We start from the raw sequence: 144,179 nt of genomic DNA on the forward strand, positions 1-144,179 counted from the left end.
ATCTTAAGGGAGAGCTATTCCCGACCCCAAAATGGCTATTTGATCTTTGAGAAATTACTGAATATGGAAACTCTGACCTGTGACCGCCAGGTCGCTGAGGTCACTTCCGCGCTACTGCCTAGTCCTGGCTCGTGACGTCACTGATGGTGACTTAACTCAAGTCTAAAAATAATTAGAATACTCTTGTTACTATAACCAGGAATATTATACAATACAATTTGAATGCAAAATGAATAAAGGCTAATTTCTCTAAATAAGTGAATACTATAGAATGGTTCATTATATGAAACTATGAACAAAGACGCCAGCCATTTTGTGACTCAGACATGCTAATCCCCAGAGGAATGCGCAGTATTGAGGTCAAGTCCCTACACGAGACTTCTGGAACCTTCTGGATAATTCTTACAGCAAACCTAGTTTGTTACATTAGTGACAGACACCAATATGTAGCCATCAATGATGTAACCTATCCTACCACCTACAGTATGTGTGCCACAAGGCACCATCCTAGGATCCCTCCTGTTTCTTATATACATCAATGACCTGCCTAATGTCTCTAACATACTAAAACCTAATTTGTTTGTTGATGATGCTACTCTCATCTACTCTGACCCCAAACCAACTCATATTAAATAATGTTGTAAACAATGAATTAAAAAAAGGCCACATATGGATGTCAACCAACAAACTCACACTAAACATAGGAAAGACCTACTACATCTTATTTGGAAATAAATCAACAAATGCAATTCAGCTTCAGATAGATAATGTAAACATTAGCAATATAAATAATGGAAAGTTCCTTGGCCTATACCTAGACAAGAGACTCATCTTCAGCACCCACATACAACACATAACTAAAAAGGTTTCTAAAACAGTTGCTATACTCTCTAAGATCAGATATTATGTACCCTACTCTGCTCTCCTCTCACTCTATTATGCACTTATTTATCCCTATCTTACTTATGGTACCTATGCTTGGGGTTCAACCTCTGCAAACTATCTCAAGCCCATCACCACCCAGCAGAAATCTGCTATAAGAATAATAACAAACTCTGCTTTCAGACAACACACAGTTCCCCTGTTCAAATCCCTAAACATGCTAAACATAAATTCACTCCATACATTCTCTTGTGTCAATTACATTTATAAAACCCTTTTTTTAATGTGCAAACCCTGTTCTAAAACCCTTCCTGGACTGATGTAATAAAACACATAATCACCACACCAGACATAAATATCTCTTTGATATCCCCAGAGTCAAACCTAATCTGTGTAAACACTCTATGCAAATAAAGGGACCTAGTCTTTGGCACTCACTCCTTAATGAATTGAAAAGCTGTCCAACATTTGCCTTATTCAAAAATAAAACCAAAAAGTACCTAATTTCATCTTCATAGTCTTCTACCTAGAGCTTTATCTTCACACTGTTTTTAGTGCTACCCAATCCCACATTCTTTGTACCTAAGCCATATTCTTTACTATTGTAATCTTAGATCATCTGATATCAGGGTTGTTGTATTGAGTACATATTCTACTGCATTATTTCTTGTAATGATCCTCATATTGTGCTTCAGTGAACCAATGTATAACCCTGAGATGTTTTCCTAATTGTACCTAATAATCCTTGTTCATTATTGTGTATTGTTAGTATTGTGTATTATTCTAATCTGCTTTTGTGTCAAAAATTCTTACAATGTACTTGTAACTTTTTTCTCTCAATTTTACTGTAATTATTCTACTTAAAATCATCTGTACTTGTAAAGTAAAGCTGTAAAGTACCTTCAAACATTATTTGTCAATTTATATTGTTAATTCTCTAAAAATTGTCTGTTAGTTTAAGGACTTGCCCGAAACGCTATGCATGCTGGTGACTTTACATGAATGTAATTTCAACTTATACTCTATGTTCTCTATTAACCCCCATAGTACCTTCTTGTATATATTTATATATATATATATATATATATATATATATATATATATAAATATATATATATATATATATATATATATAATATATATATATATATATATATATATATATATATTATATATATATATATATATATATATTATATATATATATATATATATATATATATATTATATATATATATATATATATATATATATATATATATTATATATATATATATATATATATATATATATATATTATATATATATATATATATATATATATATATTATATATATATATATATATATATATATATTATATATATATATATATATATATATATATATATATATTATATATATATATATATATATATATATATATATATATATATTATATATATATATATATATTATATATATATATATATTATATATATATATATATATATATATATATATATATATATATATATATATATATATATATATATATATATATATTATATATATATATATATATATATTATATATATATATATATATATATATATATATATATATATATATATATATATATATAATAACTGACAATTTGTTGAAGTTAGTTAAACAATTGTTAATGTTACATACACATGTACATACATATACAGTCATTTACACAAATACATAAACATATCGATACTCTTCTTATGTCACAAATGATTCAACAAGAGACTCACAACAGTCACTATACAAGGCACTCTACATCTATGGTGAGTCACACAATTACTAGTCTTGCTCTACACCCATCCAACTGGGCGGCAGCTTTACAGTCATGGGCATGCTTTCCCTACAGTAAACAAATTTTGGATACTTCGCTAAGATTCCTGGCAGTACATCATTATGAATGAAGTACTTACACATTTCTTGGACTCCGTTGAAGGTGTTATCTCTGAATTCCGCGATTTTTTCACATTCCATTATATAATATCGCAATGTATGCGAGTAGTTCTGCTGACAGAGTTTACATTTAGTTAAATCTACATCTGCAGATGTTTCAAACTCCCAGAGGTACTTGTAGCCTAGCTAAGCCTATCAGTGGTAACATCTAGAAGTCTTCTTACCTTATTAGATGACCCATAGACGTGCGGTTCTTCCTGCATAGTAGAATGATGATAGATGGAGCAACTGGTGTGAACTTCACTTTGCCTCAAGTCGACGAGAATGTTTTATGTTCTCGGAATATTACTGCCCTCCGGCTGCTCAAAGGCAGTCCAAGATGGTAATCAATTCCTTCTTTATGAGCAAACGCTTTGGCTAGCTCATCAGTTTTATCATGCATTCGGAGACCAATATGGAAGAGAGACTAACTGATTAAAAAAAAATCTGGATACAACATAGTGGCCAGGCAGGTTTGGATGGTCATGATGCAAGGATGTACTCGCCAGGCAGGTTTGGATGGTCATGATGCAAGGATGTACTCGCCAGGCAGGTTTGGATGGTCATGATGCAAGGATGTACTCGCCAGGCAGGTTTGGATGGTCATGATGCAAGGATGTACTCGCCAGGCAGGTTTGGATGGTCATGATGCAAGGATGTACTCGCCAGGCAGGTTTGGATGGTCATGATGCAAGGATGTACTCGCCAGGGAGGTTTGGATGGTCATGATGCAAGGATGTACTCGCCAGGCAGGTTTGGATGGTCATGATGCAAGGATGTACTCGCCAGGCAGGTTTGGATGGTCATGATGCAAGGATGTACTCGCCAGGCAGGTTTGGATGGTCATGATGCAAGGATGTACTCGCCAGGCTGGTTTGGATGGTCATGATGCAAGGATGTACTCGCCAGGCAGGTTTGGATGGTCATGATGCAAGGATGTACTCGCTAGGCAGGTTTGGATGGCCATGATGCAAGGATGTACTCGCCAGGCTGGTTTGGATGGTCATGATGCAAAGATGTACTCGCCAGGCAGGTTTGGATGGTCATGATGCAAGGATGTACTCGCTAGGCAGGTTTGGATGGCCATGATGCAAGGATGTACTCGCCGGCAGGTTTGGATGGTCATGATGCAAGGATGTACTCGCTAGGCAGGTTTGGATGGCCATGATGCAAAGATGTACTCGCCAGGCAGGTTTGGATGGTCTTGATCCAAGGATGTACTCGCCAGGCAGGTTTGGATGGCCATGATGCAAGGATGTACTCGCCAGGCAGGTTTGGATGGCCATGATGCAAGGATGTGCTCGCCAGGCAGGTTTGGATGGCCATGATGCAAGGATGTACTCCCCAGGCAGGTTTGGATGGCCATGATACAAGGATGTACTCGCCAGGCAGGTTTGGATGGTTACGGCACAAAGATGTACTCGCCAGGCAGGTTTGAATGGCCATGAGGCAAAGATGTACTAGCCAGGCTGGTTTGGATGGCCATGATACAAGGATGTACTCGCCAGGCTGGTTTGGATGGCCATGATGCAAAGATGTACTCGCCAGGCAGGTTTGGATGGCCATGATGCAAGGATGTACTCGCCAGGCAGGTTTGGATGGCCATGATGCAAAGATGTACTTGCCAGGCAGGTTTGGATGGCCATGATGCAAAGATGTACTCGCCAGGCAGGTTTGGATGGTCACGACACAAAGATGTACTCGCCAGGCAGGTTTGGATGGCCATGATGCATGGATGTACTCGCCAGGCAGGTTTGGATGATCATGATACAAAACTGTACTTTTCAGCAAAACTGTACTATTTATGGATGGTCATGGTACAAAGAGGAACTTGATTCAAAGAAAGGTTCAAATTATCCCAGAAATAAAGACTTTAATAAAATGCATAACTTATTGCATTGCAATACGTTATGCATTTTGAATTGATATACAAATTGGATTTTAATTGCAATATTTATCTCTTTTTCTTTTACAGAGAAAACATTGTTAAGAGCAACAGCAGTATCTGATGAGTACAGCAGCTGTAGCAAGACCAGGCGACAGAGCAGTGCCTGAGAACAGCAGCAGCATCACAGGAAGAAGCTGCACATCCATAAGTACTCTACAGCAGCAGCAGTTGTGGTCAGAGCCAAAGATGAGTCAACACCACCACAATGGCCACAGGAAACAATACAACAAGAAAGTCAGGATTAACAGGGCGAGGAAGAGGCAGAGTTTGGTGACGACTTCTGCTGTGTTGCGGCTGTTTATTGTGATGGCTGCTACGGTGTCTCTTGTTCACACCCTGCCTCTCCCGGCCCCTGCTGACTCCTTGCCTCTCCCGGCACCTGATGACTCCCTGCCTCTCCCGGCCCCTGCTGATACTCTGCCTCTCCAGGCCCCTACTGACACCCTGCCTCTCCCGGCCCCTGCTGACTCCCTGCCTCTCCCGGTACCTGCTGACACCCTGCCTCTCCAGGCCCCTGCTGATACTCTGCCTCTCCCGGCACCTGCTGACTCCCTGCCTCTCCAGGCCCCTGCTGACATCGGGCTTGTTAATATCGTGCCTGATGGCATGGTGACTGTTGACATAGGGTTAGTTGACATGATTCCTACTAACACTCTGCCTGTTGGCACGGTGCTTGCTGATATCCTACCGGTTGAAACGTTATCTGCTGGCACCCTGCCTGCTGACATGGTACCTGCTGATACAGCATCTGGTGACTCATCGCCTGATCCATCATCTGGTGACTCATCACCTGCTGATCCATCATCTGCTGACCCATCACCTGCTGACCTGACAACTGCCTACCTGTTTCCATCTACTCTGTCCTCAACTTATCCAACTCGTCAAGGTATGTGTTATCATGTTATGAACAAGGCTGTTCTTCATAATTTAAAATAACAAAAGTTCATTAACGTAGGTGAAATTGCACACCAGATGAGAACAGATTACTTACAAAAGCACATGTGGCATGTTAAGTATGCAAATGAAGGTTTATGCTTAATTAAGTAAACAGTCAGCATATGTAAAGTAACCAGTAGGCATGTAATGCGTTAAGTTTACATGGGGAATTGAATGTATTAGTTAATTCTTATTTGTGCTGGCAGCATTTTGAAATGTTAATACCTAATTTGGAATAACATACAAATCCTGTTATATGTATATGTAATTACATATCAAGAAACTAGGCTAATGTCTTGATATGCATCATGCATTAGGTTGTAGTTTTTTCTTGTGATTCACAGACACTAGTGTAATAGATCATAAGCAGTTTGTAAGCATAGTTACCATACCTTAAGAGTTATAAAGTAATTGAACAGAGGTGCCCTATGTCCATATAGCTTAAATTTAATGGTCGACAGAGTTGTCATGAAATTTTATACACGAGCTGAAGGTGCAATTCTGCTACATTTCCAGCTGTGGTTTAAAGGGACGGATGTATACCACTGATTTAAGAAATATTATACTTTGTAACGGGTTTTTCGTGGGTGGCAATATACTACATACCTGGAGATGTTTCATTGTTATTAGGTATATATAATACATGCTATGTTACCTGTTATTTTAGCTACACGTGTCTGTTAAAGTAAACTTGGCTACACGGAGTGAGAAAGCTAGCAACTTTACTGCCTCCCAGAGTTAAAAGTCAGTTTGTCTATTGATGTAGTAGATATAGAACATGTACTACTGGGCAACTACTCCAACAATTAATTACCCTTTTTATCTTTAAGTTAAACAATTGTTTTAGGGTCAAGTATTCAATAAGTGGGTTACAATTTAAGATAAAAATATGTCCACTGTTGTATATAATGTAATAAAATTTTTATTGTCAATAAAAATTTGAGAAACTGCATAAGTGACAAAAATCTTGCAAACTCTTTCTATAAGTTTCTAATGAGGGAAAGATTTTTCCACATGGTAGGGAGAAATAACAGGTAGAGTAAGCTTTACCATTAAATAATATTAACACAATACAATGTTACGGCCGGCTCGGGACGCAACGGGGTTCTCACTCTGATGTTGTTAGAGGAAGATATATGTATCCGTTCCCAAGCCAGTAGTGGCTATCAAGGGATGAGATCCGTGACGCAAGTAACTTAAAAGGGAGTAGGGAAAGAAAGTTAAGAACTTAATATTATAATGTTCACCATCACCGATTAAATATATAGAATAAAAGAGTACACAAGGGGGAGGGGTATTAACACTTTACAAGGGGATCATGCACAATCTAGTCTTCTGCTGAAGACTCTTGATCAAGAAGCTAGGTGCTGAGTCCGCGGTGCTTTCTTCGTGGCCTCAAGACGTGTCTTCTGAGAATGCCGAGCCTACCCTGGCCACAGGTCAGCCAAAACACAGGTCCACTGGGGGCACCGTCGTGGAGGCCGTCAACCACACGTCCAGCAGGTCTGCTGGCAGGTACTGAGCCACCAAGGCTGGTACAGGCCACTCCACGAACGATAAAAGGGGTACGCCCTAGACAGGAGTCTCGTGTGATATCACCAATCACCCTCCTGTCCTCAATACCCCAGTGGATTATCGTCTCCAACAGTCGGTCCCGGGTAAATCCTTTCACTGCCACTCCACTGGCAGGCTAACACACCACAGTGTTCTTCCGGGGGGACGACGTCACAACAGCTGCAGCAAACTTCACAGTATGGAGACTGGCTGCCTCGGGTAGACTGACTCCACTTCCATCACAGTGGTCCCAGGTCGGCTCTGTAAGCAGACACGTCATCAATAACAGGGACACTAAAACACCACACTTACGGGCTCGGGCACAAACACCTGACGTATCCAGTCCATAGATGGCGCTGTCGTCGGAGCACCACCTCACCAGAGGTCAGTGGCGGCGGTGTTGAGCGCTGAACCAGACTGGAAACTGGTCCTCGAGGCCAGTACACGCTGTCCTCACCAGGTGTCGTCGTCCGTTTGGCGGGGGTTTCGGGAGCTGACCCACAGATGGCGTGGTTGTCACAGCTCCAGGCTCGGATGCTGGATCCGGGTTCGTAACACCTCCCCACCAAAAGGAATTTGGTTTGGGGTTCTATAAAAAGAAACACAAACCAAATTAGTACGGCGACACTGTTCCAAATGAACACACATGCTTTATAATCTGGAATGGCGAGGCTGTCTCGTCCACAAAACTGTCCTACTGGGCAATTCCGGCACAATGGGAACTTGAAGATTGAAGGCGATGTCCTGTCTGGCATAACCTTCCACGTCTCCACTGCGATGTCAAGCAGGGGCGTCATCTCACATCTCTCGAGTACGGATTGGTTTCGACACGATCTCGGGTGACTCGACACTTCCTTATGTCATGGCACCGATGATGGCTGACCACAGACGGCATTTCTGGTGCCGGTCCGATGGTCCTTCAGGGAGACGGGAACCTGGAATACAGGGGTCTGATAATTCAGAGTGATAGCGACAGCGGGTAAAACAGTACTTACAGCATACTCTACTAGGTCCACACCTAGTCCCAACGGGGCTGTTCGTACGTCGCAGATGGCATTCGCTCTGCCACCGTCAGGTCGACCAACGTTCCGCATAACGCTGTGTTGAGGCTCAGCAATCACGCGGGGGGTGTCCACCTGTCGGAAACAGTCACTCATATTATCACATGTCGTACCTCCTGTATTAACCATCACCTTCCAGGTCCCTTCGTCAACTGCAACACCTGCAGTACAAATCTCCAATCCCTGGGACCTCTTCACGATGTTCATGGGAGCCATCATTCGTCGGGTCGTCCACCGGTCCTCACTGAGAGCACAAACGAGAACACATACGAGAATCAAACAAAATACCGATAGGAAACATTTGGTAAGTCGAGGGATAAGTTTCCTGAGCTTGTCATGTCCATAGCCGGCACCATCCACTAGCCTGGCTTGGACCAAAGAGGGCACTAGACCTTTTGAACACACCTCACATACCTCTGACGTCTGGGGAATCTCTGGCTGGTCCACTACACGCTGCAACTTGCCATACCGCAAGCACACCTCAGCCTTCGCTCCAGACTCGTTGGTATCCGTGGGTGTCTGCACACAAGGCCTCTCTTCTAGCTCAGGTACTTCTGCCATCGTAACCTCATGTTCCTTGTCGAGAGAAGAATCAAGAGACACTGCTAGATAACTGTCGATCTGCGGGGGAGAGGACAAATTAGACATGTTCAAATCCGGGTCTGTCTTTACCTGGACATTACCATTGCCTGTTACCTCAGACCGTGCTGTTCCGGTAGACTCGTCCGCAACCTTGGGATGATTGGTGCTCCAATCGGTCACCAAGTCGTTGGCTAGTACCACGTCAATCCCAGCCACAGGGAGGGTATCGACTACTGCCAACGCACATGTGCCGCTGAAATAAGGCGAGTCGAGATGTACTGGCACTAAGGGGGCGATGTACTGCGTCCTTGGAAACCCAACCAGGACAACCTCTTGTCTCCCGTCCACACTTACTCCCTCGGGTACCGAGCTCTTCACGATCAGGGACTGGGCTGCTCCACTATCTCTGAGCACTACTACAGATCTACCAGTATGATCGCTCGATACATACCCGCCTGAAGTGTGAGGGGAAAACAATCTGGGTTCTTCCTGCGTCGTCGTCGACTGGCTTCCTGCTGGTGATGTTCCACAGCTCATCAACATCACCTCCCTACGTGCGCTGCCACCTCTTCTGCCTCGGCACCTAGCAGCTACGTGCCCTTTCTGCCCACAAGTCCAGCACACCATATTCCTCCTTGGACTACGGTGTTTCGGACTACTAGGACTTGTTCTTCGGGGGCTACTTGGGGGCGTCTTCTTAGCGCTTCGTGGGACGGGAGTCTCTTCATCGTCCTGAGGTCTGTCAAACCGGCGCTGGTAATTCCTCGGGACGTACTTAGCAGACGGCCTATGAGTCAGGATATACTCTTCAGCCATGGTGGCTGCTGCACTCAAGGTCTCCACCTGCTGTTCCTCTAAGTACGTCTTGAGGTCTCCAGACAAACAATCCTTGAAGTCCTCGAGCAGAATCAGCTGTTCGAGGTCTTCCCTGGTCTCCACCTTCCGAGAGGCACACCATTCTTGAAAAAGTCGCTCCTTGATCGTGGCGAATTCGGTAAAAGTGTGCTCTGAGGTCTTCTTCAGGTTTCTGAACTTTTGCCTATACGCCTCAGGTACCAATTGGTACGCCATGAGCACAACCTTCTTCACCTTGTCATAATCGCTGGAGTCGTCAAGGGATAACGTAGAGTAGGCGATTTGGGCCTTCCCAGTCAGGACTGACTGTATCATGATGGCCCAATTCTCCCTTGGCCACTCCAAAGAGGCAGCGACTTTCTCGAAGGCTGCAAAGAACTTTGACACTTCCTTCTCATGGAATTTGGGGACCATTTTGATGTTTCTTACCGGATCGAAACCAGTGGTGTCCGTCATTTGCCTCCGCCCACCTAACCGCAATACTTCTAGTTCATGTTGTCTCTCCTTTTCCTCTCTGTCCTGTCGTTCTTGCCTGTCTCGTTCTTCTCTCTCTCTTTCTCGTTCTTCCCTCTCTCGTCTCTCTTCTCTTTCTCGCTCTTCTTTTTCTCGTTTCTCTTCTCTTTCTCGCTCTTCTTTTTCTCGTTTCTCTTCTCTTTCTCGCTCTTCTTTTTCTCGTTTCTCTTCTCTTTCTCGTTCTTCTTTTCTTTCTAATTCTAAACGCCTCATCGCCAATTCCTTTTCTTTTAAGTCTCGTTCCATCTCTAATTTCTTCCATTCTATTTCACGATTTATTTCTAGGGCACGCATCTTGACTGTTAGGAAGCTGATATTAAGCTCACCTGCATCACTGTCAACGTCACTGCCCTTATCTTCCTTTTCCGTGGAAGCTATGTCTGCACTTTCCTTTGTACTAGGAGTCTCGCCTTCCTGTTTCTCTTCTGCCTTCAGGTGCCGGTGTACCTTGGACAAGATCTCCACACGGGAATCACTGGCACGGATCTTGATCTCCAGGTAGGCGCTCACTAGTACAAGCTCTGGTTTACTCAGATATTTTAATCTGGCAAGACAATCTTCTCTGTTCAGAAAAGCCTGAACCTCGTCCAGATCATCGATGGTAGCTTTGTCTGCCATTGTCACAGATGGAACACTTAGCACTTAACACACTGCTTACACGTTAGCACTTAACACACCGAGCACTGTTCTACGCCAATATTGCACTTTATCGCACCAAACACTGCACTTGCCAATATTGCACGTAATCACTTCGGGCACCGCACTACCCAATATTGCACTGAATCCAAGCGAACACTTCGCTCTACAATATTGCACTGAATCACTGAGCACCGCACTAGTCAATATTGCACTTAGTCACTCTGAGCACTGCACAGGACGTATAACGTCACAATCGTCACACAGGGGGAATTATATACAGGGATTACGCCACTTCACCACCCCTGTCAAACATACTTAACAAGGGGACGGATCCCGCTGGGGATGCCAATTATGTTACGGCCGGCTCGGGACGCAACGGGGTTCTCACTCTGATGTTGTTAGAGGAAGATATATGTATCCGTTCCCAAGCCAGTAGTGGCTATCAAGGGATGAGATCCGTGACGCAAGTAACTTAAAAGGGAGTAGGGAAAGAAAGTTAAGAACTTAATATTATAATGTTCACCATCACCGATTAAATATATAGAATAAAAGAGTACACAAGGGGGAGGGGTATTAACACTTTACAAGGGGATCATGCACAATCTAGTCTTCTGCTGAAGACTCTTGATCAAGAAGCTAGGTGCTGAGTCCGCGGTGCTTTCTTCGTGGCCTCAAGACGTGTCTTCTGAGAATGCTGAGCCTACCCTGGCCACAGGTCAGCCAATACACAGGTCCACTGGGGGCACCTTCGTGGAGGCCGTCAACCACACGTCCAGCAGGTCTGCTGGCAGGTACTGAGCCACCAAGGCTGGTACGGCCACTCCACGAACGATAAAAGGGGTACGCCCTAGACAGGAGTCTCGTGTGATATCACCAATCACCCTCCTGTCCTCAATACCCCAGTGGATTATCGTCTCCAACAGTCGGTCCCGGGTAAATCCTTTCACTGCCACTCCACTGGCAGGCTAACACACCACAGTGTTCTTCCGGGGGGACGACGTCACAACAGCTGCAGCAAACTTCACAGTATGGAGACTGGCTGCCTCGGGTAGACTGACTCCACTTCCATCACAGTGGTCCCAGGTCGGCTCTGTAAGCAGACACGTCATCAATAACAGGGACACTAAAACACCACACTTACGGGCTCGGGCACAAACACCTGACGTATCCAGTCCATAGATGGCGCTGTCGTCGGAGCACCACCTCACCAGAGGTCAGTGGCGGCGGTGTTGAGCGCTGAACCAGACTGGAAACTGGTCCTCGAGGCCAGTACACGCTGTCCTCACCAGGTGTCGTCGTCCGTTTGGCGGGGGTTTCGGGAGCTGACCCACAGATGGCTTGGTTGTCACAGCTCCAGGCTCGGATGCTGGATCCGGGTTCGTAACATACAATATCTTGAATTTGGATATTTTAACACCCGAACGATAGCCTAGTTAATAAAATAAAGTCAACAATTGAATAGTGACAAACATGATTTGTATTATTTGAAATTTAAAACAGTCTAATCTTTCCACATTTGACACAATTTAATGCTGCACAATAATCACAATTATGTGCACATTAAATTTATCATCAAACTATAAAGAATTATGTTATCAAGATAATTATTAATAAGTATGACCACTGGTAAATGTGTAAACATAGAAAATGTTAAGGAATGGGTTGCTTGCTGCTCCAAAATTATATCGGAATTTGACATAGAGTTACTTAGGCCAAAAACTGAAGCACTATAAATCGTAGCGGCTCGCAAAATGTTCGTACTCTGTTTTCTGTTAGTGGGTCCTCGTGTTGGGTAATTTCAGGTAATTTAGTACATCAGTTTAGTACGTTAGAAACGTATGGGAGAACGGCTTGGAGCAGCGAGCAGCCCTTCGTCTGCATCATATGGATACTTAAATCCCTGTTATTGGGTCGGTATAACAGGGATTGACTGAACACTTTACCTCTCTCCCTAATATTAACTTGATATACTTATGCAACTACAATGCTCTTCACCTGACAATTTATAATCATTACTGACTATGTCTTGAAGTTTGAGTTAAAGAGGCAGAAAGGGACCTCAGGAATCCTCAAGTTGTGCCTTCGGCCTGTAATCTGACGTTACAGTGATTGTCAGGTGAGTATAACATCTCTATCTCCATGCACATATTATCTGGATCCATTTATTCATGTATAATTATATATTCAGATGATGAGTCATAATAACGTGGCTGAAAAATGTTTACCAAACCACTCACTAGAAATTTAAGAGACGACGACGTTTCGGTCCGTCCTGGACCATTATCAAGTCGATTGTGATGAGACGCGGGAGGCAAGGGCATTAAGTAAACAAGAGAGAGAAATGAGGAGATGGAAATTTTAGAGGAAGATAAGAGCAAGGCAAAAATTACGGAAGGTAAAGTGTAATAAAGGGTGTAATAATAGGAATAAGAAAGGGATCGTAAGAGAAAGAAAAACAAAGATAAAAGGAAGGGTAGGATTATGTTAGGTCACGTTTGTTAGAAAGTGTAAGCCATTTGAATACATACTGTGAAAGGGAAGAGTCAACAGCAACAAAGTCAGGACTAGGTTGTGTATCAGAGCCGATTCGACAAGACGGCGTCTGTGTAGAGGTAGGAAAGATTATTTTAGAGGAAGACCAATGAATAGGATGATTAGGATCTCTAACATGACAGAAGATTACTGATTACAGACATAACAAAGTGCATAGTGACCCGCTGGAAAATTGAAAATAGTCATTAACAATAGAACTTTGTGTTAAATAGAGAATAAACGGGAGACCGTGTGTGAGCCAGTGAACGAGGCTTTGTGTACATGCGTGTATTAGGAAAAAAAAAAAAAAAATAGTGAACGGTGATTCGTGGAACAGTGATGTGGAACGGGTATCACAAAAACATATAAGTTGGAAGTGAATATTATAAATATAGAATACTAGAAATATAGAATAGTGGCAAGAGGCGGCATCAGTGGTTATAAATCGGGTAACTGGAAACTGGTGACATCAACCTGGGGCCGGATTCAGGAAGGTACTTACGAAGGTTTTTTCTCTTAGCTAAGAGCGTTTTCCGTCTTAGCGCCTTCGTGGCGGCTACGTCCGTATTCAATTAGCTACCCTAAGTGGAAAAACCTTCGTAAGTTCATTCCGGGATTTAAGTGTGGTTTCGACCACTCGTAGCTTTACGTAAACTGGATATAAGTCATTTTTTCTCTACTACATAACACTGGGATCGATTTATGATATTGGAACATGACCAAAATATTATAGCTGGTGAATCTAGTGGAGAGGAGTCCTTCGTGTTAGTTATATATGCATTCTCTGCTTGAAACTTGAAGTAAATATGTGTTTGATGATAGTAGAATTAGTTTTATAATAGCAAGATATTATACCAGTAGTTATTAAGTAAATAAACACTGGTGAACATGAAATATGAGAGAAGGTGATAAGCCCTGCCTGATGGGATCATTTACTATCACCAAATGCCCCTGTTCACCTAGTAGTAAGGGTGTACCTTAGCTATACATACCCATTTCTAATTTATTTAGTTTGGTTTTATTTTGAAATTAAATCTGGGTGAGACATAAAATAAAAATATGCTGCACAAATGATGTTAGGTAAGGAAAAGGGTAAAAATGTCAAAAGCTTTATTCATTGAATACTTAAAGCTATAATTATGACTATAGATTATTAAAAAAGAGAGAGGGAAGTAGGGGTCCAAGACCTCTTCCTGTTATACAATTTGGATGTGGAACAAGTAATTATCAAAAGAAGGCACCATGCCGGGAAGGCTATGTAGCAGTAAGGCAGTGAGGTGAGGCAGCTATTTATTTGAGAAATGCTTATTTTATTTACCTTATAAGCTGAGGTAACTTATTTTATTTGAGGAATACTCAGTTGATTCCTCTACATTTAGCATGGAACAAATTTGTGTCCAAGACCTCTTTCTGTTACACAATTTGGCTGTGTGTAACCAAACTAAAAGTGCTCTACAAATCAAGGGACCCAGAATGTGGAATGACCTCCCGAATCATGTCAAAGGCTGTACCTCTCTCAACCAGTTTAAGAGTTAAACCAAGTACTGCCTAATTAACTCCATGTAACCTAACTTACCTCCTAAATGTCAACCCATGTCTTGCTATTTTTTAAACAACGCTGTTCACCAACATGTGCAATTACTGATTTATGCTATGTTAACCCCCCTTTTTGTATTTTTTATTCCTTCTTTCAACACAATTTATACCTAATCCCGATTACTATTAAGTTTTAGTCTGTGTTTTTTTTCCCCACACCTTGCCCGAAATGCTATGAGTATTAGTGGCTTTAGGTATTGTATGTACTAGCTCTGCCTATAAATCCAACATTATGTTTGTAAATCAACTGTATGTACTTTTCCTGAATAAAATGTATTTATTATTTATTTTTTAATCAGTAAGTATTAAAAGAAGGCACCAAGCTGGGAAGGCTATGTAGCACCATTGTGTGTAACAATAAACCAAATTTTTTTTAACAAATAATGCACCTGTATGGGAAAACAAATCCTGTCAGCTGTAAAAATATTGATGCAGTTATTTAAATGAAAAATATAATGAAAGAAATATTACTGGTTTATTTTTATCCTATCTTTTTGTACTGTACAGTATATCCAAGGAAGTGAAAAATAGAGACATAATGCACAATTTAATGAATGATTAGCATGGATTAGCAGTTCAAAAGAAATATGACTTGTATTACATATCAACATGAGATCTTAATGATCCATGGTCAACATGATTTAATAAGGATAATACAGTACTGTATTTGTAATAATACAAACTATAATTTAAAATCTTTATTACTGATTTTTTTTATTAAGAAGATTAGGTATACACAGCGATGTGCTGCTACCCTATTCTATATGGAATATTACACAGTGTAGATAAAAAACTAGCTATAAGTTTATCTAATACTCCCATCTCACAGGATGGTTAGACATACTGTACATGGAATCAATTTAGAAAATACCAGCCTCAATACAAAAAACAAATCAACTCTGACTAAACAACTCTAAGCAATTTTCACAAGAGGTAAGCACTGAATCATGGAAACATTATATTATAATTACTCTTACCAGTTTCTACAAAACTCCTCTCAAACAATGTATTTTTAAACATGTTTAGGTATACACAGCAATGTGCTGCTTCCCTATTCTGTATAAAGGACCACACAGTGTAGATCAAAAACCAGCTACAAGCTCACCCAACATCCTCACCTCACAGGATGGCCAGTCATACATGGAATTAGGAGAGAACAAAATACTTAATGCTGATCTATTAGCCTCCACTGGCAAAATCTGGGTGCAGCACAAGAATATCTTCCAATATTCCTGAGTGTATGAAGTAATTACAGAGCTCAAAATACCTCATGCCATTTGGTATGAAGTCACTGATAACAGGACAATCACAGATATAGTGTTGGAGAGTATGTTCTCTCAAGTAGGACTGAAAACAGATGTTTTTTTCCACCAAGAGGGCTATAAACCCATGGAACCGCCTACCCGCTGAAGCCGTAAATGCCAAATTCCAGCTAAAAATATCATTAAGACAATTGGCGGGCCCTTTAACAAGCCGCCGGCTTTCTGTCCTCTTCGAGGTCACTAGATACTTAGTGGCCCTTGGGTAAATTCAGTAAATATATACAATAATTGTCAGCGCATCTTCCGAGCAACAAGGACAGCTACACAGTATCTCTTAGAATTACGTAGGTAAACAACAAATGTAACATATTTGTTTACTACAATGTCGATGCTGGCTGTAGAAGTTGAAAAAACATTGTTTTACTTCGAAATATACTAATTTTATAAGAAAATTCGACGTAAATAGGAGGCAGTAGAGCTCCGATAAGCCAACGCTAAATCTTCAATATGAAGAATGTTGCTGCTCTCTGATTGGCCAAACGAAACACAGTAGTGACCTCTATCGGCACGCAGGTGAACCAACAATTTTCTTCCTAAGTATACCTTATTGAATCGCACCTAAGCATCTACTTAGGGCGCACTTAGGAACATTCGTAGCAAACCCACTTACGAAGAAATACACAGAGCTTCCTGAATCTAGGTCCTGGGCCACAAGAGGTCACCTGTACTGACCAGGGACCAGCCTCGCTACCCTACGCTAAGTACCTGCCATAAAGTTTGAACAAAATAACATACATAATATTACAAATATACGATATACATATAATATTATAAATATTAAACATATAAATATATATACATATATATTGTTACAAATATACAATATACAAATAATATTATAAATATATAGATATATACAACAAAACAAGGCAATATGGGAGTAAATAAACAAATTTGTGGCCACTGTAACAACTTCTTAAAGACGAAGGTAACGGGAATTGAATGTTATATCTGTAAGACTAGATTCCATTCGGCTTGTACAGGAGTGAGTAACACTACGGCACTGAGAGCTGGCCACTTGCTCTGGGTGTGTAAAAATGACCTGCCAGCTTGGAATATCCTAAAAAACCTTCTAGGTAACATGACGCATGATCGGAAAACATCATTCATTGGAAGCCTACCAGCCATCCAGAAGGAGTGGGAAAGGAACAACAATTCTAATATACAAGGGGCGGAGGCTATAGTCAGGGATGAAACTGAGGCTGAAACTCAGGAAGTTGTAAACTCTGACTCAGTAGGCCAGGATGTAGATGACAGTAAACTAGAAAGTGTACCTGACAGCTCGATAGGTACAGACACTACGACGGTTCCCGATAGAGCATTTCAGAACAGAAGGGCAGACTTATGCAAATTTTATGCAAAGGGCATATGCAGACATAGATATGCTGGTAATAAGAAAGGATTAGAATGCAGTTACCAACATCCCAAAAAATGTTTAAATATGCTTAGGAAAGGTGAGTGTCGATTTGGATCAATATGTAGGTTTTTCCATCGTGACATGTGCCAAACCTCACTGGAGGACAGAAAATGCTATGACCTCAGCTGCCCACACTTTCACGTGAAAGGCACGGAACGCTACATAAAGAGTGGCAAGCAGAATAATGAATTTGGAGGAAACTCTAAAAAAAATTTATACCAGACCGGCAGAGAATTCAAAAGGAGCAGCATGGAGAGTGTATGGAACTGGATGCCAGATCCACTTGCATTCCAGAATTACAGATACAATTACCCACCGAAAGGGAACTACAACTACGACAGAAAACTGCCCTACAACAATCAGTACTGGCCAGAACAAACTCATTATGTCCACGAATAATGGACTTGCCGAAAAAGTCTCCCATTCAAACTATCACTAATAGAGTAACCTCATTCATTTTTGCCAACATACAAGGACTGAAAACAAGAACAAACAACAAAGTACAGTTCATAAATGGCCTCCTCACGGAGTCAAATGCAGTATTTGGAGCTTTCACAGAAACCCATGCAGGGGAATGGTTGGACAGTGAGATCTGGATTCCAGGATATAACCTATACAGGTGTAATAGGAAAATTAGGTCACATGGAGGAGTGGGTCTGTATATTAGGGAAGACCTTGTATGCTTGGAGCTCCTAAACGTTACAAATGAGGTGGCAGAGGTACTGGGATTAAAAATAGAGAAAATAAATTTAGTGATTATACTAATATACAAACCGCCAGATGCAACGGCTGAGGAATTCACAGAACAGATAAGCAAAATAGAGAATAGCCTTGATAATTTGGAGAACCCGATACCTGATATTATCTTCCTAGGTGACTTCAACTTGCCTAGTCTCAGGTGGAAAATAGCAAACAATAATATTATACCAGGAAATCTATCAGGACCTAACCAACCACAGATTAGAGAACTACTTAGATTCTGTGAAAAATTTTCACTCAATCAGCAGATATCGGAGCCAACGAGAAATGATAATATTCTAGATCTGGTCTTTACGAACAATGAAGACATTATCAGAGACATTACGATATCAGATACCACATACTCAGATCACAAACTCATTGAAGTGCAAACGACCATCAATACTCAGAATAGACCTAAAACGTTGATAAAGCGAGAGGGGCTATTCAGTAAATTCAATTTTAATAATAAAAGGATAGACTGGGAGATAATAAACAGGGAACTGACAAACATTCCATGGGGAACTGTTCTAAATAATACAAGTCCTACAGAAGGAATAGAAAAACTGACTTCAGAAGCGTATCAAGTCTGTCTGAAACATGTTCCTTTGAGGAAAGCCAGAAAGAGATCTAACGTAGAAAGAGAACGCAGACGACACTATAAACGCAGGAAAAAAATAACGGAACTGCTTATGCAGACACGAATTTCCCGTCAAAGAAGGAATAATTTAAATAGGGAGATTGAAGAAATCAAGCGAAAATTGAAACACTCATATGAAACTGAAGAAAGGCAGTTAGAACGGAAAGCAATTCAGGAAATAAAGAAAAATCCAAAATATTTCTTCTCATATGCGAAATCAAAAGCAAAAATCACTGCCAGTATTGGACCTATTCGTACAAGTGAAGGTTCATACACGGAGGATGACAAAGAAATTAGTGAAATCCTAAAAAAGCAGTATGAGGACATGTTTAGCACTCCAATAAACAACATGAAGGTGGAAGATCCAGACAATTTCTTTATACGGGATATTCAAACCCCTGTAAATATAACTGATATAAACACGAGCGCACTAAATTTTGAAAAAGAAATTGAAAACATGCCCATGCACTCGGCCCCAGGTCCAGACTCATGGAATTCAATATTTATAAAGAAAGGTAAAGTGCCGGTAGCACAGGCACTCAGTATAGTGTGGAGGAAGAGCTTGGACACGGGGGAGACACCAGATGCACTTAAAGTAGCAGACATAGCCCCTCTACACAAGGGAGGGAGCAAAGCATTGGCAAAAAATTATAGACCAGTTGCACTAACATCGCACATCATAAAAGTATTTGAGAGAGTGATTAGGAGTCAGGTCACCAATTTCATGGAGACCAATGACCTTCACAACCCAGGCCAACATGGATTTCGAGCGGGAAGATCGTGCCTCTCACAGCTACTTGAGCACTACGACAAAGTCACTGAGGCATTAGAAGAGAAACAGAATGCTGATGTGATATACACGGACTTCGCAAAGGCTTTCGATAAATGTGACCATGGCGTGATAGCACACAAAATGAAGTCAATGGGAATAACCGGTAAAGTAGGACGCTGGATACTCAGTTTTCTGTCAAACAGGACTCAGCGAGTAACTGTCAACCATATAAAATCTAGTCCAAGTGCAGTGAAAAGCTCTGTACCTCAGGGTACAGTCCTTGCACCGCTGCTTTTCCTTATTCTCGTATCAGATATAGACAAAAATACAAGTCACAGCTTCGTATCATCCTTTGCAGATGACACAAAAATCAGTATGAAAATTACCTCGGCTGAGGACATTGAAAAACTTCAAGCTGATATTAATAAAGTTTTCGACTGGGCATCAGAAAATAACATGATGTTTAACAGTGATAAATTCCAGGTACTCAGGTACGGTAAAAATGAGGACCTTAAACATAATACAGAGTACAAAACACAATCAAATGTACCCATAGTAGGAAAACAGCATGTAAAGGATTTGGGAATAATAATGTCTGACGACCTAACGTTTAAGGAGCATAACCAAGGAAATATTGCGACAGCCAGAAAAATGATAGGATGGATTACGAGAACTTTCAAATCCAGGGATCCCATCACAATGGTTGTACTCTTCAAGTCACTTGTGTTGTCCCGTCTTGAGTACTGCTCAGTACTCACTTCCCCCTTCAGAGCAGGAGAGATTGCTGAAATAGAGGGAATACAGAGAACATATACGGCACGCATAGACGCAATAAAGCACCTAAATTATTGGGATCGTCTCAAAGCCCTCCAAATGTACTCACTAGAAAGAAGACGAGAGAGATATCAAATAATATACACCTGGAAGATACTGGAGGGCCAAGTACCAAATCTACACAGTAAAATAACAACCTACTGGAGTGAACGATATGGAAGAAAATGTAGAATAGAACCAGTGAAGAGCAGAGGTGCCATAGGCACAATCAGAGAACACTGTATAAACATCAGAGGTCCGCGGTTGTTCAACGTCCTCCCAGCAAGCATAAGAAATATTGCCGGAACAACCGTGGACATTTTCAAGAGGAAACTAGATTTATTCCTCCAAGGAGTGCCGGACCAACCGGGCTGTGGTGGGTATGTGGGCCTGCTGGCCGCTCCAAGCAACAGCCTGGTGGACCAAACTCTCACAAGTCAAGCCTGGCCTCGGGCCGGGCTTGGGGAGTAGAAGAACTCCCAGAACCCCATCAACCAGGTATCAACCAGAAGAGAGCATTGCTTGTGTCTGCGGACTTAACTCTTCTTTTGCGTTCCTTTTGTCTGTCATTTAGTGTTCGGCCAGTTTCACCAAAGTATTGGAGAGGACAAGACAAACAGCGAATAGAGTAGACACCAGCAGTATTAGAAGCAGGAGGAGCAGTGTGAACTACATTGCTATGAAGTGTGTTAGTTTGTCGAAAGGCGAGATTTATGTCAAGATGACGAAAGGTATTAGTAGGAGTTTTAAGTTCAGAAATGAAGGGAAGGCAGAGCAGTGCTAATTGTGTTGGAAGTAGGTTTTAGGATGAAAGAAATTTCGTTTAGCTTGAGAATAGACACAGTTGATAAAATAAAACGGGTAACCAAGGCGAGAGAATGATTTGTAGATAAAGGAAATTTCAGAATCAAGAACCTGAGGGTCGCTGATGCGTAGAGCGCGGAGGAAGAAAAACAAGAATATTTTTCTGAAGAGGATGATGGTAGGAAAGGAAGTGAATGTACTTGAAAATGGTCCAGGCTGGACCGAAACGTCGTCGTCCCTTCAATTTCTAGTGTGTGGTTTGGTCAACATAATTATATATTCTTACTCAAATGCTGGCTACATAGTATAACATCAACCAAACACTGGTAGTGATCTGTTCACACTTGTATGTCTACATAACTTCATTGTGCAATTAGGGCAGACCTTAATAATCTAAAATTCAAATCCCAGTGTGCTGATGAAAATTTCCTATTGAAATGATAATTAACATTAAGCAATAAACTCACTTGTAGGTCTCCGATTCTCGTACATTATATATGAGAATGTATAGTCTTCAACACAATAATGCCTGTAGCCTCTTCACTTTCAAACTATGTATTATAGTATTGGATTAACCACCCTGAAAAAACTCAATAACTTTGACATTTGGGATCACGGAGCATTTTGGTTTCAAATTTCCATTTACATGATACACATGAGCAAAGTAAAATTTTCCATTTGTCCCAATTTACATTCCATGCGGTTGTGATCCATGGGTCTTTCAATTTTTACCGAGTCCTCAGTACTCCAGTTCACACATGATCTTCGTATCGACTGTGCATTCCCTCTCCTCGACGTATACGTCAAGACCAGAGACGCCACCTTCACTACTGACGTCTACATGACACCAACAATCATGGGTGTGTGTGTGTGTGTGGATGGCCTCAGTGAGTGACACTACTGATACAAGACCAGTGTGATGAACTCATACACACTTAGACCTCTCACCCACTGCACAAACTGCACCTAGCGCACTAAGAATGGGAGAATATGGTGCAAGCCCAAGTAAACTATGGATAAACAAAGAAGTGAGCACCTGTATTACGAAGTATCTAAATAAATTGTACAACTCCACCCACACCAGCAGACGCCCTCACACAAGTTAGTCAGTAAACTAGCCCGACATTCAAGAAAATAGGCAAGCAGGCAGTCAGGCTGACATGAAGGCAAGATGGTAGGCAGGGAGGCAGAAAGGCAGACATAAAGGCAAGCGATCTAGAAGGCAGGCAATCAGGAAGGAAGACAGGCTTGCAGAATGGCCTGAATGCAGGAGGTGAAGCAGAATGACAATCAGGCTGATAGGTTTGCAAAATGGCAGGCAGGTTGACAGGATGGCATGGAGTCTGCGAGGCAGGATTGCAGGCAGGCTGGGAGGCATGATTCAGGCGGGAAGGATGAGAGGCATGTTGGTAGGACAGCAGATTAACTGGCAGGCAGGATGGCAGGCGGGACGTCCTGCAGACTTGCAGAAAGGCTGGCAGATTGGCAGACAGGCTGTGATGTGCGATATCTGGGCTTGACTCATTTTATTTAATTATTAAATTAATGAAATCAATTACGAAGGACCACCCACTTTTAAGAAAAGAGGGAAACTAATAAAAAGTGATCATTAGAAACACAAGGAAGAACCAGTGTCTATGGACAAATATTAGAAAGCATAATCACTTAAATAATTAATGGGCTGTATGGTTAATTAACTCAAGTCAGAGCCTCAAACACCTACATTGGGGGGATATTGCTAGAACTTCATATACGTCTAGGAACTAGTGTGGTTCGTGCACCAGTTCATTGTTTGATAAATAATATTGTGACCAAAATATTAAAGAATCAATAGGAATTACCAATAGAAATTATAAAGATTATTAGCATTAGAAAGCAATCATCTAAATAAACACATATTATCTCCAGTGTACATGACGAGTATTCAATTAGATAGAATCATGAACAAATAGCAAAAATTGGAGTAATTAATTGTGTACAAAAAGTCTTAGCTTTAAGAAGATTTCTATGACATCATTCACGCCTCGTCCTCGTGATCTCAGGATTTCCACTTAGAAGCCCTTAGAGGTGAATAACACGAATGTAGGTAACAGCTCGTTGACTCCTCACATACGAGCTGTAATTTAAGAGATATTACGTAGCATTGAACTTGGCTACTTAAATCTCAATATTCATGAAATATAAAATAAAAATTAGTGCGGTACTAACGTTGGATTTTTTGTAGTCGTTCGATATAACGACAGGCTGCCCACGACATATACAATCTCTAATGATGCATCAAAAAAGAACTATATACTTATCGAAAGGTGCAAATTATGCTGAAGCCTGCCGGTATCGCGTCTCAGTCTCAAACTTCCACAATGTCGTACACGTGGGTGATAGCTTGGCTTGAATATAAACGCGTTATTAGTTGACCGAGCACTGCAGATCACGTAGAATAATAATTATTCATTCTGGGTTGAGTATCAGTGTAATTCTTGCTGATAATCTCAACGTCACGTGTCTCAGACTCTGACGCCACGACCTTTGTTGCTCAATTCCGCAACACGAGTACACCACGCACACACACAATGGCGTCTCTCCTCCTTGTCCAACCCGCGTCTAACATTCACCACAGAAATTATTTATCACGAATAATACTATTTCGCGCAATTGTGGCTGAAAGACTTTAATAAAGACTGGGTTGTAATTCTAGGGATTTAAATATTATTACTTTCTTGTCTCATGGTGGTAAACAAGAAATGGAGAAATTTTTAGTTTTCTCCATGGCATTCACGCGTGACGGTAAATTTCTTACTTGATAACAATTGTAACTAAAAACTCTGGATTTGGAATTATCTGGGAGTTATGTTATCCATAAATAATTATCACACGGAATACTGATGATTTTAGAGAATCACATTCAATTCTCTAGCACACTGACTATAAATGTGTTTAACTAGATATAAGCTGATGCAATACTGGTGCTTGGTTTCGTAAGAATTCCAGTATCCATATGCAGATATAATAATTAGTTTATGTGAACATTACTGTTAGTAAGTTTTAGTAACTACTGTAATTAGTATATTTTAATACTGATTTATTATAATACAATAGTATTGTATTAGTGTTGGAAATTTCCAACATAACTCCGGGGGGAGATTTATCGGGTCGCAGTGCAATGTTGAGTACTGACATGCCTATCCCGAAGTTAGTATTAATGTTAATATGTTAGTATGTTAGTACACACATAACGGATGTCCCTGTAATTGTCAAGGACATACAAGAAACTTAAGTCTTGCAAAGAAATTCATGTTGAATGGAACATATTATTGGAAATCATCTAAAGTTAATGACTAATAAAGCCTACAATAAACTCTGGGACTGGTGTCGCTATGGCATGTAATGTTTATGTTACTAAGTCTTAAAGTCTTGTAAACTCTCAGATACTCTAGACGAAATAATGTTATTATTAATAGCCTATACAACAAATTAAGAATTAAATCACACAATTTAAAGTAACTGAGAATCCACTGTGATGAGAATGTTCTGGGTCATTGTGACTTGTAACGATTTGTTACTTGACATCACAACACAGTATCATCATGATTACTTAAATTGGATGGGAAATTATTTGCTCTTGGTCGGAGCTATAATAGGCTTGTAGTTTCCGTTTGCATTGTTGAGCAGCAGCTCTAGTGGGGCGGTTGCTCGGTGGATCAGAATTGTTGTCCTCGGAAACTGTTGGTGTAGCTGGTCCTGGTAAACACTCTCGTTCTGCTAACTCGAGAGGTACCAACTTCTCTAAGGTTTTTAGGGTAGTGTTGCCTCGGCATAAAACCTTGATTACTCTCAGGATGCCTTGGTGATCTGGGTGGATAGCAACAATTTTGCCTATGGGCCACTCGGACCTTGGTCCATCACTGTCAACCAATACTAGGTCTCCTGGTTTAAGTTGTACTTTATTATAGGGACTCGAAGCTCCGTAGTGGTACTCTCGTAGAGCTGTGAGGTACTCTCGAGTCCACACCTCATTCCACCTTTCAATTACTCTTGAAAGATATTGGTAACTTTCTACTAAGTCACTCCTGGTTACATGTGAAGGGTCGACGGGGTCCTCTTCTGCCAAAGGTATTAGAGGGCTCAGCAGGCCTCCATGTATTAAGTGTGAGGGACTCAGAGGTTCTCTCTGTGAGAAATCATCTGATAGGTATGTTAATGGGCGATTGTTGACTCGCGCCTCGATTTCCACGACAAGTGTTTGGAGTTCAGAGTAACTAATTTTCTGTCGATGCAAGGCCTTCCTTAAACACTTCTTGACAGTTCCTATCATACGTTCGTAGAACCCACCTTGCCAGGGGGCTCTGGGAGCAATAAATTTCCAGTGGCATTGTCGTCTTTACAGGACTGACCACTTCTGGATGATTCCATACCTCTCGCAGACAGGCTTCTCCTGCTACAAAATTTGAAACATTGTCCGATATCATTAGTTTGGGACAGGATCTACGAGCTGCAAATCTACGAAAAGCTTGGATGAAGGCTTCAGCACTCATGTCCGAAGTCACTTCTAGATGTACGCCTCGCGTGGTAGCACACGTGAAGAGGCAAATATATGCTTTCACTGGTATCTTATCTGGATTGCCAGTGAGAAGTAAGGCTCCTGTGTAATCGACACCAGTGGTCTCAAAGGGACGAAGATGAACTACTCTTTCTTCAGGGAGTGGTGGAGGTCCTGGGTAAGGACACACTCGAGCATCGTATCTTTTGCAGATCACACAGAATTTAATAATTTATTTGACGACCTTGAGGAAGCCAATATTTCTGTCTAAGGTCGGTGAGAGTGTCTAACACTCCACCATGCAAAGTACTATATTGATGGTGATGTAAAACTAGAAGTTTGGTAATGATGTGGTGACGGGGTAGAAGGATTGGATTCTTTGTATCCAAATAAATTTTTGCATGAAGCAAACGTCTTCCACACCTTAATATATTATGAGTGTTGGCATCATACCAGATACCTAGAGACTTAGTTAATTTATCTGGAAGATTTTTATATTCACTTCCATATGTCTCTTGCTGTGCACGTTTGATCCAGTAGAGGATAGGATTGGGAAACTTATGTCTGATTCCTATCTTTGCAAGAAAGTGAAACACATGTGCTGTCACTCTTAATAACTTACTCAAGTTAGAATAATTGTGAGGATTAATAGCTAAGATTCGATGAGGTTTTGGTTCTTTCATGGGAGTAGTGATATTGGTCACTATGATTTGTGGCTTTTGTTTGGGCCACTGACCACTAACAAGCCATGAAGGTCCATTAAACCACATCGAAGACTTGATAAGTTGTTTTAGTGTCAATCCTCGAGATAAGTAATCTGCAGGATTGTCCTTAGTGGGAACATGTCTGAATTTATATCCAGCAGATAATTCATGAATTTCCCTAACGCGATTACTAACGCAGGGAGTTATATTGTTGTTGTTTCTTACCCATTGTAAGACTGCCTCATTGTCTGACCACACGACGATTTCACCAAAGTGGATATTATTGAGTGTCTTAGTCAGGCAATGAGCCAATCTTACTCCCACCAGCAATGCAGTTAACTCCATTTGAGGTAAAGATCTCTTCTTAATGGGAGCAACTCTTGCTTTAGATGTGAGCAAAATTGATTCTGCACTATTGACTAAGTAGGCTACAGCGCCATACGCTTTGCCAGAGGCATCGCAAAAAACGTGCAAATTTGTGGGCAAGTTTTGTCCTGAAGCATTACGAGGAAATTTCAATACACCTAACTGATTGTAATCCGTTGTGAGTATCTGCCATTGATCTTGCAACTCAATTGGCAACGGATCATCCCATCCCATATGTTTCTGCCAGCATTCCTGCATTAGGAGTTTGCCCCTTATTAATGTAGGACTAAGTAAGCCTAAAGGGTCAAATGGTTGACTGACATACGAGAGTAATTTTCTCATGGTAAGGGATGAATTATCGGTTTGTACTGACTTGACATTCATCTCGTCAGTACTTGTGTTCCATTCCACACCCAGAACTTTTAATTGATTAGGTACCTGATAACCTGGAAACTCTTTCTCGATTATCTGGTTTAATGATTTATTATTTGAGGCCCATGATTGTAGTGGCATATTGGCTCCTAACAACTCACGGTTAGCCTCTTGGTAGATTTCTACCAAATTGGATTGATCATTTGTAGTTCCCTGGAAATTATCGACATACAAGTTGTCACTGATTTCTGCCTTATAAGGACTATTTGACTTCTTCAAATGTGTATCTAATGTTGCTTGAAGTAGAAACGGGGAGGAAGTCGCTCCGAATAGCACTGTGGCAAAACGATAAGTTATGATATCACTGTTAGGATCCAGTGGGTCCTTAATCCAGAGAAACTTGGTGTAATTACGATCCTCCTCTTGTAAACCTACTCTAAGGAAAGCTTTACTGATATCAGCAGTATAAGCAAAAATACCAGTACGGAATCGTAATAACACATCATGTAGCCTTTTGTGTTAGGCTAGGTCCCGTTTGGAGACTATTCATTCAAAGACACGCTGTTGGGCTTCACTTTAGCACTACAGTTGAAGACAATACGTATTGGTGTCGTCAATGAACCTTTCACCACAGCGTGATGGGGTAAATAGTGACCTATTTTTCGGTCATCATTATCAACAACCTCGATAAATTTACTGTTGAGTTGTTGTTGGATTAGTTGATGATACATGTTCAGTTTGTCTGGCTGCTTCTTCAGCCGTATTAATTGAGACTGTAATTGTGAGGCTGCCATGAAATAATTAACTGGAAGTTGTGGATGATTCAACTTCCATGGTAGTCTCACCCAGTATTGTTTATCTTTATAGACAACTGTATCCAGATATTGCTGGTAAGTCCACATATCATCAGGGCTTGGTTGTTCAGGGATAATACCTAAAGTGTCTAAATCCCACAGACGATGTACAGGTGGGTCAGACTCAATATCTTCAGATATTTCTCTGAAATGTAGGGGTGACTGTTCCAAGCCTAGTCACGCCACTATTGTATTGTTAGATTGTTGGTTGGTTGACGCTGGATTTTGTTGGAAAAGCACCGGTCCAGTAAGCAACTTGCCTCCAGCAGATGACAACAAATTCATTCCGTGTTGTCTGGTGCATCCCGTTATAAATTTATAATAATGGTCAGCGCCTATAAGTATTCCAACATCTGTGAGGCAGTCAGAATTTATTTTGTAGTCTGCTAGCCTCATGCTGTTTCGTTTAAGATATTTCGCCGTGCGAGCTAATCCTGTGACCTGCAGGTCTGTAGGAAGTTTGTCTACTACTACCGCTTGTATTGGACTAGTGGAAGATCCAAGTCTCACTAATACCTTAACTACTTGGTATTCACGAGGTCCACTATTAGTCAAGAAACCAGAAATATTCAATCTCACACTTTTGGCAGGTTTTAATTTTAACTGCTCGACTAATTGTTGTGTAATGAAGGTTTTCTGTGATCCTTGATCAAAAAGACCTCCAGTGTTAATTCTAGATTTCCTGTTAATTAATCTAAGTTGAGCTGTAGGCAGAGTGGTATTATTGCCTGACTAAATAGCAAGTACATTTATTTCTTGATGTACCTTGCAATATTGTACTGTGGTAGAGTTCGTGGAATTCTCCGCAGTTGTCATGGATTGGGTAGAAGTTTTTCTACATAAGGCATAATGATGTATACCTTTGTTGCATCTACTGCATGAACGTAGTTGCACTACACATTTACTGGGATCATGAGAGCCCATGCACTTGGTGCACCTGTGTATTTCTTGTAACCGTTTAATCCTGGTATTAAAGTTAGGAAAAACAGTGCATTGGTAGGTGGCATGTTCTTGACTACAGAACAGAAACCTTATCTCTCTGGTTGACTTTGTCCCTTTAGTAGACAAGTCATTGGTTACACCAGAAGGAGATACTGAATAAGTACCTACATTACCACTCCCTTTTCCAGTGGATGGAGCAGTCCTAGGTTTAAATTTATTAGACTTATTTAAAGTCGTTTTGGGTTTGACTGAAGTGTCAATATTAGCTGAGTTACGATGGGAGTTAGTAGAGAAGTTTGAAACACTTTTCCCATCTTGGTTGGCTCTTTGTCTTTCGACTAAGGTATGTAGAGCTTCTGTAATTTCTTTCAAGGTCAGAAAGGTTTTATTGTACATAGTACACAATTTATCTAAGGTTTCTCTTGGCAATTTTCGCCTAACAACTACTTTGGTCATCCATTCAGCTGTCTGAATTTGGACTTTAAGGCTTAAGGCCTTGAGTAAAGATTCTAACTCTAGCCTGAAAGTTTGGAGAGAATCTGTAGTATTATTAGCAGATGGTAAATCTAGCAATTTTTTAACTAAGACAGTAATAGTTCTCTCCTTGTTATCGTAATTGGTTTTGAGCAATTGAACAGCTAGGGTGTAACCATCACTGGTCAGTGTTATATTAGAGATTACTTTCAAGGCTTCATTTCGTAACAAGCCTTGTAAATAAATGAATTTGGTTGTTTGAGGAATGTTGACTTTAGAGTCTACTGCATCCACGAATTTACTCCAGAAATCATCCCAACTTTCATTCTCGTTACCAGAGAATGTGGGTATGTTGATTTGAGGTAATTTGACATCAGGATCTGTATGTGCAGTAGAAGTTATTGTTAATTTGTTTTTAGCAATTTGCTTTTTAAAGGGTTGAAGCTTAACCTGTATATCATCTTCATACTCGGCTAAGTCATTTACAACATCCTCAAGTTCACTATTACCTATAGAAGTTGAGTGAAGTTCTGTCAAATACAGATTCATATGTTGCTTAACACTTTCTGCGGATGAGGACTCCTCCCAGAGTCCTGTTTCGCCTACCCGCTCCCGTTAGGTGGACATAAATTTATGTCCTCTTTTAAAATATTTGTATAAAATTCAATTTTTTCCGATTTACTTTGGGTTTGTTTCAAACTGCGCGCCATGAGGCTCACTTTCTCACCAATTGGCTGCATGGTACAATAAGTTCATGAAAGGTTCACAAACATAACAAAAGTAAAAACATTTCGTGTGTGTTTGACTCTCACTGATATGTTCCAGCGTTGTTTTATATTTGGCGCTATTCTATCTTACGCTTTGTTGATCTTTTTTACCTACGGGCTCATAGAACATTCTATTGCGAACACATTGACACAAAAATGAATGACGTACATAGAATAATAATGTCATGAGAGTAAAATAAGTATAAACTTTCAAAGCGCCGTGTGTCGTCCCGTCACCGATACCGGGTAACAATTTCACCATTTCCCACACTCTTGCGGGCGGGCCGCAATCATTATTCTACGCTTATATTCATATCACCGTGTTAGGAATTTCATTGCGAGTCCATTGATACCAAAATTAACGCTGTAGGACAAGTGTGGAGGTGATAACAATCCCAAGAGTAAAAACATTTTGTTGCTGTTGGGCGCTCACGGCGAGTCATCTTCGTAGTTATTTATTTGGTGCTGGTATCCCTATACGTTTCGTGACTTTTTGTACTAATGATGTTCTAGAGAATTTTATTGCGAACACGTTGGTACCAAACTGAAATACGTAGCTCGAGAACTAAGGTCAGGAGAGTAAAAAGAGTATACACATTTTTGTTTTTACGCTTACGCTGCAAAACGCCGTGAGCACATACGGCTTTTGTTTTTACCTTCGCTGGGAGGCTGAAAGTGTATCGGGCGAATTTGCTTTCAACAACTTGAAGTAAATCTTCTAATTCAAAGTAGTCAACAGGTGACTGTTGTGACAGATTTTGACATTTAGCAATCTGTCGGGTCAAATGACCTTTCAGACCGATAAGGGTCCTTTTCATTTTCTCAGCCGTTTCCATTTTGGTGGGTAAAGGTTGGTTTGAACAGTAAATAGTTGTTACTGAGATAACTGGGATATTGACTCATTCAATGGAGTTCAATATCAATAATAATAGCCTAATATATTTGAATAGTCTACACTACCTCTTTCAGAGGTTAATTTACCTACCTAACAAGAATAACTAATTATTTTGAGTAGTGCTTGAACTTCACCATTAACTTTCGTCCGGCTAGCTCATCTTTATCACCATTAGATGTAATGGTGATCATTCAGCAGCACTCAAAATGTATACACACAAAATAATGAGTACAAGAAGAAATAATATGGATATACTCTAATCAGAGTTATCTTAAGGTTTAATCCCACCCTTGATAGGGTCAGCACAAATGAATAATATATGTACTACTAACTAGCTCAAGCCTAGTCATGAGAATTTCTACCTAAGAAACTACAAATTTATTTAGTCTGTGTTTGTGCCAAATTCAGCACAATCACAGCCTAACTTCCTACCTAATAAAGGTTGGCTAAGATTATTGTGATGCAGTAATGTGAATATATAGTTGTGCTGTATTTTTTTTTTTTTTATAGTTTATATAAATGTGCCACTTGCACACACAAGTGAAAAACAATTATGTACAGTTAATTTTGGCTTGCTAGCCACAGCCGTTTGTGATAATTAATTGTGTTGATCAATTTGTCAACTACATGTGACCTAGACTCACCTGACAGGTGTACACCATCTCTTGCCAGGTTTTGCCTGTATGGTCTGGCTGTAAATTGGATATAAGTGGCATCTAATCGCACTTGTTTTTTCAGCCTGAAGTTTATGTATTTGGCAGCTCTCTGGTAATATTCTGGTGTTACTCCCCAACGATTATCATTACTCAGTTGGCGAGGTTCCACTAATGTGAATACTACCGAATTGCTGATGAGTTTAAATGAAGAAATTATGGTTTTAAGGTGATTAATCATCTCAGCTGGATGACGAGTAGGATGGATGTCATTACCACCTAAATAAATAATGGTTAGATGGTGAGGCCACTCTAACGCAGGTGTTAGTGTGGAATTGTTATAAAAGTTATGAGCTGTTCCTCCTGGTGACCTAAAGATTCTTACTTCAGTATGAGGTATAGGTCTAAGTGTTGTATGTAATTGACTGTGTCCCACGAGTCCTACCTTATGCTACCTTATACATGAGGTATAAGTAGCAATGAATTGGTGTGAATTAGGCTAACCTGTGTGTTACGCTGTCAGTAGACACGGTTAATTAATGGGGTTAGTCTAGACTACTTCACACGGTGATTAGTTATTACTAATTAGTATGTATATATTTATATTTATGTTTATCCGGTTCGATAAGGAACATAATGTGGGATATCTGGGCTTGACTCATTTTATTTAATTATTAAATTAATGAAATCAATTACGAAGGACCACCCACTTTTAAGAAAAGAGGGAAACTAATAAAAAGTGATCATTAGAAACACAAGGAAGAACCAGTGTCTATGGATAAATATTAGAAAGCATAATCACTTAAATAATTAATGGGCTGTATGGTTAATTAACTCAAGTCAGAGCCTCAAACACCTACATTGGGGGGGTATTGCTAGAACTTCATATACGTCTAGGAACTAGTGTGGTTCGTGCACCAGTTCATTGTTTGATAAATAATATTTTGACCAAAATATTAAAGAATCAATAGGAATTACCAATAGAAATTATAAAGATTATTAGCATTAGAAAGCAATCATCTAAATAAACACACATTATCTCCAGTGTACTTGACGAGTATTCAATTAGATAGAATCATGAACAAATAGCAAAAATTGGAGTAATTAAATGTGTACAAAAGGTGTTAGCTTTAAGACGATTTCTATGACATCATTCACGCCTCGTCCTCGTGATCTCAGGATTTCCACTTAGAAGCCCTTAGAGGGGAATAACACGAATGTAGGTAACAGCTCGTTGACTCCTCACATACGAGCTGTAATTTAAGGGATATTACGTAGCATTGAACTTGGCTACTTAAATCTCAATATTCATGAAATATAAAATAAAAATTAGTGCGGTACTAACGTTGGATATTTTGTAGTCGTTCGATATAACGACAGGCTGCCCACGACATATACAATCTCTAATGATGCATCAAAAAAGAACTATATACTTATCGAAAGGTGCAAATTATGCTGAAGCCTGCCGGTATCGCGTCTCAGTCTCAAACTTCCACAATGTCGTACACGTGGGTGATAGCTTGGCTTGAATATCGACGCGTTATTAGTTGACCGAGCACTGCAGATCATGTAGAACAGTTATTATTCATTCTGGGTTGAGTATCAGTGTAATTCTTGCTGATAATCTCAACGTCACGTGTCTCAGACGCCACGACCTTTGTTGCTCAATTCTGCAACACGAGTACACCACGCACACACACAATGGCGTCTCTCCTCCTTCTCCAACCCGCGTCCCGCATTCACCACAGAAATTATTTATCACAAATAATATTATTTCGCGCAATTGTGGCTGAAAGACTTTAATAAAGACTGGGTTGTAATTCTAGGGATTTAAATATTATTACTTTCTCGTCTCATGGTGGTAAACAAGAAACGGAGAAGATTTTAGTTTTCTCCATGGCATTCACGCGTGACGGTAAATTTCTTACTTGATAACAATTGTAACTAAAAACTCTCGATTTAGAATTATCTGGGAGTTATGTTATCCATAAATAATTATCACACGGAATACTGAGGATTTTAGAGAACCACATTCAATTCTCTAACACACTGACTATAAATGTGTTTAACTAGACATAATCTGACGCAATACTGGTGCTTGGTTTCGTAAGACTTCCAGTATCCATATGCAGATATAATAATTAGTTTATGTGAACATTACTGTTAGTAAGTTTTAGTAACTACTGTAATTAGTATATTTTAATACTGGTTTATTATAATACAATAGTATTGTATTAGTGTTGGAAATTTCCAACATGTGAGGCACACTGATATCATGGCAAGCAGTCTGTCATGACGGCAGGCAGGCTAGCAGTATGGCAGGTAAGCTGGCAGGAGAGAAGTAAGAACGGCAACAGGCTGGCAGGTCGCTTGACAGGATGGATGAAAGGACGGCAGTAAGGTTGACAAGATGGCAGGAAAGTTGACAGGATTGCAGGCAAGATAGCAGGTAGGCTGACAGGAAGGCATACAGGCTGTTAGGACGTCAGGCAGGAAGCTGAAAGATTGGCGATCAGTCTGTGAGACACGCTACTATAATGACAGGCAGGCTAGCAGGATGGCAGGACTGCAGGCACACTTGGAGGAGGGTAAACAGGCTTTGATGGTCGCCAGAACGGCAGGCAGTGTTGGAAATTTCCAACAGTTATTCTCATCCCTAATACAATAGGATGTATTTCCTGTATACATACACTTCACACTCATTTAATACTCATTTACTAATCCTTAGTACAATGGGATGCATTTCCTGTACTAAACGTAGTAATTAACTAACACTACTAATCCGTAGTTTAGTATCACAGAATTCATTGCATTAGGATGTGAAACATCATGTAATTTCTCCTAGAATTGTGGCAGTGTTGCGTCAGCCACCCACGGAGAATAAATTTCCACATATCTGTAGATGTAATAGAAGTCCAACCATTTACTTTCCGTTATCAAGGATAATTATTTAGTAATAGGTTTACTTTATTTAGTATACAACAGTTTACTGGATTTTCTTTACCAAGCTTGATAGCTGTGCCAGTAAATAATATTGTAATCTAAAAGGATTTTCACCTCCAAAGGATTGTCGTTTTATTTGTGCAGTCAACATTAACAGACTAGCACTACGAGAAAATATATTACTACATGATGCATTTATATATGACGTAAATATTCGTCATAAACACTTCCTTCCCTTTTAAACTTCAAATAATTAAATATATTTTATGGTCGGGGCCCCGACTGGGAGCTATCGAGCATGCACGTCCCGAGAGGGAAGGGGACTCTCGCCATTTTTGATCAACTGGCAGTACGGTGTTCCGAAGCGGTCCTTACAAATCCCACAATCTAGCAAGCATCAGTACATCATCGGCTTCAGATTGAGGACGCATCTTACCAGAATCACGGACACCAGTTCGGCAGACATTTTTACCTTTTGTATTATTATTTTAAGCTCTAATAATAATTAATATAGGTGCCATATCGTGACGCTGCAGGCGATAAAATAAACCCCATGTAAGAGTTGTTTCCACCCCTCCAAGTATTTAGATATTGCATTTGTGTGTGAATACTAATTTGGAGTGGAAATTATGGAATTTAATTATTGCGGCCTGGGGCAACACCACTGAGGAAGCGTGTGACTCATATACTCACGTGTTCCAAGGATCACTATCTCAAGCTGTTTCCAAACTGTTGTAGAGATTCGACTCCACCTTCGTCCCTCTGTCACAGCTGAAATTTAATCAGTTTTCTTTGTAGATAGTACCTTTTAATTCTTGAGAGTCAATACATACTATATTGCATTGATTACTTAATAATCTTTATCATGCAGTAGTATTTTTGCATTACAAGTTTTTATCATTATCTATGTGTGTACATATTATCATTATTATTATTACATAATATATGTTGCACGTAGATTAATCTCATAGAATACCCCCAAGATGTGTCATGGGAAGCTGTATCTAGATTGTATAGAATTTAGTCACTGCAGAATAGAATATTAGAATTTATTACATATAATCATAGAGATCAATAAGTCACTGGTTCTCTCATTTAACAACGCATTCTGGTCCTTCGAGCTATATTAGAATTATTTTTATTTGCATTTATAGAATTATACACTTTATCAGTATTAAACTAGAGCCAGATTCCCCCTCAGGCAGGCAGACATGAGGTCAGGGAAGCTGGCAGAATGGTAAGATGGCAGGTAGGACGGCAGACAAGTTAGGAGACTGACAGGTTGAATGGCAGCCTAGATGGCAGGACGGAAATTAGGCTAACCTGCTTAATGTTTGTCCTAATATCAGGCTATCTAGCAGGATAGCAGGCAGGCTGGGAGAACGGCAAACAGGTTCGCAGGCAGATCGGTAGGTAGGCTGGCAGAACGGCATACAGGCTGGCAGGCAGGCTGGTAGGCAGAACAGTAGGTAAGCTGGCAGACAGGCTGGTAGGTAGGCCGACAGGATGGCAGGCAGGCTAGCTAGAACGCACTCTAGCAGGCTAGAGGAGCTGACAGGCAGTTTGGGAAAGGTGGGAGAAGGGCAGAAGGGAGGCAGCCTTGAGTTAAGATGGACAGTATCTACAAGTGGTTAGTCTGGTTATGTCTGAGCCTTAAATATATGATGGAGGAATTGTTAAACAGAGCAGTAAGTATGGAGTAGTTTGGGACCCTAAAGACATGCTGCATTTTTATCAGATTAATAATGGCAACTAACTCTAGCAAGCTAGAGTATCAGAACCTTTAGTCAGACCCACCTCTTCCCATGGGCACCTTTAGTCAGACCCACCTCTTCCCATGGACACCTTTAGTCAGACCCACCTCTTCCCATGGGCACCTTTAGTCAGACCCACCTCTTCCCATGGATACCTTTAGTCAGACCCACCTCTTCCCATGGACACCAAGGAAGGACTGTAGGAATTTACTTATGAGAGCAATATTTAATAAGTTTAATTTTATATGAATAATTATTTTAAATTTTGGTTAATTATATATTTAATTACATTATAAATTTATTTTATTAAAAGTAGTGGACTTAATCAGTCTGCACAACTGATTCTTTACACACTTGGGGGGGAGGGGGGGGAATATATTTAAAACCATAAATAACTAATCTTAACAAAATCTGTTAATTAAGTTTAGAATTTGGATTTAAGGCGTTGCTTTGCTATACGGTCTTGCTCTCAGTCTGGACGCCAGCCTGCCTACAATATACATTGCAGTAATGCATACAAAATTTATTGAATTATTAAAACACGAATTAGGGTGATTTATTATCGGGAATACTTACCCATCAGTGCTGGTTGATCATGCCACATAACCATATCAGGTTGGTAAACTAAGAAGGGCCACTCCCTATAACTATATCAGAAATGGAACAAGGCACTTCCCTTATTGTAGAAGAGGTCAATCAGCGGAGTGTACCATAGAACCTTAATACTCTTCAAAACTCCAGCCCTGCAGCAAGTGTACTCACCTAATTGGTCTTGCGGGGTTTGTGCTTTGGCTCTTTGATCCCTCCCCTCAACTGTCAATCAACTGGTGTACAAACTCCTGAGCCTACTGGGCTCTATCATATCTACGTTTAAAACTGTGTATGGAGTCAGCCTCCACCACATCACTGCCTAATGCATTCCATCTGTTAATTACTCTCACATTAAAAAAATCTTTCTAACGTCCCTGTGGCTTATTTGGGTACTCAGTTTCCACCTGTGTCCCCATGTTCGCGTACCACCCATGTTAAACAGTTAATCTTTATCTACCCTGTCAATTCTCTGAGAATTTTCTGGTAGTGATCATGTCTCCCCTTACTCTTCTGTCTTCTAATGTCGTGAGGTGCATTTCTCGCAGCCTTTCTTCCTAACTTATGCCTCCTAGTTCTGGGACTAGCCTAGTGGCATATCTCTGAACTTTTTCCAGCTTCGCCTTGTGCTTGACAAGGTACGGGCTCAATGCTGGGGACGCATACTCCAGGATTGGTAATACATGTGGTATATAAGGTTCTGAATGATTCCTTACACAGGTTCCTGAAGGCAGTTCTGATGTTAGCCAGCCTCGCATACGCCGCAGATGTTATTTTTTTGATGTGTGCTTCAGGAGACAGGGTTGGTGTGATATCAACACCTAGATCTTTCTCTCCGTTCGTTTCATGAAGAACTTCATCTCCCATTCTGTATCCTGTGTCTGTCCTCCTGTTTCCACTGCCTAGTTTCATTACCTAACATATACTTGGGGTTGAACTTTAGTAGCCATTTGTTGACCATTCATGCATTCTGTCTAGGTCATCTTGTAGTCTCATACTGTCTTCCTCCGTCTTAATCCTCCTCATAATTATTGCATCATCAGCAAACAATGATAGGAATGATTCTATACCATCTGGGAGATCATTAACATATATAAGAAACAGTATGGGTCCAAGGACTGAACCCTGCAGGACCCCACTGGTGACGTCTCGCCAATCTGAGACCTCACCCCACACAGTGACTCGCTGTCTTCTGTTACTTAGGTACTCCCTTAGAATGTGTTCCATTTGGGTTAAGTGTAATATGGCAAGTCTCCTTTCTCAGTCAAGGAGCACTCTTGCCCATTTAAAATTTTATCCCAATCCCAGAGGAGAGGTATTTAAATTTTACTTTCTTTAAAATGATTTCAGCTTTTATTAATTTTGTTAATTTAATTTATGCTGAAAACCGTAACCAGACTCTATGAATTAAATATTTATGTATAGACACAAATACGCTCTGTACTCTACATGTTTGTGACGTGGCGGTCACATTTTCTCCACAATGAGTGGAGGAATTATTTACATTTCTTCCTATTGAAGATAAACTTAACTTTAATTTTGTTTTGATGGTTCTACATGTTACGGACCCGAGTCCAGCGTCTGAGCCCGGAGCAATGACGACCATGCCATCTGTGGGTCAGCTCCCGAAACCCCCTCCAAATGGACGACGCCATCTAGTGAGGACGAGAAATACCAGCCACAAGGGCTAGTTTCCCGTCCTGATCAGCTCATAACACAGCCGCTGCTGACGTCTGGTGAGGTGACGCTTAGACAGCAACGCCATCTATGGAGTGGATAGGTGGGCGTTTGTGTCTAAGCCGGTAAGTGAGATGCCCTAGAGTGTAACCGGTACTGATGACGTGTCTGATTACAGAGTCGACCTGGGACTGCTGTAATGAACGTTGGAACAGTCTTCCCAAGGCAGCCGTAGAACCTCCACGCTTTTGCTGTAGAAGCTGTGAGTCACCCCCCGGATGAACACTGTTGTGTTAGCCTGCCTGTGACGTGGCAGTTGAGGATTTGTCGTACCCGGGACTGACTGGTGGAGAAGACTAGTCACTGGGGTGTTGTGGTGAGGAGAGTGATCTGTGTAATCACACGAGGCTCCTGCCTAGGGCTCGCAACCCTAGTATCGGTCGTGGAGTTGCCTACGCAGCGTTGCTGATTGGAACCTGCCAGCTAAAGGCTGGATTTGTGGTTGACGGCCTCCACGACGGTGCACCCAGTGGGACTGTGATTTGGCTGGCCGGTGGCCGGGGTAGACTCGTTACGAGAATCTAAGGATTCGTCTAGAGGCCACAAGAAGAGAACCAGGGCTATTCGTCTTGAGCACCATGAACGTCTTGAGTCTTCGGAGGAAGACAAGTGATTGTAAATAAGTGTAGTAATAATATCAGTGTGTGACCGTTTATATATTTATTTATGGTGGTGGTGCTAATATATACTTAATAGAGAGCAGTTTTATCCCTTCCCCTTTAATTTACTTGCGTTATGGAACACACCCCTTGAAAGCCACTACTAGCTTGGGGCCAGATACCCTAACTCTAACAACATCAGAGAAAGAACCCAGTTGCGACCCCAGAGGGCCGTAACACTACACAGCAACAGAAACTATCTTTTCCTGATGTATATTTAGTTAAGTAAAATATAATAACTATAAATAAATATTGTATGGGAAATTTCCCACATAATTCCAGGGAAAAGAAATATGGATCAGAACCCACTGTTGAGGACTAGCCGAACACTTCATTACTCCTTTTCAATATTTTTTAAATATTGTTTTAGTTTTAGTTTGCACTCCTGTGCAGCAGTACGTACAGGATGGACGTCCAGTATTGGAGGTCTCTTGGCGACTTCTTCTCCAGCCAACTCCAGTGGTACTAACTTTTATAATGTCTTGAGGCTAGTGGTGCCTTTGCACTTTACTTTTACTATCGTACAAGGTACCCTGGCTGTGTGGGTGAACACAAACAATACAAGCTATAAGCCACTCTGAACGTGCGGCTGTTGCTGTCCATTAGAACAACATCGCCATGGTTGAAAGTGAATTCGGTTATAGGGCTTGGTAGTCCCATTGTGATACTCACGCAGAACAGTTAATTCTTCCTTGTCCAAAATTCATTCGACCGACTGATTACCTGTGACAGGTGTTTATAACTCCGAGGTAAACCATTTTCCCCAACGTTTGAAGGATCTCTACGTTCTTCATCAGTGAGGGAGGCAATAGGGATGACAGATCCTCCATACATCAGATGAGATGGACTAACAGGCTCGTGTTGTGAGTTGTCGTCGGAGAGAAGTCAGTGGTCGGTTATTGACTCGGGACTTAATTTCTGTGACAACGGTTTGGAGTTCATGGAGATCTATTTTCTGGTAGTTCAGAGTTTTTTCCTTACGCAGCGTTTCATTGTCCCTACCATCCTCTCGTAGAACACCCGTGTCACAGTGCTCTGGGTGGTAAAATTGCCATGTATCACTGCCATTGATTCAGGGCAGTCTGAACAAGTGGGTGGTGCCAGACCTACAATAGGCATGCTTCACCATTCACCAAGCTGGAGCCGTTATCGGGTATCATCAACTTGGGGCAGGATCTACATACAGCAAACCTGTGGTAGGCCTGGATGAATGATACAACATTCATTGGGGAGTTACTTCCAGGCGAGCTCCTCGAGTGGTGGCACAAGTAAAAAGGCCTTAACAGCCTTAACGGGGACTTTATCCCTGGTGCCTGTTAGGATAATAGCTTCTGTGATGTCTACCACAGTGGTCTCAAAAGGATGAAGGTGCAGTTCTCGGTCCCTAGGATGTGGTGGAGGTCCAGGGAAAGAACACGCCGAGCATCGCACCTCAGGCAGACAGGATTTAAGAATTAACTTAACAGTTTGGCAACCTTAGGGAAGCCAGTACCCCACCATGGAGTGCGCAGTGGTCGTGAAAGTAAAGCACAAGCAATCTACTTATCTAATGATTCTGGGGGGAGGAACTGAGGTTGTTTACTTCAAGATCAACGTTTGTGTGCTGTAATCTTCCCCCGGAATGCAGAACGTTCTGATTGTCTTGGTCAATCCAGAGATTTAAGTCATTTATATTTTTTGCTGAGAAGTTTCATAGTCCTCACTCTAGGTTTACACTTGTGCATGTTTGACCCAGTACTTAGGAGCACCTCGTGCTCTTAATGATCTATCTACTTGTGCTTGATACTTACTTTCTGCAAGAAATCAAACACATTTTGGGTTACTCTGAGTAGTTTATTCAGAGCAGAGCACCGAAAACAGTCAATTACTGAAGTCAAGTGAGGCTTGGGATCTCAGTGAGAATAGTGATATTGGTCACTATGACTTTTGACTTTTGTTCAGGCCACTACCTATCCACTTCAGTGGATAGGTAATTATTTACCTATCCACTGAAGCCCATGGAACTACATCTCGGCTTTAGTTATTTGCTTTAATGTCAGTCATCTAGATAGATTATCAGCTGGTTTCTCCTTAGTTAGGACTATCAGAGTTCGTATCCAAATGATAAGTCTCTAATTACTTTAGAGTTGTTACTGACATAGAGCATTTTGCTCCTATAGTTGTATTTCAATTGCAGTACTGCTTCATTATCTGGCCACACCACAGTTAGTTGGATGTGGATGTTTATTAATGTTTTCTGAAGATTTACTTTATACATCTTCTGAAGATTTAAGATGAAGATCAGAAAAACCGACACCATTTACAAACCTTTAAGACAATATTCAGTTAATATTGCTGCTGTTTTTGTAGTAACAAATTCATTCAAAGAACAAGATTGCGGTGGAATTTTCCTCGAGAAAAACGAGATATCACTGCCATGTCCCAATTAAATTTACCAGCTAATAATAATGTGAATCACTTTAAACACCAGTCTATGCTTTTGAATTAACGAAAAGTATTCTATATGACTGGATCTAAAATAATTACTAAAAAACTATTCTGCCTCCCATTGTCAATAAAAGGACATTATAGGAACTGGCGAGAGAGATACGTCTCTCAAGCCGGGAAGGAGGCAAACGCCGTTAATTTTAACATCAAGTCTCGCTTGCAAAATGCTTGTAGCTACTCAATTATATTTCTCTAGACGTAGGGTTATGAGAGTTACAAACTCCCATCATCATCACGATCTTCGTCAACAATAAGGGAAGTGTTCTTTACCCGATAACCCATTAATTAAATCTAGTCATTCCTTGCCAGTAATGCCGGTAGATTAGGGGTATACCGGTTAGGACATGTCATAACTTGTACACACCGCTCGTTGGACTTACATGGATAAGACGCTATTATTCTAGGGATAGATTTCAGAACCTGTATCCAAAGGCGTCCAACCAGGGCGTCCCATCAATACATCAATAAAAGTAAAATTGACTTCAGCAGGGAATGGGAAATTCACACGAATATAAACTATGTAAATAATGACAATATATATTTATAAAACTATTGTTATACATAAATGACTTTTTTAATCAAACTGGCTTATTAATTAACTCTATCGTAATATTGTCATTCTAGATAATTGTACTACAAAAGCAAAATCAGAAAAATAAAAACAACACAGACACTTATCAGACCAGAACAGTTGCCGCCACGCTCGTCTCCCAGTTACTGAACTAAACATGGCGTTGGGACGCCCCACACTCGCTCACAACATAACGAATGGTAAATTTATATAAAATTAATTTTGTTTAATGAGCAACAACACTGTGCAAAAACAAACATTAAAATAACTTAAATAAGAATTATTAAATTTACATGCATAAACAGAGGTAATGTATGTTATAATAAATACAATTATTCATTTATAATAATAATAATGAAACTACTGGCAACTACACAATACCAGGGGCCGGATTCAGGAAGGTACTTACGAAGGTTTTTCCTCTTAGCTAAGAACGTTTTCCTTCTTAGCGCCTTCGTGGCGGCTACGTCCGTATTCAAGTAGCTACACTAAGTGGAAAAACCTTCGTAAGTTCATTCCGGGATTTAAGTGTGGTTTCGACCACTCGTAGCTTTACGTAAACTGGATATAAGTCATTTTTTATCTACTACATAACACTGGGATCGATTTAGGATATTGAAACATGACCAAAATATTATAGCTGGTGAATCTAGTGAAGAGGAGTCCTTCTTGTTAGTTAAATATGCATTCTCTGCTTGAAACTTGAAGTAAATATGTGTTTGATGATAGTAGAATTAGTTTTATAATAGCAAGATATTATACCAGTAGTTATAAAGTAAATAAACACTGGTGAACATGAAAAATGAGAGAAGGTGATGAGCCCTGCCTGATGGGATCATTTACTATCACCAAATGCCCCTGTTCACCTAGTAGTAAGGGTGTACCTTAGCTATACATACCCATTTCTAATTTATTTAGTTTGGTTTTACTTTGAAATTAAATCTGGGTGAGACATAAAATAAAAATATGCTGCACAAATGATGTTAGGTAAGGAGAAGGGTAAAAATGTCAAAAACTTTATTCATTGAATACTTAAAGCTATAATTATGACTATATAGATAATTAACCCTTACACTGCTCAGGGGTCCTTGGGACATTTACACCCCTGTGCGCAAGAAAAAAAAAAATTCAAAAATTTTTTTTCGTCTTCTAAACATGTTAATTTGTGTCCCCTGAGCACGGAAAAAAAATCGTAGGTGACATATTTTGGGCGCAATTGACTGAGGAAGTCTGGCAAAAAGTGGGCGTTGACAGAGCGGTCGTCAGACCCGGTCAGCGTCACCCGCGTTGACAGATGGGAGTTGGCACAAAGATATTATTACCTAATTGTTTCAATGTCTCCGATTGATTTTTTCTTAGTTTTTTTGCAGTAATATTATTCAATAGTGTGTATTGTAATATATTTATATAATAAAAGTAGTTAATAATCGCTATACTCAAAAGTATGATGTGCATATTAGTGATTCAATTATTATGTTTTTAAAACAATAAACAAATAGTTTTGCTGCTATTACACTCTATACACAGGTTATATATAAGTATTGGCATGTTTTGGTCACCATAACGAACCACTAAGTTGGTATTGAGAGTCGAAAAGCAACAAGGAGTTACCGCCACACACCAGCCAGCCACTCGCTGCCACTCCCTCAACACACGCACTAAACTTTCTCCCCCAACAATACCAGTTGTGGTGTTATTACACTATATACAGACGTTATATATAAGTATGTGTATATTTTGTTCACCACAACTGTACAGCTAAGCTGATATAGTTAGTTCAGGCACTAAGAGTCGTCGCTATACACAGATGGTGGCTGGCGGCTCCCTCACTCTTTCAAGGTCACACGCACTAAACTTTCTCCCCTAACAATACCTTTTGTACCCTATATACAAATATTATATATAAATATCTACATGTTTTATGCACCGTAACTGTACACCTAAGCTTGTAGTGCGCCCAAAGAGCATTGTGGCCACCCTCAAGACAGCTAGACAAATCGTGCAGACGACGTCACCTCCGTCACCCATATGGCTCCTCCCAGCATAATCCTTTTGCTGTTATTACACTAATACACACATTATATATAAGTATCTACATTTGTGTTCACCATAGAGAACCACTGACCTGGTATGGTGAATGCAAACAATAACAGGTGGCCACACAGTCAGTAAATGATGCTGTCTCCCTCCGTCTCTCAGCATCACTCCTCCCACAGCGCTAATTATTACAACAATCCTGCTATTATCACAACCCTGGTTATTTATATCACAGTCATTGGTCATCTGTAATATTGTCATCGCTAAATAATAACAATTATATATTTATTTTGACATTTTTCGGCGATGCTGTGGTCACAAGCTGAACATCAATGCTGTTCGCTCATGCTGCGTGCGCCGACCTTGGTTGCTCCAACAGTACTGTGCCTCTCACACCTGAGAATATTGCCCATGATTTTTTTTTTAAATGGCATCTGTTTACAAGAGCCCTGAGGAAGCTACTGTGAACCCCGTGTAGCCGCGGGCCATTTGAATCAGGCCTGGCACCCTATGGCGCATATATACGCCATGCGCACCATGGGACATGTTACTCAGGACGTATATATACGCCATGCGCAGTTTAAGGGTTAAAAAAGAGAGAGGGAAGTAGGGGTCCAAGACCTCTTCCTGTTATACAATTTGGGTATGGAACAAGTAATTTTCAAAAGAAGGCACCATGCCGGGTAGGCTATGTAGCAGTAAGGCAGTGAGGTGAGGCAGCTACTTATTTGAGATATGCTTATTTTATTTACCTTATAAGCTGAGGCAACTTATTTTATTTGAGGAATACTCAGCTGATTTCTCTACATTTAGCATGGAACAAATTTGTGTCCAAGACCTCTTTCTGTTACACAATTTGGCTGTGTGTAACCAAACTAGAAGTGCTCTACAAATCAAGGGACCCAGAATGTGGAATGACCTCCCGAATCATGTCAAAGGCTGTACCTCTCTCAACCAGTTTAAGCCTAATTAACTCCATGTAACCTAACTTACCTCCTAAATGTCAACCCATGTCTTGCTATTTTTTAAACAATGCTGTTCACCAACGTGTGCAATTGCTGATATATGCTATGTTAACCCCCCTTTTTGTATTTTTTATTCCTTCTTTCAACACAATTTATACCTAATCCCGATTACTATTAAGTTTTAGTGTGTTTTTTCCCCCACACCTTGCCCAAAATGCTATGAGTATTAGTGGCTTTAGGTATTGTATGTACTAGCTCTATCTATAAATCCAACATTATGTTTGTAAATCAACTGTATGTACTTTTCCTGAATAAAATGTATTTATTATTATTTTTAATCAGTAAGTATTAAAAGAAGGCACCAAGCTGGGAAGGCTATGTAGCCCCATTGTGTGTTACAATAAACCAAATTTTTTTTTAACAAATAATGCACCTGTATGGTAAAACAAATCCTGTCAGCTGTAAAAATATTGATGCAGTTATTTAAATGAAAAATATAATGAAAGAAATATTACTGGTTTATTTTTATCCTATCTTTTTGTACTGTACAGTATATCCAAGGAAGTGAAAAATTGAGACATAATGCACAATTTAATGAATGATTAGCATGGATTAGCAGTTCAAAAGAAATATGACTATTACATATCAACATGAGATCTTAATGATCCATGGTCAACATGATTTAATAAGGATAATACAGTACTGAATTTGTAATAATACAAACTATAATTTAAAATCTTTATTACTGATTTTTTTTATTAAGAAGATTAGATATACACAGCAATGTACTACTACCCTATTCTATATGGAATATTACAGTGTAGATCAAAAACTAGCTATAAGTTTATCTAATACTCCCATCTCACAGGATAGTCAGACATACTGTACATGATATCAATTTAGAAAATACCAGCCTCAATACAAAAAACAAATCAACTCTGACTAAACAACTCTAAGCAATTTTCACAAGAGGTACACTGAATCATGGTAACATTATATTATAATTACTCTTACCAGTTTCTACCAGACTCCTCTCAAACAATGTATTTTTTAACATGTTTAGGTATACACAGCAATGTGCTGCTTCCCTATTCTGTATAAAGGACCACACAGTGTAAATAAAAAACCAGCTACAAGCTCATCCAACATCCTCACCTTACAGGATTGCCAGTCATACATGGAATTAGGAGAGAACAAAATACTTAATGCTGATCTATTAGCCTCCACTGGCAAAATCTGGGTGCAGCACAAGAATATCTTCCAATATTCCTGAGTGTATGAAGTAATTACAGAGCTCAAAATACCTCATACCATTTGGTATGAAGTCACTGATAACAGGACAATCACAGATATAGTGTTGGAGAGTATGTTCTCTCAAGTAGGACTGAAAACAGATGTTTTTTCCCACCAAGAGGGCTATAAACCCATGGAACCGCCTACCCGCTGAAGCCGTAAATGCCAAATTCCAGCTAAAAATATCATTAAGACAATTGGCGGGCCCTTTAACAAGCCGCCGGCTTTCTGTCCTCTTCGAGGTCAATAGATAGTTAGTGGCCCTTGGGTAAATTCAGTAAATATATACAATAACTGTCAGCGCATCTTCCGAGCAACAAGGACAGCTACACAGTATCTCTTAGAATTACATAAGTAAACAATAAATGTAACATATTTGTTTACTACAATGTCGGTGCTGGCTGTAGAAGTTGAAAAAACATTGTTTTACTTCGAAATATACTAATTTTATAAGAAAATTCGACGTAAATAGGAGGCAGTAGAGCTCCGATAAGCCAGCGCTAAATCTTCAATATGAAGAATGTTGCTGCTCTCTGATTGGCCAAACGAAACACAGTAAGTAAGTAAGTAATTATCAAAAGAAGGCACCAAACCGGGAAGGCTATGTAGCACCATCAAATACGCAAAATAATCAGAGGGCGCTAAATATCACCAAGGATGCCAATACGAGAACAAAAACGCATAAGGCGAACGATATCAAAAGTATCCGAGTCACCAAGAATTCTATCGAGGGACAGGTGACAGCGAGGGGCGGTCGGAAAGCAAGACACACGCTCGTCCTGGAAGTCAGGACATTCAAGAAGGACATGCACGACCGTAAGAGGGACAATGCAACTAGGACAATAAGGAGCAGGGCGGCGCTCCATCAAGTGACCATGGGTTAAGCGAGTATGGCCAAGACGCAACCTCGCCAGAGCTGTTTCCCACCGCCGGTTACGGTGGAAGGAGGACGGCCACGAGGAAACACAACATTTAAGAGTACGTAGCTTGTTACCAGTAACAGACAACCAAGAAGCCTGCCAACGGGTAAGGACTGAGGAATGGATAACCGGGTAAAAGTCGGAATACGGAATGCCTTTACGAGAGATGGGACAAGAGCGGACAGCTTCCTTAGCGGCAGCATCCGCACGCTCATTTAAAGACACGCCAATATGGCTGGGAACCCAACAAAACTCAACCGACTTAAATTTACTGTGAACGAGAAACAGCCAATGCTGGATCTCGACAACTACCGGATGAACTGGATTAAAGCACCCGAGAGCCATGAGGGCACTACGAGAGTCAACAACAACCACAAAGGAAGACTGACAACGAGAAAGCAGGAGACGAAGAGCATAGAGAATAGCATAAAGTTCCGCTGTAAAGATGCTAGTCTCCGGAGGCAAGCGACACATATAAGTGCGATCAGGAAAAACAACAGAGTAGCCAACACCGTCCGCTGACTTAGACCCATCGGTGAAGACAGAAACGGAGCGGGAGTGAGAAGAAAAGTGCTCGAGGAAAAGGCGTTTTAGAACTGTAGGAGGGGTAAAAGCTTTAGTGATACGAGTCAAGGATGTACAAAACCGCGGAAGAGGGACCCTCCACGGGGCAAAGAAGGAACAACACGAGGAGAAACATCAGAAATACGAACGGAAAGAGAATCCTGTAGGCGAGATAACCGGACAGAAAGAGAGAGGTGGTGAAGAGGAACAGGAACCGCAGGAGGGGTAAAAGTTAAAGCACGACAGAGGCGAGAGGAAGGATGTTGCAAGGACCGCGCAAGATAGCGAAGACAGTAGCGATCACGGCGGTCCTGGAGAGACAGGAAGCCAGTGTCAACATACAAGCTAAGGACGGGAGTCGAACGAAAGGCACCAGAACTGAGGCGCAACCCAGTATGGTGCAAAGCATCAAGACGGCGAAGAGTAGAAGGAGAAGCAGACGAGTAAGCAGGGCAACCATAATCGAGCTTAGACAGGACGAGAGAGGAATGTAAAGCAAGGAGAGTGCGCCTATCTGCCCCCCAAGAAGTATGGGACAAGACCCGAAGGAGGGTAAGGGACTTAGAGCACTCAACACGGAGGTAAGAGATATGGGGAGACCAAGACAAACGAGTGTCAAGGAATAACCCCAAAAGCTTCGCGGAATCTTTGTATTCAAGGGGATGACCATAAAGTGACAAAGAGGGACGAAGAACAACCCGTTTCCGCGTAAAAGTCATGGCACAAGTCTTAGAAGTAGAGAACTTGAAGCCATGACCTGTGGCCCAAGACGACACGGCATCAATCGCAAGTTGAAGCCGGCGTTGAAGGAGAGGCGAATCATCACCCTGACAACAAAGGGTAAGATCATCGACATAGAGAGCGGAGAAGACACCAGAAGGAAGAGAGGAAAGAAGACCATTGAGGGCAACCAGAAAAAGAGTAGTGCTCAGAACACTACCCTGGGGCACACCTTCGTATTGCTGAAAAGAGGGAGAGAGAGCGGTACCAAGGCGCACCCGAAAGGAACGACGAGAGAGGAAGCTGCGGAGAAAGAGAGGGAGATGACCACGAAGGCCAAAAGAATGAAGTTGAGATAGGATATGATAACGCCAAGTGGTGTCGTAAGCCTTTTCTAGGTCAAAAAGGACGGCAACAACGGAGGTCTTCGCAGCAAAAGCAGTACGAATATAGACCTCCAAGTTCACCAGGACATCTGTCGTGCTGCGGCACTTGCGGAAACCAAATTGAGAAGGGGAGAGGAGGTGATGGTGTTCCAGGAACCACATCAGACGAACGTTAACCATACGTTCAAAGAGTTTGCAGACACAACTTGTGAGAGCAATAGGGCGAAAGTCCTTAGGGGAAGTACCCAGAGACCCCGGTTTGCGAACAGGGAGGACAACGGCATCGAGCCAGTCCTCAGGGACTGACGACGACTCCCAGATCCGATTATACAGACTCAGTAAATACTGAGACGTGCTCGGAGGGAGATGGCGAAGCATCTCATAATGAATACCATCGGAGCCCGCCGCCGTAGAACCGCAGAGGGCCAGGGCAGAACGAAGTTCAGAGAGAGAGAAGGGATCATTATAGGGAAGCTGAAGATGAGTGCAGAAATCTAAAGGACGAGACTCAAGGACAGGTTTACGAAGAAGGAAAGATTGGGGAAGATGAAGACCAGAGCTAACAGAAGAAAAGTGGGAACCCAGTTCGGAAGCGACCTGCAACGGGTCCGCCACAAGAGTATCATGGAGGTGAAGGACCGGTGAAACATCGGGAACGAACTTACCCGCTATCTTGCGGATACGCTTCCAGATCTGGGCCAGAGGGGTTTCGGACGTAATTGTCGAGACATAAGATGCCCAACATTCACGTTTAGCCGTACGGATGGCCCTACGGGCCACCGCACTCGCTTTCCGAAAGAAAAGAAAAGAATCAGTCGTCTGCCTACGGCGGTGCTTCTTCCAGGCTGCACGCTTACAGCGGACAGCCCGAGCACAGTCCGCATTCCACCAGGGAACGCACTTCCGTGGACCCCGAGAGGAAGAGCGAGGAATAGAGCGGAGGGCAGCGTCGAAGACAGTGTCATGAAAAAGGAGGAGAGCGCGAGAGAGGGGCAGAAGGGAGAGGTCAGAGAGAGTAGCACTGAGGGAAAATAGGGTCCAGTCCGCCTTAGCAAACTGCCACCTAGGGAAAGAGAGGGAAGGGCGAAAAGAGAAAAAGGAAACAAGGATGGGGAAATGATCACTTCCATGGTGGTCATCAAGAACCTGCCATGTGAAATCTAAGTAAAGAGAAGAAGAGCAGAGAGAAAGATCAAGACAAGAAAGGGTGCGAGTTCGAGAGTCCAAATGAGTGGGCTCACCAGAATTCAGAAGAGACAGGGAAGAAGAGAGGAGAAACGGCTCAAGGAGGCGACCCCGGGTATTCGTCAGAACGTCACCCCAAAGAGAATGACGACAATTGAAGTCACCCAGCAGGAGCACAGGCTCCGGCAAGGAGTCTAGGAGGTGTTTCAAATCAGGAAGAGAGAGCGGGACACTCGGGGGGAGATAAATGGAACAAACTGTGTACCATTTCCCCACAAAGATACGAGCAGCAGAACAATGGAGAGGCGAAGGAAAAAGTAAAGGAACAAAGGGAACATCAGCCCGAATCAAGAGAGCAGAAGAATTAGAAGCCCCAGCAATGGCTGGGGGGGGGGAGAGAAAGGAATAGCCACGAAAACGACCAGGACGAGCACCAAGCATCGGCTCCTGGAGACAGACACAAAGGGGCGAAAACCGCGAAACCAGAAGTTGGAGTTCGAGGAAATTGGCGTAATAACCTCGAACGTTCCATTGAAGAATGGACAACGACGAGAAGAGAAAGGACAAAAACAGAGAACAAGGAAGAAACAAAGGCGAAAGACCAACAGAGCACGTTAAAGAATATCAGGGTCGGGATCAGGGTCAGCAAAGTCAGGGTTAGGGGGCATGGGTAAACTGAGCAAAGACGGAGGGAAGGAAACGGGAGAACAGATCAGAGGTGGGCGGGCAGGGTCCGGAGGAGGAGGAGGAGGAGGAGGAGGAGGAGGAGACAACGGAGAGGAGCAGTCAAGGACAGCAGCAGGAAGAGGGGGAGTAGAAAGAGAGGAGCGCACCCCAGCAAGAGCAGCAACCGAAAGGGAAGCAGGGGCCAAAGAAACCTCCATAGCAGGAACAGGGGGCGCAAGCACTGAAACGGGAGGGGAAGGAGCAACAGAGCCAGAAGGAGGAGCTGAGGAAGAAAGCGAAGCCTTCTTACCCGCCGGGGAAGAGGAAGGAGAGGAGCCAGGCTTACGCTTCTGAGTTAAAGAGACCGGTGTCCCAGCAACTACGTACCGGGCAACGGATTCCAGTGTCTCAACAGGAGAAGCCGAACGAGAGCACACACGACGGCCGTTAGGAGAGCGATGGACATCCGCCCGCACCGACAGGCGGCGGGGAGAGCCGATAGATGGAGGAAGAGGATGGGAAGGAGGATCGGAGGGGGACGAGGAAGAAGACACAGAAGACACGACAGACCGGGTAGAAGGAAGGGGAACCCCAGACAGAGGACCAGGAGGAGGATCCTTCGGGAGAGAACCCAAAGGGACAGAGGAGGGGGCAGTGGGCGCATCAGGGTCCAAGGCCTGGAAACGGTTGCGAGTCTGAGGAAGGCGGGAAGGACGAGGAGAGGAAGAGCGCAACACGCGAGCATAAGAGATATTAGCATAAGGCGGGAGCCGGCGAACCTGGCGCCTCGCCTCAGGAAAAGATAAACGCTCCCGGTGCTTCAAGTTGAGGACGGCTGCCTCAAGCTTGTAATGGACACACGCACGGGAGAAGGTAGGATGGGCCTCACCGCAGTTGAGGCAACGAGCCTGGGGAGAAGCGCACTCCGACTTAGAGTGACCTTCGCCACCACACAAAGGACAGAGAGAGACAGTCCCGGAGCAGCGGAGGGCACCATGCCCAAACCTCCAGCATTTGTTGCAGAGCCGAGGAGAAGGAATGTACTCCTGGACAGAGCACCTGGCACCAGCAAGAATGACAGAGGGTGGAAGGGTCCTACCATCAAAGGTAATCTTCACAACCCGGAAGGGTTGACGGCGACTACCACGAGGGGGACGAGTAAACGTGTCCACCTGGAGAATAGAATGGCCCTGGGCAGCGAGGATATGTCGAATATCGTCGTGGCAGTCGCGTAGGTCCCGAACACCGGTCGCAACATGGGGCGGGAGCAAAATAGTGCCAACACTGGCATTCAACTGAACGTTCTTCGAGACCCGAACGGGGGTCTCGCCAAGGCAGGATAAGGCAGCCAAGCGGGAAGCAGCATCCTGAGAAGGAGCAGCAACGACACGTGTACCGAGACGAGTGGGGTTGAAAGTAATGGAGGCATCCACGGAATCAATGAGATGTCGATGGAGGGAGAAATCGTCAGGAGGCGCAGAATCAAGAGGGAGGAGATCAAAATATTTGGCCCACGAAGCGGGACTAAACAAGGCTTGATAGGTAGCAGAACTGGAAGGAATCGAGCGAGGGCGGCCGTGACGAAGACGGCGGTGAGAACCCCCAGAGAGAGAGGGGTTAAAAGGCGCAGTAGTTACAACTAGAGAAGGAGCCACGCCAGGGGACGAGGTAGTCACCACTGGGGGCTTGGGGCTCGACCCAACCACAGAGGAGGGAGGGGAGCCAGAGGAAGGAGTCAGAGAGGCCAAAGGAGGAGCAAGGTCGGGGCCCAATGCAGCGGAGGCTACAGAGCCCGGTCTTCCAATACGGACCGACTCGGGGGCTTGGTCGCCCACCCCACGAGCCTGAGAAGGTAAACCAGAAGAAGCCGAAGCAGGGGTAATCATCTTGACGAAAGAAATAATTCACTCACGAATGTGCCCCCACACCCACCATGGAGCCACAATTAGAGGTAGGACACCCAACAAGAAGCTATCGCCGATCTTGTCGGGGCCTCCTAGGGGTGCGTCGCGAGTATACGCCCCACAAACGCCACCTTAAGAAACCGACAGTCCGTCGAGATCGGGTTCAGTGACGAAGTGGGGATTGACAATAAAAGGTTCCCCTCGCTCTCGACGTCGGGTACTGCAGTTCTACGGGTGCATGAGTATGCCTCCTCAAGCACCCGGGCGTCAAAATAGAAGAAGTCCAAGGGAAGAACCAGAACGAGCAAAAGGTCGGCAGGAAACGGCAAGCAGATAGGAGAAGAGGGGGGAGAAAAACGAAACAGAAGGAAAAGGAAAAGATGCCCAGCAGAATTGGAGAGGACGGCAGCAGGAGCACAAGGCTAGAAAAGGACAGAGGACTGTCCCAAGGAGCATCACACTCCGGCAGCCGCCCACTAAGCCCCCACACGGCGACAACGAGCTGAGCGGGGAGGGGGACGAAACACAGTAGTGACCTCTATCAGCACGCAAGTGAACCAACAATTTTCTTCCTAAGTGGATGTTATTGAATTGCACCTAAGCATCTTCTTAGAGCGCTGTTATAAATATAAATGTGTGGTGGGCTTGCTATGGGGGAACTGGTACTATTAAGGGGTAAGGGTAGTTAGAAGACAGAGTATCAAATATGGGAGAGCTAAAAGGCCTGGCCCCCAAAATAAACTATCCACAGTAATAATACCTTGCTACTAGACCATATATGTCAGTCTAAGGATTGATCAATGCACTCCCACACAGAAAGAAGGGATACTCCTATAATTCATGTACTTATTTATTAACCCCGTAACAACCCCCCATATACACTCACACCAATAACAATAATAATAATAACTTTACCACCCTACCTTACATTAAAAAGCCTTTGTCCACTTAGGCAGGATACAAGGTTTACACTAAGAACAAGCTAGGGTAAAGTACTACTGGATAAGCACTGAAGCTGGATGCAGCTTAGGGTAGAGACACCACGTGGTACCCTAATACAAAACACAACACTTAGGGGTACCCAAAACACTAGCAAATACTACCCCCAGGTCTCACTAATCGTTACTACCAGAGTAGGCACACTTAAAACACCATACAGTACTTAACTTAATGGTACAGGAACTTAAGGTAAGGGAAATAAGTAAGAGGAGAAGGGAGGAGAGTAGGGGTGCAGCCACAGAGTAGGTCTCGTCCCCACGAATGCCAGCCAGAGAAGACCGCTCCTAGCGACCAGCTAGGCCTCCCGCATGACGTGGTGCCGGAAGGAGCCTAATTGATCGTGCAGCTAAGCACGTTAAAGATCTTCCCCTATGCAACGTATTGTTACTTTACAAATGATTGGAAAGTATTAGTCAACATAGTTGGTGCCTATGTTATTATTTAATAATTAACCCCAAGCTCAGTCTTTAAATGCTCTTTGAGAAACAAGAATAGTCTTACGTCTGGCAGGGAAGATACAAACAATTGCCGCTCGTGATGCACTCAACTGTACTACCAGAAAGTTTAATAGCTCAATTTTGACCTCTGGTTTCCACTGGAGAACCCAGGGTCGTAACACTCCTCCCCCTTCAGAGAAAAAAAAATGTGACTACTAGAATAGAAGTCATATTTTTTTGTAAGAGTATACAGAGAATAAAAAGAAAAAACATGTGACAAAAACAAAAAATCAATCAAAAACAACAATTTCTCTGCAAGAAAAATACAAAGGAGTTCTCAGAAAGAAAAACAAAACATATACAAAAAAAAAAAAATACAGGGAAGTAAATAAATTGGACATGGAATATTTAATGTCACAGGAGAACCTAAAAAAAATAACTAAAGCATGACAGTTGGTAAATGGCTTCCTGTGGCCTAGATGAATGTTATTCCGGCAACCTGGACAAAGCGTCGGCGATCACGTTGAGTCGGCCCGGTAGGTGGGTAATGGAAAGATTGAAGTCCTGTAGGTACAACGCCCACCTGAGGATGCGTTTATTCTTACCCTTCATCTGAGTCAGGAAGACTAGTGGGTTATGGTCCGTGTACACTTCCACTATATTACCTGTGAGGTAAACTTCGAACTTTTTACATGTTAACACTAGCGCCAACGCCTCTTTTTCTACCACTGAATAATTGCGTTGCGCCTTGTCGAATTTCACAGAGTAATAATATACTGGGTGTTCCACTCGATCATCCCCAGTTTGCAACAACACTGCACCAGCACCCGAGTCAGACACGCCCACATGAATTTTAAATGGTCGATTGAACCTTGGACTAGCAAGCACTGGGGCGGAAGCTAAGATCAATTTCAAATTTTTAAATGCCTCTGCACAGTCTGATGACCACTTAAATTTAACGGCTTTCCGCAACAAGTCTGTGAGAGGAGTGGCAACACTGGAAAAGTTCTGACAAAAACGTCGATAGTACGCACACATACTGATAAATCTTTGAACGTCCTTTTTAGACTCTAGTACTGGATACTCCAGAATGGCACTGATTTTATCTTGCCGAGGTAACACTTTTCCTTGGCCCACTTCATAACCGAGGTACGTCACTGTGCCTTGGCCAAAATGACACTTTTTAGCATTTAAGGTAAGATTTGCCCTTTTCAAGATTGCAAACAACTGGCGTAACCTAGCTATGTGGTCAGCCCAATTACTGTCAAAGAGCACGATATCATCTAAATACGCCCGACAATTTGGCACCTTAGCAAGCAGAGAGTTCATGAGTCTCTGGAACGTGGCAGGAGCATTACGCAAGCCGAACGGTAACACTTGATACTCAAAAACACCCTCGGGTGTCACGAACGCAGTTAGTTGTTTAGCACGTTCAGTGAGTGGGATTTGATAATACCCCCTCGAGAGGTCGAATTTCGAGACGTACTTGGCATTTCCCAGCTCGTCGATGCAGTCCTCGAGGAGGGGCAGCGGATAGGCATCCACAATGGTCACCTTGTTGAGCTGCCGATAGTCGGTGCATAATCGCCAGGAGCCGTCTGGTTTGGGGACCAAAAGGCAGGGCGAGCACCAAGAGCCCTGGCTTGGCCGGACGAGGCCGTGCTGGAGCAAGAAGTCGACCTCCTTCCGTACGATGGCCTTCTTTTCTGGACTCATCCGATAGGGTTGAAGGCGAATGGGAGTGTAGTCCGTCAACTCGACATCATGGCAAATGGCATCAGTCTGGGTCGGGACCTCCCCGAACAGACTGGAGAATTCATCAACCAACGACTGCACCTCTTCACGTTGAGCCATCTGCAAATGGGACAGTCCCTCCTCCACAGCATTCACAGAACTAGAATTATTGAAAATGAGATTAGTTGGGTCCCCAGAACAATCATCCCCTCTCTCACTGGAAATGGAAACATTGGTTAGTGCAATGGGCCTGGGGCCCTGGAACTTCTTCAGCCGATTTACATGTACGAGCATTACCTGGTTACGTTTGTCAGAGTGCCTCACTTTGTACATGAGGTCCCCGGTCTTTTCTGTCACAATGTAGGGGCCTTCGGACTTGTGGGACATAGTGTTCGCTAGTCGAGGCTTTAATACCAGGACAGGGTCGCCAGGCTGAAATACCCGTAACTTAGCCATAGCATCGTTTCGGTCTTTCATCTTTTCTTGGGCCTTCCCAAGATACTTTAGTGCAGCCGCCTTGCAGTCCTTGAGTCTCTGGTGGTGTTGCGCAAAGAAAGCCGAACTTTCGGTTAACGTTACGTTCCCTAACAGATTCTCCTGTAACATTTGCAAGGGTCCACGAACTTTATGGCCAAAGACTAACTCAAAAGGAGAACAACCCAGTGAACTTTGTAATCCCTCTCTAGCCGCAAACAAAACATATGGCAAATTCTCATCCCAGAAGGTGTGGGAACTCTCGCACGATGTCTTCAACATCTGCTTCAGAGTTAGATGGAAACGTTCAATTACCCCCTGACTCTGTGGATGGTATGGGCTGGAAACTTTATGAGTTATTCCATGATCCTTACAAAATTGCTCAAAAATATCAGACTTAAAGTTAGTACCATTGTCAGTTTGCACGACCCGAGGCAGTCCAAAAGTGGAAAAAAATTGCAACATACGAGCAACAACAGTTTTTGCTCGGATGTTCCTTACAGCAAAAGCCTCTGGGTAACGAGTAGTGATACACATCATCGTGATTAGGTAAATATTACCAGACTTAGTTCTAGGTAATGGTCCAACACAGTCCATTACCACATGAGAAAATGGTTCCTCTGGCACGACAATAGGCCTTAGAGGAGCTTTAGGTGGAGTCTGGTTTGGTTTCCCAACCAGTTGACAAACAATACATGCATTACAAAATATTGCCACATCGCTTTTCAGCTTGGGCCAGAAAAAATACTTTAAAATGTTGTGATACGTAATACTTATACCTTGATGTCCCCCCATAGGATCATCATGAGCAGCTGCCAAAACTCTTTCTCTATAGCAGGTCGGCAACATAACCTGGTGGACTACCTCCCACTCATTTGACAAGGGAGCACTCTGTGGTCTCCATTTTCTCATCAAAATCCGATCATTGTAGTAGTACCCAGTTGCTGCGTCTACAATTTCCTCCATAGAGACGGCTGTCTCATGACAATCTGCAAGAGTGGGGTCAGCTTTCTGTAACTCACTCAAGGAGGCATCTAGGCCTTGGTCAGATGCTATTGGCCGAGGCTCAACAGTGTTCTCCTCCACCTCCCCACTACTCTTGGTAGATGGCGGTGGCAGGCTCTCCACAATGTCCTCGGCCACGTCATCGAGTCGGGCCATGAATGTGTCCGCGAGGTCCACTTGGTTTTCACCACTCGGAAAGTTCCTTGTGTCCTCGGGATTTACCACCTTGGCAAGCACAGGGCTGCCCTTACATTTAAGTCCCATAGACCTGGTCACCGCGCACGCAGGGTACACAACATTATCCTCTGCGGCGGGTGGATCCAACCAAACCTTAGGGGTTGGCAACATAATAGGCAGTCTAGAATCCCCTACCTTATTCCCTGCTAAATCATTATCAACTATTACATCAACATTAGGGAAAGGTAGGTATGAAGTGACTCCAACTGTACAAACACCCTTGTGGAAATCAGATTCCAGGGTAACCTTATGGAGGGGTACTGCTCGAGTATCACTAGTGACACCCTCGACCAGTACCACCTCTCCAGTGTCGAGAGTGTTGGCACCTTGCAACGCACTCTCTAAAATTAAAGTCTGGATGGCACCGGTGTCTCGGAAGATCACCACGTCCTTCCAGGAAGAACCCTCAGACAAAAGTAGTCTCCCTTTCGATAAGAATGGGGTAAGCAAGTCCAACCACTGTGGGTTGGAGGTCTTACTCCCTAACCCTTCCGAGGGCCTCAAGCCCTGTATCACAACTAGAGCATTGGGTCTTTTTTCCGGGTACAGTTGCCAACAACGGCTAATAGTGTGGTTTGGACGATTACAGTGACCACAAAAACGTCGGGGAGAAGAGACATTACTAACAGAATTACCCTTTGGTTCACCCTTAGGTGCCGTGGGGCTAGACACTCTAACAGGGTTAGTTATGTCTGAAACAGAAGGTGCATTAGTTAAAGGGTTAGAATGAGCTGGTCTGGACTGGCTGTGGGTATAAGTTTTGCTACTCTGTGGGGTATAATTATTTTTATTGGGCCTTTTGCCCGCCAATTGGTAGTTTTCTGCCAACTTGGCCAAATCCCCTATTTTAGAATTTACCTCTACCCTTTCTCTAATGTAATGTGAAACATTCTCTGGCATAATATCTATAAAATGCTCCATTAAAACAAAGTTCCTGAGAGCCTCGTATGTTTCGGCTTTCGCCGAGCGAATCCATCTATCAAACAATCTAATTTCATCATTAACAAATTCAGTGAGCGGTTGGTTGTGAGTAGGCCTAAGGTTGCGATAAACTTGGCGGTGAGCTTCAGGAGTAATTTCATATGCCCGCAAAATACATTCCCTGACTTTATCATATTCAAAACACTCGTCATCAGGCATGTTTATAAAAATATCTTGTGCTTTACCCCTAAGTCTTCCCTGTAGGATTTTCACCCACTCTTCCTTTGGCCAGTTTATGGACATGGCCAATCTCTGAAAATGGTTGAAAAATCTTTCAGGGTCTGACTCGGAAAATTCAGGCAAATTATGCTTTTTCTCATAATGCCTGGGGTTTGAATCCCCGGCAGGTGGAGGTCCAGTGGCATTCGCTCTAATTCTAGCCTCCTCGGTTTTGAGTCTTTGCTCCTCTAATTTTATTTTTGCTAACTCTAGAGCTAATTCTCTATCCCTATGAGTTGCACTTTCTGCTTGGCTAGGCTGGCATAAAGGTGTATCACTTGCCAATAGTTCTTCATCAATACAATGTTGTAATATTTCATTCACCAAAGTCCACTTTTTATCCGCGTCATTTAATTCTAGGCCAAATTCCTTGCCTAACAATACTAAATTAGACTTGGTAAGTTTCTTTATCTCTACTGCTGAAGGCTCCATTGCCAGTCTCTGCATTTCAGATGAAATCACTAATAATTTTAGCTCCCAGCCAAAGAAAAAATTAAAAAATAAAAATTGGAAAAAAACAAAAATTTGCACGGCCCCTAACACAAGGCCACACTAACCTTAATCGTGAAGAGATCCAGCTGGGTGTCCAGTCAGTGCAAGAATGTCCTTTGCTAGATGAGCTGGACCCTAGGCTAGCACACAACCGTTCTGCGGAAACAAAAAATTTTAGTTTTGGCACTCAAGAATCTAATTTTTTACACTTATAATGTTCCTCCCGGACTGGCCAACCACTTGTTATAAATATAAATGTGTGGTGGGCTTGCTATGGGGGAACTGGTACTATTAAGGGGTAAGGGTAGTTAGAAGACAGAGTATCAAATATGGGAGAGCTAAAAGGCCCGGCCCCCAAAATAAACTATCCACAGTAATAATACCTTGCTACTAGACCATATATGTCAGTCTAAGGGTTGATCAATGCACTCCCACACAGGAAGAAGGGATACTCCTATAATTCATGTACTTATTTATTAACCCCTTAACAACCCCCCATATACACTCACACCAATAACAATAATAAAAATAACTTTACCACCCTACCTTACATTAAAAAGCCTTGGTCCACTTAGGCAGGATACAAGGTTTACACTAAGAACAAGCTAGGGTAAAGTACTACTGGATAAGCACTGAAGCTGGATGCAGCTTAGGGTAGAGACACCACGTGGTACCCTAATACAAAGCACAACACTTAGGGGTACCCAAAACACTGGCAAATACTACCCCCAGGTCTCACCAATCGTTACTACCAGAGTAGGCACACTTAAAACACCATACAGTACTTAACTTAATGGTACAGGAACTTAAGGTAAGGGAAATAAGTAAGAGGAGAAGGGAGGAGAGTAGGGGTGCAGCCACAGAGTAGGTCTCGTCCCCACGAACGCCAGCCAGAGAAGACCGCTCCTAGCGACCAGCTAGGCCTCCCGCATGACGTGGTGCCGTAAGGAGCCTAATTGATCGTGCAGCTAAGCACATTAAAGATCTTCCCCTATGCAACGTATTGTTACTTTACAAATGATTAGAAAGTATTAGTCAACATAGTTGGTGCCTATGTTATTATTTAACCCTCAAACCGCTAGGGGCCCAAATGGAATTCACACCCACAGGCGCAACAAAAAAAAAAATTCCAAAAACTTCTTTCGTCTTATAGAAGTGTTCATTTTTGTTCCCTGATCACAGAAAAAATAACAAAAAAATCGTAGGTGGCATATTTTAGCCGCAATAGGGTAGGGAAGTGTGGCAAAAAAGGGGCGTTGGCAGAGCCTTCGCCAGATGAGGTCTACTCCGCCCGAGCTGTCAGACGGCAGTTGCCACAAATATATTATTACCTAATTATTTCAATGTCTCTGATTGATTTTTTCTTAGTTTTTTTGCAGTAATATTATTCCATACAGTGAATTGTGGTATATTTATATTATAAAATGTGTGAACCATCGCTGTACTCAAAATTATGGTGTTAATTATTATTAGTGATTCAAAATTAGTGATTCAATTATTATGTTCATAAAACAATAAACAAATAGTTTTGCTGTTGTTACACTATATACACAGGTTATATATAAGTATTTGCATGTTTTGTACACCATAACGAACTACTAAGTTGGTCTTGTGAGTCAAAAAGCAATGAGGAGTGACCGTCAAACACCAGCGAGCCACTCCCTCCCTCAACACCACCTCATTCACCTCCTACAATACTCTTTCTGTATTTATTCACTATACACAGACGTTATATATACGTATTTACATGTTTTGTTCCCCATAACTGTACATCTAAGCTTGTTGAGTAAAGGCCACAAAGACGTAGCTACTCACACACTCAGCTGATCGGCGGCCAGATGCACTAATATTTGTCCTTCAACAATACTGTTTGTGGTGTTATTACGCTATATACACATATTATATATAAGTATCTACCTGTTTTATTCACCATACCTGAACAAATAAGCTGGTATGGTGCCCAAAGACTATTGTGGTCACCAGTAAACAAAATGATAAGTCGTGCAGACGACGCCACCGCCCTCACCAAAATGGCGGCTCCCAACCTACTCCTCTTGCTGTTTATACCCTATATACACACGTTATATATAAGTATCTACATTTGTGTTCACCATATCGAACCACTAAGCTGGTATGGTGAGTGCAGTCAATAAATGGTGGCCACACACAGTCAGAAGACGACGCCACAACCCTCCCTCCCACAGCATTACGCTTCCCTCCATGGAGCACAGCGCTAAATATCACCACAATCCTGCTCTTATCAGAATCCTGGTCAGTTTTATCACAGTCAGGGGGCTTCAGTAATACTCTCACTGCTAAATAATAGCAGTATCATATATATTATGGTATTTGTAGGCGATGCTGTGGTCACAAGCTGAACAGCGGTGCTGTGAGCTCGTGCTGCGTGCGCCAGCCTTGGTGGCTTGCTCAATACTGACGCTCTCACACCCAAGAATGTTGGCCTGGATTTTTTTTCTAGGTGGCATCTGGCAACTATTGGTCGTGGCTGTACTATAGCTGCCCCTATCCCAGGCGGGGAGTTTAAATTATAGCGCTAGACACGAAATCATATATAAATGATGTGCGCGGTTTCGGTTTTGTCACTGATATCATTTATATATGATATGCGCGGTTTGAGGGTTAATAATCAACCCCAAGCTCAGTCTTTAAATGCTCTTTGAGAAACAAGAATAGTCTTACGTCTGGCAGGGAAGATACAAACAATTGCCGCTCGTGATGCACTCAACTGTACTACCAGAAAGTTTAATAGCTCAATTTTGACCTCTGGTTTCCACTGGAGAACCCAGGGTCGTAACAGGCGCACTTAGGAACCTTCGTAGCAAACCCACTTACGTAGAAATACACAGAGCTTCCTGAATCTTGGTCCAGCTTCCTGTACTATAGCAGGAAGTTGACTCGACTATCACAGGTCTAATACCTGACTAGTAATCCGCGCTCCTGTCTCACTGATATTGCCACACTACACGATAAATTACAAAAATATAATATATATACATATACAGACAATGATGAAATAGAAGAAAATAAATTTATTTAAATTTATATACGTATCCAGCTAGGAATACGTAACACTTCCACCTCCAAGAAAAAAAATGCAATTGACTGAAGATCAATGGCATTTTTTCTGAAAATAAAAATGTGTGACACTTGAGATTTATTGAATTAATTACATCAAACATGTAAAAGCAATAAGTACATATTTCTGAACAAAAATGAAAACTCTTCCAATATATTCTTACAAGAAAATTAAGAAGTTCAGTCTTATGATCTTGTTCTACATCACTGTTTCTACATATCAGGAATTTTACATATGTTCCTCTGGAGTATGTAACTTTATCTCTCCAGGGTACTATCTCATTTAGTTCACTTAGTTTCAGATTATATTTCACATTCCCATCAAAAACATTATTATTATTTGCATGAATAGAATTGTCAATAAAGGTAATTGCATTCACAAAGTCAATACCGCCATTTATCTTTCCATCTGTTTCTACTACTGTTCTGAGATCAGTCCCATGTTTCCAGATTATCACTTTTCTAATTGGTGAAATTTTCCTAGACAGACTCCCTTTTCCATTACTCCCTTTTTCTGGAGCTGAACTGCATAATTGAAGCTGACTGGATGTAAGGTAGTTTAGGGACTTCTCCTGGGTATGCTCTGACAAAGATATCTGCTTCTCATCACACGTGATCCTCTGTGGAACACACACTCTCGCCCAATGGATACTAAAATTAAGAGAAATTAGCGTTAAACCTCACAATTTCATATAAAACTTCCTCACTCATAGAACCTGCAGAAACACAACACAACGACTTAGCAAATCTTTGACCTCCATACCAATAAATACAACCCAAGATAAGTGCAAAGACTACCTGATCGAACTAACTCAGATTATCCATAAGGAACACATTAGTCAATTTCCTCATAACTCTGTCATGATGATCTGTGAAAGAAAACAGTCGTATGCTTAGGCACTATATCTCAATCAACTCCACAAACAAGTTCACACCCTCTGATGGTGGACTTGAACACAACACACACTCTCATAAGCCTTCTAGTCTTCAAAACTAACAAAAACATGCCGAAACCTGGACTACCCTCACCATGGATTTCACTTCCCAAGTGATTTCCTTCTGGTGACAAACAATTAACACTAGGAAGGATAACCTTATCCCCAAACTTGAAACACACACCTGGAGCCTCAAACATCTGCTCCCAAATATGATTAAATCCGTCAACACCAATATGACTCTGAAAGTCAACACCGCACTTGAGTGAAACATATATGTTGTTCACTACTCGTACATCAAAACAAACTGGATCTGAATATAGAGACACTGCTGTAGTATAACTCACCACTTCCTCAGAACAACTGGATGCACAACCTACTTGAGTAAACTCTCTCTGCTCAACCACAAGGCTGGACAAAGACGTCCCACAGTCCATTGCTACAAGAGAGAATGGCTCCTGTGGAATAAAAGTAGATTGCAACAACATCCTACACAGACTCTGACTCAATTTACACAATGACAATGAATATCTGAACTCAAAACTTTTATCAATACCTTTCGTCCTCTTGACATTAAACTCGCCTTTCGACAAACTAACACACTTCGTAGCAATCTAGTTCACACTGCTCCTCCTGCTTCTAACGCTGCTGGTGTCTGCTCTATTTCCTGTTCATCTTGTCCTCTCCAATACTTTGACGAAACTGGCCGTACACTGAATGACAGACTTAAAGAACACAAGAGAAGTGTTAAGTGTGCAGACACTAACAATGCTCTCTTCTGCCATGCGAGGGATTCTAATCATCCCATTGATTGGTCTTCCTCCAAAATAATCTTTCCTGCCTCTACTCTACACAGACGCCGTCTTGTAGAATCGGCTCTTATACACAATGTACCCAACATGAACTTGAGTCCTGGCTTTGTTGCTGTGGACTCTTCCCTTTCACAGTATATACTCAAATGCTCTAATCTTTCTAACAAACGTGACTTAACATAAGCTTACCCCTTCCATTTATCTTTCTTTCTCTTTCCTTTTCTTTCTCTCTTCTCCCTTTTTCTGTTCATTGTCTTCTCCTACGCTCCCTTGCTATCCTTTTCTTTTTCCTATTACTATCTCCTTCGGTGGTTGTAATAGGAGCCGCCTCGTATGGGCCAATAGACCTTCTGCAGTTCTCATTATTACTACTATCCCCTACACCTTACTTCCCTCCTGAGCTCTCTCTTGCCTATTTATTGCCTGTCCCTACCTCCTCATCACAATCGACTTGAGAATGGTCCAGGACGGACCGAAACGTCGTCGTCCCTTCAACTTCTAGTGTGTGGTCCGGTCAACATGACAACACTTCTTCTGTTATAAGAAGATTCTTAAGAGCATCATACTCTGTGATAGAAAGTGATTTAAGCCATCTGTTACAATAGTTAGTTTTTAATCTGGTGAAATCTGCAATTGTCTGTTCACTTGCCCTCTTTAAGTTCCTAAACTTTTGTCTGTGTGCTTCAGGATTTAACTGGTAAGCATTTCAGTTTTTCTTAACAAATTCGTAGTCAACTATCCTCATCAGGCAAGGACTCCAAACCAGTCAAGACCTAGGGTCCTGACTGGTTTGGACTAAACCAGTCAGTCCAAACCAGTCAGGACTCGGACCGAAGGTCCGGTTTGGAGTGGAGACGGGTTCAAGTAAAAAATGGAAATGGAAATGATTTCGACGTTCAGTAAACACTTACCGAGTGGATAACTGAATGTCCGACAGCCCAATACGGGGTTGATGATAGTATTTAATTTAAGATTGTGAAACTTAAAACTAAACTAAATGCTCACACATGTGATAATTTCCACGTTCAGTTAACACTCACTGAGTTGTAAACTGAAAGACTAAGCCAGCCAATGCATGGTTGATGATGATGATAGTAATATTTTAAGAATGAGAAACTTTAAACTAAATGACCACACATGTAGCGATTTTGCATTCAGTAAACACTTACTGAGTTGTAAACTGAATGCCGGAGCTGGCCAATACAAGGTTTGTGATAGTAATATTTTATTTTTTATTTACGATGGAGAAACTTTAAACTAAAAAATGAGGTCACATGGAGAGATATCTATGTTCAGTAAACTGTTACTGAGTTGTAAACTGAATGCCGGAGCCGGCCAATACAAGGGTTGTGATAGTAATATTTTATTTTTTATTTACGATGGAGAAACTTTAAACTAAAAAATGAGGTCGCATGGAGGGATAACAATGTTCAGTAAACAGTTACTGAGTTGTAAACTGAATGGTAGAGGCACCCAATCCCTGGTTAATGATAATAGTATTTCACGATGGAAAAACCTTATCCTAAACTAAAAATGAGCTCACATGAAGTGATTTTCACTTACTGAGTTGTTAACTGAATGTCTGAGCTATCCAATACATAGTTGGTGATAGTAGTATTAATTCAAGATGGAAAACTTTAAACTAAACTAAAATGAGCGCCCATGAAGTGATTCTCACGTTCATTAAACACTTACTAAGTTGTTAACTGAATGTCTGAGACATCCAATACATGGGTGATGATAGCAGTATTAATGACATTGATAATAAGAGGTCTTGAACTAGATACTGGCAGGGGGACAACAAAGCTGTGATATTGAAAAGAAACTGAACTGAATTTGAAAATTGATTAATATATGTAATGTGAAGCCAATCTACTGGAAAACAGTAAGCAAACTTTATTTGAAAAGAATATGAGAAGACTGAAAAGCTGGGGGGCAAGAAAAATGTTAAAAATAAGAAGTAATGATCTTCATAAACATAACATAACATATCCATGACCATAATTAATACAGTGTGAACTCTCTTAAACTATGCTCACCGTGAAATCTCGTCACTAGGCATAACTTGTCACTCTGCGAAACAAATTATTGACTATAGTGCGTCAGTGAGAATAAAAATGACCACTTATGTTTTGGAGTGCTATTTTAGTCAAGAAATACTGTAGAGGATGATTATTGACTAAAGGGAATTTCGCAGACTGCTGGTGTTTGATGTGTTGAACTGCTTAAAGGAAGCATATTTGCTAGAAAAAATTCCTGTGAAATAATGCTTGTTATATGTTTTGACTATCTAGCTAATAGCATATTGCCTGGCTAATAATGAAATGTCACATTTTGTCTGACTCACTTAGCACAAGTGAAGAGAAGACATTGAAAAACTGGCAAAGGTTAAAAACTCTGTGAAATCATATGTTATGTTAAGTTTTGACTAGCTGCAAGCTATGTTTGCCTTCTCTCTCTTTCTCAATATGGAGGTGGGTTGGTGTGGGTTATTTGTGTGGACTCGGGAGATATGATCACTACTTATAAGTTTCTCAAAGAAAATGATAAGCTATGTAAGGACCTTTTATTTAACACACACACACACACACGACATCCATGTATCAATGTCATTCCCCGTTGATGGCTGTGCACGTGACAATGTAAAATTAAAATGTGCAAAGATGATTTGCATTGCTATTTACTAGAGAAATGACACAAAATTGTGTTTATTGACTAGTGAGAGCCCGTAGCATGTATGGTGTGGGATATTGCGGTCCTTAACCTAGTCAAGCGACAGACAGACAACAACAATAGGTAGTGGCCCTCGTGTCTATTTGATTTGGTAGAAGAAAAAATGAAGACTTGTAGTCCCTGTTTCTTAAGATGAAAAACTTTTAACTATAAAAATGTTTGACTGAGTGACTGACTGACTGACTGCTTTTCTGGTCAGGTCTGCAAGTCTGCAAGAAATAATAGTAATGTAGGTAGCGAACATGCCTCCTCAGCTCTTCTATCTTCCGCAAAGCCTTTCCTCCCATCTCAACCCTATTAGTTCATGATCTCGTGTTTCACTTTTTGTTAAAACTAAATCTACACATGCAATATGAAATGTGAAAAAAAATCTTACATTATGCTACGCTACCAGTGCTTGAATAAAATTATTAAGAGTGCTGAACATTCTGTGTCATTGTCTTGCTATTAAAAGTCTATGTTTTCGCTGGGGCTACTGTTGCGCACAGTCATCTCGCTAAGGCGTGTCGGTGACAGAATTGTCAAAATGATGTACCTTGCATACATCAAATCTTTAGTGGTTTAGGCTGCACCTCTGCTTGTTTTGATGACTGAAAAGAGTTTGATGATACGAATCGTAATTGCTGACATTGAGCATATTCTCAAAACATAGTTTCTGCAAAAAAAAAAAATAACATTAAATTAGATGCGAGCTGTGATTTGAAAACAGAAGATGGGTGATGTGTGGCTTATTGTGTGGACTCTGGAGATATGATCTCCACATATAAGTTTCTCAAAGAAAAGCGGTAATATTTTTCTTTGTGTTTGGATGTAATGGCTAAACATGGTTGACATTTTCAATAATGTTATTTGGTCATCAGACAAAGTTGATTTTCCATGTTACTTTACAATGTGTTTCAGAGGCTAAAACTGGTAGACACTAATATTTATATGGTAAGAGATGTAATGGAGATGGACTAAGTCATACTTTCATTTAAAAATGTTATTTTGGTCTGTAGAAATTTGATGATTTCCGCGTTACGTTACAATGTGTTACAGGAGCTAAAACTGGTAGACACCAATATTTATATGGTAAGAGATGTAATGGAGATGGATTAAGCCTCACTTTTCGTTTCAAAATGACATTTTGGACTGCAAAAAGTTGATGATTTCTGAGTTACCTTACGTTACATTGTGTTACAGAGGGCTAAAACTGGTAGACCGTAATATTTATATGGTATGAGATGTAATGGAGATGGACTAAGTCATACTTTCATTTAAAAATGTTATTTGGTTTGTAGAAATTTGATGATTTCCACGTTACGTTACAATGTGTTACAGGGTCTAAAACTGGTAGACCGTAATATATATATGGTAAGAGATGTAATGGAGATGGACTAAGCCTCACTTTTCGTTTCAAAATGACATTTTGGACTGCAAAAAGTTGATTTGCGTTACGTTACGTTACGTTACATTGTGTTACAGAGGGCTAAAACTTGCAGACCGTAATATTTATATGGTATGAGATGTAATGGAGATACTGTGTTTGGCTAAATGGGGTTCACATTTCAATAATGATATTCGGACAAAGGCAGAAAGTTGATCTCCATGTTACGTTACTAAGTGTCTCGCTCACATCTTCAGTATTGAACGTTGAACATTCTGCGACATTGTCTTGCTATAATATTACAAGTCTACTGTTGCGCACAGTGTAATACAGTCCTAATGGCATAAGACCAAGCTGAGGTTATTTATTAAAAAATGATATTTGATCACCAGACAGAAAGAAGTTTTCCACGTTACTTAATGATGATATAATGCGATGCAAGCGTCTGCTAATATTTTATTTGTGTTTAGAATGTAAGGGCTATAGGAGATTGTCTAGACTTGCATACATTTTCAAATGCTATTTATGTATGCAGTAGAAAGTCTGTTTTCCCCATTACGCTACATTGACTGTGTTACAAGAACTGAAAATAGACACAGCCCAGAGCTATTTCACTATCGACTCATCCGGTCTTATTCTCATCGATTGGTGTTTACATTTGGATGATGTAGGTCTTAAGAGACAGCCTTGAACTCGGGGATAATGAACAAGTCAATTTAATAATAGTATCAAGACTATGTTTTTCCACATTGTCTTATATATGTTTACTTTGCTTGGAATTTGTATGTGTGGAACATTGCTAACCTAAGGGAGAGAGAATGAACGGCGCGTTTGAGGTATAGCGAGGACTGACCGTGATGTGTATGTTTGTTTGTTTTACCACAGTGAATATGAAGCTACATTATGTTATGTCTACCAGTTGTTGAATAAACGTTACGTTACGTTATGTGATACAAGAACTAAACAAGCTTGTGGTAATCTATTATTGTGTTTGGATGTAATGGCTAAACATTGTTTACATTTCATTATTCAGACATCGGACAGAAAGTTGCTCGTAACTCTTAAAATGATATTTGGGCAAAGAACGAAGTTACCATATTGGTCACATTACATTAATGATATTTGAGCAAGAACGATGCCATCATGTTGGTCGTGTTACCTTACAAGGTTATAAGGGTGAGAGTGATGGGGGCTCGAAAATTGACATTAGTCTTCCATCCTCTGGTGCGCTGTCAGTCTAAGTGAAATGAAAAAAGATATGTGAACAGCGGCGGCAGGAGAAAGGAATTGATGTTACTTACCCCCAACTATTAAATGATCTGGAGAGAGAGAGAGAGAAACCACTGACTGCTATGTATATCCCATGCAGTTGTGTTTACAACAAATTATGATTTGTTATAATAATAGGATTGAAGACCAGCTTATGACTCGATATTCTTAAAAAATGCTATTTGAGCAAAGAATGATGATACCATGTTGGTCACATTGCGATACAAGGTTACACATATGATCAGAAATAATACTAAAGGCTTTGCACAGAACATCCAGTCTGGGAAGGGTGTAGTGATGCTTGATGGTTTGGGCTTGGAAGGGGGGTGGGAGGGGGGTAGGGGTTTGGTGGGGGTGGATGGGGAGAGGGTAAGGCCATCCCACTACCTCGTCCATCTCACTACGCCTCAAACCGCCACGAAGGTTAGACCTTAACGAGACGGATTGCTGTTTCATTCATTCAGGAGTCTTGAACATTCTTTGACATTGTCTTGCTATGATAACGCCGTTGTGTGTTACAGCAGTAATGGCTGTAGGAAGAAGAGGTGATGGAGATTGAGTAAACATGCATACATTTCAATGATCACAGTTAACAAGAACAATTTGTAGGTAGAGATCGCGTCTCTGTGATGATGTGTTGACATATATTGAATTTTGTAACTAACTCGTCATGATTGTAACTTGCTTAGCTAAAAATGAATTGTGGAGTTCAGTCCTGGACTCCTTTATGCGTCTCTGAAAGCCTTTACTGCCCATATGACGGCTTGTGTGATTGGATTGTTTAGCATCACGTTGGTAGTTCTTGACACACTATGTAACCCCGCATATAATGTAGAGAGAGAGAGAAGATGTATAAATAATTAGATAGCTTGTTAATCAATGTGTGTCAAACTCCCAGGACTGCATTTTGGAATTTGTATGTTGCGCTCATGGCTCACCTTTGAGAAAGAACATTGTCACACTCAATGCTATGTGCTGGTGTGAGCTGTGTCAGGAGAGAGTATGGTATGCCGTATTGCCGTCACTCCCAGCAGTGTGGTGGTGGTGTTGGTATGTGGTATGTCCTGCTATGTGGATGGAGGGGGGGAGGAGTAGGCATGACTGACTATGGTAGAGGTTTATGATGACATTCGCAACAGTTAGGCCTCAGCCTTTGAAGAGGTAACCCATGTGGTCATGTGTGGTAGGTATGGCCCACATATCCTTAGCGCTGTGGAAGCAGGGAGGGTACATAAAACTGTCATTCTTTAAGAAAAAAAAAAATAATGACTCTACTTTCACACACACAAACCCACTGTCAGCTGTTACCTCCCTTTCCCCTCCAATCTTAAGACCCTGGACTCTCACGCTCCCCTCAACACTTCCTGCCCATGTAGGGGGAGAACTAATGGACGTCATTGATATCCTCTCAGGTATGAGGGCTCCCCTCTTCCTACACAACATAACCTACATACTTCTCCTCTTCCTCCCTACATGACTGCATACCAACCACTTAGCTTCCAGCCCCTACCCAACATGACACTCTCTCAAGTGACGCCTGGCCGGATGCCACGCATCATAACATCCGGGGAAACCTTTGAGATGATGTACACATGCCCACATACTTATCCTCCCCTCTTACCTACATGACCCACAACATCCCTTACATTTTACCCCTGTGACCCACAACGTCCCCCCTGACGCAACCTGTCCCATTCTACGGACTCCCACACCACTTTTGACTATGACCGAGTTCAATCCTCGAGGTTCTCCTCGGGGTTGGGACGGTTCTAGTCAAATATTACACTACTAATGTCTACATCTGGCTTTAGTGGGCTATAGTTAATTACCCACATTGTTCAGACCTATACCTCACACAGAGCTGACGATAACTAGGTCGCCTAGAGCAATTTTCACAATTAATAACCTCGTGTTAATAACTACATTAAATTGGTCACACCATATAACCATTATTTTCTTGTTGGTAATACCACCAATATTCATTTTGCCAGACTATTTTGTGAAAATCAGTCACGGGAGTCTAGGGCATATGTGACTAGTAAATTGATCAATGATACTGATCTTCACAGAAGATTGTGGCCAGAGAGACAACATTAACTGTATATAGTAAAATTTCATATACTCGTATTTCCAACAAGTGGATATTCTGTATATAAAAAACTGCAAAAAATCCAAAAAAACATAACACTATTTGTATACCAATATTGCCCATCATTTGTGGTATTTTATGCCAACCCACAGGGGTAGGATAGTTTTAGACTGGAATTGTACTATGGTATGTACAACTCTAGCCTAAACTATTTAGCAACTTATCCACTGGGCTGCTCGGCTTCCAAATAAGGTACCCCCTTTCCGTGTGCACAGGAAATAAATTCTCTGGAAAAAAAATTATTTTCTCTTTTGAAAGCGTTAATAACTCTTCCATGAGTATGGATATGTTAACAAAAAGTCGAAATTGTACTTAAACCCGCCAAACACACACCGAAACTACGACGTTGGTACAACGTTCGAACAAGTTTTAACACTTCCTAACCAGTTATAACAACCAATATAGCAAGTTGTAACAACGTTCTAATACGTCATAAACATGTTAAGCCAAGATGTAACAACTTTATTACAAGTTGTAACGAGCGGAAAATAGAGACAGTTGCAGTTTGTGTTTCCAGGGTTACTTTGGCCGCAATGGGGTCCGGAAAATGGCGTGTGACTTCATGATTTGGTGGTCGTCCGTGACATAGACTCCCGGACCAATAGCCAATAGGCCTGCTGCAGTTTCCATTACTACTATCCCCTACACCTGACTTTCCTCCTCAGCTCTCTCTTGCCTATTTATTGCCTGTCCCTACCTCCTCATCACAATCGACTTGAGAATGGTCCAGGACGGACCGAAACGTCGTCGTCCCTTCAATTTCTAGTGTGTGGTCTGGTCAACATACTTCAGCCACGTTATCGTGACTCATCGCCTGCATATAGACTCCCGGAGTCAGTCGCCTGCCAGCTTCAACATGCACGAGTTCCCACAAATATTTTTTTTTCATTTGCGTTCATTTCCATATACATTCGTTTTGTTTTTTCATGCCAATCCTATGTATAATGAACACATACACAATATTATTGCAGTAGAACATCCGCACTGTCCCAAGACTGTGTTATATGTGTCTCAAATGTGTCCACATATATTGCTCATATATCCAATGCTTCATGTTCATTTATGTATATTTTCAACATATTTACATACTATACACTATCAAACATTATATACATTCACCATCAACACACTCAGAACTCTGCAATTGTGAGCTGCTACACCTAGCCACCCTTCCCTCACTCCTCCAACACCTAGCTTACTCCTTACACCTTACTTGCCAACGTTCCTCCTCCCACCATACTGTTATTGTTTTTATTATACTACTAGCTGTACCCGGCCACGCGTTGCTGTTGCTCAGCAACACATTTGCGCTGCTGAGCCACAACTACCTACCCCTGTTCTCCAGTCCTACCCACCATCCCCCCCTCCTTCCAACCATTCCCCACTCCACCATCCCACCATCTCCCACTCCCCTATCCTCTCGTCCTACCTTCCATTTTCCCCTCCTCTGTCCCCTCTTCCTCCCCACTATCCCCCTCGTTCATGTCCCTTTGTCCTCCCCACCATTTTCCATTCCACCGTCCCCTCATCCCTCACTATCCCCAACTCTCCCATCTCCTCGTCCTCCTCACCATTACCCCTCTTCCCTGTCCTCTTGTCCTCCCAACCATATCCCACTCCCTCGTCTGATGCATTCCCAAATGATCTGATGTTCCCATCATAAAATTGGGAACATCAAATGATCTGATGTTTCCATCACTGAAAAATAGGAATAACAGTTAAGAAATTTAAATGAAAAAATGAAAAAAATATAAAAATAAACAATATCCACAAAATGAACGGCCTAGTAAACAAAACAGCTCAAATTTCTCAATCTTTCGTACATTTCGTTTCACTGTTGGAGGTAAATCAAAGATCAATTCTCCAAAATTCATTTTTATTCTAGTCTGACGCGACACGAGCGCGTTTCGTAAAACTTATTACATTTTCAAAGACTTTAGTTCACAAATACACAACTGAATAGAACTTACGCATCTCCGATTTTATATCTACATTTTGAGTGAGGTGGAAGGGGTGATGTGGCATTAACACAAGACAGAACAAGATGTGGTATTAATAGGGTATTAATTTCATCAACACAAGACAGAACAAGAGTAATAATAGGGTATTAATTTCATCAACACAAGACAGAACACGAAACAATGGATATTGAATAGAAGTGTTTGTAGAAAGCCTATTGGTCCATATTTCTTGATGCTTCTATATTGGAGCGGAGTCTTGAGGTGGGTAGAATATAGTTGTGCAATAATTGGCTGTTGATTGCTGGTGTTGACTTCTTGATGTGTAGTGCCTCACAAACGTCAAGCCGCCTGCTATCGCTGTATCTATCGATGATTTCTGTGTTGTTTACTAGGATTTCTCTGGCGATGGTTTGGTTGTGGGAAGAGATTATATGTTCCTTAATGGAGCCCTGTTGCTTATGCATCGTTAAACGCCTAGAAAGAGATGTTGTTGTCTTGCCTATATACTGGGTTTTTTAGAGCTTACAGCCCCCAAGAGGGCATTTGAAGGCATAGACGACGTTAGTCTCTTTTAAAGCGTTCTGTTTTGTGTCTGGAGAGTTTCTCATGAGTAGGCTGGCCGTTTTTCTGGTTTTATAGTAAATCGTCAGTTGTATCCTCTGATTTTTGTCTGTAGGGATAACGTTTCTATTAACAATATCTTTCAGGACCCTTTCCTCCGTTTTATGAGCTGTGGAAAAGAAGTTCCTGTAAAATAGTCTAATAGGGAGTATAGGTGTTGTGTTAGTTGTCTCTTCAGAGGTTGCATGGCTTTTCACTTTCCTTCTTATGATGTCTTCGACGAAACCATTGGAGAAGCCGTTATTGACTAGGACCTGCCTTACCCTACAGAGTTCTTCGTCGACTTGCTTCCATTCTGAGCTGTGGCTGAGAGCACGGTCGACATATGCGTTAACAACACTCCTCTTGTACCTGTCTGGGCAGTCGCTGTTGGCATTTAGGCACATTCCTATGTTTGTTTCCTTAGTGTAGACTGCAGTGTGGAAACCTCCGCCCTTTTCCATGACTGTTACATCTAGAAAGGGCAGCTTCCCATCCTTTTCCATCTCGTAAGTGAAACGCAGCACGGAACTCTGCTCAAATGCCTCCTTCAGCTCCTGCAGATGTCTGACATCAGGTACCTGTGTAAAAATGTCGTCAACATACCTGCAGTATATGGCCGGTTTCAAGTTCATGTCGACTAAGACTTTTTGCTCGATGGTACCCATGTAGAAGTTTGCAAACAGGACACCTAGGGGAGAACCCATGGCGACCCCATCTACTTGCTTATACATGTGCCCATCCGGGCTCAAGAAGGGTGCCTCTTAAGTACAAGCTTGGAGTAGTTTCCTCAGAATATTTTCTGGTATGTCAAGAGGAGTACAGGCTGGATCACGATACACTCTGTCGGCTATCATTCCGATTGTCTCGTCCACAGGTACGTTGGTAAACAGCGATTCTACGTCCAACGAGGCTCTTATCCCTGTGGCCCGTGTGCCCCGCAGTAAGTCAACAAATTCCTTTGGAGACTTCAGGCTGAAGGCGCAAGGAACATAAGGAGTCAGCAGGCCGTTGAGTCGCTTCGCCAGTCTGTACGTGGGTGTGGGTATCTGGCTAATGATTGGCCGAAGTGGGTTTCCAGGCTTGTGCGTCTTGACATTTCCATACGCATATCCAGGTTTATATTCCCCAATGATCTTTGGCAGGTGGAGTCCGGATTTCTTGGCGTTCACAGTTTCGATCAGTTTGTTGACCTTTGCTTTTAATTCGGCTGTAGTGTCCTTCGTTACCCTTTGGAACTTAGCAAGCAAGTAGATGGGGTCGCCATGGGTTCTCCCCTAGGTGTCCTGTTTGCAAACTTCTACATGGGTACCATCGAGCAAAAAGTCTTAGTCGACATGAACTTGAAACCGGCCATATACTGCAGGTATGTTGACGACATTTTTACACAGGTACCTGATGTCAGACATCTGCAGGAGCTGAAGGAGGCATTTGAGCAGAGTTCCGTGCTGCGTTTCACTTACGAGATGGAAAAGGATGGGAAGCTGCCCTTTCTAGATGTAACAGTCATGGAAAAGGGCGGAGGTTTCCACACTGCAGTCTACACTAAGGAAACAAACATAGGAATGTGCCTAAATGCCAACAGCGACTGCCCAGACAGGTACAAGAGGAGTGTTGTTAACGCATATGTCGACCGTACTCTCAGCCACAGCTCAGAATGGAAGCAAGTCGACGAAGAACTCTGTTGGGTAAGGCAGGTCCTAGTCAATAACGGCTTCTCCAATGGTTTCGTCGAAGACATCATAAGAAGGAAAGTGAAAAGCCATGCAACCTCTGAAGAGACAACTAACACAACAACTATACCCCCTATTAGACTATTTTACAGGAACTTCTTGACCACAGCTCATAAAACGGAGGAAAGGGTCCTCAAAGATATTGTTAATAGAAACGTTATCCCTACAGACAAAAATTTGAGGATACAACTGACGATTTACTATAAAACCAGAAAAACGGCCAGCCTACTCATGAGAAACTCTCCAGAAACAAAACAGAACGCTTTAAAAGAGACTAACGTCGTCTATGCCTTCAAATGCCCTCTTGGGGACTGTAAGCTCCAAAAAACCCAGTATATAGGCAAGACAACAACATCTCTTTCTAGGCGTTTAACGATGCATAAGCAACAGGGCTCCATTAAGGAACATATAATCTCGTCCCACAACCAAACCATCGCCAGAGAAATCCTAGTAAACAACACAGAAATCATCGATGGATACAGCGATAGCAGGCGGCTTGACGTTTGCGAGGCACTACACATCAAGAAGTCAACACCAGCAATCAACAGCCAATTATTGCACAACTATATTCTACCCACCTCATGACTCCGCTCCAATATAGAAGCATCAAGAAATATGGACCAATAGGCTTTCTACAAACACTTCTATTCAATATCCATTGTTTCGTGTTCTGTCTTGTGTTGATGAAATTAATACCCTATTAATACTCTTGTTCTGTCTTGTGTTGATGAAATTAATACCCTATTAATACCACATCTTGTTCTGTCTTGTGTTAATGCCACATCACCCCTTCCACCTCATTCAAAATGTAGATATAAAATCGGAGATGCGTAAGTTCTATTCAGTTGTGTATTTGTGAACTAAAGTCTTTGAAAATGTAATAAGTTTTACGAAACGCGCTCGTGTCGCGTCAGACTAGAAATAAAAATGAATTTTGGAGAATTGATCTTTGATTTACCTCCAACAGTGAAACGAAATGTACGAAAGATTGAGAAAATTCGTGTTAGAATTATTAATCTTACTTTTTCGGTCATATTTAATAATATATGTCTACAGGAAAGACTGCTACCAAAATATACTAATATACATATATATATATATATATATATATATATATATATATATATATATATATATATATATATATATATATATATATATATATATATATATATATATATATATATATATTGGTGTATACTGGCAGCAGGTTTTCTTTCAAACATGTTTCATTGAATATGACCGCATATTCTGTATTTATTATTTTCTGGTTTAGGGCTTCTATCCCTCTAACTATTTTCTTAGCATCAGGGCTTAATTGAAATAGGAGTTCTCCAAAACTCATTTTCGTACTTTTAAGGTGAAGAAAAGAAGTGATTTACTATAGAGTGTATTACACTTATTTATATAATTTGCACAACGTTTCGAACCTCCATGGTTCATTCTCAAGTGAACAGATCTTACAATACTAGTTGATTTTATACCCGCACTGGGTCAGGTGATAATACAATAAAGGTGAAAACATGGGGGGATACATAAGGGATAAATGTGAGGTGAAACATAGAGGCTGCAGAAGGCTTATTGGCCCATACGAGGCAGCTCCTGTCTAAACACAAAGATTAATCCAGTGTAATTGGCCTATTATGTTGGACATTGTCTTCTGTGTTGGCATCGATATGTTCTTGTCTTGTCCTTACTCTCATGGTGGGTAGAGTAAATAGTTCCGTGATTTGGGTGTTCATGGTAGGTCGCTCTATTCTTATGTGAATTGCCTCAAGAATTTGTAATCTTCTTGCATCTTGGGTTTTGTCTATTATGCAGGTATTCTTGTTCAACATTTCTCTTGTTAGAGTAATGTCATGGGCTTGTCTCATGTGATTCCTAGGGGCACCAGATTGAAGATGGCATGTCAAACGCCTCGTCAGCTTGGTCGACGTCATATCTATGTACTTACATTGAAGGTTACATCCTTCGTGGGGGCAAGTGTACATGTATACAACGCTTGACTGCTGTATAGGGTTCTCCGTCGGCTTCGGGCTGTTTTTGATAAGGAGTTCGGAAGTCTTCTTGGTTTTGTAGAATATTATCAGGTTTATGTTTTGGTTAGGAGTAGTGCTTTTTACTCCTTTACGGATTATTTCTTTCATTATTATTTCCTCTTTTATATGTTCACTGTGCATGGTTGATTTGTAATATAATTTTATTGGGGGTGTTGTGGTTTCTGTTCTAGGTTCTGAATTATACCAACGGTCCAAGTGTCTTCTTATAGCAACGTTTATTTTCGCGTTGCTATATCCGTTGTTCACCAATACCTGAGTTACTCTTTCAAACTCTCTACTCACGTTGCTCCATTCAGAGCAGTGGGTAAGCGCTCGACGAATATAAGCATTGAGAACACTGGCTTTGTATCTTTGGGGGCACTCACTTCTACCGTTCAGGCATAATCCTATGTTGGTGGGCTTGGTATATACGTTGGTGCTTAAAGAGGTTCCTGTTTTTGTTATTAGTACATCCAGGAATGGCAGACTGTTATTTTCACTATTTTCATGTGTAAATCGGAGTACTGACTCTCTCTCTAGGTGTCTTTTTAGTTCAATTAGTTCATCTGAGTCCTTTACTATTACGAATATGTTATCTACATAACGGCAGTATACAGTTGGTTTTTGTCTGCTACTGAAGACCCTGTCTTCGATGGTTCCCATATAAAAATTAGCAAATAAAACTCCTAAGGGGGAGCCCATTGCTACTCCGTCTATTTGTAAATACATGTCTCCTTGTGGACTGATGAAAGGGGCTTCCTTTGCCCTAATGCTAAGAAAATAGTTAGAGGGATAGAAGCCCTAAACCAGAAAATAATATATATATATATATATATATATATATATATATATATATATATATATATATATATATATATATATATATATATATATATATATATATATAGTTATATTTATATATAGTTATATTTATATATAGTTATACTTATATAACTAATATATATATTCCAGTTATATTCATCAATAAACTACTGGAAACATTGAAATGGAATCATAACGGTTTTAGCATAGCCTGTGTTGCACTTACGTGCAACAGATGGCGCTTTTTTCAAACAAACATGTTTTTACCTGTCACAGGTGTGGGATCTATATAGTAGGTATATAAAAGCATATGCGTATTCGAATGGAATGTTGTGTCAAAATTTCAAAGCAATCGGAGAAGAACTCTCGGTAATCACAGCCTGTGTTGCTCTAAGTCCAACAGATGGCGCTGTTTAAAAAAAAAAACGTGTTTTTACCTGACACAGGTGTGGCATCTATATATTAAGTATATAAAAACACGTTCCTATTCGTATGCAACGTTGTGTCAAAATCTCAAAGCAATCGGTAATGGGGTTTCGAAGATTTCCCTCACATAAAAAACACAGTTTTTCAAAAAACATATTTTTTCTTGTCAGAAACGTGATATCTATAAAATATGTGTATAAAACCCCACTTGGATGCGAATGGTACGTTGTGTGAAAATGTCAAAGCAATCGGTGAAGAACTTTCGGAGATTAGCGATTTGGAACAAACGAACATTTTCATATTTTATATAGATTTACACACGTTTTGTATACGTATCTACATATTTTATTCACTATAACTCTGCAAGTAAGCTAGTATTGTGTCCAAACAGCATAGTGGTCACCATACACTGCATGAGAAATCACCCAGCAGACGATGTTACGGGTATGTTGCCACCTCCCTCACCTTAAAGGCTCCTCCCACCAAACTCCTGTTGCTGTTATTACACTATATACACACATTGTATTTACCAATGTATTTATGTGTTCACCATAGCAAACCATTAGGCTAGTATAATGTGCATAACAAGAGTGAGAGCAAATTTAATTAATCAAATTATACAAATCACAAGGTAAGAGATAAAAATCTCACACCAGTTCAGTGTTGCAAGGCGTGAGAAGTTTACATCATACAATAACCAGCATCTCAAGTAAATGCAATATTGTTCACTGCCCAACTCCAAGTCAAGAATAAAGGGACCAAGATCACCATTCATGGCCTATTCGACTAGGGACCCAGAAAACTTTCATTACTCAGAAAGCGGCAGAGACACTTAAATGAAAACCAATCACACAGGTGAAATTAAACTTGTCAGGACTCGTGATAAGTAGAGGACGCCGAGAATATACAGTAGTACAACCGCTCATACGCCTAGGTGGTTATGTCAGGTGTTATGATCCCAGTTAGCTGAAAAACGAGTCTCCCCCCTGAGAGTTATTCTGCCAGGCCTGACCTAACTATTTATTTGACCTAAGGTTAAAGAAATATTGACCTGAAAATACATATAGTAAACACTTGATTAAATTTGACGACTAGATTAAAAGTATGGGCAGTGAATAACAATATAAATAAATGAATTGACATGAGATATGGAGAATTTGCGTGAGGTGTGAGGCTCGCTTCAGAGGGGTTTGACCTTACTTGAGCTGCAGTAATCGTGACGGGAGGTTGTTCTCCGTTTGAGCCCCTGTTGAAGAAGAACCCCTGAGTGATATACATTCAAGAAGATGAAAGTGGACAGACGTCTCGCTTATGGAATAAGTCTGTGGACGTGTCCGCTCAAGTCATGGACTGCAGGGAGAGTGTGGAGCAGTCTTTAAAGCTGGTTTGTACTCACCTAATTGTGCTTGCGGGGGTTAAGCTTTGGCTCTTTGGTCCCGCCTCGGTGGGAGGCGGTTTTGTGGGCAGCTTAGAGTGCCCTGGTGGTGACCGCTCAGTCAGTGAATGCCACGAGCGGACCAAATTCTGTGGTAAGCCATTTTAAATCAGTTGATAGTTATTGCCTGTGGTGGTCGTGTGCCCAGCGATAGTAGCGAGTGTCTATTGATATATTAGGCATATTTTATTAAGGCAGAAAGCCTAAATAAGAGAATAGAGATGAGGGAACCAGCTAAGGAGAGGAGCAGCATATACTCTCCCGCCGAAAGCTTGGAGGTAACTGACTGGGCCCGGTGGCAGGTTGCCAGATCCAAATTGCTAAAAGTAGCGAGCTGACGGTCAAAAAGTAGCGAATTTGCAAGTAGAGTAGTCCAATTTTTCAAATCGAATCAAATCAAATGTTTATTCAGGTAAAAGTACATACATACAAGATGAGTTACAAACATAATGTTAGATTTCTAGATAGCGACAGTATATACAGACAGACGACATTCAAATTTAGTAAGTTTATCTTCCTTCTTTGATAGAACAGACTTGATGCTCATCTGCTGATGACTTACCTCCGATATATTTTGTCTGTGTTTTAATGTTTCACTGTGTTTCTTTAAACTACTTCTATGAGCTCTTATCTCAGTTCTACAAACTTTACAATATGCCATATTTCCATCTTCTTTCACTTCAGCCAACCACTTTTCAAACACGGGATCCTAAGGCCAGAACATCTGAAACGCTTTCTGGTATATAGACCACTTCCCCATTTTACACTTCTTTATCTTAACACTTAAGCAAATTCTAAAAGTAACAGCGGTAACTTCTTTTCTATATGCGGTAACTTGTGCCGAACTATCCTTCTGGAGGTCAGAGCCACACTAACAATGAAAGCACAGATGAAGCTGCCAGGTTCACTGTCTGCTAATCCGCTCTAACGACAGTCATTTGATTCTTGGAAACACCTAAAGAGAAACCTAATACGTTCAGTAGGCAACAGTGGGAGGTCACTTAACATAGACAGTACCCGGGATGAAGTATTAATGGCAATTAAGGTTGGGAAATCTATAGCCTCTGGGGAGGATTATCTTGTCTTGCGGTTACTTTTTCTTTGGGAAGTTCCTAGGATCAACGTCCCCTGGGGGTCGGTCTCTGACCTGACCTCCTGCGGTAAGTGGTCTATTCAATCAAGCTGTTGGACACGGCTGTGATCTGTACACATGACATTATAAAAAGCATAAAAATCATCATTGAGTTTCTTAACATTAATAGCCCAACTTGTTTTTAAAGTAGCCCAAAAAGTCGCAAGTAGCGAAATTAAAAATTTGGGAGCGCGGGCTCTGAAAAGTAGCCCAATTCGCTACTTGTAGCCCAGTCTGGCATCCCTGCCCGGTGGCTGGCAGTCTCAGGCGGGCTGCCACAGGCGGGTGGAGAATGGACTCACCCGGGCATGGGGGAGTCACCTTATGGCAGGTGTGAATCAGAGGGATGTTGAGTGGAGATATTTATTGTTCAGTTTATTTTAGTTATATGTTTGTAGAGGAAGATCTTTATGGCGTGTAAATGGGTTGCAGGTTTGTCTGGGGAAGGAGTTCCTGAGAGAACTTCGAGGTTAGAGGAGGAGTCTGTGGGTGGAACTCCAAGGCTATTGAAGAAATACTGAGCTCTGTGGAAGAGCAGTCCCATAGTGAGGAATTGGCCCTCAAGCTGTGAGAGGAGAAGCAGTGGAGTGGAGTGAAGTTTCACGGGCTTCTGTGGTACCAGTGGTGAATCATCATTGCTGTTCAGGGAAAACTTCATGGTGCAGCAGCCTGGAAGAGCTGTAGAGGACCATGGTAGATAATTGTGGAGGAAACTGGAGACATTCTTGGTAGTGGACCAAGGATGTAGAGAGGAGGTTCTTAATGTCCACTGATAGAGGGTTGATAGTGTTTGAGTGTCATTAGTGTTACGAACCCTTCATAACTGTTGGATTTCTGGGACTCATGTGGGACATTTGGGGCTTGACTCTATTTATTTAAATATTTAAAGTAATGAAATCAATTACGAAGGACCACCCGCTTTTATAGTAAAGAGGGAAACTAATAAAAAGTGATCATTAAAAATTCCTGGAAGAACCAGTGTCTATGGCTAAATATTAGGAAGTATAATCACATAAATAATTAATGGGCTGTATAGATAATTAACTTGAATCAAAGCCTCAAACACCTACATTGGGAGGTTATTGCTAGAACTTCATATACGTCTAGGAACTAGTGTGGTTCGTGCACCAGTTCATTGTGTAATAACTTAATCTTATGACCAATTAAAGAAATCTATAGAAATTTTATCATTAACATCAGAAATTAATCATTCTAATATACACGTATTATCTCCAGTGTACACAGTATCCAATAAAATGATAGGATAAAATAATGAGAATTTGAATAATTAAATGAATATGAAGAGTCTTAGCTTTAAGACGATTTCAATGACATCAGTTACGAATCATCCTCGAGATCTCCGGAATTCCTCGTAGAACACTGGGAGATGAATAACACGGGTAAGGTAACAGCTCGTGGATTCTTCACACGCGAGCTGTAATTTAAGGGATATTACGTAGCATTGCACTAGGCTACTAAAATGTCTATGTTCATGAAAGTAGAAAATAAATTAGTTAGAATACTAACATGGGTTTTGTTGAGGTTGCTCAATGTAACGACAAGCTGCCCCGACATATACAATCTCTAATGATGCATCAAAAGGGAATTATATATACATAGCTAAGGGGTACAGATTAACTTGAGGCTTGCCGAAACCGTGTCCCAAGCTCCACTCTCACAATGGCGAACACGTGGTTGATAGCTTGGCTTGAATGTCGACGCGTTTTAGTTGGCCGGTCACGACAGATCACGTAGAACAATATTAACTAGTTCTATGATGAATATCAGGTTAATTCTCGCTGACAACTTCACCGTAACGTGTCCCAGACTCTGACACCAAGACTTGTTGCTCAATTTCGCAACATGTGACTTCACGCCGCACTCAGGCGTCTTGTCCTCCTCAAACCACAAATCACAATGGCGTCTCCCTCCCCGCTCGCGTCCCGCATTCGCCACAGAAATTATTTATCACGAATAATATTATTTCGCGCAGTTGTGGCTAAAATGCTTTAATAAAGACTGGGTTGTAATTCTAGGGAGTAAAATATTATTACTTTCTCCTCTTATGGTAGTAAACAAGAAATGGAGAAGATTTTAGTTTTCTCCATGGCATTCACGCGTGACGGTAAATTTATTACTTGATAACAATTGTAACTAATAACTCTCGATTTGGAATTATTTGGGAGTTATGTTATCCGTAAATAATTATCACACGGAATACTGATGATTTTAGAGAACCACATTCAATTCTCTAACACACTGGATATAAATGTGTTTAACTAGGTAGAATCTGACGCAATACTGGTGCTTGGTTTCGTAAGAATTCCAGTATTCTTATACAGATATAATAATTAGTTCATGTGAACACTACTGTTAGTAAAATTTAGTAACTACAGTAATTTAGTATATTTTAATACTAGTTTATAATAATACAATAGTATTGTATTAGTGTTGGAAATTTCCAACATAACTCCGGGCGGAGATTTATCGGGTCGCAGTGTAATGTTGAGTACTGACATACCCATCCCGAAGTTAGTATTAATATTAATATGTTAGTATGTTAGTACACACATAACGTATGTCCTGTAATTGTCAAGGGCATACAAGAAACTTAAGTCTTGCAAATAAATTCATGTTGAATGGAACATGTTATTGTGAATCATCTAAAGTTAATGACTAATAAAGCCTACAATAAACTCTGGGACTGGTGTCGCTATGACATGTAATGTTTATGTTACTAAGTCTTAAAGTCTAGTAAACTCTCAGATACTCTAGATGAAATAATGTTATTAATAGCCTATACAACAAATTAAGAATTAAATCATACAATTTAAATAACTGAGAATCTACTGTAATGTGAATGTTCTGGGTCATTGTGACTTGTAACTGTTTTGTTACTTGACATCACAACACAATATCATCATGATTACTTAAATTGGATGGGAAGTTATTTGCCCTTAGTTAGAGCTATAATAGGCTTGTAGTTTCCGTTTGCATTGTTGAACAACTGCTCTAGTGGAAACATGTATTAAATATTGAAACATTAAATGATTAAGTTATCGGTAATCAGGAACTCCCTAAAGCTTACAATAAACTCAACAACTAGGGTCGCAATGACATGTAATGGTGTATTACGTAGTATCTGAATCGTAGGCAAACTCAGAAAAAGTTCCTAAGAACTGATAACATTATTGTATAAGTTGTATTCTACATTATTATACAGTAAAGTATTATTGGGTCATTTAAGATCAAGGAGACTATGACACTACAGTAAGGTTACTGTCTAGGGTCGCTGTGACTTGTAACTATTGAGTTACTAGACAATAACATCACGCAGCATCACGATCACCCCAAAATCAAATGAGGAAATTGAATTTAATGTGCACTGCCGTGCAGTAGTCATTCTGACTGATGGTACAACTAATTTGCTAACTAGCTAAGATAGTGGAAAATTAGAGAACTGAAAAGGTTTATTCATTAAATCAAGGGAAATTCTGAGTCGACAGTGAGATTAGTAGCCTAGTCATTCTGACTTATGAGCTAATTAAATTGCAGCTCATAGGCTTGACACTGTAAACTGGTTAATACGAAATCACCTTTACATGAAATTGAGTATATTAAATCAGTCTCTATAAGTATAGTCAACTGCAGTTAATGGTGAGTACAGATTAGGCTAGTACTCAGTTGACACTAACTAAAGTCCCTAAACCTACCTAAATAAATTGTTTACATTTCTAACCTACCTAAGTAAGGGACTAAGCTAATTGTGAGCAAAAATGTACCCGAATTAACATTGGGAGCTGTATTGAGCTCATTAACAGGTTGAGCTATATTGAGCTCATTAACAGTTAACAGAGAGAGCTATATTGAGCTCGTTAACAGTTAACAGGACGAGCTATATTGAACTCGTGAACATAACATGGTGAGCTATATTGAGCTCGTTAACAGGGTTAACAGGGTGAGCTATATTGAGCTCGTTAACATGGGGAGCTATATTGAGCTCATTAAGCATGTTAACAGGGTGAGTTATATTGAACTCGTTAACAGAGTTAACAGGGTGAGCTATATTGAGCTCGTTAACATGGGGAGCTATATTGAGCTCATTAAGCATGTCAACAGGGCGAGTTGTATTGAACTCGTTAACAGTGTTAACAGGGAGAGTTATATTGAACTCGAATTAACGAGGTGGAGTATTGTATCGTTCAATTATCATGGCGAGCAGTGCTCGTGGCATGGGGAACATTAAAGCGTTCAATTGTCATGGCGAGCAATATTGAGCTCGTATTCGCATGGGGGACAATAAGCTTTCAATTGTTACGTTAATTCTAAGGTGAGCTATATTGAGCTCATGAAGCATGTTAATTAACAATGCTGATGTTTAACGATAATGCATTAAACAAAGGGAAACCTAAGATTGCTGGAAATTAAATTACTGCTACGATTAATCCTATTCGAGATAATTTGTAACATTTTCCCAACCTAAACGTTTCATGGGTTATTAGTTCTCTGTAGATTCACTTACGTATTGGTAAGTTTGCAAGTTGGTTCGTGCTGTGCTTCTACAATAATTAAGCAGAAACGAAAGAAAAACAACTCAAACAAAATTTATGCAAGTATTTATCACTAACTCTTAGTGAAGAAAACATTGTATTAAGAAGGTTTTCTTGTCAAACCTCAAGCGCAAGTATTGTGGACCAGTGGTCCTAGTGAATTTATAATTACAGAAGTTGCTTGATGACTTCATAGTATTACTAAATTCAGGAAATGCTAGAAGCATTGAGTGCTAGATTCTCTAGCCTAATATTATTAATTACCTAGGGAGTGCTAGATTCTCTAGCCTAACATTATAATTTACCTAGGAAGACTGAGTGTGGTCAATTACTACTTGTCGAGAATAATTCTAGTTCTGCAGTGGATTCAATGGCTTGGTCGCTGTGACTTGTACTTGTTTGAGTACGGACCACTGGTTTTCCACTGAGAGCTATGAAATATCTCGGCGAGTACCAATTGCACTTCACTCAATCTGGGTTTATTACTCAGCTGTGTTACTCCTTTTAGCTTGCTGCTGGAGAATTGATTTACTGCTGACTAATTTGTTATTGTTGGCAGGCTTAGGCTTGTTCACATTCAGAACTTTACCAGTAAGTAAGTAGCCACCTGCAGATTGGAGCATATTCATGCCCAATCGTTTAACATGTCCAGTTATGAACTGGTAATAGTAGTCTGCTCCTACTAGTACATCTACATTGTTAAGGCGGTCAGACGTTAACTTGTTGTCAGCCAAATTAATTTCACGTTCCTGCAGGAAGTGGGCTGTGTACCCCAGACCCTCAATATTTAAGTCAAAAGGTATTTGATCTACAACAATGGCTTGGACAGCCATGGCATGACTACCTAGTCGTACAAGCGGTTGAACTACTGAGTATTCATGGGTTCCTCGATTTATCATGAACCCTGACAAGTTTAATTTTACCTGTCTGATTGGTTGCAAATTGAGTGCCTCTGCAGCTTTCTGAGTTATGAAAGTTCTCTGGGAATCGTGATCAAATAGTCCACGTGTGGTGATCTTGGCTCCTCTGTTCTTTACTTGAAGTTGGGCAGTAGGGAAAGCAGCATCCACTTGAGATGCTTGTGAAATTACGCTGTACACATCTCGCACCTTGCAGCACTGTACTGATGTCGATTCTCTACCTCCTATTCTAGGATTGACATAATTTGTCCTAACTAATTTGCACAGTGCAGCATGATGCTTGCCCCTTCTACACCTATTGCAGGTGTTCAGTGGGGTGTCACAGCTATTAACATTATGTGATTTGAGACACCTAGTACATTTGTGTAACTGTTTGAGTCGTCTGACTCTTGTGTCTCTATTAGGGTAATTGGTACATTTGTACAGAGAATGTTTTTGATTGCAAAACAAGCACATTCCCCATCCTACAGCTCGTTTAGGGGTTACCGGTTTAGGTAAAACAGTACATGTAGGTTGTGATGGTTTTGCTGCTTGCATTTGCTTGTTATTTATTCTTTTGTGAGTACTTGATTTACTTTGGGGAGCCATTACTGGGCTCTTGGGAGTGTTCTTTGGACTATTAGGTCTCTTAAGAGCACCTGTGGAGTTATTGGGAGTGCTCTTTGGACTATTAGGTCTCTTAGGAGCACCTGTGGGGCTCTTGGGCCTTACTGATGAATCAGTGTTTGACTCATTGTTATTACATTGATTATTAGTACCTTTATTACCTAGTGACAGTGTCACTTTAGGAGTTCCAGGTAAGGAAACTGATGTGGGTACAGTTTTGGTGCATTCAGAAGAGGCATTAAGTGCCTGGTTTGCTGTATGATTACTTATATTGCGCAAACCTGTAAATATATCCTGAATTGACAGGGTATTACCATTTTGGTATACATATAACTTTTTAAGTGTGTCAGCCAGATAATTTTCTTTGGATGATAATTTTAGTCATCCACTCAGCAGTTGGGTGATCCACCTCTTTACTGAAGGAATTTAACAGTGACTCAAGGTGAAAACTAAAGGCTTGTAAAGAGTCAACTGATTGTTCTGTTGGAGACAAATATAGTATTTGATGTACAAGGTTTATAACAGTCTTCCCATTGCTAGCACTTACTCTAGAAGGCTGGTGTGAGTAGTTGTGACCATTACTTGTGTTGCTTAAGGCTTCTTGCTTAGCCTCAGCTTTAATTACAGCTTCGGCTGCTGCTGCAGCATTAGCTTTATCATTTTCTGGTTCAGATTCACTGATTATTGCAGCTTCACTAAGAGTTTCATCTGCAGCTTCACTTGTTGTTCTGGGTTCCTGTGAGGAGCTAGTTAATTCAGTAGCCTCACGCATTGAATTTATAGAATCCAGGGAACATTGAGAAGAGCTGTCTGAAAATTGATCACTCTCTGTAAATAAATCATTACGTGAAGTTGTATTAGATGAGATGTTAGAAAATGAAGGTTGAACTTCAGTTGTTGATCCTGTATAGTGATCAGTATTGATTAGAGGATTCTCCTCATCTTGAGGTAGCTCATGTATTTCATCTGAGCTGGGTGTTTGCTCGGTTGTAGGTCTTCTACAAAAATGTTCTATCCACTCCGGATCATTTTGTTTCGCAAGCACTCTTTTATATCGGTCTAACTTGTCTTGAATGATACATTCATATTCATCAAGATCCGATTCTGTCAGATGTAATTTGTCTGAGTCAGTATTACTGACATGGAGTAAGTTCCTATAAGACTCGATTGTATCCTTCACCTGGACATATTTTTGGCTAGTCGCCTCTGTGGAAAGGTTGAACTCAAAGAAGTCAATTGGGTTGTTTTCTAAACAGTTGTCACATTCGTCAAATCGTCTTGACAGGTGATTTTGAAGACATCTCAGGATAACACCGATTCTCCTTAATATTGTAGGAGTAGCCATTCTGGCTGTAACTTTGAGCCTTATAGGCTTATATAGCTACTTGTAAAGCTATGGTACTTGCTCCTTTATGTAGAGCAGGTATAATTATTGACAGCCTGATATTTTCTTGAGGCTGATTGTACTTTACCTCATTTTAGAGGTTAGCTACCTACCTAATAATAAGCAACTAAGATTTGAGTGGTACCTTGGTTTCACTACAGGTGTTCCTTAGCTTAGCTCTTCAAAATCAGCCTTGGATGGGTAGTGAACTTACAGTAACACTCAAAGGTGTACATAGAAATATACAATAAAATATAATTACACAATAAATGGTTAATCCCACCCTTGATAGGGTCAGCACAAGAATGTATAATATGTGCCACTAACTAGCTCAAGCATAGTCGTGAGAATTTCTACTTAAGAAACTACAAATTTATTTAGTCTGTGTTTGTGCCAAATTCAGCACAATCACAACCTAAATTGCTACCTAATAAAGGTTGGCAAAGATTATATTGTGGTGCAGTAATGTGCAAATAATTGTGCTGTATTTTTGTTTTTTGGGGGGTTTTATAGTTTATAATATATACACTGGTAGAAATTATGTGTATAAGAAATTAAATGAACACAAGAGAATTAATTGTGTTTGGCAAGTATTCTACTGCCGTAAATAATATTTAACTCCTGAATGTACTCCTAATTGTGGAAACAATGTTATCAGGGTTAGTAATGATTAATTAGTATGGGATCAACAATTTGTATTAATGTACTGGATCCTAAAATGTTAATGATCCACTGACTTGAATGAACCAGTAATTATGGAATGAATTCAGGCTATAATGAACAGTCTGCTGACAGCCGTATATTGAAATATTTGTATAGCCCAAATGGTTAACACATAATTGTTACGACCCTCTCGGGACGCAACGGGGTTCTCACTCTGATGTTGTTAGAGGAAGATATATGTATCCGTTCCCAAGCCAGTAGTGGCTATCAAGGGATGAGATCCGTGACGCAAGTAACTTAAAAGGGAGTAGGGAAAGAAAGTTAAGAACTTAATATTATACTTAACACCATCACCGATTAAATATATAAAATCAAAGAGTGCACAGGGGGAGGGGTATTAACACTATACAAGGGGATTATGCACAATATAGTCTTCTGCAGAAGACTCTGGATCAAGAAGCTAGGTGCTGAGTCTGCGGTGCTTTCTTCGTGGCCTCAAGACGTGTCCTCTGAGAATGCCGAGCCTACCCTGGCCACAGGTCAGCCAAAACACAGGTCCACTGGGGGCACCGTCGTGGAGGCCGTCAACCACACGTCCAGCTGGTCTGCTGGCAGGTACTGAGCCACCAAGGCTGGTACGGCCACTCCACGAACGATATAAGGGGTACGCCCTAGACAGGAGTCTCGTGTGATATCACAAATCACCCTCCTGTCCTCAATACCCCAGTGGATTATCGTCTCCAACAGTCGGTCCCGGGTAAATCCTTTCACTGCCACTCCACTGGCAGGCTAACACACCACAGTGTTCTTCCGGGGGGACGACGTCACAACAGCTGCAGCAAACTTCACAGTATGGAGACTGGCTGCCTCGGGTAGACTGACTCCACCTTCAAAACAGTGGTCCCAGGTCGGCTCTGTAAGCAGACACGTCATCAATAACCGGGACACTAATACATCTCACTTACGGGCTCGGGCGCAAACACCTGACGTATCCAGTACATAGATGGCGCTGTCGTCGGAGCACCACCTCACCAGAGGTCAGGAGCAGCTGTGTTGTGAGCTGCACAGGACTGGAAACTGGCCCTTGTGGCCGATATTCGCCGTCCTCATCCGGTGTCGTCGTTCGTTTGGCGGGGATTTCGGGTGCTGACCCACAGATGGCGTAGTTGTTACTGCTCCTTGCTCGGACGCTGGATCCGGGTTCGTAACACCTCCCCACCAAAAAGAATTTGGTTTGGGGTTCTATAAAAAGAAACACAAACCAAATTAGTACGACGACACAACTCCAAATGGACACACATGCATTATAATCTGGAATGGTGAGGCTGTCTCGTCCACAGAACTGTCCTACTGGGCAATTCCGGCACAACGGGAACTTGAAGATTGAAGGCGATGTCCTGCCTGGCGTAACCTTCCACGTCTCCACTGCGATGTCAAGCAGGGGCATCATCTCACATCTCTCGAGTAAGGATCCGTGTAGACTCGATCTGGGGTGACTCGACACTTCCCTGTGTAGTGGCACCGATGATGGCTGATCACAGACGGCATTTCTGGTACCGGTCCGATGGTCCTTTAGGGAGACAGGAACCTGGAATACAGGGGTCTGATAATTCAGAGTGATCGCGACAGTGGGTAAGTCAATACTTACAGCATACCCTACTAGGTCCACCCCGAGTCCCAACAGGGCTGCTTGTACGTCGCAGATGGCATTCACTCTGCCACCGTCAGGTCGACCAACGTTCCGCATAACGCTGCATTGAGGCTCAGCTATCACGCGGGGGGTGTCAACCTGTCGGAAACAGTCACTCATATTATCACATGTCGTACCTCCTGTATCAATTATCACCTTCCAGGTCCCTCCTTCAACTGCAACACCTGCAGTACAAATCTCCAATCCCTGGGACCTCTTCACGATGTTCATGGGAGCCATCATTCGTCGGGTCGTCCACTGATCCTTACTGAGAACACATAGAATACATAGGAGAATAAAACAAAATATCGCTAAGAAACATGGGGCCAATTGAGGGATAAGCTTCCTGAGCCAGTTATGTCCATAGCCGGCAACATCCACACGCCCGGCTTGGACCGAAGAGGGCACTAGACCTTTTGAACACACCGCACCTACCTCTGACGTCTGGGGAATCTCTGGCTGGTTCACTACGTGCTGTAACTTGCCATACCGCAAGCACATATCCGCCTTCGCTCCAGACTCGTTGGTATCCGTGGGTGCCTGCACACAAGGCCTCTCTTCTAGCTCAGGTACTTCTGCCTTCTTAACCTCATGTTCCTTGTCGAGAGACGAATTAGAAGTCTCTGCTAGAATATCATCGATCTGCGGGTGAGAGGACAAATTAAATATGTTCAAATCCGGGTCTGTCTTTACCTGGACATTACCATTGCCTGTTACCTCAGATCGTGCTGTTCTGGTAGACTCGTCCTCAACCTTGGGATGATTGGTGCTCCAATCGGTCACCAAGTCGTTGGCTAGTACCACGTCAATCCCAGCCACAGGGAGGGTATCGACTACTGCCAACGCACATGTGCCGCTGAAATAAGGCGAGTCGAGATGTACTGGCACTAAGGGGGCGATATACTGCGTTCTCGGAAACCCAACCAGGATAACCTCTGGTCTCCCATCCACACTTACTCCCTCGGGTAACGAGCTCTTCACGATCAGGGACTGGGCTGCACCACTATCTCTGAGCACTACAATTGATCTACCAGTATGATCACTCGTTACATACCCGGTTGAAGTGTGAGGGGCCAACAAACTTGGTCCTTCCTGCGTCGTCGTAGACTGGTTTCCTACTGGTGATGTAACACAGCTCATCAACATCACCTCCCTTCGTGCGCTGCCACCTCTTCTGCCTCGGCACCTAGCAGCTATATGCCCTTTCTGCCCACAAGTCCAGCACACCATATTCCTCCTCGGGCTCCGGTGTTTCGGACTGCTAGGACTTGTTCTTCGGGGGCTACTTGGGGGCGTCTTCTTAGCACTTTGTGGGACGGGTCTTTCCTCTTCATCATGAGGTCTGTCGAACCGGCGCTGGTAATTCCTTGGGACGTACTTAGCAGACGGCCTATGAGTCAGGATGTACTCTTCAGCCATGGTGGCTGCTGCACTCAAGGTCTCCACCTGCTGCTCTTCTAAGTATGTCTTGAGGTCTCCAGACAAACAATCCTTGAAGTCCTCGAGCAGAATCAGCTGCTCAAGGTCTTCCTTGGTCTCCACTTTTCGAGAGGCACACCATTCTTGAAAAAGTCGCTCCTTGATGGTGGCGAATTCGGTGAAAGTGTGCTCTGAGGTCTTCTTCAGGTTTCTGAACTTTTGCCTATATGCCTCAGGTACCAATTGGTACGCCATGAGCACCACTTTCTTCACCATATCGTAATCGCCGGAGTCGTCAAGGTGAAACACTTTTACGTAGAGTAGGCAATTTGGGCCTTCCCAGTCAAGACTGACAGTATCATGATGGCCCAATTCTCCCTTGGCCACTCCAAAGAGGCAGCGACTTTCTCGAAGGCTGCAAAGAACTTCGAAACTTCCCTCTCATTGAACTTGGGGACCATTTTGATATTCCTTACCGGATCGAAACCACTTACTCCAGTTTGTCTCTGTCCAGCGCCTAATCGTAAAACTTCTAGTTCATGCTGTCTCTGTCTTTCTTTTTCTTCTCTTTCTCGTTCTTCTCTCTCTCTTTCTCGTTTCTCTTCTCTTTCTCTTTCTGCCTTCCGTTCTTCTAATTCTAAACGTCTCATCTCTAAGTCTTTATCTTGTCTCTCTCGTTCCAATTCTAATTTCTTCCATTCAATTTCTCTATTAATTTCCAAGGCACGCATCTTGACAGTTAGGAAGCTGATATTAAGCTCACCTGCATCACTGTCAACGTCGCTGCCCTTATCTTCCTTTTCCGTGGAAGCTAGTTCCTCACCTTCCTTTGTACTAGGAGCCCCGCCTTCCTGTTTCTCTTCTGCCTTCAGGTGCCGGTGAACCTTGGACAAGATCTCCACACGGGAATCGCTGGCACGGATCTTGATCTCCAGGTAGGCGCTCACTAGTACAAGCTCTGGTTTACTCAGATATTTTAATCTGGCAAGACAGTCCACTCTGTTCAGAAAAGCCTGAACATCGTCCAGATCATCGATGGTAGCTTTGTCTGCCATTGTCACAGATGGAACACTTTGCACTTAACACACTGCTTACACGTTAGCACTTAATAAACCGAGCACTGTTCTACGCCAATATTGCACTTTATTGCACCAAACACTGCACTTGCCAATATTGCACGTAATCACTTCGGGCACCACACTACCCAATATTGCACTGAGTCCAAGCGAACACTTCGCTCTACAATATTGTACTGAATCACTGAGCACCGCACTAGTCAATATTGCACTTAATCGCTTAACCACAGCGAGCACCACACTGCACAATATCGCACTTAGTCACTCTGAGCACCGCACAGGACGTATAACGTCACAATCGTCACACACAGGGGGAATTATTTACAGGGATTACGCCACTTCACCACCCCTGTCAAACATACTTAACAAGGGGACGGATCCCGCTGGGGATGCCAATTATGTTACGACCCTCTCGGGACGCAACGGGGTTCTCACTCTGATGTTGTTAGAGGAAGATATATGTATCCGTTCCCAAGCCAGTAGTGGCTATCAAGGGATGAGATCCGTGACGCAAGTAACTTAAAAGGGAGTAGGGAAAGAAAGTTAAGAACTTAATATTATACTTAACACCATCACCGATTAAATATATAAAATCAAAAAGTGCACAGGGGGAGGGGTATTAACACTATACAAGGGGATTATGCACAATATCGTCTTCTGCAGAAGACTCTGGATCAAGAAGCTAGGTGCTGAGTCTGCGGTGCTTTCTTCGTGGCCTCAAGACGTGTCCTCTGAGAATGCCGAGCCTACCCTGGCCACAGGTCAGCCAAAACACAGGTCCACTGGGGGCACCGTCGTGGAGGCCGTCAACCGCACGTCCAGCTGGTCTGCTGGCAGGTACTGAGCCACCAAGGCTGGTACGGCCACTCCACGAACGATATAAGGGGTACGCCCTAGACAGGAGTCTCGTGTGATATCACAAATCACCCTCCTGTCCTCAATACCCCAGTGGATTATCGTCTCCAACAGTCGGTCCCGGGTAAATCCTTTCACTGCCACTCCACTGGCAGGCTAACACACCACAGTGTTCTTCCGGGGGGACGACGTCACAACAGCTGCAGCAAACTTCACAGTATGGAGACTGGCTGCCTCGGGTAGACTGACTCCACCTTCAAAACAGTGGTCCCAGGTCGGCTCTGTAAGCAGACACGTCATCAATAACCGGGACACTAATACATCTCACTTACGGGCTCGGGCGCAAACACCTGACGTATCCAGTAAATAGATGGCGCTGTCGTCGGAGCACCACCTCACCAGAGGTCAGGAGCAGCTGTGTTGTGAGCTGCACAGGACTGGAAACTGGCCCTTGTGGCCGATATTCGCCGTCCTCATCCGGTGTCGTCGTTCGTTTGGCGGGGATTTCGGGTGCTGACCCACAGATGGCGTAGTTGTTACTGCTCCTTGCTCGGACGCTGGATCCGGGTTCGTAACACCTCCCCACCAAAAAGAATTTGGTTTGGGGTTCTATAAAAAGAAACACAAACCAAATTAGTACGACGACACAACTCCAAATGGACACACATGCATTATAATCTGGAATGGTGAGGCTGTCTCGTCCACAGAACTGTCCTACTGGGCAATTCCGGCACAACGGGAACTTGAAGATTGAAGGCGATGTCCTGCCTGGCGTAACCTTCCACGTCTCCACTGCGATGTCAAGCAGGGGCATCATCTCACATCTCTCGAGTAAGGATCCGTGTAGACTCGATCTGGGGTGACTCGACACTTCCCTGTGTAGTGGCACCGATGATGGCTGATCACAGACGGCATTTCTGGTACCGGTCCGATGGTCCTTCAGGGAGACAGGAACCTGGAATACAGGGGTCTGATAATTCAGAGTGATCGCGACAGTGGGTAAGTCAATACTTACAGCATACCCTACTAGGTCCACCCCGAGTCCCAACAGGGCTGCTTGTACGTCGCAGATGGCATTCACTCTGCCACCGTCAGGTCGACCAACGTTCCGCATAACGCTGCATTGAGGCTCAGCTATCACGCGGGGGGTGTCAACCTGTCGGAAACAGTCACTCATATTATCACATGTCGTACCTCCTGTATCAATTATCACCTTCCAGGTCCCTCCTTCAACTGCAACACCTGCAGTACAAATCTCCAATCCCTGGGACCTCTTCACGATGTTCATGGGAGCCATCATTCGTCGGGTCGTCCACTGATCCTTACTGAGAACACATAGAATACATAGGAGAATAAAACAAAATATCGCTAAGAAACATGGGGCCAATTGAGGGATAAGCTTCCTGAGCCAGTTATGTCCATAGCCGGCAACATCCACACGCCCGGCTTGGACCGAAGAGGGCACTAGACCTTTTGAACACACCGCACCTACCTCTGACGTCTGGGGAATCTCTGGCTGGTTCACTACGTGCTGTAACTTGCCATACCGCAAGCACATATCCGCCTTCGCTCCAGACTCGTTGGTATCCGTGGGTGCCTGCACACAAGGCCTCTCTTCTAGCTCAGGTACTTCTGCCTTCTTAACCTCATGTTCCTTGTCGAGAGACGAATTAGAAGTCTCTGCTAGAATATCATCGATCTGCGGGTGAGAGGACAAATTAAATATGTTCAAATCCGGGTCTGTCTTTACCTGGACATTACCATTGCCTGTTACCTCAGATCGTGCTGTTCTGGTAGACTCGTCCTCAACCTTGGGATGATTGGTGCTCCAATCGGTCACCAAGTCGTTGGCTAGTACCACGTCAATCCCAGCCACAGGGAGGGTATCGACTACTGCCAACGCACATGTGCCGCTGAAATAAGGCGAGTCGAGATGTACTGGCACTAAGGGGGCGATATACTGCGTTCTCGGAAACCCAACCAGGATAACCTCTGGTCTCCCATCCACACTTACTCCCTCGGGTAACGAGCTCTTCACGATCAGGGACTGGGCTGCTCCACTATCTCTGAGCACTACAATTGATCTACCAGTATGATCACTCGTTACATACCCGGTTGAAGTGTGAGGGGCCAACAAACTTGGTCCTTCCTGCGTCGTCGTAGACTGGTTTCCTACTGGTGATGTAACACAGCTCATCAACATCACCTCCCTTCGTGCGCTGCCACCTCTTCTGCCTCGGCACCTAGCAGCTATATGCCCTTTCTGCCCACAAGTCCAGCACACCATATTCCTCCTCGGGCTCCGGTGTTTCGGACTGCTAGGACTTGTTCTTCGGGGGCTACTTGGGGGCGTCTTCTTAGCACTTTGTGGGACGGGTCTTTCCTCTTCATCATGAGGTCTGTCGAACCGGCGCTGGTAATTCCTTGGGACGTACTTAGCAGACGGCCTATGAGTCAGGATGTACTCTTCAGCCATGGTGGCTGCTGCACTCAAGGTCTCCACCTGCTGCTCTTCTAAGTATGTCTTGAGGTCTCCAGACAAACAATCCTTGAAGTCCTCGAGCAGAATCAGCTGCTCAAGGTCTTCCTTGGTCTCCACTTTTCGAGAGGCACACCATTCTTGAAAAAGTTGCTCCTTGATGGTGGCGAATTCGGTGAAAGTGTGCTCTGAGGTCTTCTTCAGGTTTCTGAACTTTTGCCTATATGCCTCAGGTACCAATTGGTACGCCATGAGCACCACTTTCTTCACCATATCGTAATCGCCGGAGTCGTCAAGGTGAAACACTTTTACGTAGAGTAGGCAATTTGGGCCTTCCCAGTCAAGACTGACTGTATCATGATGGCCCAATTCTCCCTTGGCCACTCCAAAGAGGCAGCGACTTTCTCGAAGGCTGCAAAGAACTTCGAAACTTCCCTCTCATTGAACTTGGGGACCATTTTGATATTCCTTACCGGATCGAAACCACTTACTCCAGTTTGTCTCTGTCCAGCGCCTAATCGTAAAACTTCTAGTTCATGCTGTCTCTGTCTTTCTTTTTCTTCTCTTTCTCGTTCTTCTCTCTCTCTTTCTCGTTTCTCTTCTCTTTCTCTTTCTGCCTTCCGTTCTTCTAATTCTAAACGTCTCATCTCTAAGTCTTTATCTTGTCTCTCTCGTTCCAATTCTAATTTCTTCCATTCAATTTCTCTATTAATTTCCAAGGCACGCATCTTGACAGTTAGGAAGCTGATATTAAGCTCACCTGCATCACTGTCAACGTCGCTGCCCTTATCTTCCTTTTCCGTGGAAGCTAGTTCCTCACCTTCCTTTGTACTAGGAGCCCCGCCTTCCTGTTTCTCTTCTGCCTTCAGGTGCCGGTGAACCTTGGACAAGATCTCCACACGGGAATCGCTGGCACGGATCTTGATCTCCAGGTAGGCGCTCACTAGTACAAGCTCTGGTTTACTCAGATATTTTAATCTGGCAAGACAGTCCACTCTGTTCAGAAAAGCCTGAACATCGTCCAGATCATCGATGGTAGCTTTGTCTGCCATTGTCACAGATGGAACACTTTGCACTTAACACACTGCTTACACGTTAGCACTTAATAAACCGAGCACTGTTCTACGCCAATATTGCACTTTATTGCACCAAACACTGCACTTGCCAATATTGCACGTAATCACTTCGGGCACCACACTACCCAATATTGCACTGAGTCCAAGCGAACACTTCGCTCTACAATATTGTACTGAATCACTGAGCACCGCACTAGTCAATATTGCACTTAATCGCTTAACCACAGCGAGCACCACACTGCACAATATCGCACTTAGTCACTCTGAGCACCGCACAGGACGTATAACGTCACAATCGTCACACACAGGGGGAATTATTTACAGGGATTACGCCACTTCACCACCCCTGTCAAACATACTTAACAAGGGGACGGATCCCGCTGGGGATGCCAATTATGTTACGACCCTCTCGGGACGCAACGGGGTTCTCACTCTGATGTTGTTAGAGGAAGATATATGTATCCGTTCCCAAGCCAGTAGTGGCTATCAAGGGATGAGATCCGTGACGCAAGTAACTTAAAAGGGAGTAGGGAAAGAAAGTTAAGAACTTAATATTATACTTAACACCATCACCGATTAAATATATAAAATCAAAAAGTGCACAGGGGGAGGGGTATTAACACTATACAAGGGGATTATGCACAATATCGTCTTCTGCAGAAGACTCTGGATCAAGAAGCTAGGTGCTGAGTCTGCGGTGCTTTCTTCGTGGCCTCAAGACGTGTCCTCTGAGAATGCCGAGCCTACCCTGGCCACAGGTCAGCTAAAACACAGGTCCACTGGGGGCACCGTCGTGGAGGCCGTCAACCACACGTCCAGCTGGTCTGCTGGCAGGTACTGAGCCACCAAGGCTGGTACGGCCACTCCACGAACGATATAAGGGGTACGCACTAGACAGGAGTCTCGTGTGATATCACAAATCACCCTCCTGTCCTCAATACCCCAGTGGATTATCGTCTCCAACAGTCGGTCCCGGGTAAATCCTTTCACTGCCACTCCACTGGCAGGCTAACACACCACAGTGTTCTTCCGGGGGGACGACGTCACAACAGCTGCAGCAAACTTCACAGTATGGAGACTGGCTGCCTCGGGTAGACTGACTCCACCTTCAAAACAGTGGTCCCAGGTCGGCTCTGTAAGCGGACACGTCATCAATAACCGGGACACTAATACATCTCACTTACGGGCTCGGGCGCAAACACCTGACGTATCCAGTCCATAGATGGCGCTGTCGTCGGAGCACCACCTCACCAGAGGTCAGGAGCGGCTGTGTTGTGAGCTGCACAGGACTGGAAACTGGCCCTTGTGGCCGATATTCACCATCCTCATCCGGTGTCGTCGTTCGTTTGGCGGGGATTTCGGGAGCTGACCCACAGATGGCGTAGTTGTTACTGCTCTTTGCTCGGACGCTGGATCCGGGTTCGTAACAATAATTGGTGTTAGTGATTAATATACAAGTTATGAGCTGTTGCTGCTGGTGACCTAAAGATTCTTACTTCAGTATGAAGTGTAGGCCTAAGTGTTGTGGGCAATTAACTGTGTCCCACGAGTGCTACCTTATGTCGGAAAATCCGACACCATTTAATATATCATACAGACATATGATAATTGCTGCTGTATTACCAACAAGTTATCCATAGAAAACGTAATTTGTAGTGGAATTACCGTCTATAGAAAACGGGATATCATCACCACATACTATTATATTCTCCACCTATTATGGTGGGAATTATTCTTAAATACATTAGTCTTTGGACTTTACCATCATAAAACATCTTATATAAATTAACTTAATTATCAATATTAAAGTAGAGTAAATGTGACCCTTCTATCACTTTCTGAAATCTGGACAATGTAAGCCAGGCGTCAGTGAGGAAGGAGAGCAGCCATTGTTTATACTAGACCAGAGGCACACGGGAGCAAATACGGCTCCTGTTAATTTTACTTGGACGTAGTGTTATGGATACCAAAGGTGTACCATCTGTCAACACGCTGTCAACAAATCAAGTTAAGTGTTCTTTCCGAAACCCATTATCTATCATTAGTGGCCATTAATGTCATTATATAGGGTGTCCGGTTAGAGCACGTGGAAGCCTCAAACTAAAGGTAATTAAGCCAGGTCTTTAAGGTTCCATGTACTGTACAGTGTTCTCTGATATACTTGTCATATATAGGATTCTGGCTTCACAGCTAGCGCACTTTTGACAGGTCAAGAGGAGGAAGCAAGGCTTTGTGCATCAGTTACTGGGTGATGGAAGCTACCTCAAAGAGGATAATTTGGTGTCTACACCCTAGTTATACCTGGTGGACTAACCTGCTGTACTATAAGATAAGGAACCTCTTCAATGTATGTAGTCTATTACTGTAGTTTGATTGACTGCATATATAAATTTAATAAACCCCCCTAATGTGTAGAGGATCGATTTGTGAGATTATGAGATTATTGCAGAAATACAGTCCACTTATCATTATACAAATTGCTATCGAAGTATATAAATTAACGTAAATATAAATTCATATAAATTAAATATATATAAATCTCACAGGTCGGTTCCCACATTATTTGGTCCTTCGAACCGGATGACGGATTATTTGATCCTTTGAACCACATTTGGTCATCTTAGTACCGGATGAACCAGTTAACCAGTGGATTCATTAAATATACTAGTGCAGTGTTATTTAAACAAGGCCAGCAGTCAAGACGGCGGCGTTGACTCGTGCGAGTTCACGAGCCCCGCTCAGTTCAGTTAAGCCTTAGTCAGCGGTTTCATGTACACCCACAGATTTGGTGGCGTGTTATTCTGTGAAATGACAGCGCTAATATAGAAGCCAGCCAAATTAGTGACTGTGTCTTCGCGATATTGTTCACGGATTTCGTGGTGTTACATTTCGCGAGAGATTATCCACGAATTTTGTGGACCTTATTTCGCGAGGTCACTAATAATATTTAATACTTCTAGATAATATTAGAAGTTTCATAGAGGCTAATTAAGAGGCTATTATCAATAATTGTGTATATTATTCCTCCAAAATAGAGAATTATTTAATATATATTGCACTAGTGATCACAGTATAATATTTACTAATTGCCAACCCACAACAGGGTAGGATATGACTAGTTGAACTATTATCGTTCATCCTAGTCCCATTATTAACCTAACACCATTAATGAATGGTCCAGACCCTATTTTGGGTGTAATTTTTATCAACTCGAGTTGAGTTGTGTATATATAATAATTTACTTATGATCATTACACCTTTGAGTGATTAATTAGTGTCTCTACCATCCTAGGGTGATATAGAAGAGCTAACCTAAAGGTACTTCCAGTGACACTGGTTTATCACTCAAATCATTAGTGTGTATGATTGTATATATATAATGTGTATTAATTTTAAGTGCTAACCTCTAGTAGAGGTAGGATTATTGCCTAGTGAGTTCAGAATTTAACCCTAGGCTACCATTAGTACTTGCTCACAATTTATGAGCCAGTGGTGCCCAATTAACAAGTCACCATGACTAATCCACAGAAAGCAAAGCGTGCTTTAATATCAAGCAAACGCCAACTAACAAGAGATCTCAACCAATATGAACAGTTGTTATATGAGCCTGTAATTAATTATCGTCGGTTGAAAATACCACTGTTACAGATTCAAACCCAATTGCATATATTGAAAGCAAATAGGAAATCTTACCAAAATCAGGTCCACGACGACGACATAGTAGTTGAAGATGTGGAACCATTCCTGTCTGACCTAGCACAATATGAAGAAGAAACTCAAGGCAGGTTGGAACATTTACACAGGATAATTGAATCAGAACAAATAGCCAGTACATCAAATTAAGTAGATAATGTTATGGATGATCTGGATCTTTTTGAGAATAAATGTCAAGCCAGATTAGATCCTTTAATCAACAAGGATAAAGCTTCACCCAGTAAAGCTTCACCTAATATTATACCACCAGAAATTAAGCAGTTCTCAGACAATTTATCCACAGTCTCTGTGGTTTCTGAAAACCCAATACCTGAGGCTACTAAGTTAACATGCCTCCAAGCTAGAGGTGAAGCTGAACCAGTAGTAGAAAATGTAAATGAAAATAGCGACAGCACTAATTTCCCAGTCCAGCCTCCTAGGGATAATGCTGGCAATGAGAAAACTGTCATACATCTTGTACTACAATTGCTGGATTTACCTCAACCTGATCAGACTGCTGACTCATTACAATCCTTCAGCATGGAATTTGAGTCACTACTAAGAACATTCAGTCTTAAGGTTGATATAACTACTAGTGAATGGATGACCAAAGTAGTCCTTCAACGAAAATTGTCCAGCGATATACTAGATGAATTATATGCACATCAACATAACACCATCCTGACAGTACAGGACATCACTGAAGGTTTACATTCCATCATAAACAAACGACGAGCAAATGAGGAAGTTAAAGCCTCTTACAAGCCTTCAGAAATAGAAAATAAGAGTCAATTAAAGGGTAAAACAACTACCCCAAATAAACATCAACCAATTACTCTAACATCAAGTTGGAGAAAATCTGACAATGCAGCAGAATCCTCCAAGCCTACTGTTACTAGTTCACCCAAACCGGTAACTTCCAAACGTGCAGTAGGCTGGGGGACATGTATGTTCTGCAAAAAGAAACATTCAACATACTGTTGTGCTAATTACCCAACCAGAGACATTCGTATGGAGCGACTCCAGGAATTAGGGAGATGTGCAAGGTGTCTCAAGTCACACAACATAGACTATTGTGATACCCAATTCAACACCTGTAACAGGTGTAGAAGAGGTAGGCACCATGCAGCACTGTGTAAATATACGAAATTAACGTATTCAAGACCCAAGGTGGAAGATAGCATTCCCACCACAGTACAGTACTGCAAGGTGCAACAAACAAAGAGTGTCCATTCGGCAAAGTCTAAAGGTAATACGACTTTGCCTACTGCCCAAATTACCATCCTGAATAAGAGGGCCAAGGTCCATACCCGTGGGTTGTTTGACCAAGGATCCCAGAGAACATATATCACTAAAAAGCTGGCAGATGAATTACAATTAAGGCCTGTAGCCCAGATGTCATTCAATATCTCAGGGTTTGTAACAGATGCAGGACCTCAAGTCTACCAGGTGGTACAACCATCAGTACGTTTAGGCAGGTACGTCTGTCGAGTACAAGCCATTGTGGTGGACAAAATACCAGTAGACCTACAAGTTCAAGGTCTGAGAGCAACAGCCAAATTCCTGAGAAATAGAGGAATAAAATTGGCAGATAATATTAAGTCTGATCACCTCACTGACTTCGGTCTCCTTGTAGGGACAGACTATTGTCATCGATTCATCGGTAGCCCTACTAAATATCAGGGTATAACCATGTTAAACTCTGCAGGAGGTAAATTACTCTCAGGCCCAGTATCAAGCCTGGGGAGACCTATGCCTGCAGATAAACAATACCAGTAGAGATCTAAATTTGTCAGCTGATTGTATTTCTCCAGTAGCATTATACTAAGGAGATTACAGCTGACTATACCAACAGAGGTTGATGTTAGTATCATCATTTGAAGCTGAAGATGAGTTCATGAGGCCTCAGTGGCAAATCAGTGAACAGTAGCCTAAAACAGCTACAAGTCACTGCGCCCAATGTCACTGAACCCACTGCAGTCTCAGAACCATACTTTACTTTAATGATGAGCTATTCAATCTTCTGAATCAATTAACTAAATTAAACCCCAATAAATCTGATGACTGATTTGATACATTTATTTTTTAATCAAGATGTATTCCATGGGCCTCAGTGTTTATATATCAGTGACCAGTTACCTGAACAAACTTCAAGTTATATCTAATGTCACTGATCTCACTGCAGTCCCTGAATCATACTTGACTGTAGTACTTGATCACATCCAGTCATCTGGGTTAAATAATAAGTAATTAGGCTTGAATATTAGCCTTTCAAGAGTTGACAGGGAAATGAAATTGCATTAGACTTCTAACCCCTGCAACTCTAGTACGGGACATCCGTCCTGTACGAACAGACACACAAATGTGTGATTACTAACTACTAACATCAAATTAATCAAATAATTCGAAGGAGGAGTATCGGTGTTCGTCTGTTCTAAAGAGGACTTCGACCCGTGAGCAGCCCCCTGGGGAATTATGTCGGAAAATCCGACACCATTTACTATATCATACAGACAGATGATAATTGCTGCTGTATTACCAACAAGTTACCCATAGAAAACGTAATTTGTAGTGGAATTACCGTCTATAGAAAACGGGATATCATCACCACATACTATTATATTCTCCACCTATTATGGTGGGAATTATTCTTAAATACATTAGTCTTTGGACTTTACCATCATAAAACATCTTATATAAATTAACTTAATTATCAATATTAAAGTAGAGTAAATGTGACCCTTCTATCACTTTCTGAAATCTGGACAATGTAAGCCAGGCGTCAGTGAGGAAGGAGAGCAGCCATTGTTTATACTAGACCAGAGGCACACGGGAGCAAATACGGCTCCTGTTAATTTTACTTGGACGTAGTGTTATGGATACCAAAGGTGTACCATCTGTCAACACGCTGTCAACAAATCAAGTTAAGTGTTCTTTCCGAAACCCATTATCTATCATTAGTGGCCATTAATGTCATTATATAGGGTGTCCGGTTAGAGCACGTGGAAGCCTCAAACTAAAGGTAATTAAGCCAGGTCTTTAAGGTTCCATGTACTGTACAGTGTTCTCTGATATACTTGTCATATATAGGATTCTGGCTTCACAGCTAGCGCACTTTTGACAGGTCAAGACGAGGAAGCAAGGCTTTGTGCATCAGTTACTGGGTGATGGAAGCTACCTCAAAGAGGATAATTTGGTGTCTACACCCTAGTTATACCTGGTGGACTAACCTGCTGTACTATAAGATAAGGAACCTCTTCAATGTATGTAGTCTATTACTGTAGTTTGATTGACTGCATATATAAATTTAATAAACCCCCCTAATGTGTAGAGGATCGATTTGTGAGATTATGAGATTATTGCAGAAATACAGTCCACTTATCATTATACAAATTGCTATCGAAGTATATAAATTAACGTAAATAAAAATTCATATAAATTAAATAAATATAAATCTCACAGGTCGGTTCCCACACCTTATACATGAGGTATACGTAGCAGTGAATTGGTGGGACTTAGGCTAACCTATGTGTTACGCTGCCGGTAGACACAATTAATTAAAATGGTTAGTCTAGACTACTTCACACGGTGATAAGTTATTACTAATTAGTATGTATATTTATATTTTATGTTTATCCGGTTCGATAAGGACCATAATGTGGGACATTTGGGGCTTGACTCTATTTATTTAAATATTTAAAGTAATGAAATCAATTACGAATTAAGGACCACCCGCTTTTATAGTAAAGAGGGAAACTAATAAAAAGTGATCATTAGAAATTCCTGGAAGAACCAGTGTCTATGGCTAAATATTAGGAAGTATAATCACTTAAATAATTAATGGGCTGTATAGATAATTAACTTGAATCAAAGCCTCAAACACCTACATTGGGAGGTTATTGCTAGAACTTCATATACGTCTAGGAACTAGTGTGGTTCGTGCACCAGTTCATTGTGTAATAACTTAATCTTATGACTAATTAAAGAAATCTATAGAAATTTTATCACCAGTAAATATATCAATCATTAACATCAGAAATTAATCATTCTAATAAACACGTATTATCTCCAGTTTACACAGTATCCAATAAAATGATAGGATAAAATAATGAGAATTTGAATAATTAAATGAATACGAAAAGTCTTAGCTTTAAGACGATTTCAATGACATCAGTTACGAATCATCCTCGGGATCTCCGGAATTCCTCGTAGAACACTGGGAGATGAATAACACGGGTAAGGTAACAGCTCGTGGATTCTTCACACGCGAGCTGTAATTTAAGGGATATTACGTAGCATTGCACTAGGCTACTAAAATGTCTATGTTCATGAAAGTAGAAAATAAATTAGTTAGAATACTAACATGGGTTTTGTTGAGGTTGCTCAATGTAACGACAAGCTGCCCCGACATATACAATCTCTAATGATGCATCAAAAGGGAATTATATATACATAGCTAAGGGGTACAGATTAACTTGAGGCTTGCCGAAACCGTGTCCCAAGCTCCACTCTCACAATGGCGAACACGTGGTTGATAGCTTGGCTTGAATGTCGACGCGTTTTAGTTGGCCGGTCACGACAGATCACGTAGAACAATATTAACTAGTTCTATGATGAATATCAGGTTAATTCTCGCTGACAACTTCACCGTAACGTGTCCCAGACTCTGACACCAAGACTTGTTGCTCAATTCCGCAACATGTGACTTCACGCCGCACTCGGGCGTCTTGTCCTCCTCAAACCACAAATCACAATGGCGTCTCCCTCCCCACTCGCGTCCCGCATTCGCCACAGAAATTATTTATCACGAATAATATTATTTCGCGCAGTTGTGGCTAAAATGCTTTAATAAAGACTGGGTTGTAATTCTATGGAGTTAAATATTACATTCTCGTCTTATGGTAGTAAACAAGAAATGGAGAAGATTTTAGTTTTCTCCATGGCATTCACGCGTGACGGTAAATTTATTACTTGATAACAATTGTAACTTATAATTCTCGATTTGGAATTATTTGGAAGTTATGTTATCCACAAATAATTATCACACGGAATACTAATGATTTTAGAGAACCACATTCAATTCTCTAACACACTGGATATAAATGTGTTTAACTAGGTAGAATCTGACGCAATACTGGTGCTTGGTTTGATAAGAATTCCAGTATTCTTATACAGATATAATAATTAGTTCATGTTAACACTACTGTTAGTAAAATTTAGTAACTACAGTAATTAGTATATTTTAATACTAGTTTATAATAATACAATAGTATTGTATTAGTGTTGGAAATTTCCAACAACTCATATATTCAATTATTTGCTTATTGTATTGAATAAATCGAAGGACCACCCACTTTTGAGAAAAGAGGAAAAACGAATAAAAGTGATCATTAGAATGACACTAGAGAACCAGTGTCTATGGATACCAATTAAATGAATAATCACTTTAAAATAATGAATAGACTGTATTATTAATTAATTAAAGTCAAAGCCTCAAATATCAACATGGGGGGGGGTATTTCTAGAAGTTCATATATATCTAGGAACCAGTGTGGTTCGTCACTAGTTCATTGTTGAGTTAGTAACATAGTAAATCTAAACTACAATAGATTCTAAGATATGATAACTCAAATTATGAATATTAAAGATTATGAATTACTGAGCAACAGTCAGAGCAAAACACATTAATTACCAAATCATCATTTCTGGCAATAATTTATTCAATGTAAAGATCCTATATGAATTATATGGAAATCAGTAATAATATTAGATAAATTTGTACGAAATGAATGTCTTAGCTGTAAGACGATTTATGTAACGCCATTTCGTCATTTGTCCTCGTGGTCACAGGATCCCATTAAAGAAAGAACCCGAGGTGAATATCACGAATGATGAGAAACAACTTGTCGACTCCTCGTATACACGCTGAAATTAGAGAAATTTAAGTAGCATTTGATTAGGCTACGATTTATTTCAAATATTCATGAAAACGGAGAAATTGTTGAAATTCAACTAACGTTGTGTATTAGGTATCCTTGCTGTATAACGACCGACTACTCACAAATATACAATCTAGGATGATGCATCAAACGAGAATGGTATACTTAACATGAGCGTATCAAATACTGAGGTCTGCTGAAACTGCGTCAGCCAGTCCCAGGCGTCCACTGCTGTGTACGTGTAATTACGGGTCGTGGCTTCAATTGTTGACGCGTTATTAACAGGCTGGGCACTATAGAACACGTGAATAAGTAATTGTTAACTGTTAACCGGGTATCAACGTAATTCTTGTCGATAAAAACTCCCCAGTCACTACCACGTGTCTCGCCACTCTTCACGCCAGGGATGCCTCGTATGCAATGGCGTCTCCGCCTTCCCTCAACCCGTCTCTTGCATTCACCCCAGAAATTATTATTCACGAATAATTCTTTTCCGCGCAATTATGGATGTAATACGTTAATGAGAACTGGGTTGCAATTATAGGGACTTAAATATTATCATATTCTCGTTTAATGGTGTTAAACGAGAAATGGAGAAGATTTTATTCTCTCCATGGCATTCGCACGTAACAGATAAAATTGCTACTTGATAACAATTTGTGTTAATAACTCTCGGTTTTAGATTATCGGGAGTCATATTATCCGTAGGTAATTATTATACGGAATACTGATAATTTTAGAGAACCACATTCAATTCTCTAACACATTGGTAATAAACGTGTCTAACTAGACATTATCTGACGCAAATGTTGCTACTCGATTTCATGAGAATTTTAGCACTAATACGCAGATGAAATGGTTTAATTTATGTTTACACTACCGTTAGTGAAATTAATAACTACTGTAGTTAGTATATAATGATGATGATGTATTATTATACAATAGTAGTTTATTAGTGTTGGAAATTTCCAACAATAACCGGGTTCTTCATAATCTCTATGATCCTACTCAAGTTCAGAGAAACCAAATCTTGATGGGAATATAGTGTAATGTTTAAAGCTAAAAGTAAAAGAACACTTAAAATAACCCATTATTATTTTCCCATCACCATTATAATATTTGCAAGTCTATGCGATGTCAACCGGATTGGCGTTGCTAGCCCTTACGCTGGCCTGCTTTACAGATGACGACCATAAGGTGCCTCTGATGAGGTCTTCGTGCGCACTGTTGGTATGCACATGCAACAACAAAATAGGCAACGCCTGACCAGCCCCACTGGCTGTTACCTTCCAGAAACGTAGTCTACAGCGCTCAACCGAAGCGTTCATCTAGTCTCACTGGTTAGCACCTCCGGGAGTGAAGTCTATAGCGCTCAACCAGCCCACTTGGCTAGCCTTTGCAGGAGTAAAGTCCACAGCGTTCGACCAGCCCACTTGGCTAGTCCTTCCAAAAGTAAAGACCACAGTGCTCGACCAGCCCACTTGGCTAGTACCTTCCAGGAGTAAAGTCTACAGTGCTCGATCAGCCCACTTGGCTAGTCCTTCCTGGAGTAAAGTCCAGAGAACTTGTCCAGCCCAATTGGCTAGCACCTTTAGGTCGACCTACGTCTTCCACTGTCCCGGCTTCACTTACTTCCCTAGCCTGCCTCTGGTTACTCGTTACCTTTCAGCCAGGCAGACTAAAAGATGGAAAACTCCATTTAATGGGAGGGTCATTTGCTGTAGTTTGGCCCCAGGATTGTAGATGGCGCCAAGGTCTGCGACAATTAGCATGCATGATGCAGTGGAAGGTGAGTGACTGGACGTTTGAATCAAGGAATTTTTATATTGATGTTTATGTTGTTGCAGCCTTAGGCTGGATTCCTTGTGTATAATTATATATATTCCAGGGCTGATAGTGACATATTGTATTACAAGATTTAACCCACTAGTGAGGTTGGTAGCATAAGTGGTAAGCCAGGAGTTGGGCTACAACTTGATATAAGCAGCTGATAGAGTCCTGATGGGATTAAATGCAACCTGACTATAATAGCATAGAGTGTTGGAGTCATATTATTATTCTTGTATATATGTTCTACATGTTCACTGTCTAAGTAAATGTATATAGTTTCCTGGTGTTTGCCCATGTCCTAGTGAGGCTTCCCAGAAAGTAGGAGAGAAAGAACCACAGCTGTAGACAGGGTGGTACAGAATTTTTGTTCAAAGAAAGGGGGGATTGAGGAGGTCATACCAACCAAGGAGAGAATGCGGAGTCACAGCGGCTCGAATTGGGTGTGTACACGTGACAACAAGGCCAGTGTTGGAGTCACACCCCCTAAATGTGTGACGCTGAGCCCCTCTCCTAGAGCAGAAAGCGTACAAGGTGATCTCCTGACCAAAGTACAAGCACTCTACGGGTTTTGGTTGGTTATACGGAAGGGACGTATGCACCCTACCTACAACACACATAATAATATTTGCGGGCCTGTATCCGGGAGAGTAAACTGACACACCCACACCCTGTCCGGGAGTGGATTGGTACACCCTTTGTGGAAATAAGTAGACTTTGTGCCCGCAGGTGTATATTCTATCTCTTGGGAAGACTCACAGGACACGATGGATAAGGTGCAAGCGTTTGTGGCATCAGACAAGCCTGAGGACTTCGAAGGTTGCACCAGGGGAACGGTTGAAACAGATAGCGGAAAGATGTGACATCAGGTTGAAGGCATCTAAAGTGGCTGGGATGAAGGATGAGATCCGAAGGCAGCCGAGAGCCAAGAGTGAAGCGACAGAATAAGGAGCCCAGAAAGGAGCTAAAAGGGGAAAGGAGGATGATGGGCAGGATGAAGTGAGATCCCAGGGAACTAGTAGGAGTAGTAAGAGTAGCCGCAGATAGCCGCTATTTCATCCCAGAAGCAGGAATAGCCGGAATAGGAGCTTGGAAAGATTGCAGCTAGAGCTCCAGATGCAGCGTGAGGAGAGACAGTTCCAACTGGAAAGGTTGAAGTTAGAACTGCAGATGAAAAATGAACAAGAGAAAGAAAAAGAGAAAACCGGACTGGAGGTGGAAAAGAGGAAACCAGACTGGAGGTAGAAAAAGAGAAAGCCAGACTAGAGGTGGAAAAAGAAAGAGAGGACCAAACAAATGCAGATAGAAGCAAATAGAACCTTGGCTGAACAAAGGATTGAACAAGGGTTGCCAGAGAGCATCACCCAGGTATCACACCCACCAGATAATATGGTTAGGGAAAAGGATATTCCCCTGTTTGTGCCCGAAGAGGCAGAAAGATTCTTCGAACATTTCGAAAAAGTAGCCAATATCAAGGAGTGGCCACAGGAGGAATGGGCCCAACTGGTTCAGTTGAGATTGACCGGCGCAGCCACTCGTTTTTCAACAACATTGTCATAATCTACTTGTTAACGACCTGATGATCCGCTAGTTATGTAACAATATCATTCTCGATCATGACGAACAAACTTCAGCAGTAAACATGTCTTTTTCAAGAATTTGCACGCATGCCCGTTATAAACATCAGCTGTCTTACATCTGCGTTGAATGAGAACTCATAGACACCAAGTCATGGACAGCCAAATCATATGGCCATCAACCACCAGCTGGAGCAGCCTATCCTCCAAACAAAGACCCAAAATTCATTCCATGCAACCGGCAAATCCCCTTTTTATGAATGAAAAACGGTTTACGCATGACTACCAACTGGTGACGTCCGAACACTTCCGGAACAAGTGCTTCGCTGACGACTTTTGCTTGAACTACAATGTTGTAAATGCTTCACCCACATACTACAAATAATTGCCAACAGAACCTAGACACCTGGCCTATCCTAACCAGTGCCTAAATATGACCAATATGCTAATATATAATAATATTAATTTATATGAAAAAGTTCTCTTTTGAATAAACAGAATGTTAAAATTGATGAATGCCTTTTTGGGGTAGACCGCTGGGTAGAATGGACTTAGTTCAAGCACGGGTTGACTGGTGTGTGTGTCAAAGCACGTCTTCGCTCGTCGGTAGTCACTCCCAGTTTCCTTCTAATAATTGCTAATTAACAATCTTTTTCTCTAATCCAAAAGTAAGTTTAACGAATGAGTTTCCACCACTCGTTATTCAACAACATTGTCATAACCTTCTTGTTAACGGCCTGATGATCCGCTAGTTCAGTAATATTATCATTCTCAGTCATGACGAACAAACCTCAGCAGTAAACATGTCTTTTTTCAAGAATTCGAACGCAACTTCATCGAGTCCCAGACCTAGTTGAATTTATAAGATTAACGAGTGAGTTATTAGCCAATTTACGAACTCAGCACCGAAAACATCTTTCATAATCATTAAAGGAATGAGAATATAGTCAGAGCCAAAGAAACTGTAGCAGCAATGAATACAAATGTGGAAAAACGAGGGCCATCCGAGGATCACACATATCCTACCCTGTGAAGGGCCCAGGTAATGAACCATGGTTTCCAGGAGCCATTGACCCATCCTAACCACTGATGGATTTCCCTTTGTGCCAGATGTACTTAAGAAAAAAATCCCATATTTATAAAATTTTAAAGATTGCCTTCGTGTGGTAACAAATCAAATAATTAAAGCTCTGATCTCCTAAGGCTAATAAGGGTGGGTTACATTTAACGGATTCCTCACAGAGTGTACAATATTATTTACCAGAGTGTGAGACATAAATCCGTCCTGGCAATATCAGCGGCCGACGAAAGCAATCATCAGCAACTTATCAAAAGAGAGCTTACCGAGTAAGATGTGAACCTGACCATTAGTTACTTAGTAATTTTGTGATAATAATACATTTGCTTGGTGTTGTTTGGTGTTGGATTTATGACTTGTTTTTCCTTAGGAATGGTTTTATGGTAACAACAGTAGCTTATTTACCAACCAGCAAGTATTCTGTAGTTCAGAAAATAGTCCAGCATTAAAGTTCATTGCCAGAGTAGTTATCATTATGTGACCTTTCTTTTGTGAGCGGTGTTTATAGTGCAAAACTGTGTATACAATTAATGTTGAGTTTTATAACGAATAAAAATTATGTTGCAAAGGCTGCAAGTAGGTTTTATAGTGTAAAATAGAATCTATATGAATAAAAATGTAAATGTTCGTTTATTCAAAATTGGTAATCTCCGAAAGATCTTCACCGATTGCTTTGAAATTTTTACACAACGTTCCATTCACATATCAGTGTATTTTGAAATGCCAACTATATAGATGTCATTCTGTGACAGGTAAAAAATGTTTCTTTAATGTGTTTTTCATGTGAGATTTCATGTGTGGGAAATCTCTGAAACATCTTTATCGATTGCTTTCGAATTTTGACACAACGTTGCTTTCAAATACGTGCATGTTTTTATATACCTACTATATACATGCCACACCTGTGACAGGTCAAAATATGTTTTTTTTAAACACCGCCATCTGTTGCACATAAAAGAAACACACCCTGTAATCTCCTAAAGCTCTTCGTCGATTGCTTTGAAATTTTGACACGTTACATTCCAATATACGTGGGTTTTTATATACCTACTATATAGATGCCACACTTGTGACAGGTAAAAACAATTTTTGGGGCGAAAAACAATGCCATCTTTTGCACGTAAAAGCAACACATGCTATTCTAAATATGTTACAATTCCATTTCAATGTTTCTGATGGCATTGATAAATTGAATTTTCATTGATTTTGATTTATTTCATTTTGTTTTAATTATTTTGTGTGATTTTGCATTGGAATTGAGCTGTGTTGTTTACCATACTGTTCATTTCGTGAGTATAGTTTTTGTTTATTTTTTCGTTTTTTTTTTCATTTCGATTTTTTTAGCTGTTCTTATTTTTCAGTGATGGGAACATCAGATCATTTGCTATTGTCATTTTTCTGATGGGAACATCAGATCATCTGGGATCGCATAGGTCGAGGGAGTGAAGAATGGTGGGGAGGACAAGGGGGACAGTATTGGGGGATGGTAAGGAGGATGAGGGGACAATGATAGGGAGAACAAGAGTAGAGAGGAGTGGGGGATGGTGGGGAGTACGAGGGGACAGGAGAGGGGGGAATTGTGAGGAGGACAAAGGGATAGCGGAGTGGGGGATGAGGGATTTGGGGATGGTAAGGAGGACGAGGGGACGGGGATGGGGGGATGGTGGGGAGGACGAGGGGACGGAGGAGCGGGGAATAGTGGAGGGGACGAGGGGAATGGGGAATGGTGGGAAGGACGAGGGGAGTGGAGGATGGTGGGGAGGAAAAGGAAACATGGGAGGGGTGAATGGTTGGGAGGACGAGGGGGACGGGGAATGGGAAATGGTTAGGAGGACGAGGGGATGGGGAAGGGAGGAATGGTGGGGAGGACTGACGGACAGGGAAGGATTGATGTGGCTCAGCAACGTGCATGCGTTGCTGAACCACAACAACGCATTGGTGAGTAAAGCGTGTGTATCAATAGTTTTGTTTCTCTCCATAGGTGTATGCGCTGAAGATAAATTCAGCTGCTTGGATGGTTCTAGATGCATACCCATGAGGTGGCAATGTGATGGCGACCGTGACTGCGATGATAACTCCGACGAACTTTCTTGTGGTAAGTCGGGATGTGTGTTGCACTCGAAAGACTTCACTCAAATATCAACATTTATTAATACCTAATATTTCATAAATAATACTTCTAAATATTCTTGGCTTGAAATAGGAGCGGCCAGTACGCTCATTCACGGATCCATGGGAAACTTGACAAATGATTTGTTATTGTTACAATAAAGGAAATGTTAAGTTTACTTCTTAATTTGATAAATCAAACAAAAGATAATAACATTTTTGTCATATATTCTATGTTGTTGTCCTCTTTTCTACTTGCCACTTTTAGTTGAGCCAGTAATTTTGAATACTGTAAATGGGATTAAAATTTGCCACATCAACTATTATCATGATGCCATAAAGAGAAATATTGTATTATAAAGAAAGCAGAGTAGAATTCATCAGATAGTATATTGCTTCAGAAAGAAGGCGACGTGACAGCATCATGCTGCACTGTGCAAATTTATTAGATCAAATTATACAAATCACAAGGTAAGAGATAGAAATCTCACACAAGTTCAGTGTTGCAAGGTTTGAGAAGTTTAAGTTTTGTGCGGGATATCCTGCACTATAAGTGGAGTAAGAGAAGATTATATTGCAAATTGAAAGCGTGAATCCTTTAAGAACGTCCTCTAATATATTTTGTTAAACAGCACGATAGGAATGCTGAAACATTGGGGTTGGTTAAAATATGATAGATATTTACTTAAGGCTACAGCGAATCCTTGTAAAGATTAAATGACAATACCAAACTCATCTAGTTTAATACACACACACACACACACACACACACACACACACACACACACACACACACACACACACACACACACACACACACACACACACACACACACACACACACACACACACACACACACACACACACACACACACACACACACACACACACACACACACACACACAGAGCCCGATAGGCTCAGGAACCTGTACACCTGTTGATTGACGGTTGAGAGGCGGGACCAAAGAGCCAGAGCTCAACCCCCGCAAACACAACTAGGTGAGTACAACTAGGTGAGTACACACAGTACAGGAGATGAAGTACTTAATGAAACGAACAGAGAGAAAGATCTAGGAGTTGATATCACACCAAACCTGTCTCCTGAAGCCCACATAAAAAGAATAACGTCTGCGGCATATGCGAGGCTGGCTAACATCAGAACAGCGTTCAGGAACCTGTCTAAGGAATCATTTAGAATCTTGTACACCACATATGTAAGACCAATCCTGGAGTATGCGGCCCCAGCATGGAGCCCGTACCTTGTCAAGCACAAGACGAAGCTGGAAAAAGTCCAAAGGTATGCCACTAGACTAGTCCCAGAACTAAGAGGCATGAGTTACGAGGAAAGGCTGCAGGAAATGCACCTTACGACACTGGAAGACAGAAGAGTAAGGGGAGACATGATCACAACCTACAAAATCCTCAGAGGAATCGACCGGGTAAACAAAGATAAACTATTTAACACTAATGGGACGCGAACAACGGGACACAGGTGGAAACTGAGTACCCACATGAGCCACAGAGACGTTAGAAGGAACTTTTTCAGAGTCAGAGTAGTTAACGGATGGAATGCATTAGGCAGTGATGTGGTGGAGGCTGACTCCATACATAGTTTTAAATGTAGATATGATAGAGCCCAGTAGGCTCAGAAATCTGTACACCAGTTCATTGACAGTTGAAAGGCGGGACCAAAGAGCTAAAGCTCAACCCCCGCAAGCACAAATAGGTGAGTACAAATAGGTGAGTACACACACAATGGAGAAGATGAACCAGCAATGCTTGATTTGATATTTACCCTAAATCAGTGGGATATAAGGGAAGTCAAGATGGAAGCACCCTTGGGAATGAGTGATCACACTGTATTGAACTTTGAGTACCTGGTAGAGCTAGGAATTATCTCCGCCAAAAAAGAACTAGGGAACAAAAAGCTGGCATACAGAAAGGGAAATTATGAGGAAATTAGAAGCTTCCTAAAGGAAATACCTTGGGACACAGATCTCAGAGCTAAGTCGGTACAAGATATGATGGACTATGTCACCCAAAAGTGTCAGGTGGCAGTAAGCAGATACATCCCGGCCCAAAAGGAAAAATCCGAGAAGCAAAAGAATAATTCACGGTATAATAGGGCATGTATGGAAACAAAGAAACTGAACAAAAGAGCGTGGAGGAACTTCCGGAATAACAGAACACCAGAAAGCGGAGAGAGATACCAGATAACCAGGAATGAGTATGTCAGGGTGAGAAGAGAAGCAGAGAAAAGTTATGAAAATGATATAGCAAACAAAGCCAGACCGAACCAAAGCTACTCCACAGTCACATCAGAAGGAAAACAACAATGAATGAACAGGCAGTGAAACTTAGAACAGGCGAGGACAGGTATACAGAGAATGACAAAGAGGTGTGTGAAGAACTCAACAAGAGGTTCCAGGAGGTCTTCACAACAGAACAAGCTGAGGTCACTATGCTAGGAGAAAGGGAAATAAACCAGGCGGCCTTGGAAGGAAATTACGAATTACGAGGGAGGAGGTCAAGAGATACCTGCTGGATCTGGATGTTAGAAAAGCTGTTGGTCCAGACGGGATCTCGCCATGGATACTGAAAGAGTGTGCAGGGGCACTTTGCTTGCCACTCTCCGTAGTGTACAGTAGGTCACTGGAGACGGGAGACCTTCCAGAAATATGGAAGACGGCGAATGTGGTCCCAATATACAAAAAGGGCGACAGGCAAGAGGCACTGAACTACAGGCCAGTGTCCTTGACTTGTATACCATGCAAGGTGATGGAGAATATCGTCAGAAAAAACTTGGTATCACATCTGGAGAGAAGGGACTTCGTGACAAATCGCTAACATGGGTTCAGGGAGGGTAAATCTGGCCTGACTGGTTTAATAGAATTCTATGACCAGGTGACAAAGATTAAGCAAGAAAGAGAGGGCTGGGCGGACTGCAGTTTCTTGGATTGTCGGAAACCCTTTGACACAGCATTGCATAAGACGCTGGTACATAAGCTGGAGAGACAGGTAGGTGTAGCTGGCAAGGTGCTCCAGTGGATAAGGGAGTACCTAAGCAATAGGAAGCAGAGAGTTACGGTGAGGGGTGAGAGCTCCGATTGGCGTGAATTCACCAGTGGAGTCCAACAGGCCTCTGTACTCGGTCCTTTCTTGTTTCTGATATATGTAAATGATCTCCCGGAGGGTATAGATTCATTTCTCTCAATGTTTGCGAACGATGCTAAAATTATGAGAAGGATTAAGACAATAGAGGACTGTTTGAGGCTTCAAGAACATCTAGACAAGCTGAAGCAATGGTCGAACAAATAGTTGTTAGAGTTTAACCCAACCAAATGTAATATAATGAAGATTGGAGTAGGGAGCAGGAGGCCTGATACAAGGAATCATCTCGGAGAGGAAATTCTTCAGGAGTCAGAGAAAGAAAAAGACTTGGGGGTTGATATCACGCCAGACCCTTCTCCTGTAGCCCATATCAAGAGGATAACATCAGCGGCATATGCCAGGCTGGCCAACATACGAATGGCATTCAGAAACTTGTGTAAAGAATCATTCAGAACTTTGTATACCACATATGTCTGGTCAATCCTGGAGTATGCAGTCCCAGCATGGAGTCCATATCTAGTCAAGGATAAGACTAAACTGGAAAAGGTTCAAAGGTTTGCCATCAGACTAGTACCTGAGCTGAGAGGTATGAGCTACGAGGAGAGACTATGGGAATTAAACCTCACTTCACTGGAAGACAGAAGAGATAGGGGGAAAGTGATCACCACATTCAAGATTCTGAAGGGAATTGATAGGGTAGATAAAGACTTGCTATTTAACACAAGGGGACACAGGTGGAAACTGAGTGCCCAAATGAGCCACAGAGATATTAGAAAGAACTTTTTTAGTGTCAGAGTGGTTGACAAATGGAATGCATTAGGAAGTGATGTAGTGGAGGCTGACTCCATACACAGTCTCAAGTGTAGATATGACAGAGCCCAATAGGCTCAGGAATCTGAACACCTGTTGATTGACGGTTGAGAGGCGAGACCAAAGAGCCAGAGCTCAACCCCCGCAAACACAACAAGGTTAGTACACACACACACACACATATATATATATATATATATATATATATATATTATATATATATATATATATATATATATATATATATATATATATATATATATATATATCTATATATATATATATATATATATATATATATATATATATATATATATATATATATGTATATATATATATATATATATATATATATATATATATATATATATATATATATATATATATATATATATATATATATATATATATATATATATATATGACAATGTCAGACCACGGAGGAAAAATGAAGCAGGAATTTCCTTAAGTACTTTCGTATATTAATACATCTTCAGAAGGAGTGAGTACTCACTCCTTCTGAAGATGTATTAATATACGAAAGTACTTAAGAAAATTCCTGTTCCATTTTTCCTCCGTGGTCTGACATTGTCACATTTTTAATCACGTGTTTATTTTCGTGATATATACACACACACACATATATATATATATATATATATATATATATATATATATATATATATATATATATATATATATATATATATATATATATATATATATATATATATATATATCGTACCTAGTAGCCAGAACGCACTTTTCAGCCTACTATGCAAGGCTCGATTTGCCTAGTAAGCCAAGTTTTCCTAAACTAATATATTTTCTCTAATTTTTTTCTTATGAAATGATAAAGCTACCCATTACATTATGTATGAGGGAATTTTTTTTTTTATTGCAGTTAAAATTAACGTAGATATATGACAATGAATGTGACATTGTCACATTCTTAATCACGTGTTTATTTTCGTGATATACACACACACACACACACATATATATATATATATATATATATATATATATATATATATGTATATATATATATATATATATATATATATATATATATATATATATATATAACTGAAAACTCACACCCCCGAAGTGACTCGAACCCATACTCCCAGAAGCAACGCAACTGGTATGTACAAGACGCCTTAATCCACTTGACCATCACGACCGGACATAATGAGCTGATAGCCTAAGCTATGTGAACCACCCCACCGCCGGCACTCGGATAGTAATCTTGGGCATAGCATTTTACCAAATCACCTCATTCTTTGGGGCACACGTGAGGAACACAAATGCGAACAAGCCTGAATGGTCCCCAGGACAATATGCAAGTGAAAACTCACACCCCAAAAGTGACTCGAACCCATACTCCCAGAAACAATGCAACTGGTATGTACAAGACGCCTTAATCCACTTGACCATCATGACCGGACATAATGAGGTGATAGCCTAAGCTATTTGAACCACCCCACCGCCGGCACTCGGATAGTAATCTTGGGCATAGCATTTTACCAAATCACCTCATTCTTTGGGGAACTTCTTTTCCACAGCTCATAAAACGGAGGAAAGGGTCCTGAAAGATATTGTTAATAGAAACGTTATCCCTACAGACAGAAATCAGAGGATACAACTGATGATTTACTATAAAACCAGAAAAACGGCCAGCCTACTCATGAGAAACTCTCCAGACACAAAACAAAACGCTTTAAAAGAGACTAACGTCGTCTATGCCTTCAAATGCCCTCTTGGGGACTGTAAGCTCCAAAAAAACCAGTATATAGGCAAGACAACAACATCTCTTTCTAGGCGTTTAACGATGCATAAGCAACAGGGCTCCATTAAGGAACATATAATCTCTTCCCACAACCAAACCATCGCCAGAGAAATCCTAGTAAACAACACAGAAATCATCGATAGATACAGCGATAGCAGGCGGCTTGACGTTTGCGAGGCACTACACATCAAGAAGTCAACACCAGCAATCAACAGCCAATTATTGCACAACTATATTCTACCCACCTCAAGACTCCGCTCCAATATAGAAGCATCAAGAAATATGGACCAATAGGCTTTCTACAGACACTTCTATTCAATATCCATTGTTTCGTGTTCTGTCTTGTGTTGATGAAATTAATACCCTATTAATACCACCTCTTGTTCTGTCTTGTGTTGATGAAATTAATACCCTATTAATGCCACATCTTGTTCTGTCTTGTGTTAATGCCACATCACCCCTTCCACCTCACTCAAATGTAGATATAAAATCGGAGATGCGTAAGTTCTATTCAGTTGTGGATTTGTGAACTAAAGTCTTTGAAAATGTAATAAGTTTTACGAAACGCGCTCGTGTCGCGTCAGACTAGAAATAAAAATGAATTTTGGAGAATTGATTTTTGATTTACCTCCAACAGTGAAAAGAAATGTACGAAAGATTGAGAAAATTCGTGTTAGAATTATTAATCTTACTTTTTCGGTCATATTTAATAATATATGTCTACAGGAAAGACTGCTACCAAAATATACTAATATATATATATATATATATATATATATATATATATATATATATATATATATATATATATATATATATATATATATATATATATATATATTATTAAATATGACCGAAAAAGTAAGATTAATAATTCTAACACGAATTTTCTCAATCTTTCGTACATTACGCTTCACTGTTGGAGGTAAATCAAAAATCACTTCTCCAAAATTCATTTTTATTTCTAGTCTGACGCGACACGGGCGCGTTTCGTAAAACTTATTACATTTTCAAAGACTTCACAAATACACAACTGATTAGAACTTACGTATCTCTGCTATTATATCTACATTTGAGTGAGGTGGGAGGGATGATGTGGCATATAGTGACGTGGCATTAACACAAGACAGAACATGAGGGGATATTAATAGGGTATTAAAAGTATCAACACAAGACAGAACAGAAACAATGGGTATTGAATAGAAGTGTTTGTAGAAAGCCTATTGGTCCATATTTCTTGATGCTTCTATATTGGAGCGGAGTCTTGAGGTGGGTAGAATATAGTTGTGCAATAATTGGCTGTTGATTGCTGGTGTTGACTTCTTGATGTGTAGTGCCTCGCAAACGTCAAGCCGCCTGCTATCGCTGTATCTATCGATGATTTCTGTGTTGTTTACTAGGATTTCTCTGGCGATGGTTTGGTTATGGGAAGAGATTATATGTTCCTTAATGGAGCCCTGTTGCTTATGCATCGTTAAACGCCTAGAAAGAGATGTTGTTGTCTTGCCTATATACTGGGTTTTTTGGAGCTTACAGTCCCCAAGTGGGCATTTGAAGGCATAGACGACGTTAGTCTCTTTTAAAGCGTTCTGTTTTGTGTCTGGAGAGTTTCTCATGAGTAGGCTGGCCGTTTTTCTGGTTTTATAGTAAATCGTCAGTTGTATCCTCTGATTTTTGTCTGTAGGGATAACGTTTCTATTAACAATATCTTTCAGGACCCTTTCCTCCGTTTTATGAGCTGTGGAAAAGAAGTTCCTGTAAAATAGTCTAATAGGGGGTATAGGTGTTGTGTTAGTTGTCTCTTCAGAGGTTGCATGGCTTTTCACTTTCCTTCTTATGATGTCTTCGATGAAACCATTGGAGAAGCCGTTATTGACTAGATCCTGCCTTACCCTACAGAGTTCTTCGTCGACTTGCTTCCATTCTGAGCTGTGGCTGAGAGCACGGTCGACGTATGCGTTAACAACACTCCTCTTGTACCTGTCAGGGCAGTCGCTGTTGGCATTTAGGCACATTCCTATGTTTGTTTCCTTAGTGTAGACTGCAGTGTGGAAACCTCCGCCCTTTTCCATGACTGTTACATCTAGAAAGGGCAGTTTCCATCCTTTTCCATCTCGTAAGTGAAACGCAGCACGGAACTCTGCTCAAATGCCTCCTTCAGCTCCTGCAGATGTCTGACATCAGGTACCTGTGTAAAAATGTCGTCAACATACCTGCAGTATATGGCCGGTTTCAAGTTCATGTCGACTAAGACTTTTTGCTCGATGGTACCCATGTAGAAGTTTGCAAACAGGACACCTAGGGGAGAACCCATGGCGACCCCATCTACTTGCTTATACATGTGCCCATCTGGGCTCAAGAAGGGTGCCTCTTTAGTACAAGCTTGGAGTAGTTTCCTCAGAATATTTTCTGGCATGTCAAGAGGAGTACAGGCTGGATCACGATACACTCTGTCGGCTATCATTCCGATTGTCTCGTCCACAGGTACGTTGGTAAACAGCGATTCTACGTCCAACGAGGCTCTTATCCCTGTGGCCCGTGTGCCCTGCAGTAAGTCAACAAATTTTTTTGGAGACTCTGACCAAACTAAGTTCCAAAGGGTAACGAAGGACACTACAGCCGAATTAAAAGCAAAGGTCAACAAACTGATCGAAACTGTGAACGCCAAGAAATCCGGACTCCACCTGCCAAAGATCATTGGGGAATATAAACCTGGATATGCGTATGGAAATGTCAAGACGCACAAGCCTGGAAACCCACTTCGGCCAATCATTAGCCAGATACCCACACCCACGTACAGACTGGCGAAGCGACTCAACGGCCTGCTGACTCCTTATGTTCCTTGCGCCTTCAGCCTGAAGTCTCCAGCCTGTTTCATCGAAGACATCATAAGAAGGAAAGTGAAAAGCCATGCAACCTCTGAAGAGACAACTAACACAACACCTATACCCCCTATTAGACTATTTTACAGGAACTTCTTTTCCACAGCTCATAAAACGGAGGAAAGGGTCCTGAAAGATATTGTTAATAGAAACGTTATCCCTACAGACAAAAATCAGAGGATACAACTGACGATTTACTATAAAACCAGAAAAACGGCCAGCCTTCTCATGAGAAACTCTCCAGACACAAAACAGAACGCTTTAAAAGAGACTAACGTCGTCTATGCCTTCAAATGCCCACTTGGGGACTGTAAGCTCCAAAAAACCCAGTATATAGGCAAGACAACAACATCTCTTTCTAGGCGTTTAACGATGCATAAGCAACAGGGCTCCATTAAGGAACATATAATCTCTTCCCACAACCAAACCATCGCCAGAGAAATCCTAGTAAACAACACAGAAATCATCGATAGATACAGCGATAGCAGGCGGCTTGACGTTTGCGAGGCACTACACATCAAGAAGTCAACACCAGCAATCAACAGCCAATTATTGCACAACTATATTCTACCCACCTCAAGACTCCGCTCCAATATAGAAGCATCAAGAAATATGGACCAATAGGCTTTCTACAAACACTTCTATTCAATACCCATTGTTTGTGTTCTGTCTTGTGTTGATACTTTTAATACCCTATTAATATCCCCTCTTGTTCTGTCTTGTGTTAATGCCACATCACCCCTCCCACCTCACTCAAATGTAGATATAAAATCGGAGATACGTAAGTTCTAATCAGTTGTGTATTTGTGAATTAAAGTCTTTGAAAATGTAATAAGTTTTACGAAACGCGCCCGTGTCGCGTCAGATTAAAAATAAAAATGAATTTTGGAGAATTGATTTTTGATTTACCTCCAACAGTGAAGCGTAATGTACGAAAGATTGAGAAAATTCGTGTTAGAATTATTAATCTTACTTTTTCGGTCATATTTAATAATATATATATATATATATATATATATATATATATATATATATATATATATATATATATATATATATATATATATATATATATATATATATATATATGCAAACAAGCCTGAATGGTCCCCAGGACTATATACAACTGAAAACTCACACCCCAGAAGTGACTCGAACCCATACTGCCAGGAGCAACGCAACTGGTATGTACAGGGACGCCTTAATCCGCTTGACCATCACGACCTGACATAAGGAAGTGATAGCTGAAGCTATTTGAACCACTTCCCCGCCGGCACTCGGATGGTAATCTTGGGCATATATTAGGATTAGATGGTAATCTAATCCTTTATTTTGTATTTAAAGGTTACAAAACATACAAGACAAATGCCTAAAGGTTATGGATCTCTTGAAGCTCCTCCGCTTCTGGATAGGAACCGAGGACGCAGCAAGCACTTCCCCTCTGGATCGCCACACTGAGACGCTGAAACAAAAAACTGGAAGCCCTTGGGTCTCTGGTGACGTCAATGAGCTTGGAACCCAATTCCTTGAGAAATCCCAAGGCACTCTTGCCCCAGGGGCCATGCGTCTCAGACGCTATGGGAACAAAGAGGTATTGACCTTCCAGTCGCCTGTACTTGAGTGATTTTGCTGTTTCCCTGTGGTTGGCCGCCCCACCTGCTTGATCATCTCCGAAGTGTACATAGGTGTCAGCCAGGGTGGATACACATGTGTAGTCCCACACCAACTGTCTACCCTCCTTCCATGAGTATATGGTGATGCCATCAGGGCGAAGTGCAGGGAAATCCGGGTTTTGGAACCCTAGGATGCGAGGTTCTCTCTCCGCTGGGCACGCAGCTGAGACGAGGCTTCTCTTGATGATGTCATTGACCTCGTTGTGTCATGCATGCCAGCCCTTTGTGCTTCCGCAATGCAACCCATGCAGTCCGTATTGGTCTGCTTCCACCCTGTTGCAAATACACTTGTATTCAGTGTGAATTGGGGCACCAAGGCGGAGAGCCACTGCTACACGAAGGGATTCTGGATCTAGGCGCGTGCCCATTGCTGACATGGGTACTGCCAGGAGGAAGTCTCCTGCATGGGGGGCACGCACTGCTCTGAGGCGGGCTTTCTCCTTGTCTGATGTTGCGACGCTGAGCATGGCATCAGCTACTTTTTCCACTAGAGGGTGGTCCCAGCCGGACTGTTTGTGTTGTTTTGTTGGCTCTATAATGGTTGCTGGGGCTGCAAGAACATCCCACTGATTTGAACAGTCAGTGAAAGCAGGATCGTGTATTCCTGCTGAATCTCTCAGGGTTGCAGGTAAAATATCTCTGACGAGGTCGTGCGATGCATGAGAGGAGGAAAGGAAGGCTGGTAGAGCAATTTGGGAGTCTGTGCGGACAACAAGGCCGCCGAGTCTTACAGGAAGGGTTGCTTGCTCCCACTGAGAGTCGTCCAATGGCAGGTTCAGGACTCTCACCAGCATGGACCTCAGAAGGGTGTCATACACATTTAACTTAGGGCTGCTGTAGGATGGAGAACATCTCAGAAAGTAGGTGAACTTAGGGAGAGACAGGCATCTTGTAAGGAGAAAGAGAGCATCATGGGCATCAATCTTGTCAATCCTGTCCAGCATTCTCTTTAGGTCAGTGATTTTTGCAACCAGGACCTCCTCGATTGCTCGTGGGCCAATGGGGGCACCCAGGAGAGTGCAGTCTGGTGGCTCGACAACGAGAATGTCTGGAAGAACATTTTGTATTTGCCCAGTGATGTCTGGGTTGCGGGAGATTATTTCACATTTGGATGCATTGAGAATGAGGCCTAAGGCTGCTCCCTGCTCCTGGATTTTCCTTATTTCCTTCAAAATGGTTTCCGGAGTTCCAGCTAGAGTGCCATCATCCAGGTACCAGATGTTTAGCTCGCTTGTCAGACTATCAGTGACCTCTTTGATAGCTAGGCAGAAAAGGAGGGGGGCTAAGGGGTCACCTTGTTGGACACCTTCACAGGAGTTTATTTCATGCTCCCCAAAAAGAAGCTTAGAGTCCCCACTGTAGCACGATCGGATGAATGGGTAAAGGGGCCGGAAATGGTTGTGTACAGCCCTGAGGACAGCGTCTCGTCTGACTTGATTGAAGGCATTTTTGAAGTCAAGCTTTACTAGTGCCTTCTGGTCCGGGAGATCAACAATGTAAGCCCGCGCTGCATGGGCTGCAGCTTCAAAACCTAGGGAAATCCCAAACCCGAGCTGATGAGGTTTCAGCAAGTTGGCTGCTTCCTGGCTGATAGATCTCACTGCAGCCTTAGCTACAAGGCGTCGGAGGGTGTTGCCAACGGCAATGGGCCTGATACCCCTATCCTTCTATATATATATATATATATATATATATATATATATATATATATATATATATATATATATATATATATATATATATATATATATATATGTCGTACCTAGTAGCCAGAACGCACTTCTCAGCCTACTATGCAAGGCCCGATTTGCCTAATAAGCCAAGTTTTTATGAATTAATTGTTTTTCGACTACCTAACCTACCTAACCTAACCTAACCTAACTTTTTCGGCTACCTAACCTAACCTATAGAGATAGGTTAGGTTAGGTCAGGTAGGGTTGGTTAGGTTCGGTCATATATCTACGTTAATTTTAACTCCAATAAAAAAAATTGACCTCAAACATAATGAAATGGGTAGCTTTATCATTTCATAAGAAAAAAAATAGAGAAAATATATTAATTCATGAAAACTTGGCTTATTAGGCAAATAGGGCCTTGCATAGTAGGCTGAGAAGTGCGTTCTGGCTACTAGGTACGACATATATATATATATATATATATATATATATATATATATATATATATATATATATATATATATATATATATATGTCGTACCTAGTAGCCAGAACTCACTTCTCAGCCTACTATTCAAGGCCCGATTTGCCTAATAAGCCAAGTTTTCCTGAATTAATATATTTACTATAATTTTTTTCTTATGAAATGATAAAGCAACCCTTTTCTCTATGTATAAGGTCAATTATTTTTTATTGGAGTTAAAATTAACGTAGATATATGACCGAACCTAACCAACCCTACCTAACCTAACCTAACCTATATTTATAGGTAAGGTTAGGTTAGGTAGCCAAAAAAAGCTAGGTTAGGTTAGGTTAGGTAGGTTAGGTAGACGAAAAAACATTAATTCATGAAAACTTGGCTTATTAGGCAAATCGGGCCTTGAATAGTAGGCTGAGAAGTGCGTTCTGGCTATTAGGTACGACATATATATATATATATATATATATATATATATATATATATATATATATATATATATATACATATATATATATATATATATATATATATATATATATATATATATATATATTTATATATATATATATTGTGACGATAATCTCCTTCAAGAGATTGAGCCTGCTCTTCCCTCCACAATTACGTCGTTAAAATTATATAAAACTACTATGGAAGAAATGTCCAACAACGACAACAACACCAGCAAGGTTTGCCAGAGAGCAAAACGCATGCAGCCAGGGACACTTGCTCAGACTCAAACCGCCAAACTACCTGTCTTACTACCGGCTCCGCTGATTGGTCGCCGGTCTGGCTGCAACTGCACTCGCCCCCCCCCCCCCCATACTACTTGATGTCTGGGGTCGCCACGACCTCAGACCTCAGAATGTTCAGTGCTCTCGTTGTCACCACTCCTCCCGGCTAGACGCTAGCGTGTACTGAGAGAAGTGGTGGCTTAAAGCCAATATTCCAACACCTCCCATTTACTTTGTATTGCACTTCTTGTTATTTTGCCTTAACGTAATTTTTCATTGTGTCATCTAATTATTCTTATTATTTTGATTGATTTTATTATAAGAATTTGTTTGTGCATTTTATTCATGTTTTGATTTAATTAACGTAATTAAAATTTCATTGTTAAAGTTTACTTGTGTTTTGTGTGTCTTCTCCTTACCTTACCACAGACGAAGTTCCAGTTTTTTCTATTTTTTTTTATAACTATGTGACGAGGCCATACCCCTAGCCTTAAACAGCCGAACACCAACGCGTTACCGTCACAAGTTATATGGGGGCCTGTCCTAGGAGCTTCACTCAGGTACTGGTGCCAAGTGGTAATTTATGGTAAGCGTATTTAACTTTGTTAACGTAGCTTTACTATTTTTCATATTCAATTTCATTTTTTATAAGGTGCGGTGTATTGTGCATTACGAGAGTAACATATAGTGAAGGTGAGACAACTTTGGATTACGTGGTGACTGTAGGCCTCAGTCATACTCTTAATTGGTCATCTCTCCCTCCGTGTTATTACTCGTATTTACCATCTATGTCCCTTGAATATTTCTCATTCTGACAGATCATCATATTGGTACCCTGGTACTGTGGTCTGCCCCGGGTCAAGAGTACCCAATCTTCTGCAATCTGACTGTAGGAGGACAAAGAGGGCCATAGTTCCTCTAGCTCGAACTTTAGTTGCTGAATTGGGACCTCAGCAGCAGTTCTCGTCACCAGTTGACACCTCGCACCCCTACACGTCAGTCAGAGATGATGATACATACAACGGTAGGGAATTAGCTTACTTTTCAGAGCACAAAAGTTCGCTAATTCTGTAAGTATCATATTAAATTCAGTAGGAAAAACTTGCTTTATGTCCTATAGAGACTTGGCAAGGTATGCCTACATCCTTGGACTACCAATTTTACTTTTGAAGAATTTAACTGTTTCATTTGTTTTCGAAACTCTGTTTCATTTGTTAGTAGGATTTTCTTGCCCTTATCCTCTTACATGATTACCGGGTACAAGATTTCCTGCGCCCTTGATTTAATTTAATCATTTAACATCTTTTACTTAACTTTAATTGTTAAAGATCTCACAGGATAGGTACCAGTTGCCACGTTGTCCTGTTTCTGACATTCACTATTGAATATTCGTGTACCTTTATTTGCTAATTTCACCATGTTTCGTCTCCAAGCTTTCCGTACAAATCCAGCAGGTGAAATAGGGACTTTAAGTCGTGCCAAGAAGACTGAATTACAAACTCTTGCACATGAATATCAACTAGAAGTTCCCTACCAAGCCAACAAAAATGACCTACACAACCTGTTGCTGGATTACTATTTAGAGCAAGGTAAGATAGACTCTGAAACTCATGAAACTTACTATATTGCAGATAAAACTGACTTGGCAACGATGAAACTTAAACTAGAGCTGGCCAAGATTGAACGTGAGCAGCAAAGAGAAGCAGCTGCCATACGAAGGGAAGAACACGAACGCGAAGCCGCTTTGAGGAGAGACGAACAAGAACGCGAAGCTGCTTTGAGGAGAGAAGAACACGAACGTGAGGTCGCATTACTCCGTGAACGTGAACGAGTACAGCTTGAAACCAAACAACGCGAGTTGGAAATACAACGCGAACATGACAAGCAACAAGCGACTCTGGCTCTAGAGTGTCGTCAACGCGAAATCGCCTTGGAAACTTCCCACTTCACTCAACGCCAACAAGCTACTGCCAATCTTCCCGTCAGTTTTAATATATCACATGCAAGTAAGTTAATGCCATCCTTTGTAGAAGCAGAAGTTGATGTGTTTTTCACCACCTTTGAAACCCTTGCTAATCAACTCAGTTGGCCTGTCGACCAATGGGCCACACTTCTCAGAGTCCATCTTACAGGTAGAGCTGCAGTCACACTCAGTACTTTGGCGTCTGAGAATGACTACTACACTCTGAAACAAGCAGTGTTGGACGCCTACCTACTTTCCACAGAAAGTTATAGAAGGAAATTCCGTGACCACCTGAAGGCAAGTACCACTACCTTCCTTGAGTTTGCTAACACGAAACGGAGGTATTTCATGAAATGGCTGGAAGCAGCACATGTCTCTACTTTTACAGAACTCGTCAACCTGATGCTTGTTGAAGAATTCTTGAGACGTGTGCCACCTCCTGTCCGCCTCTACTTAGCAGATAAAGAAGAAACCGACTACCTGAAGTGTGCTAAGTCGGCTGACACTTACAGCCTCATCCACCGGCTGACACCCGAACCATCCTCCAGTAAGAAGTCGTGGTACAGTTACGAGAAGGTGAGCCCCGATCAAGCTGGTTCACAACTGTACTGCAAGTATTGTAGACTCTATGGACATACCATAGACAAGTGTGGTAAGTCTCAATACAAGGGAACCACTGACCAACAAAGACCCAAACCAACTCCTCCTAAGTCCGGTAAGCCTGTGATGAATGTTGGTGTTAATGTTAATGATCTTTCTCTTTTCAGTAACCACCTGTATACTGGAACTGTCTCTGCCAACGGTTCAAATCCGGAGGGACGTTTCAAATTGAAGATCTTGAGGGACACAGCGGCTCTACAATCGATCATCTTGAAGTCGGCTGTGCCCAACATAGTCTACACCGGGGAAACAGTCTTCATCACTGCTACCACTCCATACCCTCTCGCCAGAATCCATCTGGATTGTCCCTACGTGAACGGAGAAGTCCAAGTCGCCGTCAGGGAAAAGCCTTTTCCCATGCCTGGAGTGCAACTTCTCCTAGGCAACGACTTGGCAGAAGACCTGCAACCGACCAACCTGATCGTCATGGACAAACCCCAGGTGTGTAACTCTGTGCCAATAAACCCTATTCTTGAGTATGTTCCAGCAGAGGTTCAAGAGAGTGATGAAGTTTCTCCTCCGGTTCTCGTGACCACCCGTGCACAAGCCGCACGTCCACAGCCAGCTGACTCTACTGCTACCGCTGTCCCTCAAGACCCTCAGAAACTCCCCCCGCATCTGACCAAGTTGGAGTTCCGTAAGTTGCAGAGGGAAGATCTTACTTTAACACCATTGTTTTTCCAGGCTGAGACTCAACCCGACAGTATTCCTGGGTTCTTCCTAGAGAACGACTTGCTCTACCGCAGATATAGACCCAGTAAACTGAAGGAGGAGGACGATTGGGCCAACATCGAACAACTTGTGATTCCCACCAGCCTGCGGCCCACTATTCTACACCTGGCCCACGGAGCATTCTCCCACTACGGCTTCAACAAGACTTACCATGGGATTCGTCAAGACTACTACTGGCCAGGTATGGTAAATAACGTCAAACAGTACGTAAAACAGTGTCATACATGTCAGATGGCAGGCAAACCGAACGTCTCCATTCCCAGAGCACCACTGATTCCCATACAGGTGCCTGCGGAACCTTTCCACAGACTCATAATAGACTGTGTTGGTCCTTTACCTCGGACCAGTTCAGGTAACGCCTACATCCTAACCATCCTGTGTCCTACCACCAGATTTCCCATAGCAGTTCCAGTGAAGAACATCACGGCTGCTACGGTTATAAAACATCTACTGAAGATCTTCACTCAATACGGATTTCCCAGGGAGATTCAAAGTGACTGTGGCACCAACTTCACCAGTGATCTCTTCAAAAGGACACTGGAGGAGTTCAACATCAAACAGGTATTGTCCAGCCCCTATCATCCTGCTTCACAGGGTTCTCTTGAACGTAGTCATCAGACCATCAAAGCACTCTTGAAAAAGTTTTGTAGTGAAACCTCAAAGGATTGGGATAAGCAGATTGACCTACTAATGTGTATTTTCAGAAGTCTCCCCAATGAGTCCCTAGGAGTATCTCCTTATGAGATGCTCTACGGCCATAAGTGCCGTACTCCCCTTAAGGCTTTCAAAGACTCTCTCCGAGATGCCACCTTCAGTGAGCATCAGAATGTGCCCCAGTTTCTTCAAAACCTTCAACACATTCTAGAGAGAGTCCACCGTTTTGCCCATGATAATCTATTGAAAACCCAGGTGAGAATGAAGACTCATTACGACCAGACCAGCAAAGTAAGAAAATTCAAGCCGGGAGACTTCGTCCTTGCCTATTTCCCTATCCCAGGTTCACCTTTACAAAACAGGTTTTCAGGACCCTACTGCGTCAAAGAGTGCAGGAATAATAACAACTACGTAATAGAGACTCCAGATAGGCGGCGGAAGACCCAGCTGTGCCACGTCAACCTCCTGAAGCAATATAATGGTACTCCTCCCACTGTCCTGACTAATTGTTCTACCTTCACAGAACCTTACATCCACAGTGAGACCTTCCCAGCTTCTCCTCCCGAAAGCACTGACAAGGAGTCGGCGCTTTCTAATTCCGAAATCCTTAATGATCTTCCCAAATGCTTTCAGGATAATAATCGTGCTCCTTTGCCCTCTTCTAATTCCACTCTCACCTCGTCAGATAAGCCCTTCATCCTCCATGTCGACGCCAATGGTACCGACGTGGGTGGTGTCGTGATGCAGCAACGAGGCGAGAGGAATACACCTGTCAGCGACTACTGCTACAAGGAACTACGGAACAATTGGCAGGGAGCTACTCTTCCTCATCCTGAAGCTTCAGCACTTCACTCCACACCTGAAAAGTGCTCGGTCCACCATCAACACGGACCACACCACCCTACACCTCCTGCAGCACGCCCACTTCCCATCTCAACGTCTTCTACTATGGGCTTGCTAACTGCAGAAATTCAACCTGGAGACACGCTATGCCACGAGTCTGACAACATCTTAGCCCATGATCTCTCCAGAGTTTATGAAGTAGAGGCAACTCCATCCATTACTCCACCACATAACGACGTACTTCTTCCAGAACCGCAGGCTTCGGGGGAGAGTTGTGACGATAATCTCCTTCAAGAGATTGAGCCTGCTCTTCCCTCCACAATTACGTCGTTAAAATTATATAAAACTACTATGGAAGAAATGTCCAACAACGACAACAACACCAGCAAGGTTTGCCAGAGAGCAAAACGCATGCAGCCAGGGACACTTGCTCAGACTCAAACCGCCAAACTACCTGTCTTACTACCGGCTCCGCTGATTGGTCGCCGGTCTGGCTGCAACTGCACTCGCCCCCCCCCCCATACTACTTGATGTCTGGGGTCGCCACGACCTCAGACCTCAGAATGTTCAGTGCTCTCGTTGTCACCACTCCTCCCGGCTAGACGCTAGCGTGTACTGAGAGAAGTGGTGGCTTAAAGCCAATATTCCAACACCTCCCATTTACTTTGTATTGCACTTCTTGTTATTTTGCCTTAACGTAATTTTTCATTGTGTCATCTAATTATTCTTATTATTTTGATTGATTTTATTATAAGAATTTGTTTGTGCATTTTATTCATGTTTTGATTTAATTAACGTAATTAAAATTTCATTGTTAAAGTTTACTTGTGTTTTGTGTGTCTTCTCCTTACCTTACCACAGACGAAGTTCCAGTTTTTTCTATTTTTTTTTATAACTATGTGACGAGGCCATACCCCTAGCCTTAAACAGCCGAACACCAACGCGTTACCGTCACAATATATACATATATATATATATATATATATATATATATATATATATATATATATATATATATATATATATATTTATATAAAAATAAGCCAAGTTTTCCTGAATTAATATATTTTCTCTAATTTTTTTCTTATGAAATGATAAAGCTACCCATTTCATTATGTTTGAGGTCAATTTTTTTTTATTGGAGTTAAAATTAACGTAGATATATGACCGAACCTAACAAACCCTACCTAACCTAACCTAACCTATCTTTATAGGTTAGGTTCGGTTAGGTAGCAGAAAAAGTTAGGTTAGGTTAGGTTAGGTAGGTTAGGTAGTCGAAAAAACATTAATTCATGAAAACCTGGCTTATTAGGCAAATCGGGCCTTGCATAGTAGGCTGAGAAGTGCGTTCTGGCTACTAGGTACGACATATATATATATATATATATATATATATATATATATATATATATATATATATATATATATATATATATATATATATATATATGTCGTACCTAGTAGCCAGAATGCACTTCTCATCCTAATATGCAAGGCCCGATTTGCCTAATAAGCCAAGTTTTCCTGAATAAATATATTTTCTTTATTTTTTTTCTTATGAAATGATAAAGCTACCCATTTCATTATGTATGAGGTCAATTTTTTTTTATTGGAGTTAAAATTAACGTAGATATATGACCGAACCTAACCAACCCTACCTAACCTAACCTAACCTATCTTCATAGGTTAGGTTCGGTTAGGTAGCAGAAAAAGTTAGGTTAGGGTAGGTTAGGTAGGTTAGGTAGTCGAAAAAACATTAATTCATGAAAACTTGGCTTATTAGGCAAATCGGGCCTTGCATAGTAGGCTGATAAGTGCGTTCTGGCTATTAGGTACGACATATATATATATATATATATATATATATATATATATATATATATATATATATATATATATATATATATATATATATATATATATATATATATGTATTCAAATGTATTATATCATTACGTATTTCAGATTTACATTAATTGGTATTAAATCACTACATATTTATTATTTGGTTATATAAATAATATATATATATATATATATGTATATATATATAAATTTGTGAGGGTACCACCTCTGGTGCCAATGTGGGGACCTATAGCCTCGGAGAATAAAATAATAAGTATTCAGAGGAGACCTTGTGGTTTCTCACTTAACACTAATATTATCTTCTACCACCCCCATTCTTTTGTATGTACAAATATATATTTGCTTTTTTTGAGCTTTGTTACAAAAAAGGAGTTACATATAGGTTACAAAGATGGTTATCATAGGTTGTCGAGTTCCTCCAGCTCCTCAGATGGCGGGCAGGAACCCTGGATGCAGTGCGCATTTCCCCTCTGTATCGCCACGCTGAGGCACTGGAAAAGAAAGCTGGCAGCTCTAGGGTCCCTTGTTGTTTCAATGAGCCTAGAACCCAGTTCCTTCAAAAAACTGGTAGCACTGTTACCCCAGACGCCGAGTGTCTCAGAAGCAATGGGGACAAAATTGTAGTGGTGATCCAGTTCTCTATACTTACAGGATTTGGCTGCTTCCCTGTGGGTGGCAGCGCCACCTGGTTGTGCAACACTGAGGTCAATGTAGGTGTTAGCCAGGGTTGATATGCACGTGTAGTCCCATACCAACTGCTTGCCATTCTTCCAGGGGTTCACTGTGATACCATCCGGGCGACCAATAAGAGCATCAGAGTTACGGGGCGTTAGATAACGGGGCTCTCTTTCAGCTGGGCATCCAGCTGTGGTGAGGCTCCTCTTGATGATGTCGTTAACTTCACTGTGCCTCGAGTGCCATCCCCCTGTGCTTTGGCAGAGTAGGCCATGGTGGCCGTACCTGTCAGCCACCACCTCGCCGCAAATACACCTATATCTGGTGTGGATTGGGGCAGCAGGGCGAAGGACCACAGCAATTCAGAGGGCGTGTGGTGAGACGTGTGCCAGTTGCCGACATTGGGGTTGCTAACAGGAAATCCCCTGCATGTGGGGCTGCTACTGCTGTGAGGCGAGCAATGTCGTGTTGTGTTGTTGCAGCACCCAGACACTCTGCAGCAACTTGGTCTACAATGGGGCCATCCCAGCTGGATTGCTTGTGGGCTTTTGGGGATGGTGGTTGAGGTGATGGGCCTGCACGAGAGGCCCACTCTGTGGCACAGCGTGTAAAATTGGGATCATGCACACCTGCCAGCTGATGTAAGTGGGCAGGTAGAATTTCCTTCACAAGGTCGTCAGATGCTGATAAGGAGGACAGGAAGGCTGGAACAGCTATTTGCGTTGCTGTTCGAACTCCGAGGACCCCAAGTCTTACGGGAAGAGAGGCTTGTTTCCACTGTAGGTCATCAAGAGAGAGGTTAAGGGCTTTTTCTAGCATTGATTTCAGTAACCGGTCATACTCACTTAGTTTTTGGCTACTGTAAGATGGTGAACACCTCAGAAAGTAGCTTAACCTGGGGAGGGACAGACATCTGGTGATGAGGTAGAGTGCATCATGAGCATCAATATCCTCAATCCTCCCATCCATCCTCTTAAGGTCGGCGATTTTCTTATCAAGGACCTCATCGATGGCTTTCAACCCCAGGGGAGCTCCAAGGAGTGTGCTGTCTTCAGGTTTAGTTTTATGGATATTTGGCAGAAGACCCTCTATTCTCTCTACAATGCCCTGGTTGGAACATATTATTTCACATTTAGAAGGGTTCAGGGTGAGGCCTAAAACTGCACCTTGCTCCTGGATTTTTCTGATGTCCTCCAGGAGGGAGTCTTGGGAACCAGCTAGGGTACCATCATCCAAGAACCAGATGTTAAGCTCGCTGAACAGGACCTCTGTGACTTGTTTGATGACTAAGCAGAAAAGGAGAGGAGCAAGGGGGTCACCCTGTTGGACGCCTTCTCGCCTTCTTCAATTTCAATGTTCGCCAAAAAGTAGCTTAAGGTCCATACTGTAGCATGAATGTACAAAAATGTAGAGGGAAGGGAAATGACTATGAACCGCACGGAGTACAGCATCCCTCCGCACCAAATTGAAGGCATTTTTGAAATCTAGCTTGATAAGGGCCTTTTCGTCTGTGATGTTGGCGATGAAGGCTCGAGCTGCATGGGCTGCTGCCTCACACCCTTGTGGAATGCCGAACCCGAGCTGTTTTGGCTTCAGCATGTTGGCCGCTGCATCACTAACTGTTCTTGCAGCTGCCTTTGCGACGAAACGCCGGAGAGAATTGCCCACAGCTATTGGCCTGATCCCTCCATCCTTTTTCTTTAGAGCACAGAGAGATGCTCCAAAAAAGATAGGTCTTATGGTTGCTGGTATGTTGCCAGCTAGACATGTGTTGGTGAATCTGGTAAGTTCCACTAAGAGGTTCTTTGCAATGTCACCCAGTGCAGGGTTGAGCATTTGCTTGAGGTGGTTGGATTTTAGTCCTGTGAACCCACCTGCTGATCCTGTTGGGAAGGACATGGCTGCTTTATGGACCACAGATTCAGCCACCCAGAGAGGTTCTGCTCCGGTAGCCCCCACTTGTACAATGTCGTCCTCACGCGGAGCCCTGGGTGGGTGTTTCTCCCTTAGGGCTTGAGCTGTTGTTGCATCTCTGTCGGCAATTGAGTCCTCACTGGTGATGACTCTTATTGCGCCAATAGTGTTTCCTTCTTCTATTTTCTTGGTGACTGATGTTCTGAATTTTGATGTCTCGGATATGGCACTGTTGCTCTTCCTGCCGTGGGTGTTTCTCGCGCGAGTGGGAAGGCGCACCTGGTTGTCCTCCCTGGGAAAATCATTTATAGCTTTGATGACTGAGGCAGCTAAGGTTTTGTCTCTCCTTACAGGGGTGGCTAGACACATGTTGCCAAACAGTAGGAGGTTATGCCATGCTTGGGTCGTTCCAGGAGAGTCGTTGACCTTTCTCAGGAGGGCAGATAATTTGGCTGCTGCATGGGGGCGGGCTGCTTTAGGGATGTGTTGCAAGGTTCTGGCTGATGTTGCTTTGATAGCTTCTAATAAGTTTTCTGTGGGAATGAAGGTCTGGGAGGTGTTTTGCCTTACGGGCGGTGTAGGCTGGTATCATAAACTCAGGAACATCTATATCGGGCGGCATCGGCCAACGCCCGAGGTCACTGACTCAAGTCGCATAACGAGGCCGGGGAGCGCCACCCACGCCCATCGAGGAAGCAGACGACACTGGAGAAGCGGACGAGGGCCGCCGAGACTGCCACGAAGTAGCACACATAGGAGCAGGGGCCGGACGACGAGACTGTAGCACCTCCATGGATACCGCAGGAGACACAGAAGAGACTGCTGGAGACGGAAGAGGTGGCAAGACCGCTGCCGAGGAAACGGGTAACGAGGAAGGGGCCACAGAACTCTCAGAGCGAGCATCCTTTCTCAACACCATCACCAGGCCACCCCGCTCACCACCAACCACAGCAGGGGGAACCACTCCCCACGAAGAACCGGAGCCACCCCACGCAGGCAACGCACCTGAAGCAGGACCCTCGGACACCAGACCAGGAGGGGAGGCCGAAACGCCGGCACCGGCATCCTCAGGCAAGTGTACCTCCGCCACCACCGTAGTGTGCACCACATCCGGAGCCACCCCACCGTCAACGGAAGGTCGACACTCGTCGAAGTCGCCAACTTCAGCCCACGCAGAAGAACGCCGGGAACGCTTAGGCTCGGGCCGCACATCATCAGACCCGGAGGCATGCTCAGCGACCCGCGCAGCACCAGCCGAGCGAACCGACGCACGCCGCAGTACGGCAGCCTCCTCAACCACACGGGGCACCAGGCCAGGCACAGGAGGGAATGCCGGATCCACCCCAGCTCCCAGCACAGCCGGAACAGACGGCGAGGGTGCAGGGACCGGGACAGACACAGCAGAGGAAGAACTGGAAGACGAGGGGTTCGAGCAAACGGCAGTTGGAAGAGGCTCAGGGACACCAGCCGGAGCAAGCGGAGCACTAGGCGAGGACACAACCTCCGGAGGAGATTCGGCAACAACAGGGGGCGCAACAGGCGGAGCAACAGCTGATACAGAGGGCACCTCCTCAGCCGAAGAGACGTCCACACCCACCGAATAATCCCCCACAGGAAGGGGCGGAAAATCCTCCTCACTGAAGAGATTCACTGGTGCAACAGCAGGCGCAGAACAGTCAGCTGCCTGATGGCCCAAAAGACCACAACGATAACACGTCCGTGGCTGACGGGCGTAAAACACCCGAACGTTGTACCCCATAAGGCGCACAGAGGACGGAATATCCGCCCGGAGTCTCATGCCCAGGGTGCGAATGTTAGACCTCACACCCTTAAGAGGACTAGAAGACACCACGTTCACCCTCACACTAACAACTGCGCCAAACCGGCCGAAATACCGCCGTAGCAGAGCCTCTGGAAACTCCAAGGGAGCCCCATGCACACTGATGTAAGTAAGTGCACCACTTCAATCCGAGAGGGTGACAGTGCCCGCACCATCCTGCAGGGGTAGTGTCCGCCCCTCGTATCGCCGGAGAAAATCGCGATATGCCACCTCCTCTGCGAACTTCACAATTGCCCTACGGGCCGTTACCAACTCGACCCCATAAATCGCAAACACAGGGACAGAGAGCATTTCACAAGCCAGGGCAATCTCCGGGTAACCAGCCCGCACAGAGAACTCTAGTCCCACAGACTGAGCCCGGACGACAGGGGGTAGAGGGACCCCCATCGTAACTCCACGTCAGCACAGGCGAGCAGAGACACACCCGCCCCCAACCGGCCGAAACTGGCAAACAACACCAACTGCTGGAGCGCCGATGCAACACGTCTGTCCCCTACCGAAGCTAGGGCCAGACTCCATTGATGCAGAAATCGTAGGGGATTGTGGTCTGAGTAGATGGTAATAGACCGATTACCCTGTAGGTAAGGTTCGAAATGTTGTAGGTTCAGGACGATGGAGAGGAGTTCCTTTTCTATGGTGCTATAGTCCTTCTGATGGGGCTTCAACTTGTAGCTGTAGTAGCTGACAGGAAAAACCACTTCGCCACGTTGTTGCATTAGAACGTCCCCGATGCCGGTGCCACTTGCATCGATATTGATGATGAAAGGCTTCTTAATATCTGGAGAGGCGAGAATGGAGATTAGAACATAGCAGAGATTTGAGTTGTTCAAAGGCAACGGTCTGTTGAATGGTCCAATGATACCGTTGCTTGGGGCTGGTCAGATTAATCAGTGGTGTCGCTACCGTACTGAAATTTTTCACAAACTTACGATAGTAAGATGCAAGGCCAAGGAAGCGTAGGAGCTGCTTCCTGGTTGAAGGTTGTGGGTAATGCTGAATGGCTTGAGTATGAATGGCTAAAGGAGCTAGGCTGCCACTTCCTATTACATGACCAAGATAACGTACTTTACCTTTAGCAAAGGTGGACTTGTCCAAGTTGATGGTAAGGCTAGCTGTCAGGAGCTTGGAGAACAATCGTTGCAGCTGGAGCAGATGTTCGTTCCAGGTGTCGGTTGGCACAATTATGTCATCCAAGTAGGCGTAGGTGTGATCTAGGCCATGGATGCGCGGTTGACAGCTCGCTGGAAGGTGGCCGGGACATTACACAGTCCAAAAGGAAGGCGTTCATATCTGTACAGGCCAAAAGGAGTGGTGAAGGCTGATATTTCCTTAGCCCCCTCTGTCAGACTAATCTGATAATAGCCCTTTAACAAGTCAATTTGGGAAAGATAAGTAGCATTACCTACTGCTTCAAGGATATCATCTATACGATGTCAAGGGTATGCATTCTTGACGGTCACGAGATTCAGTTTCCTATAGTCTGTACATAATCGTACTTTACCGTGAGGTTTTGGCACCAAGATGCAGGGTGAGGCCCAAGGGGACTCACAAGGGGTGGCCAGCCCATGATCCAGAAGGTACTGTACCTCAGCACGCATAACTTCCTTTTTGTATGGGCTGAGCCGGGTATCAGAAAGTAGCTGGATGTCGTGTTGAACCACATTACATTCCTGGGATCATCGCTGAACATCTTCTGATGATCTTGGAACACTCTGATGAGAGGAGCACTGTTACAGTCCTGAAAATATTTAGGAAGATCTGTAAGAATTTCCGAGTTGGAAGGCACTGACTTAGAGTTAATGCTTTCGGGAGGAGAAACAGGGAAGGTCTCACTGTGGAGGTATGGATCTTGAAGAGTGGAGGGAGATACTAGCACAGTTAGGGGTGTACCTTTATACTTCTTCAAAAGATTGGCGTGGCACAACTGGGTCCTCCGCTGACTATCTGGAGTCTCAAGAACGTAGTGTGGTTATTTCTGCACTCCTTGATGCGGTAAGGTCCTGAAAACTTATTTTGCAATGGTGAACCAGGGATCGGAAAATATGCTAAAACGAGGTCTCCTACTTTAAATTTCCTGATTTTACTGTGTTTGTCAAAATGAGTCTTCGTCCTATCTTGAGCTTTTAATAAATTATTGTTGGCAAATTTATGTACTCTCTTTAGAATTTGCTTTAAGTTTTGAAGAAACTGGGGCACATACTGAGGGGTCACTGGAGGTGTCATTACGTAGAGAGTCTTTAAAAGCTTTGAGAGAAGTACGGCACTTACGTCCGTAGAGCATCTCATAAGGAGACACTCCTAGAGACTCATTTGGGAGACTTCTGAAAATGCATATGATGATGTCAAGTTATTTATCCCAGTCTTTCATAGTTTCATTGCAAAATTTCTTAAGGAGTGATTTTATAGTTTGGTGACTACGTTCAAGAGAACCCTGTGAAGCAGGATGATAGGGGCTGGACAATACCTGAGTGATGTTGAATTCTTCCAGTGTCTACTTGAAGAGATCACTGGTGAAGTTGGTGCCACAGTCACTTTGAATCTCCCAAGGAAATCCATATTGTGTAAACATCAACAGTTGCTTCACCACAGTAGCAGCCGTAATGTTCTTTACAGGAACTGCTATGGGGAATCTGGTGGTTGGACACAGGATGGTTAGTAAATAAGCGTTGCCAGAACTGGTCCGGGGTAAAGGTCCAACACGGTCTATGATGAGTCTGTGAAAGGGTTCCGAAGGCACCGGGATAGGAATTAAAGGAGCCTTGGGAATAGAGATGCTGGGTTTTCCTGCCATCTGACATGTATGACACTGCTGTAAATAAGTTTTTACATCCTTAATCATACCTGGCCAGTAATAATCTTGTCGGATGGCGTGATAGATTTTATTAAAACCGTAGTGAGAAAGCGCTCCGTGGGCCAGGTGTAGAATATTGGGCCGTAGGCTGGTGGGAACTACTAGTTGATCGACATTAGCCCAATCGTCATCTTCCGTTAGTGTACTGGGTCGGTACCTGCGGTAGAGCAATTGATTCTCTATAAAGAACCCAGGAATACTATCAGATTGAGTCTCGGCCTGGAAGAATAATGGTGTTAATAAGGGATCCTCCCTCTGCAACTTACGGAACTCCAGCATAGTGAGATTCGGTGATAGATTCTGATGGTCTTGAGGGACAGCTGTGGCAGTAGAGTCAGCTGGTTGCGGGCGTGCAGCTTGCGCACGGGTTGTCACCAAAACCGGAGGAGAGACTTCATCACTTTCTTGGAACTCTGCTGGAATATACTTCAGGATGGGGTTTTCCACGACAGAGTTACATACCTGGGGTTTATCTATGATGATCAAGTTGGAAGGCTGTAGATGTTCGGCCAAGTTGTTGCCCAGGAGAAGTTGTACCCCTGACATGGGAAAAGGCTTTTCCCGGATGGCGACTTGGACTTCACCTTTCATGAAAAGACAACCCAGGTGGACTCTAGCGAGTGGATACGGAGTGGTGGCAGTGAGATGCTCACCAAATTGATTGGGAGATGGCTTCTTCAATAACGAATTGTAAAAGCACCTGTAACAAAAACATAATTGAATCTGCTTTGATACAAATCACAAAAGAAAGTAATTTGAACATTAGCAGTGGTTTATATATACATGTGTGGGCCTGTGTGTGGTTTTGAATGGGAGCTGCATCGGATGGGCCAATAGGCCCTCTGCAGTTTTTGTGCAGCACATATTTGTGTCCACTTATTGTACCTCACCTCACTCCACCATTCTCTCCTGTCTATTTATGTCCAGTACTCGACCTGCAAAACCACTCCTTCTGAAGATGTATTAATATACGAAAGTACTGAAGGAAATTCCTGTTTCAATTTTCCTCCGTGGTCTGACACTGTCACATTTTTAATCAAGTGTTTATTTTTCGTGATTTACACACACACACGTGATTTATATATATATATATATATTATATATATATATATATATATATATATATATATATATATATATATATATATATATTATATATATATATATATATATATATATATATATATATATATATATATATATATATATATACATATATATATATATATATATATATATATATATATATATATATATATATATATATATATATATATATATATATATATATATATATATATATATATATATATATATATATATATATATATATATATATAGGCAAATTGGGCCTTGCATAGTAGGCTGAGAAGTGCGTTCTGGCTACTAGGTACGACATATATATGTATATATATATATATATATATATATATATATATATATATATATATATATATATATATATATATATATATATATATATATATA

At 41.9% G+C, this 144,179-nt stretch overlaps 1 protein-coding gene across 1 annotated transcript; it reads left to right on the top strand.

The window, feature by feature from the left end:
- The first annotated feature begins 4,825 nt into the window (after positions 1-4,825).
- LOC123753567 (uncharacterized) lies at positions 4,826-115,895 on the top strand. The gene is made up of 3 exons (XM_069326049.1): positions 4,826-5,677; positions 115,408-115,521; positions 115,804-115,895. Exons 1-3 carry the CDS (start codon positions 4,852-4,854, stop codon positions 115,893-115,895), a joined length of 1,032 nt encoding a protein of 343 aa, XP_069182150.1. The 5' UTR covers positions 4,826-4,851.
- The last annotated feature ends 28,284 nt before the right edge of the window (positions 115,896-144,179 follow it).

This window comes from Procambarus clarkii, chromosome 17 (assembly GCF_040958095.1).
Source record: "Procambarus clarkii isolate CNS0578487 chromosome 17, FALCON_Pclarkii_2.0, whole genome shotgun sequence".
In the NCBI taxonomy this organism is placed as follows: Eukaryota; Metazoa; Arthropoda; class Malacostraca; order Decapoda; family Cambaridae; genus Procambarus; species Procambarus clarkii.

Excerpts from the sequence above, each read along its gene's own strand:
- LOC123753567 (XM_069326049.1), top strand. The coding sequence starts at position 4,852 with ATGAGTACAGCAGCTGTAGCAAGACCAGGCGACAGAGCAGTGCCTGAG. Across the intron at positions 5,678-115,407 it reads AACTTATCCAACTCGTCAAG|GTGTATGCGCTGAAGATAAA; the intron begins GTATGTGTTATC and ends TTCTCTCCATAG. Across the intron at positions 115,522-115,803 it reads CTCCGACGAACTTTCTTGTG|TTGAGCCAGTAATTTTGAAT; the intron begins GTAAGTCGGGAT and ends TGCCACTTTTAG.